Source organism: Zingiber officinale, chromosome 1A (genome assembly GCF_018446385.1).
Source record: "Zingiber officinale cultivar Zhangliang chromosome 1A, Zo_v1.1, whole genome shotgun sequence".
In the NCBI taxonomy this organism is placed as follows: Eukaryota; Viridiplantae; Streptophyta; class Magnoliopsida; order Zingiberales; family Zingiberaceae; genus Zingiber; species Zingiber officinale.
Window position 1 is genome coordinate 173,387,758 of NC_055987.1, and position 121,896 is coordinate 173,509,653.

The 121,896-nt window shown below is 36.2% G+C and overlaps 4 protein-coding genes, 2 long non-coding RNA genes and 1 pseudogene across 6 annotated transcripts; 3 read left to right on the forward strand and 4 right to left on the reverse strand.

Annotated features, from left to right (window-relative positions):
- Positions 1-7,038: 7,038 nt before the first annotated feature.
- On the reverse strand, positions 7,039-8,390 carry LOC122038438 (protein G1-like4). Its single transcript, XM_042598188.1, has 2 exons — positions 8,036-8,390; positions 7,039-7,902 (listed from the first exon to the last, which is right to left on the reverse strand). Exon 2 carries the CDS (start codon positions 7,739-7,741, stop codon positions 7,226-7,228), a length of 516 nt encoding a protein of 171 aa, XP_042454122.1. The 5' UTR covers positions 7,742-7,902; positions 8,036-8,390; the 3' UTR covers positions 7,039-7,225.
- A 46,287-nt stretch (positions 8,391-54,677) lies between these two features.
- On the forward strand, positions 54,678-54,852 carry LOC122039315 (annotated as a pseudogene).
- Positions 54,853-59,299: 4,447 nt separating this feature from the next.
- On the forward strand, positions 59,300-90,091 carry LOC122038439 (protein GDAP2 homolog). The gene is made up of 14 exons (XM_042598189.1): positions 59,300-59,841; positions 59,972-60,049; positions 60,153-60,208; positions 60,658-60,777; positions 60,889-60,959; positions 61,183-61,276; positions 61,474-61,686; positions 61,969-62,223; positions 62,437-62,545; positions 89,021-89,088; positions 89,297-89,366; positions 89,485-89,559; positions 89,653-89,744; positions 89,824-90,091. The coding sequence occupies exons 1-14, from the start codon at positions 59,539-59,541 to the stop codon at positions 89,903-89,905; spliced, it is 1,686 nt and encodes a 561-aa protein (XP_042454123.1). The 5' UTR covers positions 59,300-59,538; the 3' UTR covers positions 89,906-90,091.
- Positions 90,092-95,784: 5,693 nt separating this feature from the next.
- On the reverse strand, positions 95,785-98,085 carry LOC122012497. The gene is made up of 4 exons (XR_006120238.1): positions 97,452-98,085; positions 97,308-97,371; positions 96,976-97,034; positions 95,785-95,960 (listed from the first exon to the last, which is right to left on the reverse strand). It is a non-coding gene; the product is annotated as an uncharacterized LOC122012497 (long non-coding RNA).
- Positions 98,086-103,988: 5,903 nt separating this feature from the next.
- LOC122038440 lies at positions 103,989-105,233 on the reverse strand. The gene is made up of 2 exons (XR_006127871.1): positions 105,193-105,233; positions 103,989-104,164 (listed from the first exon to the last, which is right to left on the reverse strand). It is a non-coding gene; the product is annotated as an uncharacterized LOC122038440 (long non-coding RNA).
- Positions 105,234-109,450: 4,217 nt separating this feature from the next.
- On the reverse strand, positions 109,451-112,565 carry LOC122007017 (homeobox-leucine zipper protein HOX9-like; the record flags this gene model as incomplete). The annotated part of the gene is made up of 5 exons (XM_042562762.1): positions 109,451-109,752; positions 109,851-110,000; positions 110,177-110,282; positions 110,507-110,832; positions 112,401-112,565. Coding segments are annotated over 5 exons (894 nt in total), but the record flags the coding sequence as incomplete, so codon positions are not given.
- A 7,724-nt stretch (positions 112,566-120,289) lies between these two features.
- LOC122007024 (rho GTPase-activating protein gacY-like) lies at positions 120,290-121,363 on the forward strand (the record flags this gene model as incomplete). Its single annotated transcript, XM_042562777.1, has 5 exons — positions 120,290-120,360; positions 120,569-120,638; positions 120,757-120,831; positions 120,925-121,016; positions 121,096-121,363. Coding segments are annotated over 5 exons (390 nt in total), but the record flags the coding sequence as incomplete, so codon positions are not given.
- Between the last annotated feature and the right edge of the window lie 533 nt (positions 121,364-121,896).

Sequence of the window (121,896 nt, forward strand, 5' to 3'; positions counted from 1 at the left end):
TTACTACCCGATACATGTTACCTGCTTGATTGATTGTTTGTTTGCATCTCGTATTAATACCTATCTGATTTCACATGCTCATGGGTAGTGATATAACCATGTTTTATCATGTCAGGACCTAGGTTTGATACCTTATTTGGTCAGTATATCTTGATATGATTTATTTACTTTGGTACACATTATTATATGTCCAGAGATTGAATAACATATTACCATGCTTAGTGACATGCATCATTCGCATGATTGCATACTGTGTGAGAGATTGCTCCATTATTGTCGAGCACTTCGCCAGTTTTCATCACTGTTCGGTGCTCCGTTGTGACGCTCATGGGTAGCGTGACACAGCGTGGTAGCACGTCAGTTTGACTCTTTCGGTGCTCCGTTGGTCCGCTCATGGGTAGTGTGACGCAGCGTGTAGCACGTTAGAGATCCCTCCCCGTCACAGTGTACCGGGAGATGAGAGCATTGCGCTCCCCCATTTATGATTTGGGGTAGGAGTATGTGTATACTCCGACAGCATCCCGTCCACTCGGTCACTCATCAAGGGTAGTGATGCAGAGTGCACGGTTGTCACAACCCTACCCACTCGGTCCCACTTTTGTTGTGAGTTAGCTGACTGACGTCAGGGGTGACCATGACATTGGCATCATATGCATGATGCATTTATTGTTGGTGATTGTGTTTACTGTATTTATATGTTGCATATTGTTTGGATACCTATGTTTGACATGCATACAGGTCTTCTATACTTTTCGGACTGTTTGTCCTTATACCGGGTCCTGGTTAGTACAGATTCTCTCCTGTCTACTTCAGTTTGCATTTATCTTTATTTTATTCAGGAGACTGTACGCATGATTAGTGCTAGGTGTTATTTCTTTACTTTGCATATCAATTGTACCTGCTGAGTGTTGGACTCACCCCGCGTCCATTGTTATTATTTTCAGGTTAATGCTGTCAGGAGGGAGTTCCAGTCGCTAGTCCCCACTGCACGTAGTACTAGACCTCTACTGATCATGAGATGTTATTTTAGTTTTCTTTATCAGACTATGTCTTAGTCTTGTATTGATTTTTATTTATGGATCTTGTGTGGATTCTTATCGTTTGATGAATTTTTAGTATGGTTTAGATATGTTTTACTTCACGCCTGCCTAGACGGCAGAAGAGGTAAGTTTGTCGGATTTGTGTTTTACAAGTGTAGTTGAGTAGGGTGATTTTCGAGTCAGAGTATTACTGCTTTGATTGATTATATATAACTGCGTGGATGTTTGTACGATTGTTTATTTAATGTTATTATTCCAGCCGCATGTGGCTGAGGTATTTGAGATGTAGAAAGTTTCAAATTGTCCGCTGTACAGGGGAGATGCTGCCTAAATTTCTTCGGACAGGCACTCCTCCGTGGCGTGACAGACTGCACTTCCTTTTACTGCAGATAAAGGAAAGGAAAAGATTTAGCAAGAAAGGCGACAAGGTGGTGCGGATGGTGTGTGATGCGTGGACTGTGGGAGAGATAAGGAGAATTGAGTCACACTTTATGTTTTATGTCAATAGAGATTGATAAAGAGTTGTTTCTATTTTTCTGATGTTGCTATTGAGTCTATTCCGCATTGTTTGTTTGGTTCTTTCCACTGTTGGAGTTTAATTCATTTATCATTGTTAGATTAGTTTTTTTTTAAAGTTGTTATGTCTTATAAACTGCGTGGTTGTTTGATAAATGTTCCAGCCGCCTGTGACTGTGTATATCATCTTATGTATTAATGATTATGGTCACCGGTATAAGGGAGACTCTGTCAAAATTTTTCGGTGAGGATTCCTCATGATTTTTAATTATACCGGTTAAGTAGAGTTAGTAGTTAAGTAATGATCACTCTTAGAGAGTAGTAGAGTACTAAGAAGGGTGGTCGTTACAATTAGTCAAACTAGTTCAGAAAGTACTTAAGAAGAAGATGACTCAATCGGACACAAAGACCAAGTCCGAAGCTATCTGCTATGGCTACAACAAGGGATACAACAAGCCGGAATGTCCAAACCAAAAGTAAAGAAGAAAGAATGCTTTGAAAACAACATGGTCCAAATCCTCAGAAGATTACGACGAAGAACATGAGCAAACAAGTTTCCTTACTCTACCAATACAAGCATACGTTGTCGAAATCGAATCTGAGTTCGAAACCGGAGCTGAATCCGAAATCTGAGTCCGAAAGAAATCACGGATCCGTATCTATTTTCGAATGGCCAAACAATATTGTAAGTTCTCTTGTCGCTGGTACTAAAATAGATGAATTATGAATCTTAATTACATACTTATTGAGAAAATTAACCAAATCTAATCTCCAAGTCAAGTCACTTCAAAAGAAGACAACAACTCTTAAGAAAAAGACTAACCTGAGCTCTTTGACTGAACAAGTTCAAAATGAAACATCAACTCAAGTCCAACAACTTAAGGAAGAGAATTTCAATTTAAAAATTCAAGTCAAAGAACTCAAGTACTCAATGGAATTGTTCATTTTGAGTTCCAAGAACCTTAATCTGATTCTTAAAAAATAAAAAAAACAAAAATAATCGATCCAGACTTGGGTATAAAACTAATCACAAATTTAAATCTTATTTATCTCTCATTAATCGAACAAATAGAAGAGTAATCCAAACATGAATCCCCAAGTCTAACTTGATTAATTAAGTTGGACTTAATTAATATTGAATTCCCAAGGATCAAATCAACTAACTTGATAGACTCTATCAAAGCTATAATCCAAGAGCTTTTATTTTATGTTCTTAAGTTTTTATATACTTGGACTCAAGGATTTCCAATCTTAAATAAGTTAATTGCAAATGGCAAAATCTTCAAATTTCAAAATAATTTTTAAAAGGCAATTAAATTTTTTTATTTAACTATTTTAAAAAAATAACCTTAAATATTTTTAAAAAGATAAATTTAAATATTTTTACCTAAAAAAATAAATTTTTGAAAAAAAAATAACTAAGTTTTTATAATTTTTACTAAGTCCTTACAAAGTTTTTTAAAATTTAAAAATTTAACTAAATTTTTTATTAAAGAAAAAGATAAATCCTTTCTCGAAATCTTAAGGTGTCCTTTAAAAATTTTCTTTCAAGGCTTCTAAGTCTTTTGTTAAATCAAAAACTATAAATTTTTGACAAGCTAAGTTTCAAATAACTATATTTTTTTTTGTCAAGTTCCTTCTATAAACTTAAATATTGTTCAAAAACTTTCACAAATTTTTAACTACGTTAAACACCCTTTTTTAAATTTTTTTTACATTCTCCTTTTCTAAGTTTTTCAAAAAAAAATTTCAACTATCTTAAAAAGTCTTTTTAAGAGTTTTATTCCAAAGTATTTTTCAAAAATAATATTTTTCAAAATATTTGAAAAACTAATGTATTATATTTTGAAAATAAGTATTTTTTTTCTTCCCTAAATTATTTTTGATATATATCAAAAGGAGAGAAAATATTCAAAAATTAAGGAGGAGAGAAAGTTAAGGGATTAAGAAGAAGGTAACAAGTTAATTCTTTTTCTTTATAAATGAATCTCTTAAATTTTGTTATATGTTATTTTTCTTTCTATATGTTCATATATATTTTCTTTAATTTTTTAATCAAATTGTAATAATTAAAAAAGAAAATATTGTTAGTGCAGGAAACACTAAACGATCAAATTTGAATTTTGATTATGGCAAAAAATTCGAAAGTTAAGATGTCTTATGATCTAACAAATGTAACTGAACTTACAGAAAAATCATAAGTATTCTTAGGCAAAAATCCTAATGGATTCTAGACAGGTGGAAAATCCTAAGAGGAGATAACCCTAAATCCTAAGGGAGATAACCCTAAGTTATGGAAAGTCCTAACTGTGATTAAGTAATGAATTCCAGGTCTGGGAGACTAAGCGAAATCTTGACGGGTCGAGGACTTCAGGCGAAATCTTAGAGTCAAGGACTCTTAGTGAAAATCCTAGGGGTTGCAGACGCCAGATGGAAGTCTGGATGGATCGTGGAGTAGACGTTCAGCATGAAATCCTGAAATTTTGGACGCTAAGCAAATATCCAGACATTCTAGAGGACTGATTTAGCAAAAGATAATTTCTCTTGAGATGAGTAGGTAAGGACACATTCCCCGAAGAAAACCAGTAGACATCAGTTCGACTTAGGATTTTCGAGAAATCCGAAAGTCAAAATCAGACAATCCGAAAATTGTCAAAATTATATTTTATACTATTTGTCTATTTCTCTAACTTTGTTTTGCAACAAACTAACATGTTACATGTTGAAATTTACGACCTTGATCGGTCGACCGAACCTCCGGATCAGCCGACCAAACCCCGAAGATCAAATCAACTTACGACTAAGATTTAACCAAGAGATCGGTCGACCGAACCTGGGATTCAATCGACCGAACATTGGATAGGTGCTAAGTCAATCAGACCGGATTGATCAAACAAGATAAGCTAGCGAGGAAAACGAGATCAATCAATCGAGCAGCTGGATCGATCAATCGATCAACGTCAAATCAAACTTGATACCGAGATTAGTGGATCTGGATCAAATCTAACTTAACTATAAAAGAAGATCTCGACCTAGCACTTCAACACATTTCCTTTCTGAACAAATTGAGCTCATACGCGCACTCCGAAAATGTCTAAACATTGCTCCGACGACGATCAAGCCAGTAGATCGATTTCTCCAAGTCGTCGACAACTAGTTTCATTTCGTGCAATACTTGTAAGCTTCATATTTGTAATAAATACTTGTAAAGATTTTTTGATACTATAATTGTTGCCCAACAAAAGCGATCAACCATCGCGGGCCTTGTAATAGGAGTCGACATAGGTTCCGAATCAAGTAAAACTTTGATATCCTTGTTCTATGTTTTTTACTTTCCATTGCGTCTCACTCTATAATTTACAAAAAATGAATGTAAAAACCACAAGTACTATTCGAAAAACGCTCGCCACTAGCGGTCAAGAAGTCCAACATCAAAATTATAACAAATTCATCATAGCTAAAGATTGAACCATAAATACTTGAACGACAACCTTGAATACCCTACCGCTGCACCAAAATCCCAAAGGCAATTGCATGCTCCTCCAAGCTATTAAAGAAGTTCGACATGATTGATAATGCCTACTTCCTTGGCATATAAGTTGAAGCAAAGTGAATTAGGCATCTTCACAAGCAGCATATTGAAGACAATTATCGGAGCCGATAGGATGACATATTCCACTTTTTACTACAATACACAAGACAACTACTCAGAAGGTTTAAAATGGAAGACTGGAACCTAATTAGCACACTGATTGAACGTCAAATAAAGTATTCAAGAAAGATAGAGGTGAAGTGGTTCGTCCAACCATTTAGGGAATAGTTGGACGCTTAAAATTTAACAATACAAGAGGTAGAGCGTTCTTTATTGTGTTGGATTAGTGAGTCAATTATTCATGGAGAAACCAAAAACAATTCATTGGAAGATAGCCAAAAGAATTTTGTGCAATATGACTATCAGAAGTTTACTAAAAAACTAGCTACAAATATATCAAAAAGGTTCAACAAAAGTTTTCTTGGATAACAAATCTACAATCACGCACATATCTATCTATATCTAAGATTATGTTTGAGTTCTCAAGATGAACTCAAATAATAAAAAATAATAAGAAAATTTTATATGGCACAAAAACGATAATTATGTCATTCAAAATAAACTTAAGAAAAAATAAATCAAAACATAATTTAGTTATATGATTGAACTATACATACACAACACAACACAAAGGATATACAAAGATACATATTGATCATTATTAGTTATTATTTTCAGGAAATGAATTAAGTTGTCAATTATTAGTTGTGTCTGACACAAAAAAAAACAAAAGTGTTAATCAATTTTATATGATTTTACACAGAGGTCTATAATTGCTCCATATATGACTGTATATGACCAGGACACATTGCCATATTCAACTAACTAATGTATCTATTCAAATTCAAAATATATATGAGAGGTAGCAGCATTAACTACGCAGACAATTTACTGTTATCCATTCAACTTACAAAGGGAAATCCCAAGTTCAAACAGCAAGCGTATCCTTGTTTAATTAAACATTAGCTCCACAAATAATCAAACAAATAATAAAACAGGTGCTCACATTTAAAATTCCAGTTAATTACATGTTTACCTTGCCTTCTTTACTACCGAATGAAACGAAATACTTCAGCCGAATCAACATACAGTAAACCTTTTGTGCAACACTATCCATTCAACGTTTATACACAGGAGTATATATATAGAACATGCCTGACTACATTTGTGAGTTTAATTATAAAATTAAAAGGAAGTTAATTATTCTTTCAATTATTTATTTATTTATTTATTTATTTGAGTGGAAGTATAAACAAAACACCATAGAGAGGACAAAACAACTGAGAAGGAAAATAAAAGGCTGCAGGATCCAAGTTCCTATATATGTAATGAAATCTCTGGATACTCTCCATGAACATCACTTTTTATGCTTGTAAAAGAGAAAGGCAAACCACCTGACCAAAAATAGATCAAAAACGACCTGAATGGGCACATCACAAATCAATAACTTTTACGATATCTATATATATTCACTTTCTTAATATTCTTGATTTTCAGTACATCTTATATAACCTAAAATAGCAAATTAATATAGTGTGCTGTAAGAGGCCGAGAGGTCTGTAATACTGCAGCAATGGCTTGTTGACTCCAAGTACAGCCTTGCTTTCCTGTGGCTAGACTCATCGATTCACGCACTGTTACCTATAAGTAGCCTACTCTTTCTTTCATCCCACCCAAAATTTCTAACGAGCATAGTTAATTCGATGATGCCGACCCTTTATCAGTCCCATCACATTAAAGTGAGGCACAGTAAATCTCACGAACGCACAGTGTATATATAGTATGGGAACTAAGGATATGCTTAAGCAAGAAAAAAGAAAAGTTTTTAGATCAAAGGTCTCAAACTTGTTCCATGTATATAATGTGTTTGTATATATATATTTAACCGAATAATGAAAGCATGATATAGTAATAATAATAATATAAGAAGTAGCAATTCATTACCGATGGTCTGAAAACTAAGGAGATACATTAATTAATTAATTATAAGAGCTAATGATGGGATCGAGGAATTAAGCACGAGAAGCTCACACAGTGAGTGAGGAATTGAAGACGTTGATGGTGGTGGTGGTGGTGATCAGGAGGCGGAGGTGGGGGGTTTCTTGCGCTTCTTCTTCTCGTAGCTGACGCCGCGTGCCTTGGACTGGAGATCGCGGACGTCGCGGAGGTAGAGGCGGATGGCTCGGGCGGCGAAGGGGTTGTTCTCGGGGCAGCCTCCGTTCTCCTCGTAGGCGGCGCGGAGGCGGCCCACGAGGGCGTCGAGGCTGCCCCAGGCCTGGCGGAGAGGGCAGGGGCAGGGCGCCGGAGGGGAAGGGTGGCCGAAGAAGGGACACACCTGGACGTGCACCTTCGTCTTCCCGAACTGGTCCAGATACCGCAGAAACTCCAGGACGTGCGCGCCGCTGCACCGCGCCAAAGACAGCGGCGGCCGGTGGTTCCTCAGGTACTGTCCGAAGGTGTTCCAGTCGCGCCGCTTCTGCGACTCGTACCGGCTCAGCGACGGCGACGAAGAAGAGGATGAGGAAATTCCGGCGGGAGCAGGCAGCGGTTCCTGGTCCGAGGGGGGGCTCTCCGGATTCGGCAGTATGTCCATCTCTACAGCAGATCGAACCGAGGACCTCAGTCTCTCTCTCTCTCTATATCTCCGCTTGGACTGATCACAACGTTAATATATATACCGATTTCTCAACGGATTCATGGCAATATTTTGCGATTGTTCAGTGTGCTGCCTGGCAGCTAAGGCCAATTGTATAGCTGGGAGTGGAGAAAGGTTCGATGGAGGAGAGAGATGAGGCGGGGAAAAAAGAAAAAAAGAAAAAAGAAAAGAAATATGTATATAAAATTAATTATTAATGTTTGAATAAGATAAGCATATAAAATACGTTACCTTTGGCTTCGGTGGCTGGAGAGAGTAGATCTGATGTCAGAAGCTTGCGTCGAGGAAGGATTTTGTAAGGCTTAACAACCAGTGGCTCTGAGGTGAGGTTAAGTGGACAGAGGATGGCAACAGCTGGGATGAGGGAAAATTAAAGAGCGACTGGGCGACTCCAGCAGCCCTTCCAACTTATCAGGAGTTTCTTGCTGAAAGAGAAGGAGGAGGAGGAGGAGGAGGAGGAGGAGTAGGAGAAGAGAAGCCGCAGGGACGGAGATGGTGGTGTTGCTTTCTGTAAAAAGGAGGGATGAAGGGTCATGGTTTTTCAACGGGATGTACGATGCAAAAGGAAAAAGGAGGAGGGAGATGGGGGATTAGGGTTTTCTTTGGAAATGGAGACAAGTTGGCAGGAGTGATGTGACAGCAGGAAAAAAAAGATTATTTTTTTTTATTGTGCAATTTATGGTATAAAGGACGTTTTATTTGGCTGCTCAAAAGTTTGGTATTGTTGAAATGCCCTTTGAGTCAGATGGGGGGTGGGGGGTTAAGAAAAAATTATTGAAACACTCTAAAAAATCGAAAGGTGTTTCTTGCCTTCGCAACTCTTAGCCGTCGAATGCCCATGCGGCAGCATGAACCGCTCCAGCCGACAAAGAATATTATAATTTATTCGTTCAGTCACTATAACAAATTAGACATTTAACTATCTGAAATTTCGATCATTAATGTGCCGATAAATACATTTTGATGCAAGTTAACCATCTAATGAGTCGATTTTTACTTCTTTGTTTTTTATCTTTAATTTTTAACCATCGTACTAATTTAGCGATCGAATTGAAATCGATCTTTAAATTTAAAAATCGAGTAGTGCATAATTCCATCAGTATATTAGTGATATAAATTTATTATTCTCTTTTTAAATTAACAATTACTTTTAAATCATAAAATCAGTTTATAATTAATCATCAAATTGACTAACGATTTTTTAGAAGAATTTTTTTTTTTTTAGAAAACATGGACCGGTAAAAATATAATCTCTACCTATCTTTTTACCTATTTATCAACAGGTAGAATCCTTCAAATCAAAAATTGACTTAGAATATTCAAGAAAAGTGGAAGGGGAGTCGAATAGTTAAAATAACATCATTCTAGATGTAAAATCTCACGCGAGCTTTTAATTTTACATTCTCTGCCTTTAATTCTTTCACATAGAAAATGAACAACGAGGATTACTCCTTAGGGGCCTAAAAAAGTTAAGGTGAATTAAATTTTAGATGTTAAAATATATTTGATAAGGTAATAGAGTTGAATCAAGTTGAATCTAAAATGAATTAAGTTTTTAAAATAGTTGTTCAAGTTTGATTTAGTTTATTTTTGATGAGCTTGAGTTTCGTTTGGTTCATTTAGATGTTATCGAGCGTTTAATTTAAACTTAGTTTTAGCTTAGTTCGTTTAGATATTATCAAGCTCTTAATTTAAATTTGTTTGATTAGTTATTGAGTTTGATAATTTAAATTTATTTATTTATTTTAAAAGTTTTTTGTTTGTTTATTTAGTATGCTGATAAGAGTTTTATTAATGAATATGGTTCACAAATATTGTTCACGAGCCTTGTTCACGAGTGTTAACAAATTGAATATATATGTATTCAAGATTATTTGTTTAGTTTAACGAATTATTCAAATTTATTTATTTAATCGATCTTATGTGTATTGAACAAACATAAATAAACTCTTATCAAATTGAATATTAAACTTGTTCACCAACCATTTGATTCATTTACCGTCATACTACTCCTAACCTTAGAAGTAGAGATCACATATAATCAATCACTAATTTAGCTATCAAATCAAAGTTGATTGTTAAATTTAAAGATTGAGTATTCATCGCTAAAGAAATTTATCATTCTATTTTTAAATTAACGATCACTTTTAAATATCAATCAAAAGATTAGCGTCTAAATTTTTTACATCAATTGTTAAATTTGCAATGAAAATTTATTATATCGGTCTCTATTTATTGAACAATACATTCAATCTAGCTTTGTTTTTTATTGAATGGATATACATTTACAATATTTATATCAAATTAGAATAATATTTACCGTCAACATCACAGTGCATTCAAACATGTTTAAAAACGTATAATCCTACCACACAATATTTCAAAATATTTAAAAAAACTCAAACGATTATAATCTTAACCTACAATCAAAAGGTAGAGCCTCCTCATAATCAAAAACCGGTATAGAATATTCAGAAAAAAGGAGTATGTAATGGTTGAGACATCATATGAGATATAAAATCTCACATCGTCACACGAGCTTTTAATTCTACATTCTCTACCTTCAATTCTTGCACATCAGCAGATGAACAACTAGAACTGCCCTGGCGTTAGGAGTAAACATCAGATGATGGAAAATATAACATTTATCTGGAAGCCAAAGTTGCAAAGGCACCTCTTATTAATCCCACCACCAACCTTAAAATATATATCATTTATGGCATCAGCTTGATGCTTGTGTAACTTTTACAGTCATATTGCCCTATATAAAATAAATATTACTAATATTTAATATACAAATAAATAAAGCAAGTTATAGTTATATTTTAGAATTTAAAAATATTTTATTACTTACGTCTATGGTCTATGGCTTGTGATCGAGCATTAATAAAAATATCATCCTTTCATCGATGGGTATTACGAAATAACTCACAACAATTAGTTAGTCATTGTAAAGTTTCTTTCTGTACAAACAAATTAAAATATATTAGTCGTTAATATTAAAGGACTACTCATATGAATTTATTTTAAACTCATCAATTTCATTGCATGCTCTAAGATAGAGCTCTTTCAGCTGTACATGTGCCTCTAACTCTCATTCATAGGCTAGCAATTTCACTTTTTCTATTGCTTCGATAGCAAATCCCCTAATAACATGCTCAATTTTATGAATATTTATCAAACATTATTGGAAAATAGGTCATGAAAAATTATTGGAATAAATTTTTACATAAACATGTGACAGTATTTTTCATTCTTCAACTTATACATACTCACATATCGAGTGATATTAAAGACATACCTATTAAGAATTTTGATTTCTTTCAACTGGCTACATAATATATGTTTACTTTCTTTATTCAATGTATAGAAAGCTTTTGAAAATTTATTAATTATTTCATTATGATACAATTCAAATCTAAAACTCAATTCTTTCAATTCCTTGTAAAACTTTAATTGACATGTCCTTTGTTTTTCCTAAAACATTTATCATAATATTAAAAATATTATTGAAAAAAATCTAAACAAGCATCGATATTTGTACACTATAACAATCTATTCATTTAATTCATCAAAACTAATTTTAGTTATTGGTACAAACTCATAGTTGTCTAATTTTTTAATGATTTCTTCTTGACTTCATTTTAAGTGAAGTTTTGTGACCATTTGATTCTTTATAAAATCTTTCTTATTTTGTCTTAAAGGATATACTTATAAGGTAAAAAAATACAATGATTATCAAATTAGGATATATTCTCACTACAAGATAATATAAATGCATCAAATTTATTCATGCATTGTGGACACGCTAGCTTACCAATCGTGCTCCTTCATGATAACATTGAGTATGTTAAAAAATCACTAATTGTTCATAATAAAACATCATGCAATTTAAGTTTTATTTTACTTGCAACATCATAAATCTCCACCCCTACAAGCCATAGGTCGTTAAGCTCAACAATAGCAATTAGAAGTTGCAAGAAAATATTTATCTTGTCTTTCCATCTCCTTGGACCTAGAACAAGCACAGTAAGAAATATGTATTTGTCATTCATAAACATTTAAGAGGGTAAGATATATGGTATTAATTAATATGACTAACCAAGAATAATAGTATTGTATGATTGACCAAATGACTAAAATTCATATGTCAAAAGTCTCTACCACACATTACATGGTTCCATTACAAAATAAGAAAAAATTTCATCTAAATGTTTCCATACAGGAGAGTCAAAAGAATGGAACATTATATATCCTCTGTGTGCATGCTTATAATATCATCTCATGTGACTTGTTGTTACAACATATGCATACAAGTGTGGAAGTAGGAATTAATACATAACTTTCCATGAGATATTTTTCTTCTTCATCCCTAATACATGACTATGTTGCCTATTACAAGAGTGGTTATACATTTTACATTCAATAAGTTTATTATCATCCTTCCAAAAGATCATGCAATTATTGCTATAAAAAATTAATCTTTTCTGTAGGCAAACCTAAACTTCTTACTAATATTTTACAATGTAGAAATTGTCAGACATTATGTTATCATAGGGAGAAACTCTAATATCAACTAACAGATATCATTATAATATCGTTCAGAGAAATGATGCTCTACCTTGATGTTTAATAGCCTCACAATAATGGATAGATGGGAATTGATGTCGTTTGAAGGCAATGAGATGGTGCGCTGGCTCCGATAGGTGATTGCTCAACGGACAACAAGCTTCTCAAGATCTGAAGGAAACTCTTCAACAATCCTGCGCACAGTTAGATGAGCCAACAAATCGTTAGTGACCTAAGTCCGAGGTGGAAATCCCTGGCTAGGCCCTCCGACGCTCAAGTCAATTTTCTCGCTCAAAGGTGGAAGAAGATCAGTATCGAAAAAATACAGGAAAGTAGGGTTTCAGATGCATATGTTTGTATTGCGTACCATGCCAGCAAAGAGGATTCCCTTTTTTATACCACCTTACATAACCTCTGCGATCGTGAGGTGGTCCCCGGCTTATTAGAGTTTGTTAAAAGATGAGAGAAGTACAACTTGGACATCGTGCAATAATTTTTTGAGAAATCTTTTTTCTACCCCAAATGTACCTCTTTTGTCGTTTATAACTTGGTCCCTTGATGAAATACTCAAATGAGTGTATCGCTGCAACTGATTAATTAATAAAGAAGCTTCGAGGGTATATTTCCCAACAAGTTCGTCAGGCTATCAAAAGGTTGTCGACTACTTGTCTGTTGAATATATCTTGATCGGTCAATAAGTTGGTCGTATATTGAGAATACCTTTTATTGAATATATCCCGGTCGATTATTAAGTCGGTCGTATATTGAGAATACCTTCTATTAAATATATTCCGGCGGGTCATTAAGTCGGTCGTATATTGAGAATACCTTCTGTTGAATATATCTCGATCAGTCATTAAGTCAGTCGTATATTGAGATTCTTATAAGGCTAAGTAACTTTAAACTCGCTCAGGTTTGCTCGATCGAGCGTACCTTATGTTTGTTTGGCCTTTGCTCGACAGATCGTATGCTAAAAGTTTTATAAGACTGAGTACCTTTAAGTTTGCTCGAGCTTTGCCTGGTCGAGCGCACAAAAACATCCTTATGTTCGTTAGGCCTTCGCTCAGTTGATCATATGCTAAGAGCTTTATAAGGCTGAGTACCTTTAAGCTCGCTCGAGCTTTGCCCGATCGAGCATACATAAGTAACCTTATGTTCATTCGGCCTTCACTCGGTCGATCGTATGCTTAAGAGATTTATAAGGCTGAGTATCTTTAAGCTCACTCGAGCTTTGCCCCATTGAGCGCACATAGATAACCTTATGTTAGATTAGGTTTATAATCGGTCGACCCTATTTGAGCATCTTATTCGGAAAACGCTCGAGCACGCCTTCAGGACTTTGATGCAGGGCGATCAACAGAACCAGGTAACAAACATCACTCTGTCCCAACCTTGATCGCCACCTCACATTGATTTTAATATCCCTGTCATTTCCTAAATCCGCTCGTCATAACCCATATCAGGAATGACCAAAAGAAATATCTTTTAGAACTTTTCTTTCACTAGCCTTTAATATGTCATATAGTTTCTGATGGCAGGTGTTAATATTTGATCCATGTTCGAATGATCAAGTAAATTTATCACATTGTAAATCATCGATTGCATTGTGTTGTATTAGATGGTCTTAAAACCCTGAGTGGTGAAGCCACAATTGTTTTGAATATTGTCAAATAAATTTAAATTAGGTCTTGCATATGTTTCTTATATGTGTGTCTAAGATTGCAAGGACTTAAGAGAACAAATGAGTATTTGATGGATCAGGATCCGATGGAGTATGATGAAGAGTGATATGGAATACCTGAGAGATTGAAAAGGATGAGGAGCATCAGAGATGGAAAAATCTTGGCTGAAGAAGCAAGTGAGCAAGAAGGATGACACGGGAAAGGAGTCGACGAGTTCGGTGTATCTGAAGTACAAGAAGCTACGTAAGAATACTCCGATGCAGTGAAAAATATGGCACGAGAAGTGAGCATCCAAGGAATGAGAAACTAGAGGAAGCATGCGCAGGGTAAGCTAATGAGATGAGAGATTGAGTGACCTATATTTGGATGAGGATAGATTCAATCATAGCCAGACTCAAGAATAGTCGACTGAGTTAGGAGGTTCAAGTGATCAAAAAAGGGTTTCGAATAAATCAGATCTTTCCGTCGATCAAAACCAATGGTTCGGTAGACCAAAGCATAGGATAATTGTTATCTGCTATAAATTATCGCTGAAGTTGAATCAGTCGATCAGACATTGGGATCCGGCGATCGGACATTGGTATTGGGTGACCAAAAGCTATGTGGAAGTTGATCCAACAGCAAGGATCCGATGTAAGTGGGATCGCAGCAACCGAAGGTTAAGATCGAGCGACGGAGGACATGTGGTAGTATATCCAAAGAAGTTATCTGAAGTTGACCAGGTTTCAGTCGGCTGGTAAATTATTAGGTCGTCTGAAAAGATGTCATGCTAGCAAAGCGATGAGTGAGAACCGTGGAGTGGATGAGCTCTATATACCATGTCATTAGTTTATGGTCGATCGAACAACCCTTCCAATCAACCAAGCATGTCATGTCAACATCTCAAATAGAAACAATAAAAGGAGATGAGGAGCTAAGTTACAGAACACACATTTATGACCAGTGCTTTAATTACATTCCAGAAAGTCTTCCTTCTTTTCCTCTTTTTTGTAATTCAAAGTTCTAAGAAATTTCTCCGCCTCCAACACTTATTGAAGAGGAGAAGGATAGTCAATAGGTGTTCCTATGAATAAGCCTCGGAGTAGCAACTTAGAGTTGTGAACCAAGTAAATACTCATGTCTCTACTTTTTTTTTGTTTGCTTTTATTTAATCGGTGTGTGTTTAAGTAGTTAGTATGAGAAAATGAAAATTGAATTAGTAGGTACGCTATTCATCCTTCCCTCTAGCAATATGTACCACTTCCACAACACAAACAAGTGGTTCCTCTCAAGTAATAGGAGCAAAAGATTGGCCAGTAGAATATTTAATTGACTCAATCCAATAAGGCTTCGACTCAATCTAATTATTTAGAATAAAATTGGATTTTCTTAGATATATTTAATAGTATTCTCATCATAAAAAATTATATATCTACATTTGCGATCAGAACACTGACAACATAATTTGTCACTATTTATATAGTTTGGATGAGGCTTAATGAAGTTCATAAATTCTTCAACCCAATTTAGATATTTTTCAATTATAAATTCATTTTCTAACCTAGCATACATCCCAGCTTTATTCATTCATTGTAACATAAAGAGGAATAGAAATGTGACATTATTAAAATCTAAAATAATCAATTTATATGTATAATATATAATAGCACTATAAATGTAAACATGTATATTATTGAAATAAAAGCTCAATACATCATTAAAACCTAAATGATATTGTGATAAATGATTTGTTTTCCTAACACTTCATTTTTAAACCTAGGTTAGGATCTAAATATTTGAGCTCATGATGAACTTTATGTCTACGTAGACATAAAACAATAAAGAATATACTCTTTTTTCAAAAAGTTCCATGAAAACTAAGGGCATGAATATTTACCTTATATGTCACCAATTATCTAATAAATTAATAGCTCTTTAGATGATAACAATATAGTAATTTAGATTGGGGATTAATGGTCCGAATATAAATAGGCTTTCAGTTTCACAAGGAAGATTATTTTAATGCAAACATATCACAGTCCAATAAATAGGTCTTCACTTGCACAAGTTTCATAGAATAATTACTATACAAATTCTCAACAAGAAAATTCACTCAATAATAATCCTATAGGATATTAACTACTAAACTTAACATGAAAAGGTCTACATACATATTGAAAAAAAAATCTCATAATGTAGATTAAAGATTAAAAAAACTAAACCAACAAAAAGCGCATATACAACTATATAAAAATATATATATAATTTATTTCCAAAGAGGATATTGTGTGACACAATTACAATTATAGCAAAAGATAATTACGTTCATCCTAGGCACCCTCCACAATTCGTCCCCAAGTTATGTAAAGGGAGGTAAATTACGAAGTCAATTTATAGTCGACCACCAAATAACTAGAGGATAGAAAGAGTTTTTTGTCCCCAAAGTGTGATACAACTACATGCTAGGACATGAGGTCATGATTGATGAGAAGCTTACAGCCTATGATAAGAGGAAGAAACAAGTCATGAGAATGTACAACCAACTCATGGTATCTCCTCATACATGTACAAGCAACCGCTCACGCACCGTGAGAGGCCACAATCGATCTCCTATCACAATCACTGACTCCTAGAGCACTTGGATAGAGGTGGCCATGTTAGGGCATCGGGAGCCCTTGGCCAGGGCAGTCGAAGGGTGCCATGGGTGACCTTATCATGACCCTATATGGTTATAACAATACCTTTCTTTTTGGGATCCATGAACATCTTTTTGACATCTTTTTGTTGAAACTTTTTCTCTTCGTTGTCATTCTTTTGACAAAATGTGTCATTTTGCTTGATGAGTAATTGTCCTTACTCTAGGTTTCATTCTCTGGGTTTGATAATGCCTCCTTCTTTCTCTTTTTCTTAGACTTCTTTTTGTTTTTTTTTTGTTTTTGGCAACAAAGATCAATCTCTTCTCTTTGAAAACAAGGTTAGCATACTTATGAAGCTCAAACTAACAAGACAACTCATCTAGTGTGGAAAGGTCTCCAAACACTTTGTAAGCATCCAACATAGGTGACAATAAAGTCGTGCTAGGGGACACTTTCAAAACCTACCTTAAGAGATCATAATTAACCATGCTTTCTCCTATAGCATGAAATCCATTCAAAATCTCCTTGAACTATACATAAAGTTGACTACCAATTTCTCCTTTCTTCATTCCTCAATTCTACAATTGACTCAAAAATAGACCATGTTTAGTTATTCTTGAATCACTTGTACCTTCATGAAGCTCGATGGCCTTCTCCCAAATTTCCTTGGAACTTTTGAAGGGGTCAACTTTATTGAGTTGGTCATGTTAGTATTAGCCATAGTATCAATTATGAGATGATTGTAAAGGGCTCATTTTGTATCATATATCATTATTAATAAAAGGTAAAGTTGGTTATTATATTTATTTCAGTTCAATGTCAATTGAATAAGTATAATAATGTCCTTGGGTAGTAGGTTCTTATCTACAATATATTAATTGATTGAATTGATAGTGAGATATTATAGAGAACACTACTCTTAATTATTCCTAATCAAGCATTAATATACAAGGACAATATTAATGCGTTGAGACTAGCATGTAGGTCAACGGATGACTTGATCTCACAAGTCATGGATATGAGATATCATATTAACACATGGGTATATATTAGAGAATATATACTGAATGACCCACCATGAGAATGTTTTATGAATCGTTATATGAGTGTCATAAACATTCTCATGTGACTATTGGTATGAATAGTCCTTAGACCTGATGTCACTACGATTCCCTACATAAGGAGTTGTGTACTTTGGTATCGACAAACATCACTTGTAATAAGGTGGATAATAAAGTCGATCACTGGGTATACAATGAATTATGCGGAGGGATATGAGTGATGTAGATGGGATATATCCCTTCCATATGACGGAAGCGATATCTGTGAGCCCCTTGATTAGTATAACACAAGAAAACATGACCATGCACAAATGAGTCAATATGAGATATTGAGCTTATTTGATTGAGTGTATCTACTTAGAGATCAAGAAACACAAAGGTTGATAAGAGGATGAAACGGTCTATGTCTCATTGATCAACCTAGATATCAAGGATAGAGGGACAAAGTCATACAAGATAATAGTCACGGACAGATTAGGTCGGATCTTGACCTTCTCGTCACTTGGGTAGCAATGATGCCTTGCTAGATGTCACTCATTGCTTATGTATCTAAATATTGATTTGGGTGCATTGCCAACATTACGAGAACATATTGGGTCACACATAAAGAACAAGTAGATTTGGAGATGGGTTCATATGATGAATCATTGGATTAAGTCTAATCTGAATTGGACTTATTGAGTTGGACTCAATTGGATCTAATTGTTGGATTAAGTCCAATTCAAATTAGACTCAAGGAGTCAATTTGAATTAATGAAATAGTGATTCATTAAATTTGAATTGCATGAGGATTAATTGAGTAAGACTCGATTGAATTAGACTTGAGTTAGACTCAAGTGAATTAGACTTGAGTTAGATTCAAGTGAGGATTAATGGAGATAATTATTGAATTTTGAAATTTAATTATTCATTTTATTCAATTTTTGAAATTGAATTTGAAATGAGGAGTTACACTCATTTTGAAATGAGGAGTTACAAGTGTGATCCTTAATGGTGTGTAAATACTGTTGGAACCCCAAGGTTGGTTTTGGTGTGATCAACAAGTTAAGTTAGGTTCTGTTGTTTTCTAACCTTGTGTCTAAGTGTGCAGGAGCTTAGGAGCACAGGTACTCGAGCGGAAGACGCAGCTAGCGAGAAGGACGGCACGCGGTGCGTCCGAGGGACGAGGCGCTGCGGAAGAGTACACCGGCGGACGAGAAGGAAGTGCGCGCGATGGTTCCGAGGTACGAAAGCCGGAGCGGAAGATTGCTCAGGGAGCAAGAGACGCAGCTAGCGCGAAGGTCGGCACGGGGTGCGATCGAGGGACGAAGTCTACGGATGAGTACGCTGGTGGACGAGAAGGGACACGCGGCAATTCCGAGGGACGAGAAGCCGGAGGGAAGCACGCTCGAGAAGACCGGAAGATGGGTTCGGGTGAGCCCTATTCCGGATGTCAGAGATCACCCAATCAAGCGGATCCGGAGCAGAAGACCCGGACCGAGACGGGGACTTAACGGAGAAGTGGTCCCGGACAAAAAGTCAACCGCAGTTGACTTTTTGCTCCGGGGCGCCCGGAACCAATCCGGGCGCCCGGAGCTGTCCGGGGCGCCCGGAATGCTTCCGGGCGCCCGGACCCTGATTTTGACCAAGATCACGATTTACATGATCTGAACGTTGGGGGATAAAACTTTATCCCCCCCAGGGCGCCCGGAACCCTTCCAGGCGCCCCGACCAAGGCTATAAATATAGCCTTGGTCCAGAAGCTCATCATCAGTTCAGAAATTGTAAACAACACTTGTGTGCTTCCACTGTTTAGATTAGCTTCTGTCTTTCTGTGCTTACACTGCTGTAAACGAGGCTTCTCCGCCTGAAGGAGCTCTTAGTGCGATCTTCATCCTTAGATTAACAACCTCCCCGGTTGTAACCAAGTCAAATTCGGTGCCTCGTTTTTATGCTTTATTTTCTGTTTAATCTATTTTTTATGTGTTAGCTTAATCATACGAGAAAGGGTTGTGTTTGATTTTTCAGGGCTATTCAACCCCTCCTTCTACCCGGCCGCATCGGTCCTACAAGTGGTATCAGAGCCGAGGCGCTTCAGGAGGACTAACCGCCGAACGAAGCAACAAGATGGCCGGATCCAACATCCACGCACCAAAATTCGAAGGGGACTTCGCTAGCTGGAAAAATCGAATGGAGGTATTTCTTGAAACAGATTATGATTTATTACTAACAATGGAATTTGGCTATGAAGCACCAGAGGGCAAAGCAAGAAATCAATGGTCAAAGAAGAAGCAGGCTGACCACGTGGCAAACAAGAAAGCAGAATTCCATCTGCTAAGTGTACTTCCAACACAAGAAGTCAATCGAGTCGGTACCTACAACTCGGCAAAGGAGCTTTGGGAGAAATTCCTGGAGTTACACGAAGGAACATCCGAAGCCAAACTTGCAAGACGGGATTTACTTCATAACCAGCTTACAAACCTCCGATTTGAAGAAGGTGAAACAATTGCACATCTACACTCGAGGATTCAGGAACTCATCACTAGACTTACGAATCTCGGAGAAGAGGTAAGTAACCGAGATTCGCTAAGGTATGCCCTAAATTCCTTTCCTAGAAACTCAAAATGGGCATCACTAGTAGATGCCTTTTACATTTCAAAAGATTTAGAAAAAATTTCATTAGACGAATTCTTTTCAACTTTTGAAGTGCATGAGTCAAGATGTGCAGGTCCGAAGGAGCCCAAGAATAATGTCGCTCTTAAAGCTTCGAGAGACGAACCTGAGTCAGAATCTTCTCTCGACGACGAGGAAATGGTAATGATGGTAAGACGATTTAAAAATATTTGTAAATCTAGGAAATCTAACCATCCGCAGGGAAGAAAGAAAAGAAACATCCGCTGCTACCATTGCGATGAAGAAGGGCACGTCAAGGACAATTGCCCTAAACTGAAGAACAAAGGGAAGGACAAGGGTAAGAAGCCTATCCAAAAGCGCAAGGCCCTAAAAGCGACGTGGGACGATACGTCGTCGGAATCGGAAGTCGAGGAGTTCTCCGGGCTCGCGTTAATGGCGAGTCATCAAGACGACGACTGCGAGTCAAGCTCTTCCGAAATGAGCATCGAAAGCATCGATGAAGGGGGAGCCACGTCCGAAGAGAGCAGCAGTTCAGGGGGAGAAACCGACAACGAGATCGACAAGGTAAGTGAGGTACGATCTCTTCCTCCTGATAAAATGTTTAAATTCATTAAAATTTTAACAAAAGATTGCTGCAAATTAGAAAATGAAAATAAAGATTTAAAAGCAATATTAGCTACATCTTGTCCGTTAGAAATACTAGATAAATCAAATTTAGAAAATGAAAAATTAAAATTAGAAATTCAAAATTTAAAAATTCAAGTAGAAAACTTGAAAAACTCTGCTTGCTCATCTAAAACCAATTTTAGAAGGTTCAATAATTTGAATTGGTATTATAGATATCACCAGGGACAAATTAAAAATATCTCTAGAAAATATGTCCCTAAGAAATTTTTAGTTAATCCAGTAGGTTGGAACCTTTATTGGGTTCCTAAATCTTGCTTAGTGTAAATTTTAAAATCAAAGTTAGCGCTTTAAGTGAGAAAATTAAACAAAAATTTCTTTATGGGCTTTGACTAGAAAGTGGTTGTTGCTCCAATAACCAAGAAGTGCCTCGCCACTGCCTGGAAGCCAAATATTGAAATAAATATTTAATTAATAAAGCATTAATACTAGAATTATTTAATGCTTTAAAAGTTATTCAAACATGTTTCAAAATTTTGACATAAATTTTTTAAAATAATTAATTTTTTTTAAATTTTATTTTCTTAAAATTATTTTAGTTAAAATTTTACTTAGAGTTTTTTCTGCTTTTATTGATTCAAAAATATTTTTCAAAATATTTAATTAAGTTTTATTGATTGCAAAATTCTTTTTCTAACTTAGAATCTTTTGACTTAGAAATTTTTTTTAAGGTAGCTTTTCAAAATTTTCTAAGTCTTTAACCCTTAGATTTTTTTTGGAACCCCATTTTTTTTGTGATCAAAGGGGGAGAAGGATAAGTATAAGTCTAGGGGGAGGTAGCCTAAAACTATTTTTTTTCTATCTTTGTGCACTAAATTGTAAATTTAGTTAGTTTATTTTTTGTCTAGTTAACCCTAGCTTAACTTGGGTTGATCACACCAAAAAGGGGGAGATTGTTGGAACCCCAAGGTTGGTTTTGGTGTGATCAACAAGTTAAGTTAGGTTCTGTTGTTTTCTAACCTTGTGTCTAAGTGTGCAGGAGCTTAGGAGCACAGGTACTCTAGCGAGAAGGACGGCACGCGGTGCGTCCGAGGGACGAGGCGCTGCGGAAGAGTACAACGGCGGACGAGAAGGAAGTGCGCGCGATGGTTCCGAGGTACGAAAGCCAGAGCGGAAGATTGCTCAGGGAGCAAGAGACGCAGCTAGCGCGAAGGTCGGCACGGGGTGCGATCGAGGGACGAAGTCTGCGGATGAGTACGCTGGTGGACGAGAAGGGACACGCGGCAATTCCGAGGGACGAGAAGCCAGAGGGAAGCACGCTCGAGAAGACCGGAAGATGGGTTCGGGTGAGCCCTATTCCGGATGTCAGAGATCACCCAATCAAGCGGATCCGGAGCAGAAGACCTGGACCGAGACGGTGTAAAATACCGAAAAATAGGCGAATATTAATAAGGGAATTTTCCGAAATTTTTGGAAATTTTTCGGGAATTTTTCGGAGCTCGTATGGACGGGTTAACGGGGATAAAAACGGGGCCCGGAAAAGCCTGTTTAGGTTACCCCATTTAAATGAGGAAAAGTTGAATTTTTCTTAATTCTTTTCCTTTATTTTATTTTCCTTTTTCCTTTATTTTTCGCCGGTTCCTCTGTTTCTCCTCCCCGAAAACCGCCTGCGCCCTCTTCCCTTCTCTCACGCCGAAGCCCTAATCTCCCTGCCCTAGCCACCCGGCGCCGCTCGACCGCCGACTACCGCAGTCTCCGCCGGCCATCTCGTGCCTTAGCCAAGCTTCCTCCTGCCGAGGCTGCGCCCTAGCATCCTCTCCTGCCACCACAGCGAGCGCCGGAGCCGATCCCTAGCAGCGTCGCCGCCACTCCGACCCGACGCCACTGTCGCCAGCGACGCACGGAGCAGCGCCTCACCTCTGGTGCCCCAGCATCGACCACCACAGTGTAGCGAGCCCTAACGCAGATTTCCTCTCCTCCGACACCCTCTATCCTCGTCCAGCCGCGTGCCCTAGCCGGAAAACCACGACCACCAGCACTCTCAGGTGGCCACAGCTTTGCATACCTCAGCCCTAGCCACTGCCTATTTCTTGAAGTGGTGCCGACACTGACTTCTTCTTCTCTGTGCCACTGTTTTCCCTTTGTGCTACACTGCCCTTCCAGCTCTGGATCTCAGCCTCGGGTTGCTGTGAAGTGCAGACAGTGAGTAAGGTGATCAGACCCCCCAAGGTGAGCCTTGATTTGGTCTTGCATGGTTGAGCATGTACACACTGTGAATTAGACGTTTGATTTGTCTAGGTGCTGATTTGAAAGGGTTGACTGGCTAGGCAATGGTTCCACCTCGCTCCGGATAGGATTATTGGCAGCAACTTTGTCTACTGTGCTGCAACAGCGAATCTTCTCCAGCTGTGATTTGAGGTGAAAATGTGTTTTATGTATGAATTGATACGTACCTAATTTGGTTATAGGATGATACATTGATGGCGGATCCTTGTTGTTTCTCCTTGTAAGTAGTATTCGTTTGATCTGTGTTGGATTACAGATCCAAGCAGTGACACCAGAACCTGTTGAGTCTTGGCCAGCAAGTGTTGATTTTGGGGCTCAGATTACGGAGGTATGAGTTGGGTTCTGGGTTAGATTTATGTGATTGTTGATTAGGGTTTGTGCCCTAATCTAGTGTAGGAGATTTTTATTTAGCTATTTATTAGGTATGTGATGAGTTATGATTTAGGGTTTTGCCTAGATAGTTTTAAGGATTCTATTTAGCAAATCATTGGAATTTTAGCTAAATAAAATATATCTCTGTTGGTATTACAGGACCTTGACGCGAGACGAGTTTCTCGACGTCCGGATTTGGATTGATTGGACCTTTCTATTTTCGGAGGCGGGTACTTTTGACTTATTGTCTTTGATATGCTTAGTAATTAAATTAACAAGATGCATTAATTGTGTTTCTTACTTGTTTCGGTTAATCACTGCCCAATACATGCTACCTGTTGATTGATTGTTTGTTTACATCTTGTATGGATATGTACCTGATTCCACATGCTCATGGGTAGTGATATAACCATATTTTACCATGTCAGGACCTAGGTTGGATACCTTATATGATCAGATACCTTGATATGATTCATTTGCTTTGGTGCACATTATGATATGTCCAGAGATTGGTTTAGTATATTACCATGTTTAGTGACATGCACCATTCGCATGATTGCATGCTGAGTGATTGATTGCTCCTTTATTGTCGAGCACTTTGCCAGTTTCATCACTGTTCGGTGCTCCGTTGTGACGCTTAGGGGTAGCGGGACACAGCGTGGTAGCACGTCAGTTTGACTCTTCCGGTACTCCGTTGATCCGCTCATGGGTAGTGTGACGCAGCGTGTAGCACGTTAGAGATTCCTCCCCGTCATAGTGTACCGGGAGATGAAAGCATTGCGCTCCCCCATTTATGATTTGGGGTAGGAGTACGTATGTACTCCGACAGCATCCCGTCCACTCGATCACTCATCAGGAGTAGTGTTGCTGAGTGCACGGTTGTCACAGCCCTACCCACTCGGTCCCACTTATGTTGTGAGTTGGCTGACTGGCGTCAGGGGTGACCATGACATTGGCATCATATGCATGATGCATTTATTGTTTGTGTTTGTGTTTGTTGCACTTATATGCTGCACATTGCTTGGATACCTTGATTGACATGCATACAGGTCTTCTATACCTTTCGGACTGTTTGTCCTTTTACCGGGTCCTGGTTAGTACAGATTCTCTCCTGTCTTCTTCGGTTTGTAGTTACCTTTATCTTTATCAGGAGACTGTACGCATGATTAGTGCTAGGTGTTATTTCTTTACTTTGCATATCAATTGTACCTGCTGAGTGTGGACTCACCCCGCCTCCATTGTTATTATTTTCAGGTTGATGCTGTCAGGAGGGAGTTCCAGTTGCTAGTCCCCTGCAGACCTCCAGCTATTTGCTATCGTTTGTATTGTTTTTTGATTCTCACTTGACTATATTTGGATTTGGATGTTGAATACTTAGATATTATATACTTTGTCTCGTTGATGGATTTGTTTTCGATTTTATACTACTACATGCCTGCCTGAACGGCAGAAGAGGTAAGAAAAAATCGGATTTGGGATTTACGAGTGTAGTTGAGTAGGGTTGATTTCGAGTCAGAGTATTACTATGTTGTTTATTTTATTAACTGCGTGGTTGTGACAGCCAGAGGTTGAATACTTATATAAACTGCGTGGTGATTGGTTTTATTTACTGTTATTATTCCAGCCGCCTGTGGCTGAGGTATATGGGTTATGTAGAAGTTTCAGATTGTCCGCCGTACAGGGGAGATGCTGCCGAAATTTCTTCGGACAGGGACTCCTCTGGGGCGTGACAGACGGGGACTTAACGGAGAAGTGGTCCCGGACAAAAAGTCAACCGCAGTTGACTTTTTGCTCCGGGGCGCCCGGAATGCTTCCGGGCGCCCGGACCCTGATTTTGACCAAGATCACGATTTACGTGATCTGAACGTTGGGGGATAAAACTTTATCCCCCCCAGGGCGCCCGGAACCCTTCCAGGCGCCCCGACCAAGGGTATAAATATAGCCTTGGTCCAGAAGCTCATCATCAGTTCAGAAATTGTAAACAATACTTGTGTGCTTCCACTGTTTAGATTAGCTTCTGTCTTTCTGTACTTACACTGCTGTAAACGAGGCTTCTCCGCCTGAAGGAGCTCTTAGTGCGATCTTCATCCTTGGATTAACAACCTCCCCGGTTGTAACCAAGTCAAATTCGGTGCCTCGTTTTTATGCTTTATTTTATGTTTAATCTATTTTTTATGTGTTAGCTTAATCGTACGAGAAAGGGTTGTGTTTGATTTTTCAGGGCTATTCAACCCCCCCTTCTACCCGGCCGCATCGGTCCTACAAATACTCATTAAGGTCATTAATGCTAATTAAGTGTTTTCATTGGATAAAAATACTTAAGCAATTTTCTCTTCATTTTGGGTAGATATTCATTCTCATTGTTCCTCTCCTCTCTTGGCCGAAATCTACTTCATAGGTTGCTAGCACAACCTTTCTCCATCTTGTGAGTTTGTGAGGCAAACGAACGCTTGTTCGTGTGGATACCGTAGAGGCGTGAACGTGAGATCGTGTTGTGATCCAAGCTGTCGGGAGTCCGTGAGCGCGCACCAAAGGTATAATCTCTCATGCTATGTTAGAAAACTTTGTATATGTAGGAATTTCTGCTATGTTTATTCAAGTTTAAATTAAACTCACCGGATTTAAGTTCACATTCTGGTATAAAATCCGGTGAGTTTAATTTAAACTTAAATAAGAATTTTTTATATTTATTATTAAATTTATATAATTTTGCCCCAATTTATTTGTGTATGTAGGAATGTGAACTAGCTCGCCAACCTACTTGTATGAAGGTCTTTCTAAAGATCCACAAGAAGAAGAATGACTCAACATTTGTCGATATTAGATCGAATGTCATACATGTAAGATTATTTACTTTATTACATTTAATCGTTTCTATTTTGATTAACTTTAGTAATTGTGATCAAATTGAATAATATTTATATTATATTTTTTCACATGAGATCAAATGATAAATAAAGTGACTTAGGCATCTCAGCCATCGGTAGGGGGAGAGTCATGATCCATTGATGCACTGAATAAAATATATTATGATGTTGTCAATGGATGGACAAAAAACTCCACCCTCTATGGCCTTGGTTCTCAGGCCAAGATCACATTTGATTATTTGAGGACTTCTAGGGATCGTGATGGTTCCTCTTCCTCTTCTTCTACTGAGATGCAGTCTTTAAGGTGGGAAAATAAAGAACTGCGCACTCAAATTGTCTCAATGGACCAGAGGATGGATCAATGGATAACTATTGAGAAGTAGAGGTGACTAGAGGAGGATCAGAGGCGAATCGATGAGGATCGGAAGTGAGCCGAGGATCATGACATTCTTATGGCTCATATGCGAGCATTCATAGCTAATTTGCTTCCGCCACCAACTCCATTTCATTTTGATTCACAGGACACTCAGGATCCATCAAATCATGATGATTAACTTTTTCTGACATTTGTTCAACTAAAACTCAATTTTTTATCATACATAAATCATACAAAATATATTTATTTTATTTTTATAATCTAATATGCTAATTTCTAAATATTGTATGACTATATGTTTCAGGAGTCCAGGCCTTTTGACATTGATGATCATTATTTGCTCATTTCTTCTATCCATGTATCAAAATTAGTTATACATATATGTAATATTTTTAGTTATACATAAATATGATATAAATCTATTATATTTGGCTTTACAGGATTTTATATTACTATTTTATATATGGACACACTATTTAGATTATGAATATGGATGGATAGTGTAGTTTTTTTCTATTAGTTTGTGTGGATGTTTATTTGTATGAATGCTTAGATTTTGTTTGTTTTAGATGATTGTGATTGTTTCTATTATGGATATTTAGATACTTTATATTAGTTTATTTGTATGGATGTTTAGTTGTATGAATGCATGATTGTATGGATGTTAATATATTTGTGTTAGTGATATTATGGATTGTATGACATGTATAAAATGTATTTGTTAAGATGTATGAAAATGTGTTTGTATGCGTGAATTGTGAAATGTGATCATATGGATGTATGGATGAATGTGAAATGTGATTGTGTGAATTGTGAAAATCTTTAAATTGTTTGTATGTATGAAATACCATCATCTGTGATGGTTTCTTTTATATATGAAAATTATAAATAGGTTGAAACCTAAATATAAACTATTTATTACATTTTTTAAATACCGACATAATCGGTTATTCTGTTGGTAAATATCGAAACAAATTACCAACGGAATCATCGATTCCATCGATAAATCCTATTATGAAATACCGACAGAATTAGTAATTCCGTCAGTAAATCTTATTATGGACTACCAACAGAATCTTCAATTCCGTCGGTAGTATTTGCTACAGAAATTCATTTTCCATCGGAAAATAATAATTATGGAAATTAATTCCGTTGGAAATCACCAAAAATATATATAATTTAGTCAGTAAACTCTTTTCTGATGAATTATCTCCTAATAAATTATTTTTCATCGTAATTCCGTCACGAAACGCCTACACCAACGGAATTATGAAGGAATTTTTCATCATAATATGGTTTATTCTTGTAGTGGAGCTCCCCTTTTGTAACTCTGAACACCTTTTCATTCTTCACTTGTTAGAAATTGATCTCTTACTGATCAATCGTTTATTAGCCACCATCAGTCGATTGCCTTTTTTGCTACCCCTACTTGAGATTACCAATGACTACTTGAATTGACTAAATTTCCATATTTGTCGACTGCTTCCATAGTAGCTCTTAGTTCATCGACTGTCACAGTGTGACTTTGTCAGGTCAATGTCGCCTTCCTACTTTCCTAATATAATTTTTGTCGGTAACCTGCTGATAGAATATATTCCATCAGTGATAAATTTACCGATGGAATTTAAACTCCGCCGATAAACAATTGGTAGACCATACTTTTTGCCTTACAATTAAAGCTTTCCTGACGAAAATCATGTTCCGTCGGAGTTTTCCGATAGAACTCGTATTCCGTCGGTATTCTCCGACGGAACATAATTTTTGTCAAAGGATACTGATGGAAATAATTTCCGTCGGAAATTATGTCGATATTCTAGCTAATTTTTCTAGTGTTTGATGGAGGCTTGAGAGTTGGTGAAGTAAAGTTTGGTTAAATTCTATATGAAGCCTCTTGTATCTCTTTTGGCCTTCTATTTGTATTTCTTATACACTTGCATATTGTAAATGGTCTCTTTAGTTGAACAAAAAGAAGAAAGATAGTGACATATATCGTGTAGTAGGAGCCTTGAGGGCTGCCAAATCCTGTAAATTCTTGTTAGCAATTGGTATATGTCTGCATTTGTGTTTATTTTTATTCTGTGTTAATGTTTGTATAACTTTACTAAGCTCATAGCAAGAGTAATTTAGTAATTGCTAGGTATGATAGCTATCCACCCCGCTAGCATATCCAAGCAGCTCACGAACTAAAAACCCAACACTGTGGTCCCTTATGCCACATTCAACCTTTTCCGAATAGGTCATTGAGTGTGTTGCCTTGACCATGCCAAATTATCATTCACAGTAGACCTCATTAAGTCACAAACTCCTTGAATTCTATGTGTCTTGTCAAATCCCTGTACATCTTAAATATATATCAAACACAAATAAATTTTAACTTGAACTCAATGCACACAGACATTAAATTACAAAATCAAATCTCATCACTTAACCACGATTCATCTAAATGAAATCTTTAAAATAATTAATAGTTAAAGCTGCAAATTCCTAGGAGCTCTTAAATAAATTTCATTAAAAAACATCTTCAAAAAAATGATGAACTAGGGCATCTTCATAAAAAATATAAGGAGTTATGTTTGATGATTCGGTTTAAAAATTCCAAGAATATCACAAAATTATTTAATAAGCAACTTCTGTGACAGAGTCCGCCCACTTTTTTAAACTAATAAATTATATTCGATTCTGATATATGATCTTGTGAACACAAAGCAGGTGAAGAAAGTACAGGCAAGGCATATAACTTTTGGATTATAATGAGCAAAGACAATCTCTTTTTTGTCTCGTGAATAAGTGCAAGGAGCAGATTGTCAACTCCCCTGCCGTATAAAATGGTAGGCTGGCGCTGCATCAGAGATCACCCAGCTCGGCATTCTTTGTTGAACATCTTTTTCCAATAGAAAATGAGGAGTTTAGTACACTTCCCTGCCTCAAAGTTGCCAAATGCTGGAATTATGCTGCTAACTAAAAGAGCTCATGAAGAAGGAATTTAGCCGTACAATGCCCCTGCTCCAAAAGATTAACACCATTATGTGGATCGAGACAAAAGGACGACCAAAATACTCAAAAGTAAAGATTACACATTGAAAATTGTTGCAAGGATATATATATATATATAAACTTGTGATCAGTTTAAACAACTACAGCCAGCTGCTTTCTAAGTACCATGATCAAATTAAAGAGAAGTTTTATAATGAGTTTCACGTGCCAAGACGACAGTACATAGTTTTTGGCACAGTAGTCTTTTCTGGGCTCCACGATAGTTCAGGCCTTCGGTGAGCACCAACCTCATTTAATAATCTATTATTTTGTGTTTATTCTGCCATGGACTAGCAGCCGAGTAAAGAAAAAGATCTTTCTCGCAGTAAATCTGTCATTTTTAGTTCAATGCCAGTATAACTCATCTGAAATGTCTGTTTTCAATCTTTGATCATGTGCACGATTCTTTATAACTTCTAACTGATCCTTGCATGTTAAGCTCAACTATCTGATAAACCCAGTCAAAGATCAGTTGCTTGATGGTCAATGTGATACAGTCTGATTTCAGAGTTGGCACATGCTCTTTAGCAGTTCTGGAAATCCTGTAGATAATGATTGGTGTGGTGACCATCTGTCCCACCACAGGTAAGCATTTCCTTACACTTCTCTTATGGCCAGTCTACCTGAAAGGAACTAAAGGGCTAAAAGGGTGGAATTCTAGAAGGAAGAAGCCAGTTAGAACTCATCTGGAAGAAAAACAAGTAACTTGTGTTGGTAAAATGAAGTTATCTGTGAGAAAGAATACCACTATTTATGTTTTTTAGGTAATGAAGATGAAGGAAAATAAGATTTTTTTATGGATAAATTTAGCATTTGTCTTTCCTTGACAAGTAGACAAAGAAAGGGTAAAAAATACTCAATTTTTTATTTTATTTTGTAATTCTTTCTTCCAAATAGGCATATGTATCTCATATTTTCTCTCCCTTTTTCTTCACCGTCCACTCCACCTTTCCAACCTTTCCTACCCCTTTCGTTCCAATGGAGAATTAATTTGATAATGTTGCTTTCCCTCCGTAACAAAAAATTATTTGTGCTATAACCATGGTAATTCGGTTTCTTGGACAACAAATCCTACTGTCAAGTGCTAAGTAATATCAAATTTCTAGTAAAAGTTAGGCTTCATTTCTTGTTGAAAAATATTTTATAATAATTTTTCTATGTTTTTTCTCATATAGGAAAAAAAAAATTCTTGAGGTTAGACTAATAGGTTAGGTTAGGCTAGGCTAATTAGGTTTAGGGCCAATTGATTATTGAATCAATGAAGTGGTTGAAAGGTGTTGAATGGTTGATCACACTTGTTTCTTGCTTGTCTTTATAATTATTTAGTACGCAACAAAAATATAAAAAACACAAGACACAAGACAATTTACATGGTTTGAAATATTTAGTTCCTACTCATTGCCTATGATTCTCTAATAGATCACTCTCAAAATCTCTCTCTTTTTTCTTCTCAAAAATCTTCCATAGGTGAAGAAATCTTTTACTGTGAGTCCATTGATCCACTATTTTTAGAACTTTATTCAATAAATCAATGTGTAATAATAATTCTAAAGGTTGCAAAGTATTGACAATAAATTTACCTTTATGAGTAGACTTGCTTGCCTTTTGATATGCATCACAAAACTTTATCCTTGTTGTAACTAATATTGAAAAGCTCCTCACCAAGTATCTCTTGGCCTTCTTTGTAATTTGCCTCTTGTTTGTGTGTGTGAATCTTCTGTCACAATCATGGCTCCTCTATTCTTGGCATAAAACACTTAGTAAAAAGACCAGTTATAGAAGGAAGATTAATGGAATAAATATTATCCTTTTATGTTCTACTAAGATTAACTCCGTCCGTGACAAATTAATCATGATCAGCCTCAAGTTTGCATAAAGGAGAAGAGTTGCATTAGACTATCAGCTAGCATTATAAAACTATGATAAATATTCAATGGATAGATCCATTAAATTATTGTGCTAATATTAAGCACTTAATTGATTAAAATTCAGCCTTGTACTTGGTATCACATAATTGACATATGCTCAAGAGATTAAACCTTATCTCCTTAACTAATAGAACATTATTAATGACAAAATTAAAAGAGAATTTTATATTATCTAACACAATTACCTTAAGCTCCTGCTATTTCCAAAACAGACCATCCCTTTGTCTTTGTACTTAATTAGGATAGTAAATTTCATCACATCTTGGTCATATGTCTTAAGCACCCCACTATCCAACTTACATTAATCAAAGTGTTCATCCCTCACATGTACCTATAAATGTAAAAGACTAAATTTTTTTGATATCCAAAGTTTATTGGGTACAATAGAGTTGAGCAAATATTTCAAAGGTACCCAAGCACATAATGTAAAAACTCAAGATGCTGAAAGCTACAAAGGGAGACTAAGAAAATTTTAATAGCTGGCGAAATACTTATTGTATAATATCTTGAGCTCCCTCTATTCTATTTTTAGCCTAATAATCTAAGTTTACATTTGTACAAGTCATGTAAGAAGATTGTTGTAAAAGACTTCCTCATCTTCAAAACGATATCTGTTAGATGTTTATAAAAGTAAAATACATAATTTACTTCTACTTTACGGAAATTAAATCTTGTATCTTGGTTGGTGATGCACCAATCGCCGACACTGTAAACCTTCGAAATTGTTGTGAACTCTAGCCACAGACTGCTCAAAGACGAAATTATAGTCATGTATCTCGAACTATCAACGTTATGTCACAACGCTTCAACCCTTAACCTAGTGATGTGTGATGATAGCTTTCGTTTGTTCTTCTCAACAAGATAGAGACTACCATTCTTTTTTTTTCTCCTTTCCCTTTTCCTTCTACCTCTCCTTCATAATTCACACAAGAAGTATGTATTTATAGGATAAAATATGAATGGGGGGTTACTAACATTAGGGAGTTACTAACATTCATATTAATGCCCCAAAGTGGGCATAGATTACTTACATATATTAATGTCTAGCCATAGGTTACTCACATGTATTAATGTTTCATAGCAGGCATAGGTTATTTGCATGTATTAATGTTTTATAGTGGGCATAAGTTACTTACAGTATCGGAAAAGAAAAAAAAACTAATGGACGTTCAGGAGAGACTCACTAAAAAGTATGAAATAGAAATGAAGAATTTGAACGACATTTGCCTGCATTGACTTATTTTTTATGTTTTACATTTTGTACCATCTATGTACGTGACTTGCTAAGGCATTAGAAAGAGCAGTTTTATTTCCATGTTAGTTGTAATTCACCCCCATCGGCTATTAAATACATTTCCCTCAGGGTCCTAACAAGAAGGACTTCCTCTGTTAGCTAAAGGTCACACTTAATTTCTAGGACTTCATAATTTGCCAAAAGGCCTCACCTATAGTACTTATAGTTCATCAATATCTCATATCATCCTTCTTTAATATCAACTGAACTTTGTGTATAATTTCCCAAGTCTATCCTAACTCAATACATATGTTATACGAATAGACTGTTGAGTTTTTAATTCAAACTATTTCTTTGCTTATTGTAATGCATAGATGTATGCATTTAGTCCCACATTGCTAAGCAAAGAAAGGTTGAAAGGCCTTATATATGGAGCTCTTCCATCCTTACTTAGCAAAGTTAAGAGTACCTACACGCATGTGCGAGCCGAGCCCAAATCAGGTGGTTTCGGGGGGTTCAAGCCGGAAATCCATAAACCGGGCGCGACGCACTCGATCATCGCGCGTAGAGGGGTGCAAATCCCCCGCTCGTGGGCCTCACGCCTGCAAGCGACCTGGTTTATTTTTGCCAGTCTTTGGTTCGCTGGCAAGGGTTCTATCCCGCGCGAGAGGCGACGCACGCTTTGCTTCGTTCAATGCTTCAGAGTGTATAAACACACACTCAAGCTTTCTGCTTCCCTCTCTAGTTTCTTCTTCTCTTCCGAGTTTTCCCTTGTTCTGAGGCTTGGTTCCGCGATCTGTGGTTGAGTCCGAGTGTGACGTTCGTCTTGGAGTGCACCTACGGACGACGCGAGTGGTTGTCGGATCTTGGGAGAATTTTGCCGGAGAGCCTCTGCTGTTAGTTAGAGCCCTAGAGTCAATCATTTGATGATTGTTGTATGAACTCATTGTATCATATTCTTGTACATTAATAAAGGTATTTGTTTTGGTTATTATACTTACTTGTATTGGTACCAAATAAACTAAGTATAATAGCGTCCTTGAGTAAAAGGTTCTTACTTATATCAATCGGTTAGTTGAACCGATAGTGAGATGATATAGGGAACACTACTCTTAATCATTCCTAGTCGAGTATTAACATTCAGGGGCAATGTTAATGCGACGAGACTAGCATGTAGGTCAACTCGATGACTTGATCTCACAAGTCATGGATATAAAGATATCAAGTTGACACATGGGTATGCATTGGAGAATATGTATACTGAATGACCCGCCATGAGAAAGTATCATGGATCGTTATATGAGTGTCATATACTTTCTCATGTGGCTATTAGTATGAGTACTAGTCCTTGGACCTGAAGTCACCATGGATCCCTACATAAGGAGTTACGTACTTTGGTTTCGTCAAATGTCACCCGTAACTGGGTGGACTATAAAGGTGATTACTGGGTATGTAACGAATTATGCAGAGGGATGTGAGTGATGTAGATGGGATCTATCCCTCCTATATGACGAGAGTGACATCGATATTCTTGATAGAGTGAGACCACGAAGTGCATGACCATGCCCAAATGAGTCAATATGAGATATTGAGCTCATTTGATTGAGTGAGTCTACTTAGAGTTCAAGATTTAGGTTGATTAGAGGATGACACGGTCTATGTCTCATATTGATCAATCTAGATGTCTAGGATAGAAGGACACTTGTCATATTTTGTGAGGAGTCACAATTAGTAGTCACAAGGTGATGTTGGATCTCAACATTCTTATAACTTGGGTAGTAATGATGTGTTGCTAGATACCGCTCATTACTTATGCTTCTAAATGGGTTTAGGAGCATTGCTAACGTTATAAGAACCTATAGGGTCACACACAAAGGACAATTAGATGGAAATTAGGTTCATATGATGAACCAAGAGGATTAGATTCATGTGATGAATCAAATTGGATTAAGAGTAATCCTAATTGGACTAATTGAGTTGGACTCAAGTTGATTCATGTGTTCAATGAGTCTAATTTAGATTATGACTCATTAAATTAATTTAATTAAATGAATTAGATTCATTATATTAAATTGGTTTGAATCAAATGGTTAGATTAGATCAACCATGAGAGAGATTTGGTCAAGTTTGACTTGACTTGAGAAGGAAGATGAAAGGTCAAGTTTGACTTGACCATTTTGCCACCTCATTTGTGAGTTGGCATTAAGTGGCCAATGATGATGTGCCACATCATCATAGTTAGCACATGTGTGTGCCACCTAATGGAGGTTACAAAACCCCTCTTTAATGGCCACATTAAATTTGAATGGAGGTTACAATTCCTTTAGTGGCCGACCACTTTTGTGATGAATGGAATTTTGATTTCATTCAAGGCATTCATTCCATCATCATCTTCCTCCTTGCTCTCATTCTCTTCTCCCTCTCCTCCTCCTTGGCCGAACACTCCATAGGTGCTAGCACACCTTTTTGTTTGGCCTCTCCACCTAGTTTGTTCGTGTGAATACTTCTAGAGGATCGTACGCTTAACGATCTTGAGATCCGGCGAACCGTTGGACGAGCGGGATTGCGAAGGGCATCGCATCAAGGGTAACTTCCTTCTTCTAATGTAGATCTAGATGTAAGAAACTCGTACTCGTATTTTTGTTTTATTTTACTTCACACGGATCCGGTGGCTTGGAGTTTCGGGGTTTCCGCGACGCGAAAAAGCGGTTTTCGTGGCCTGAAGAACACAACAGTGGTATCAGAGCCACGTGCGAAGTCTTGTACGAGTTTATTTTGTATTTTTATGAAAAATAGCAGTTCTATAATATTCTATAAATTTCCTATTTTTATAATTTTTATGGGTATTTTTTGTTGGTTGCTACTCGGAAAACCTAGAGGTTCCACTGTACAAAAATTTTGTACAAAGGTCTGAACCTTTTTCCTAGCTACCATGTGTTCTTTTAAATTAAATTTTGGATCGCCTGCGGAACTTAACACGTTTGATCCAAAACTTAATCTATTTGTTCTTTTAGGTTTTAACTTGGATCTCCTGCGGAACTTAACACGTTCGACCCAAGTCTCCTTAAGTTATTAATTCCATTAAATACTAATTTCCATAAAAGGTTCCCAGTACTGACGTGGCGAGGCACATGACCTTCTTGGATATGGGAGCAACCACCACCGACTAGACAAAACCTTTAATAGAAAGCTAATATTTAATTTCCTAAAATAACTTTAGGTTAACCAAAGAGAACAATCAAATCACAAGGAAAAGAAAGAAAACAAAAGAACACAACATCGAAAAACATATTCGAAATACTAGATCATAAGCCTCTTGTATTTGGTATTATTTCCATAAATAACTAGCATGATGCGGAAATAAAAATTACTAATTATACCTTGTAGAAAAACCTCTTGATCTTCTACCGTATTCCTCTTCTAACCTCGGACGTTGTGTGGGCAACGATCTACCAAGATGAGAAACCACCAACCACCTTCTTCTCCTCCAAACAAGGTTCGGCCACAAAGGAAGAACTTTACCAAAGAAGAAAATCAAAATACTAACCAAGCTCCAAGAGATGCTAACTTTCTCTCCTTCTTCTTCTTCTTCTCCAAGTAGTATCCGGCCACCACAAGAACTCCAAGAGAGATGAAGTATTCGGCCACCACAAGAGGAAGAGAGGGAGAGGGTAATGGCCGGCCACAACACCAAGGAAAAAGGGAGAGAAAACTATAAATAAGAGGGTATAGAAGGTATAAATAGCTTGGCCGACCCCTTATTGGTGGGTATAGAAGGTGGGTATAGGTGGGTATAGAACTCTATAAATAAGAGGCTACGATAGGGACCGAGAGGAGGAATTGGTTTTGGTCTCCCGATAAAATTAAGCATCCCGTGTTCGCCCCGAACACACAACTTAATTTTATCAATGATAATTCATTCCACTAGAGAACTATCATTGAACTACCGCACCAATCCCAAATTACATTTTTGGGCTCCTTCTTATTATGAGTGTGTTAGTCTCCCTGTGTTTAAGATATCGAATGTCCACTAATTAAGTGAGTTACTAACAACTCATTTAATTAATATCTAAGTCCAAGAGTAGTACCACTCAACCTTATTGTCATGTCGGACTAAGTCCACCTGCAGGGTTTAACATGACAATCTTTATGAGCTCCTCTTGAGGACATTATCAACCTAGTATCTCTAGGACACAGTTTCCTTCTATAATCAACAACACACACTATAAGTGATACCATTTCCCAACTTATCGGGTTTATTGATTCAACGAACTAAATCTCACCCATTGATAAATTAAAGAAATAAATATCAAATATATGTGCTTGTTATTATATTCGGATTAAGAGCACACACTTCCATAATAACTGAGGTCTTTGTTCCTTTATAAAGTCAGTATAAAAGAAACGACCTCAAATGGTCCTACTCAATACACTCTGAGTGTACTAGTGTAATTTATATAGTCAAGATAAACTAATACCTAATTACACTACGACCTTCTAATGGTTTGTTCCTTTTCCATTTTGGTCGTGAGCTACTGTTTATAATTTATAAGGTACTGATAACATCATCTTCTGTATGTGACACCACATACTATGTTATCTACAATATAAATTAAATGAACAACTATAAACAAATGTAGACAATTAGACCAAATGTGATTCTTTATTCATAATAAATGTTTACAAAGCTTAGGCTTTCAGTATACACTCCAACAACCTCCCACTTATACTAATGACTAAGCTGCCATATCTTCTACCATACATCTGATTCTCATTCCCTCCACATGCCGATCGAAAGCTTTCGCCGGAAGGGCCTTAGTGAAAGGATCTGTCAGGTTATCCGCTGATGCAATCTTGGCGATGACAACTTCTCCTCGCTTCACAATATCTCGTATCAGGTGGTACTTGCGCTCTATATGTTTACTTGCCTTATGAGCTCGTGGTTCCTTCGAGTTTGCAACTGCACCACTATTATCACAATAAATTGTGATGATTTTGGGCAAACCAGGAATCACATCTAAGTCCATTAGAAAGTTCCTGAGCCATACTGCTTCTTTAGCTGCCTCAGAGGCTGCTACATATTCAGCTTCCATGGTTGAGTCCGAAACGCATTTCTGCTTAACACTCCTCCATGAAATGGCTCCACCTCCTAAAGTAAACACATAGCCTGATGTAGACTTACTATTATCCCTATCGATTGGAAAGAATCCGTGTAACCCACAGGGAGCAGATCGTTCGCTTGGTAAACTAGCATATAATCTCTAGTCCTTCTCAAATATGCTTTATCGCAGTCCAATGTCCTTGTCCAGGGTTACTCTGATATCTGCTGACCATGCCCACGGCAAAACAGATATCAGGTCTCGTACATAGCATTGCATACATTAAGCTTCCTACAGCCGAAGCATAAGGAACTGCTTTCATGTCCTCTATCTCTTTTGATGTCTTTGGAGACATCTCTTTAGATAGAGCTACTCCATGTCTAAAAGGTAAGAAACCTTTCTTGGAATCCTGCATGCTAAAACGAGCAAGGATTGTATCTATATATGAAGCTTGGGATAGACACAACATTCTTTTCTTACGATCCCTTATAACTTTGATCCCAAGAATGTGTGCACATTCTCCTAAGTCCTTCATATCAAATTGTTTGGACAACCATACCCTTACGTCTGATAATACCTTGACATTGTTGCCAATTAACAAAATATCATCTACGTAGAGTACAAGAAATACCACCACGTTTCCGTTACACTTCTTATATACACAAGACTCATCCGGACTTTGAATAAATCCATATGACTGGATTACTTCATTAAACCGGATGTTCCAAGACCTTGAAGCTTGCTTCAGTCCATAAATGGACCGATTGAGCTTGCACACTAGATGCTCTTTGCCTTTTTCAATGAACCCTTCTGGTTGCTTCATATGGATGTTCTCTTCAAGACTTCCATTAAGGAATGTCTTGACATCCATTTGCCAAATCTCATAATCCATATGAGCAAGAATGGATAAGAGTATCCGGATAGACTTAAGCATGACTACCGGTGAAAAGGTCTCCTCATAATCGATTCCCTCTTTTTGAGTGTACCCTTTTGCAACAAGCCTAGCTTTGAAGGTTTCTACCTTCCCGTCTATCCCTCTTTTCCTTTTGTAGATCCACTTGCATCCAACGGCTTTTACACCATCGGTGGTTCTACAAGCTCCCAAACCTTATTAGAGTACATGGACTCTATTTCGAATTCATTGTCTTTTGCCAAGATCTTTGCATCTATATCTTGGAGTGCTTCATATACCGAGGATCGGGTTCATGTTTACCCGGATCAAGTCCAAGACTCTCCCAAAACATGAATCTTTCAGGTTGCCTTACAACCTCCCACTACGACGAGGCATCCGTGGTTGTGTATCATGTGTGACACGTGTTGCCTCTTGTGGTACTTCATCTTGTCCTGTTGAAGTAGACATGTCCTCTCTAAGTTCTTCTAAAACAACTTTACTCTGGGTTTGTGATCCATTATATAGTCTTCTTCTAAAAGCGGGCATTGGTGCTAACAATGACCTTCGGTCTTAGGACTATAAAATAAACCACCTTTCCTTTGGGATATCCTACAAACACGCGAACTTCAGACGAGATTCTAACTTATCAAGATCTGGTTTCAGGCACATATGTTGGACTACCCCAAATTCGAATATGTCTTAGACGGGTTTCGCCCATTCCACAATTCTATGGGAGTAGAAGAAACTGATTTAGAAGGTACTAAGTTCGAACATAACTGCTGTTTCCAGAGCATATCCCCAAAACGAATTCAATAACTCATCATCGATCTAACCATCTCCATAAGAGTCCTATTCCTTTGTTCTGCCACATTATGTTGGGGTGTTCCAGTGCAAACAATTGGGATTGAATCCTCTCGATAAGTAATTCCTAAACTCTCCTAAGAGGTATTCGCCACCACGATCGATCGTAGTGTCTTGATACTTTTACCTAATCGCTTCTCCACATCGCCTTGTATTCTTTGAACTTGTCAAAGCACTCGGACTTGCGCGCATTATGTAAATGTATCCATATCTTGAATAATCGCCTATGAAAGAGACAAAATATTCAAAACCTCCTCTTGCTCGGACATAGACCACACAAATCCGAGTGAACCAACTCTAACACTTCTTTGGCTCTATACCCTTGGCCTTGAACGGCCTCTTGGTCATTTTACCTTCTAAGCAAGATTCACAAGTTGGAAAATTTTCCAACTCTAATGAACTCAAAGTCCATCGGCTATAAGCCTCTGAATCCTACTTAAATTAATATGACCAAGTCTTAGATGCCAAAGATATGCTTGTTCATTTCCAAGGTTCTTTTCTCTTATTAGAATTAGAAGATGAGTTATAAATTTCCATGTTTTGCTTTGTGGAAGAAATTGATTTAAAATATACAAATTGCCAACTAATGCACCGGAACAGATAATCACTTTATTTCTTTTAATAACTACATCGTTATCGAAAGAAACCGAATATCCATCTATAAACAGTTTAGAAACTGAAATTAAATTCTTTCTAAACTGGGTACATAAAGACAATTTCTTAAAACCAAATTTCTATTTCTACTAAAAGACAAGTAGACGTCTCCCACTACAATGCCACCTTAGTAGCATTGCCTATGTAGACGGTAATCTCCCTTCGGATAGTCGTCGGGTTTCCTGGAACCCCCGCAAGGAATTGCAGACATGATCAATGGCTCCTCTACACACCAGGTCCGGTAGATAACACCGCTAAACATGTTTCAACAACGAGCATGAGATATACCTTTGTTTTGGTTCCTACGAGGACAGTCCCCTGCCTGCTTATAGATGAAGCACTTGCCCTTCTTCTTCTTCACTCTGTACACTGAGATTTATTCACTTTCTTTGATGAGCCATCTTCTTCTTCTTTTTCCTTTCGGTTTAGAAGTAGAACCATTTTCAAAGAAAGTGAATTTGAGAATTGTGACGAAATAATCCTTCTGAGTTCTGTCAGTAGTTTCCCTAATGAATAAATCCTTTTATTCATATTATAGTTCAGTGAAGCGCAAAACTTCTAGGTAGCGTTTGGAGGATCATATCGATTTGGGTTTCCCATCAATTTCTCCTCCAAGGATCTGTATCTCGTTCGGATAAGCCATCATCTTTAGGATATGATCCCTTCAGGAGTACCTCTTGCATGGTGGCTGTCATTATCTTTCTCATAGCTTCTTGTCTAGAAGCCCTATCCTGATGACCAAAGAGCTCCTTGAGATTGTTCATAATATCATAAGCTGTTGGTAAATCTTGATGCTGATGTTGCAATACATTTGACATTGAAGCCAAAATGTAACACCGCGCCATCTCATCTGCTTTTACCCATCTCTTATGATATTCAATCTCCTCTTGGGTAGATTCACCAGTGGGTGCATCAGGACAAGGTTCAGTCAGTACAAATTTATAGCTTTCAGCAGTCAGAACAATGTCCAGATTCCTTTTCCAATATATGTAATTAGGTCCAGTAAGTCTATTTTGTTGAAGTATGATGGACAGTGGGTTGAAAGTCATCCTAAGAATCACAAATAACTTTTGGTCAGAACTTTAAATTTAGAATAATATTGATTCCTCAAACAATACTATTTTAAATTAACCAACACCTCATCACACCGTGAATTTTGTATGTCACGTTAGTGTGGACGTATACAAATTCAACATTTGTAAAAGGAGGGTTTTAACCCATTAATTTTATTGTCTTGTCAACCTAACTTTTTGACAAATAAAATTAATAGTTGGTATTATTTGGTCACACAAATAATAATAGTGACTCCGTTGGGGAGGATACTATTAGATGTGTCTAAGTGTATACCATTACTTGACACTAAGTCCATTAATAAGATTATGCTCCTTCCGTTGGGGAAGATCACACCCTTAATTAATTTCCTATAGTCATCCAAAATGGAAATCGTTCTAGTGATCCGCAAACAAGCTCATCCGCTATGGAGGAAGGCACTCGAGCCAACGCCAAGCTTGTTTGCATCACTTACAAACCAAGAATGGAGACCATGGGATTTATTTAAAATCCCTCCCACTTAGTTATTTATAAATGAGGAATTTTAACTATGCTAGCCTACTTAAACTTGTAAACTAACATGCACACATAAGACAATATAAAAGCAATAAATAGAAAATTTAATTTTCAACTATTATGGCTTTTATCTCTAATTGTCCTCCGTGTGTTGTCATCCCAAGCTGCTGCCAAATTTGGCCACCGCCACCGGGTCTAGCTGTCGCATCCATCTTGCTCCTAGTTCCGCTGCGCCTCTGGTCCTTAGAAGGTTCCACGCTTTGCAAGATTCGATCCGCGACATAAATAGAATTTTACATTTTTGATCCTATATTCCATAAAAGGAATGTACATGTATCTAGATCAAAAATAAAATCCTAATAAAACTAAATACAGCTCCTGCTGTATTTTAATACAATCATGCACACACATATAAATTGCCCTTGACATGTCCAAGGGTCCAATCACACACATAATTAACTAAAAGCCATAATAGTTGGATCCTGCATCCACAAAGTTAGCACATCCTACTATTATCCTGCCTAAATTATGTATGTCATGTGCATAATTAAACTAAATACCAAATACACAGAGGCAAAACCCTAGCTCTGATACCAATTGTTGGTTGCTACTCGGAAAACCTAGAGGTTCCACTGTACAAAAATTTTGTACAAAGGTCTGAACCTTTTCCTAACTACCATGTGTTCTTTTAAATTAAATTTTGGATCGCCTGCGGAACTTAACACGTTTGATCCAAAACTTAATCTATTTGTTCTTTTAGGTTTTGACTTGGATCTCCTGCGGAACTTAACACGTTCGACCCAAGTCTCCTTAAGTTATTAATTCCATTAAATATTAATTTCCATAAAAGGTTCCCAGTACTGACGTGGCGAGGCACATGGCCTTCTTGGATATGGGAGCAACCACCACCGACTAGACAAAACCTTTAATAGAAAGCTAATATTTAATTTCCTAAAATAACTTTAGGTTAACCAAAGAGAACAATCAAATCACAAGGAAAAGAAAGAAAACAAAAGAACACAACATCGAAAAACATATTCGAAATACTAGATCATAAGCCTCTTGTATTTGGTATTATTTCCATAAATAACTAGCATGATGCGGAAATAAAAATTACTAATTATACCTTGTAGAAAAACCTCTTGATCTTCTACCGTATTCCTCTTCTAACCTCGGACGTTGTGTGGGCAATGATCTACCAAGATGAGAAACCACCAACCACCTTCTTCTCCTCCAAGCAAGGTTCGGCCACAAAGGAAGAACTTTACCAAAGAAGAAAATCAAAATACTAACCAAGCTCCAAGAGATGCTAACTTTCTCTCCTTCTTCTTCTTCTCCAAGTAGTATCCGGCCACCACAAGAACTCCAAGAGAGATGAAGTATTCGGCCACCACAAGAGGAAGAGAGGGAGAGGGTAATGGCCGGCCACAACACCAAGGAAAAAGGGAGAGAAAACAATAGAGGTTGTGTCTCATGAAGGCACCCTCACCCCTTCTTTTATATTCCTTGGCCTAGGCAAATTAGAAAATTTAATTACAATAAAATTTCCTCAATTTCCTTGACATGATTTAATTTAGAAAAATAAAATAAATTTTCCAAATCAATCTTCAATGGCCGGCCACATCATTGGAAAACAAATCGGACAAGTTTTAATCAACAATTAAAACTTCCTAATTTGTTTCCGGAAATTTTAAAAAATAAAATTTCTCTTTAAAATCTCTTCATGGTTGATAAAAGGAAATTTCTATAATTTTAATTTTATCAACATGTGAATAATTTTTAAAGAAAAAATAAAACATCTCTCCAATCTACAAATAAGGAAAGAGATCTAATCTCTTTCTTTAATCTTTTATAGATCTTTTACAAGAGAGATATTTTAATTTTAATTCTCTTTAAATTATATCTTCCACATAATAATAAAAATTAAAATTAAAACCCCTTTTTAATTTAATTTGGCCGGCCCCCACTAGCTTGGGTTCAAGCTAGGGCAATAATATACCTAGGCCGGCCCTAGCTTGGTTCCCAAGCTAGCTTGGCCGACCCCTTATTGGTGTGTATAGAAGGTGGGTATAGGTGGGTATAGAACTCTATAAATAAGAGGCTACGATAGGGACCGAGAGGAGGAATTGGTTTTGGTCTCCCGATAAAATTAAGCATCCCGTGTTCGCCCCGAACACACAACTTAATTTTATCAATGATAATTCATTCCACTAGAGAACTATCATTGAACTACCGCACCAATCCCAAATTACATTTTTGGGCTCCTTCTTATTATGAGTGTGTTAGTCTCCCTGTGTTTAAGATATCGAATGTCCACTAATTAAGTGAGTTACTAACAACTCATTTAATTAATATCTAAGTCCAAGAGTAGTACCACTCAACCTTATTGTCATGTCGGACTAAGTCCACCTGCAGGGTTTAACATGACAATCTTTATGAGCTCCTCTTGAGGACATTATCAACCTAGTATCTCTAGGATACGCTTCCTTCTATAATCAACAACACACACTATAAGTGATACCATTTCCCAACTTATCGGGTTTATTGATTCAACGAACTAAATCTCACCCATTGATAAATTAAAGAAATAAATATCAAATATATGTGCTTGTTATTATATTCGGATTAAGAGCACACACTTCCATAATAACTGAGGTCTTTGTTCCTTTATAAAGTCAGTATAAAAGAAACGACCTCAAATGGTCCTACTCAATACACTCTGAGTGTACTAGTGTAATTTATATAGTCAAGATAAACTAATACCTAATTACACTACGACCTTCTAATGGTTTGTTCCTTTTCCATTTTGGTCGTGAGCTACTGTTTATAATTTATAAGGTACTGATAACATCATCTTCTGTATGTGACACCACATACTATGTTATCTACAATATAAATTAAATGAACAACTACAAACAAATGTAGACAATTAGACCAAATGTGATTCTTTATTCATAATAAATGTTTACAAAGCTTAGGCTTTCAGTATACACTCCAACATTTTTCTCGTAGAAGCGAAGCACAAGTGTTTCGACACTTGTAGGCTTCGACTACCGAGAAGATTTTTCCAAAATGGCAAGGTTTCGCCCCAAATCTTTTTGGGACAGCGGGCTAAGGCGCTGTAGGATCGCTAAGGAACACTCTCGATGGTTAGATCGCGGGTAGGGGCACTGCCCCTGGCCTCGCAAGGGGATTCGTTCCGCGATTGCGCCCGAAAACCCGCTAAACGGAACCGCTAGGAATTTTACTCATAAAAATTATAAAAATTGTAGTAAAAATTACAGAAAATTATACAAAATACATAATTTAGAATTATGTATCATTTTGTGATAGTCATGGCCCAAAAGACCCAATTTGATTAGAAATGTGTTGTAATTCATAATACGGCCTGCGTGCCGTCATGTGATGTGCGTGTTGTATGTTTGATTCGCGACCTGCGCGTCGTATCTTTCTCTATTTTATATTCTTGTTGTAAATTAGTTTAGACTCGAATGTAACTCGAGTTTCAAAAAAAATTGTAATGTACAAAATTGGAGCGGTGGAAGGTCCACTTAAGACGGAGTTACGAGGAGGGCGCGAGCAACACAAGGTGGTCAAAGGGAGGAGCTTGAGAAGCTGTTGACCTTAGGTTGACCATCCGATCTTCTCATTGGCTTGAGAAGATCGTAGTAGGGCCATGACTAATCACAAATAATTTAATTAATTGCTTGAGTGTATGTGATGCATAATTAGTAATTAATTAGTGCCTAGCGATTAGATTAGATCTAAATCGTATACAAGATGCACCCTCTCGATTAGATTAGATCTCAATCGCGTCAACTCAAATGTCTACCGTGCCGTGATACCTATCACTACCTCGATCACATGTGTTGTTAAATATGCCAAAGCAGAGCAACACATATTATTTTGGTAGGGTACGGAGGGACAATCTTGGTCGCTCTTATCAACACATGGGTGAGTACAACTCAATTAGATTGAGTAACTAGTTAACTCAATTGGATCGAGTTTAACTATAGACATTTTTCAATGGTTGGTAGATAGGTCAAAATCACATGTATATTAATTCTTGGGCGTATTAGCCAAAGCTAACTCGAGTTTTAATATAAATACGGATCTTGATCCTATAAACAAGAGTTGCATAGATATGTAATTGGTAAATTGTTACCTACTAATCATACTAAGTCTTGGGCGATTTAGCCAAAGCTAACTCAAGGCGTAGTATGATGTGGATTTTGTCCCACATGAATTATAGAATTCAGTGGGAGCATCATTTAGTTAAAGGCCTAATTAAATGATTAAAAGAATATGATATTTACTTTCTGCTTTAATTTCTGTTGTAGATTACCATGACGTCGAATACGAACTCTTTCTCCCTGCGTTCTATCCTTGAGAAGGACAAGCTCAACGGAGCAAATTTCCTAGACTGGTACAGGAACTTGAGAATAGTTCTCACCCAGGAACGTAAACTGTACATTCTGGAGCAGCCCATTCCGGAGGCTCCTCCTGCCAATGCCACGCGAGCAGACAAAGATGCTTACAAGAAGCATCAAAATGACGCATTATATATGTCCTGTCTAATGCTCGCGACCATGAACTCTGAGCTTCAGAAGCAACACGAGTTGATGGGCGCTTATGATATGGTTGAACATCTTCGTTAACTGTATCAAGGACAAACGAGACACGAAAGATTTGAGATCTCAAGGGCACTATTTCAGTGCAAGATGTCAGATGGGGCTCCCGTAGGCCCATATATACTCAAAATGATTGGGTACATAGAAAACCTAAAGAGGTTGGGGTTCCCGCTTGGCCAAGAGCTGGCCACTGACCTGATCTTGCAATCCTTGCCGGATAGCTATAGTCAATTCGTTCTAAACTACAACATGAACGAAATTGACAAGTCACTGCCCAAGCTGCTTAGCATGTTAAGAACTGCTGAGCTGAACCTTAAGAAGGTTAAGCCCCACTCTGTTCTGATGGTTCAGAAACACAAGGGCAAGGGCAAGCCCAAAGGTAAAGGAAAGTCCCAAGCCAAGGGCAAAGGTAAGGCACTGAAGACTAAAGGATGGGTCGCTAAGGATGCTACCTGCTTCCACTGCGGTCAGACCGGGCATTGGAAGAGGAAATGCAAGGTGTACCTGGAAGATCTTAAGAAGAAGCGAAGTGAGACTTCCACTTCAAGTATATATGTTATAGAAGTCAATCTATCTATTTCTTCATCATGGGTATTAGATATCGGATGTTTTTCTCACATTTGTACTAATGTGCAGGCGCTGAGAAATAGCAAGACATTGGCAAAGGGCGACGTGGACCTACGCGTAGGCAATGGAGCACGGGTTGTTGTTGTTGCTGTAGGGACTTATTTTCTATCTCTGCCCTCTGGGCTTGTACTAGAGTTGGATGATTGTTGTTATGTGCCTGATTTAACTAAGAACATAATTTCAGTTTCTTGTTTGGACAAGAAAGGTTTCTCTTTTATAATAAAGGACAAATGTTGTTCAGTTTATTTAAAAGATATGTTCTATTGTAGTGCACCTCTGATGAACGGACTCTACATTCTAGACCTTGAAAGCCCTATCTATAACATAAATACCAAGAGGTTCAAGTCAAATGACATGAACCAAACCTATCTCTGGCACTGTCGATTAGGTCATATAAATGACAAGCGTTTATCCCAGCTCTATAAGGATGGTTTGCTGGACTCATTTGATTTTGAATCTTATGAGACGTGCGAGTCATGCCTACTAGGCAAGATGACCAAGACTCCCTTTAGTGGGCACAGTGAGAGAGCGACTGACTTGTTAGGTCTTATACATAGTGATGTATGTGGCCCTTTCAATGTCGCTGCTAGAGGCGGTTATAGGTATTTCATCACATTTATTGATGACTTCAGTAGATATGGTTATGTGTACTTGATGACACATAAGTCTGAATCATTTGAAAAGTTCAAAGAATTCAAGAATGAAGTACAGAACCAGCTTGGCAAGAGTATTAAGATACTTCGATCAGATCGAGGTGGAGAATACCTTAGCCATGAGTTTCTTGACTATCTATCTGAGTGTGGGATTTTATCCCAACTCACTCCTCCTGGAACACCACAGTGGAATGGTGTATCTGAAAAGAGGAATCGTACCCTATTAGATATGGTACGATTTATGATGAGTCACACAGATCTTCCGACATTCCTTTGGGGCTATGCTCTAGACACAGCAGCTTTTATACTCAACCGAGTTCCATCCAAGGCCGTGATAAATACACCATATAGGATATGGACTGGGAGAGATGCCTAGGTGTCTTTCATGAGGATTTGGGGTTGTGAGGCTTACGTTCGACGTTAAGTCTCTGACAAGTTAGGACCCAAATCCGACAAGTGCTACTTTATTGGATATCCCAAGGAAACTAAGGGATATTACTTCTACATTCCCAGTCAGCACAAGGTAGTTGTGGCAAAGACTGGGGTCTTTCTAGAAAGGGACTTTGTTTCTAGAAAGACTAATGGGAGTACGTTCGATCTTGAAGAAGTTCAAGATGCGGACCATAGAACTGAAGCCTCGATGGAAGTTGAACTAGAACCACAAAATGTTGTGGATGATGTTGTTCCACAAAGAGTTGAGGAACAACAACCAGTTCAAGTAGACATACCTCTTCGCAGGTTTGATAGGGTGCGTCGTCAGCCTGAGAGTTACTCATTTCTCTTGTCTGACCATGATGACGTTGTGCTCATAGAGGATAAGCCTACCACCTATCAGGAAGCTGTGATGAGACCAGATTCCGAGAAATGGCTAGAGGCCATGAGATCCGAGATGGAATCCATGTACACCAACCAAGTATGGACTTTGGTTGATCCACCTGAAGGGGTAAAACCCATTGAGTGTAAGTGGGTCTTTAAGAGAAAGACTGACATGGATGGACTTATCTATAAGGGTCGCTTGGTAGCTAAAGGTTTCAAGCAGATTCATGGTATTGATTATGATGAAACATTTTCTCCAGTAGCGATGTTTAAGTCCATTCGGATCATGCTTGCTATTACAGCTTACCATGACTATGAGATATGACAGATGGATGTAAACTGCGTTTCTGAATGGAAACCTGCTCGAGGATGTGTACATGACACAACCTGAGAGTTTTGTAGATCCACAGCATACTAGCAGAGTATGCAAGCTGCATAGGTCCATTTATGGACTAAAGCAAGCTTTTCGGAGCTGGAATCTTCGATTCGATGATGCAATCAAACAGTTTGGTTTCATCAAGAATGAAGATGAACCTTGTGTCTACAAGAAGGTTGTAGGGAACATAGTTGTCTTCCTCATTTTGTATGTGGATGACATACTTCTCATTGGGAAGGACATCCCTTTGCTACAATCTGTCAAGACTTGGCTAGGGACTTGTTTCTCAATGAAGGACTTAGGTGAAGCATCCGGCATTCTAGGCATACAGATCTATAGAGATAGATCTAAGAGATTATTTGGCCTAAGTCAGAGTACATATATTGACAAGGTACTCCTACAGTTTGCCATGCAGAACTCCAAGAAGAGATTTCTGCCGATGTCACATGGCGTGAGTCTTTCGAAGACTCAAGGTCCCTCCTCTAGAGAGGAGAGAGACCGCATGGATCAGATCCCTTATGCCTCAGCCATAGGATCTATCACGTACGCCATGCTATGTACTCGACCTGATGTCTCGTATGCTTTGAGAATGACGAGCAGATACCAGTCAGATCCAGGTGAAAGTCACTGGATAGCGGTCAAGAATATTCTTAAGTACTTGAGAAGGACTAAAGAATATTTCTTGATATATGGAAGCAATGATGAGCCGGCTGTAAAGGGTTACAGTGATGCTAGCTTACAGACCGACCAGGATGATTATCGATCGTAGTCAGGGTTCGTGTTTTGCATAAATGGTGGTGCTATGAGCTGGAAGAGTTCGAAGCAGGACACGGTCGCTGATTCTACAATAGAGGCCGAGTACATTGCTGCATCAGAGGCAGCAAAGGAGGCAGTTTGGATCCGCAAGTTCATCACTGAACTTGGGGGTGGTTCCTAGTATCGCTGACCCTATTGAGCTCTATTGTGACAACAATGGAGCTATAACACAGGCTAAAGAACCTTGCTCACACCAGCAGACCAAACACATACTACGGCGCTTCCATCTCATTCGAGAGATTATCAAGAGAGGAGATGTGAAGATTTGCAGAGTACCTATAGAGGCTAACATCGCAGATCCCTTGACCAAGGCTTTGGCACAGAGGAAGCATGATGGTCGCACTAGGTCATTGAGGCTTAGAGCCTACACTGATTGACACTAGTGCTAGTGGGAGATTGTTAGTTAGAGCCCTAAAGTCAATCATTTGATGATTGTTGTATGGACTCATTGTATCATATTCTTGTACATTAATAAAGACATTTGTTTTGATTATTATACTTACTTGTATTGGTGCCAAATAAACTAAGTATAATAGCGTCATTGAGTAAAAGGTTCTTACCTATATCAATCGGTTAGTTGAACCGATAGTGAGATGATATAGGGAACACTACTCTTAATCATTCCTAGTCGAGTATTAACATTCAGAGACAATGTTAATGCGATGAGACTGGCATGTAGGTCAACTCGATGACTTGATCTCACAAGTCATGGATATAAAGATATCAAGTTGACACATGGGTATGCATTGGAGAATATGTATACTGAATGACCCGCCATGAGAAAGTATCATGGATCGTTATATGAGTGTCATATACTTTCTCATGTGGCTATTAGTATGACTACTAGTCCTTGGACCTGAAGTCACCATGGATCCCTACATAAGGAGTTACGTACTTTGGTTTCGTCAAATGTCACCCGTAACTGGGTGGACTATAAAGGCGATTACTGGGTATGTAACGAATTATGCAGAGAGATGTGAGTGATGTAGATGGGATCTATCCCTCCTATATGATGAGAGCGACATCGATATTCTTGATAGAGTGAGACCACGAAGTGCATGACCATGCCCAAATGAGTCAATATGAGATATTGAGCTCATTTGATTGAGTGAGTCTACTTAGAGTTCAAGATTTAGGTTGATTAGAGGATGACACGGTCTATGCCTCATATTGATCAATCTAGATGTCTAGGATAGAAGGACACTTGTCATATTTTGTGAGGAGTTACAATTAGTAGTCACAAGGTGATGTTGGATCTCAACATTCTTATAACTTGGGTAGTAATGATGTGTTGCTAGATACCGCTCATTACTTATGCTTCTAAATGGGTTTAGGAGCATTGCTAACGTTATAAGAACCTATAGGGTCACACACAAAGGACAATTAGATGGAAATTAGGTTCATATGATGAACCAAGAGGATTAGATTCATGTGATGAATCAAATTGGATTAAGAGTAATCCTAATTGGACTAATTGAGTTGGACTCAAGTTGATTCATGTGTTCAATGAGTCTAATTTAGATTATGACTCATTGAATCAATTTAATTAAATGAATTAGATTCATTATATTAAATTGGTTTGAATCAAATGGTTAGATTAGATCAACCATGAGAGAGATTTGGTCAAGTTTGACTTGACTTGAGAAGGAAGATGAAAGGTCAAGTTTGAGTTGACCATTTGCCACCTCATTTGTGAGTTGACATTAAGTGGCCAATGATGATGTGTCACATCATCATAGTTAGCACATGTGTGTGCCACCTAATGGAGGTTACAAATCCCCTCTTTAATGGCCACATTAAATATGAATGGAGGTTACAATTCCTTTAGTGGCCGGCCACTTTTGTGATGAATGGAATTTTGATTTCATTCAAGGCATTCATTCCATCATCATATTCCTCCTTGCTCTCATTCTCTTCTCCCTCTCCTCCTCCTTGGCCGAACACTCCATAGGTGCTAGCACACCTTTTTGTTTGGCCTCTCCACCTAGTTTATTCGTGTGGATACTTCTAGAGGATCGTACGCTTGACGATCTTGAGATCCGGCGAACTGTTGGATGAGCGGGATTGCGAAGGGCATCACATCAAGGGTAACTTCCTTCTCCTAATGTAGATCTAGATGTAAGAAACTCGTACTCGTATTTTTGTTTTATTTTACTTCGCACGGATCCGGTGGCTTGGGGTTTCGGGGTTTCCGCGACGCGAAAAAGTGATTTTCGTGGCCTGAAGAACCCAACATCTGCACTGTGGGTGGCAATAAGTTCTCTAAAGACAGTCGGCACGCCGACGCTTCAACCGGAGATAAATTTTCTCGACCTCTCTTTTATTTACCTATTTACTGCATGCTTGCTGTTTTGGTGCAATTTTACTACTGTTATTGCTCTCCTATCAACAACATAGACAAACCTAACTTACATTATAACAAATATGACTTTCCATAATACGTCATCAACGACGTGGGATTAGAACACATCGTTAATAATAGTTTTTATGATGCACTCATTTATGTACCTTGTGGATAGTATAATGTTTATATAAACAATGACGTACAGAAAAAGTATGTTGTCAATAAATTTTTTTCTGGTGTGCAGAGTGTTCTATTAAAAGTTAATATTAATGACGTGCGGAGTGCACTATTAATATTATTAAACTTATATAAATGACGGAATGTAAAAAATATATGCGGTCAATAAATATAATCTTTATTTTTTTTTTATAATTTTAAAATCCCTAAAACCTCCGGTCCCACCTCGCGAACACTTAGCCAAATTTTTTCCGCTAGTCCCTAAAGTCACCCTACGACTCCCTCTTCACCAAAACTTTTTCGCTGCAAACCTTGCTCCTTCTCCGTCGAAACCCTTCCTCTCTACCCGAAACCCTTCTTCTCTGTCGAAACCTTCTACGCTCTGCCTCCCTCTTTGCCTCCGTGCTCCGCCTTCATCTTTGCCGTGCTCCTCCTTCCTCACTTCGCTCATCGGTGTCGATAGTCGCTGTTGGATAACTACACCCTCGAACTCTACAATTATGTTCTTCAACGCCCAACGATGTGAGTTCTCATCGATGGCCTCTTCGGAAAAAAAAGAGTTTTGACCGGATAAAAAATGTTCCTTTTACCCTTGATTTCTGATTCCCAAACGCAATAATGTATCGTGGAGAGGGAACTCTGGCTTGAGAGATGGCCTCTCCGATCAATCATATAGGAAGAGTATTATCGATGGATTCTATGACACCAGCAACGCCATCAAGTTCACCTTTCCCTTCCTTCTCCATGACCATGCTCAGTTGGTTGATTGTGTACAGTGCCAAATACGAAGCCACCAGCTCCGGCACGTTAAGGAGATCATAGGGGGGCGTCCATTACCTACTGAAAACCTTCAATTATTCCGCCGATGTCACCTTCAATCCCTTTGTCACATAATAAAACATCTCTATTGAACCTAACCAGTGTAGGATTGATTGCACCAATATTGGTAAAATCCATTTCATTTCAAGAAATTAATAAAATTAGTTGATTTGAAAGTAAAACAAATTATGTGAGAAGCTAATTGATTCACAACATAAAGACACTTTCTCTTGCAAACAATAGGTAAATACGTTTAAAATGTAGGATAGATAAGTAATCACTTGGTTATGCTCGCACTAAAAGGAATTGAAAATGGGCTAACAAGCATCAAAGAAATTAGTTCGGATCTTTTGTCCCCATTTCTTTCTGTCCTCATATTCCACTGTCGATTGGATGAGCCAGATTACATCTCAAGGATATCTTGCACATCACGAGGATACTGCATACATCTTTAAAATGTCATGATGTATTGAGATGTAATCTGACCCGTTCGATTAGTAGTAGGACATGAGGATAAAGAGAAATGGGGACAGAGGATCCGAACTATAAAGAAACGATGGCTAATTGAGACATGCTTTAGAATGCCCTAAATGAATTTCAGCATTTTACCAAACGAAAGGACGCTCGGCTTTCAAAATTTTCTAAGAGGTGTATTATACTTCATACTTATCAAAGGGCATATTGTTTTTCTAAAATACCCTTGTTATTAAAAATTTTAAAAATATAAAATTTTTCTTCGCTTGAATGGGCCGCAGTAGTGAGCCATCGATGCGGCAGCTCTTCGCACCGATTCAGCCTATAATATATATATATATATATATATACATATAAATATATATATATATACATATCTATATATCTATATCTATATATATATATATATATTACCATTTAATTAAGAATTTCTATTCTTTACTAATTAATTTTGATGAAACCTAAAATTAAATTAAGTTAATATTACTTTTTCTTTTCATACTAGAAATAAATACCTTGAGCATGCTGACTTTAGAAAGCATATCATTCTTGATCTTTGGCTAAGATAAAATATAGTATCTTATATACTGCTTTGATATGCTGGCCGATGTGCGTGGGTAACATGTGTGGGCGCCTCTCACGCAGGGAGGTATGCTTTCTAATATATATATATATATATGACTATTTTATTAAGAATTTGTACTCTTTACTAATTAATTTTGGCGAAGTCTAAAATTAAATTGCGTTAATATCATTTTTTCCTTTTCATACTAGAAATAAATACCTTGACCATACGACGTTAGAAAGTATACCTTTTTCGGTCTTTTGCTAAAATCAAGTAAAGTATCTATTCTTATCCGTTTAATATATGATATAAAAATTAAATTAATTTGTATAAGGAAAAATTCATTACAGTAACTTACTGCTGGGGTTCTTGAACATTGCTCTTGCGTTACACTACTACATGAGTTGTTACACCCTTATCGAGTGTAATTTATAGACCTGGGTACTAATTTACATATATTCATATATTATATTACACATGTAACGCATATGAGCGATGACTAATGTGTGTGTATATATATATATATATATAAAGGGAAAAATACCTTTAACCCCCTTATATTTTCTATCAAGTTGTATTTTATCCCCTATATTTAAAAAGTAGCGTTTAACCCCCCTTTGACTAAAGTCAAATGTCAAACAAAATTTGTAAAAGAAAATTATGTCCTTATCTTTTTGATATTTTTTGATAATTTTAAAAGGAAAAAAAATATTGAATTGATGTGAAAAATAATTACATATGTCATCGGGTTTGTTTTTAAATTATTGATTAGTTGGATAGATTGTGTACACAGGGAGAAAAATATATATAAAAGGATAAAAAAATATAGAAGAATCTAGTGATGGTGCCCTTTGTCACTCACTCAAATCTGTGGTTGATATCAGTTTGTTGGTGCATCCACTCTCGGTGTCTTGCAAAATAAAGCTTGTCAGCTGAGGGTTGACTTTGTCGATGTTACCCTCTTTGACAGTTAAATCAGTAATAAACTGAGATGTGAAGTTCGCATGCATGCATGAGAAAGTAAAAGAGCTCGAAGAAGATGAAGAAAATTTATCTTTACGTAAGAAAAGAAAATTATACCTTCACTTATTCGAAACCTTATATAATCATGGATAAGGACAGATCTAAAATTTTAAATTTAGGAGGAAGTGAAGAAAATAATTATTATACATTGTATTCGAAAGTTGCATTGCAGGGGTGATAAAGATATACATTTTAAACTACTTCATTTTATTTTATTCGTATAATTAAATATTAATCTTTATATATTATTGGAGGTTATATACAATTTACTGATTTAATTAAATCAACTGTCATGCACATATTAAAAATATCAATTAAGATTTTGAATTATTTAGAATTAGTTCATATATCAAAAAAAAAAAATGAACGTAAATTATCAATAAATTCAATACTTTTTTTTCTTTTGAGATTATAAAAAAAAATCAAAAAATAATGTCATAATTGTTTTTTATAAATTTTTTCTACATTTGACCAAAGTCAAAAGAGTTAAATATTATTTTTAAATTAAAAGGGGCAAATTGCTACTTAATAGAAAACATAGGGGGATTAAAAGTATTTTTCCCTATATATAATAAGAAAGGTATTTTGGGGAAAAATATGTCCTTTGGTAAATATATAAATAAGATGTGCTTTTTTAGAAATTCTAAAAGTAGGGTGCACTCTAGATAAAATGTTAAATTTTATTTATAAAGATATCTAGATTTTATAATGGGACTAATTTGAGATAGATAATTCGATTTCATATTTCATCCATTAAGTAAATTCAGAAAGTATGATGACCCTTGACACAATACCTGAGTTTAACTAGAAGTTCAATTATTATATGTGTACCTACCTAGAAATGCAATCCTAATTATTTAAAAAATGCACCCTATCTCCTATCACAACACCAAATCCGATGGCTTTAGAAAAATTCCCAATGAATTTACATGAACGTGCAAATGAGTATAATTGATAGATGGCTTTAATACGTCAAGAAATATAAAAGGTATGTACTTTGAAATAACTATTTTCTACTCTGAAATATATGAAGTTAGAAAGATAGAATCAAGAGAATCCAAAGGGAACAGGAGTCACTTATGTTGCTCGTATTGGATAACTTTGGAAAACTATAGGAGTGCAAGAACATTATTTAACACAAAACCTAAGGCGCTTTAAAGCCCACAAATACCCTCACCTGTTATTATTATTATTATTATTTTTGCTGTCCAAAAGCATTTATTAAAAAAATTTCTACTTACCTCAGGGTAAATTGAAAAGTATAAATTTGATGTTGAAATAGATATATGCACTTTTGATTAATTAAATTGATGGATTTTTTTTCTATTCATACGCCCACTAGGTGTTGCTGGAGTTAGCTGCTGGCAAAACTAAATTATCTACGTCGCCTCTAATTTCCAACCGATAATAGTATAATCATATTGGCACAAGAACGGTCAATAATAACAGGCCTGCTGGCCGCTATCGCTTATCTGGGCCAATCTTATTTCATGAAGACGGGCCGATGTCCTTGGGGCTATGTGCGGGGTTACAGTGCTATAGTACAAAATTTATTTGGTATTTATATATGATATTATTATAATAAATTATAAAATTAATTTCCAACGTACATAAAATACATCCTCATGATTTATTTATCTTCCTTTTCAATGAAATAATCTTGAAGGACCCAAAGTAGGGTTATCATCTTTTATTTTTAGAATGTATTTGATTCAAGTCATCGAATAATCACATAATTAAAGTTATAAGGAATATTATATAACCTAAGGTTGTTTAATTTAATCCTAATTAATATAATAATAATTTATTTATTTGAAGATTTTAATATATACCTTAGTTTTATATTTTACTATATTATCCTGGTTAAACATTTTTACAATTAAATTAATTTAATATTTAATTAATTTTTAAAAAATAAAATAAATTATTAATATTAATATTAAATTATTAGTATTATTATTATTTATTATTTTAGAACAATGGAAGGTTTTCCTCGAGCATTTTCAGGAGATGTTACCGAATGCATTTCGCAACCGAAGACATCATATTTCATTACCTCTAAAGTCTGAGCAACTCTAGTACCTATTTATTGTGCATTTATTCACAGAAAAAACCTCACGAAAATATCACCAAATTTTTGGTGCATAAGTGACTTATAACAAATTATCACCAAAAATAATATAATCTGATTCAACTCAAATTGTCTATATAACAAATAAAACATGCAATAGCAAGTAAGTGTCATCCTCTCAACATCCTCCAAGCCTGTGCTAGTTTATGGCTCCACAAAACTCACTAAAATGATCGTGGAGTACCATTCCAACTCGAGCAAAGATGACCGTAACAAAACTCCAACTCTCTTCAACCATGAAGCAATGGGTGAGATGGTTGAAGTTCAGATAGTGTACTCAAGAATGCTGTAAAATATTCCACACTGAAGCACAACTATATAAGAGATTTTGAAGTTAGGGCATCAACAATAAATTGAACATTGTCCATCAAAGGGAACCCTATGACATACCACATGAAAGAACAAAATTTTGAAGTTTGTAACAATGAGATAAACAAAGTGAAGGATCAATTGCCATCGTTATATCTGAATAGCACATCAAACAGAGAGACAAAAGAATGCACAAAATTGAGGATGAATCAACCACATTAGCATATCAAAAATGGAGCATACATCAAACTAACTATTTGCGGTGAACAGAATTTAATCAAAGGGATCATATTTTAAACCAACTATTTGCTGTGAACAGAATTTAATCAAATGGAGAATATTTTAAACTAACTATTTGCGGTGTATAAATGATCTCACAATCTGAATTGTGACTTTTACTTGTACTTGGAACATTAAAACCATTAAAATTTATTATAGGATCAAAACAAAAGAAACCGAAATAATGGAAATATTAAAGATTTAATTGGTTTTGAAAGATTGTTTCATGCAATTGCTAGAGAACAAAAGCTACATGCTGGAGCGAAAATTAGTTTGTTTTGTTTTAGCATTGTTGTTATTCCAAGTTGAGACAAATAGGAGTTGATAATGATAGTTTAATGCAAAGTTTGTTGAGGGCAGATGCTTGATAAAGTTAAGAAGCGTATGAGAATCCAAATACATATATACCAGGTTTCTTATAAATCAGAATAATTGCTACTCCCTGCAAGTGTTTGATGATTGGATCTGTCTAAGGAACCTATTAATAGGATTTAAGAATATACCTTTTCTAAAAAGGCGAGTGAGGACTGTTCACGCGTGGGACATCTTCCGAGGGGTGAAAGCCGCTAGGATTCTTTGCGAGGGGTGAAAGCCGTTGGGTTTTTCGCAAGTGAAGAAGTCTTTGCAAGAGCGGGGAACACAACGAGATCGTCACAAGAGGGAGGATTGCCAACAGATCGTTATGGGTTATTTTTATCTCATAGGGTAAATATTGCAAGGTAATTTTGATTAAAAGAATTTCTTAATCTCGGAATCAAGAAAAATTCTTTTTAATGATTTTTTTGATCCCAGCATGTTATCAAACGGAATATTCAGATATCAGATTTGGTTTATTTTATCTTGCTTCGTACCTAAATCTATTAGTTTCTTCATTATTTGTAATGATTCTTTACTTAGGTGGGTGAAAGTTATTTATTCCATATATATCTGTTGAGTTGCATACTCAAATTGCTGATCTATCAAATATACATTATGACTCAGAAATTACTGATTACTTAAGTTAAATAAGATTTTTATTGATAATTTTAAATAGATAATCAAAATTATCTAAATAAGCCTCCACCAAATGAAAAATACTTAGATTGAAATATTTATTACGCTAAGCCGTCCACCATCGTACGATTCCGATTTTCTCGAATGACTCTGCGAAAAACTTCAGTGTCTTTCATCTGAATATTTTCTTCTGGCATAAAATTAGGGTTCGGTTGAAAGCCGTATGAATGCCTCGAAATTGAACCGTTATTGTTATCGTTTGATGATTTGCAAGGATTGACCTTTGGACATCCGCATTGGCATCCCTCCGTGGATCAAATCTGTGGGTAGCCTTCTATGCGAGGAATAAAGGATTGATTTTGAGGGTGGATGATGTACCGGAGCGTGGCTGAAAGCGCCACGCGCGGTGGGACGGCCTCGGATAGCGGAGATGTTGTGGTGACTCTCGATCAGTTGCCTTGTTGGAACGATGCAGACCAAAGGTATTACGTTGCTGGGGGTCTGTCGTCGCCGCTGTCATACTTCTCCGACCCTCTCACTTCGCCTTCTGTAGCTGATTCCGGGGGGAAATCGAGGTTCCCTGTGGATCACGAAATCAATTCCAAGATTTATCTTTGGCGTGGAAACCCATGGAATCTGGAGGTTGATGCGGTTGTGAATTCCACTAATGAGGTGAGATTTGAGTTTGATGTTCTTTTTTCAGGAATCTCCTATTGCACTCAGATGCACCCTTTCTCTCTCTATATATACACATGTTTTGGAGGGAGGATTCTGGCTTTATGCAATTTAGATTGCTTTGTAGAACTTGGATGAAGCACATAGCAGCCTTGGCTTACATGCTGCTGCTGGCCCTGATCTTGCAGAAGAATGTGCATCTTTGGTATAATCCGGAAACATCCAATTGGCTGTTTTTTTCTTCTTTCTTTTGCTTCATTTTTTGTATTCCTTGTTCATTGGCATTAGCTTTGACGTGTTATTTGCAGGGTGGTTGTCGAACTGGAATGGCTAAAATTACTAACGCTTATGATCTCCCTTCTAGGTAGGCATTAGCTAACTATCATTATTAGAGAATACAATATGTCGGAGAAGAAAATTCAATTGTACTCTTTTTTGTAACATGTCCTATCCGCACTTGTAATATTGTATTATCTTTTGATTTTCTGGTTGTAGGATTTGTATATTTGTACAGTTTAATGAGGGTAACTGTTATATCGTAAATCTTCCATGGTTTTACGATGCTTTCTTTTACGTAACACTAAAAGTATATCCATTCTTTATTGTTGTCTTTGTAAGGCACTTGCAGGTTGCAAAATACAAACTTGTTAGCACTAAATTCTTGTGATAATTGTTATGGAACGGCTACTATTTTTTTATCAACTTATCATCAAGAATTCACGGTGTTTATAATTATATGTTTATCTAGTGCTTCCAAATATGTAGCTTCTTGTTTGTTGACTTGTAAAGCTTGTATTCAATGTGATCATGCAGAAAAGTTATTCATACAGTCGGCCCCAAGTATGCTGTCAAGTACCATACAGCCGCAGAAAATGCTCTTAGCCATTGCTATCGTTCTTGCTTAGAGATTCTTATTGAAAATGGATTACAAAGGTTATTTCTGGAGATTTTACTAGTGTTTGTTTTGATTTGTTATTGACATCTCCAACATTTGTTTACATCTTTTAAGATGCCAAACTGAGTATTTCTGACATACTCATACAGTATTGCAACTGGATGTATTTATACTGAGGCCAAAACCTATCCTCGTGAGCCAGCTGCACATGTTGCCATAAGTGTGTAATGATGAGCTATCCTGTTTATCAATTTGTTATCAATCTGTTATTCTGATGAAATTAGTTGATGACATTAACATTCTTCTATTCTCCTTTTCTCATTCATATTCTTATGCGTCAGGTGACATGGACATGGATTAATTGTTTCTTTCTGTTTTTCTGGATGTTTGTTTACATTGTTCAAATTGCTTATGCTGATTACATTTCTCCATCACTTGGGTAGGAACTGTTAGGCGTTTTCTGGAGAAACAAAAAGACAAAATTACTGTAGTTGTTTTTTGTACCACCACATCAATTGATACAGAAATATATAGAAGGTACGTGCTTCTACAAGCTTAGCATTCCCATGTCAACCATAAGCATGGTATCAAATATAAACATATCAAATGAAACATGTATGCACTACTTTGTAATAACAAACATTGAGAAGAGCATTCAAAAGGCCTCTCCTTTATACGGTGTTGTGATTGTTCATCTTCAAGTCTTCTTTTCTTTGACTTCTATATAATTGAAGGTTGCTTCCACTTTACTTTCCGAGGGATAAGCATGAAGAAGAGATTGCTGTGTCAAAACTTCCAACAGATGTTGGAGATGAGAATGGTGGGACGGTTATTGATGAAAGGAAAATCAGAATAAAACCTTTGCCTGCACCTTCTGTGTCCAAGGCATCTACTTCAACAATCTCTTTAGATCCTCCATTTTCTGATGTTGGATTGACTCTGAGATGGTTAGTTGAAGCTAACAAGCATTGAATCATTGCTTTTTCAAAAATTGCCACTGAAAAGTACACTATTTTTTCATATTATTTCTTCCATTCTTTGTGTAAAAACGTGACAGTTTTTGGCTTTTCTTCATCTTTTTTTTGGCATAGTGATTTGCAATAAGTTTTTCTGTGCAGATTGTCAGTTTGATATCCTTTTTCCACTAAACTTTAGATTTTTCTTGGAAAACTAATATCTTAACAAATTATCAGCATGGTATCTTTTTCTACTGACATGTGTCCTTTCAGCCAGAACCCTATCAGCTTGGAATCCTACCTCGATCCTACATTTATGTCATTGATTAAGGATCCTGACCAGAGAAGGAAAGAGCGGCAAGAAAAGGTTGCTGAAACACAAAATGATTTTAATTGTGCTAAGCTTCTTGGATATGGTGATCTTAGTGGCCCACCACTCTCTGCTGCTGAAGAGTTTTCTCTCCATTCAAGATATCTTGCCAAAGCAAATTCTCTTAATCTGACAGATATTGCTGAAATGAAGATAGTGTAAGTATCTTACATAAAATTAAAACTTTGTGCACTACTTTGTGCATATGTTTTGTATTGGCCAGATAAAGTTTTATGGCACTCATTACTGAACTGAGTGGCTATGCTTAAGTTTTAATGTATGATGGCCTTTATAACTATATAGCAATGTGTAACTGATGTTTCACCCCGAGTTGTTAACTAAAATATTTTACATTTTTGCATCAATTTCAGTTATCGTGGTGGTGTAGACTGTGAAGGAAGGCCTGTCATGGTTGTCATAGGAGCTCATTTTCTTTTGCGGTGCCTTGATATGGAGCGATTTGTACTGTATGTTGTAAAGGTATGTCAGTAATATCTTAATCTTTCTTCTTTGTAAAGGTATGCAAGTAATACAACTTTTTGTTAGTGAAACTATATTTTGGTGAACTTGGCTAAATAATCATCAAATATTATCTTACATGCGTATAACTATTTGATTATTGGCAAGCAACAAGGTTTGCATATTAACTCAATTCATTATTTTAGTCAAAATGTTATCAGGAACTTTTCAGTTAAAATACCTATAGTCCAGGAACATTAATAGGATAAAATTGCTGCAAATGTAGGATTTGTTTGGCCCTTTAACTCTCAGGTTAATCTAAAACCTAATTACATATAGTATTTTGGATGCTTTTGTCTGCCATGTTTTGGTAAGATAATTTTGATGGGCAGAGTCAAATTGTTAGACTACCATCTTGTTGTTGTTATAACTGTTACTTTTCATGGAACAAGTAAACTTGGAATTATCTTTTACAATGAAGAACTTAGTCCCTTATTATAAATTTTAAAGTTTACTTGCAGTAATACAAAAAAATCCACCCATGAAAATAAACTCTGCCATGGCTAGTTTCAAGACTAAATAAAGGAGGGTTGTGTTAGTATAGGCGAATGTTATGTATGGATCCACCATACTATTGCACTAATGTTAGGTTATTTCCAGGAAGAAACACGATACAGGGTCCTACTGCAACATCTCGATAAGGACCGCTACATCTTCATGAGCAGGTTCGTAAGAACAGCCGCAACGGATAGCTGATTTGTAAAAAATAAAAAATAAATAATACTAATAAAGAATTACTAAAAAAATTAAATAAATGTATAAATTACATTAGTAATAAAAAATTAAATACATGAAGCCATAAAAAATCAATATACCATGAGAAAAAATTCAATGAAAATTATACCTTATCAAAGCTAATACCATGAAGAGTGACGGGGAGGAATTAAATCTTTATTATATTCTACATATGAGCGTCGATATAAATTAACATTAAATTATCCTTATGGATATTCATTTGATTGAGTTGATGAAAGATGTTCAAAATTAGATGATTGAATTTGTAATAGTGTTTCATCATTGCGATTATAATATCCAAAACCTTGATACTCAAAAAAATTGCCAGTAGCACTTGACGATTCACAATCACGACTATGATGTCCAATATTGCTGCCAAGAGATGTTGAATAATCAAGAATTACATTATGTGCCTTATTATAATAACCCTCAAATCCATAATGTCTAATTCCACTTGTATAGGATGGCGAAGAATTAGATGATCTATCAAATGAATTGTGTCTGAGTTGATCGCTACCATAGTATCCATATCCACCTGATTGATATCCAATTAGACCATACTTAATATCTTGAGACTCCTAATTATAACTTCTTGATCCATAATCATCTCGTATTAGAATTTGTTGGTTTCCTCTCAAAATTAGACATTTCATATGTTCTTCAACACCCATATACTGTTGTGAAGATCCAATCAAATGTTCTTTATTATTGGTATCAAGAGATTTTGATAAACTTACCAAAAAGTGACATTGTTCCTCAATCCTAGGTTGATACTCATGATTATCTGTGTTGCACAATAATTTTCATGACCTTGTGCCATGTCATACCCGTGTCACACTGATCATTTTGATGACTTGATGACCATGATGTTCACCTTGACTTTGTTAAATATTTCCATCATTTGAAGCATCATTGTCGTCACTTTCATCACTATCTTCACTATCATCTCTTGATAAAACTCCTTTTCCTTTCAATTATGTTGACTTTTCTACTTTATTCTTCTTTCTTGAATGACTTTGAACGCTTGTAGTTGTGTTGTGTTCTTCAACATCTAATGCTTGAAGTGCTTGATCTAACCATGCCAAATCATTATTTTTTAAAACTTGTGGTTCATTATCTCTTGTCCATTCATTTAAGATGTCATCATTATGAAAAATGTGATTGAGGTCTATAGGACTGTAAAATTCATCATGGTCTTTTCTATATATCATGTTTCGTACCCTAAGTCGCATATTGTAGTGAACATAAATTAATTTGTGCAATTTTTTTGATAGCCAAGCGATTACGAAGTTGTGTGTATAAGAGACCTTGTACTCCAATTTCTTTCACATCCCAAAGACGAGCATGTTTGACTTAAAACTTTTATTGCAATGTTTCGAAGGTGTGGGGCATCTTCACCATAATGGATCCACCATTCAACTGATACAAACAAATCAATATCATATATATTTTTGTAATTATAAATATTTATAAAATTTAAATTCAAAACCCAGGAGATTTTATTTTAACGGTCATTTTTGCTAGTGTAGACCAAAATTCATCTATATGAGAGAGAACAAATAATTATTGCTAGTGTAGACCAAAATTCATCTAGCCAAAATTCTTCTATATGAGAGAGAACAAATAATTATTGTTTATGTTTGGAAAAAAAAAATATAGGAACATAAAAAAAGTTTACCTCACCATTGAAGCTTGTGCATTTAACTCTGGCTCCAATCTCTTGATTACAACCTTTAATCCTCATTTAACTTCATCATTATAAACACAAATTCCGAAATATTCAAGTAACGGGTTTAGGAAATATGCTGAAATATCAATACGATATTAAAAATTAAAAATAAGGAATTTGTAAATGATTTTGATGATATACTTTGTACTATACAATTTAAATAAATAAATTATATGGTTACTCGCAACATGTAGATGTTAGTGCTATTGATTATACCATTGATTATTAATAATATCCCAATATGATTGTTGATCTCCAGGATTATTTTTTATTGTCATTTTTGCTCTATCCATTGCTTTGTAGACAATTGACATTATTATTTTTTTTATCTTGGTCAACTAATTTCAAAAGTTTTACTAATGGTCCAATTGCAACACAAATATCACTAGCCCTCTTCCAAAATCTTCCATCTATTATGATATTTGTAATTTTTTCTGTTTCTTTCCTTCTTTTGCTTGTGTTATTATATGTTTCCCAAATACCAGAAGTGCACATTCATTTTAAATATGAAGAATGTCGAACAAGGCATTCAATTGGAATAAATTTTGTTGTAAATCAAGTTATTCTTGGTCTTAATAATTCTCGGTCATTTATAAATGTTTTTATTAAATTCACAACTTTATCATTATTATATATGAAGCTTGTTATTTGCTTGGCTTTGTCAACACACTTTTTTGCTTTCATCATGTTGCCAACATCCTCTAGCATGAGATTGATAGTGTGTTGTACAAGGAGACTAAAGCAAATGCGGTTTTCTATCATCAATTTGTCACCAACATCCTTATTTGCACCTTCACTGTTTGTGACCACATGCACAACATTTTCCTCCTCGATTTCATCAAAAATTTTATTTAACAAAAATAAATAAAATCAACGATCTTTGCTTTGTTGGTGCAATTAACAGAACCATGAAATATCATGTTGCAGTCACAATATATCATAAAATTTATAATTGGATGCTTGTTGCACTGCTCTAAACGTCGCACATTATTCTGCATCCATACTTTGGCTATTTTGATTTTAAAGTGCTCAAATCTTCATTTATCTCATCCACCTCCTCTTGAAAATAAACACCACCAATTGGCGTCGGACCTTTTTTTCTTGTTCCAGCCCCAACAATGATGTTTATCATGGATTGATAGTATGGACTATTATCTACTGTATTAAATGGAATAACACTATATATGAACCATTTTGATATTTTCTTACCCACATCTTTTACTTTTTTAGCACCAAATCAATTTTTAATATTTATATTTCGTGGGAAACATAAAAGTATTAGTGGCTTTTTTGAGAGATCCTTTTTTCAAACCAAGATCTAAGATTGACAAAGAACCAACACCAGAAAATCCTACCATTATTGAATTTGGAGTAGTTAAGTATTTTAAATTTATAAAATATGTACACACGAATTTAAAATATTATTTATATATTGTTTTCCTTGACCATAGTGACTACGCATCGTTTATGACTTTCTTTGATAGCTTTTTGTAATTCTCGATTTTATATTCAATATAATCTTCACGACTACTATCATTTTCTGATACACGTGTGTTTTGTGTAATTAACTCTAAGGCTATTTTTTTTCTTGGTATTAAATTTCTAGTTGCCTTAAAGTGTTGAAGATGTTTTCGTAACATTAATGATATTTCCTTAAGAGTTTTGTGACATGCCTCGACATTTCTAATAATGTCAATATGCTATTTTAATCTCATAATTCCTCCTATTATAATTTTTTCACAAAATTTACATCATATTGTTTTACAGTTATCATTGACCATTTGACTAAATTGTCAACCAATATCGGGTTTAGTGTCATTCTAAATAAATAAATAATGATACATAATTTTAACTCATAAACTTTAAAAAAACTCATATAATAAACTATTATTTATTCATAATTAGATTTTTAAACTTATAGAGTATTGGTAATTCAAGAATCACATATTGAATATTTAATGATGTGTTAATAGATTGAGGATGTGCTTAAAACACTAAACAAGATAATAAAAATAAATGATAAACAATCATATCATAGTTCTTCACATTGAACACTACATTCTATTTCTATTTAATTAATAATTTGGTTATAATCATGGTTATATGATAAAAATATATAACTAATATTTTATATTTAAACCACATAAAAATAAAGAATTCTTAATAACACAATAGATTAAAATAAAAAAATTCAAAAACTTACAACAACAATAACAACAACCAAGCCTTTTCCCACTAGGTGGGGTTGGCTGTATGAATCCTTTTACGCCATTGAGTTCTATCTCCTATTATATCATCATCTATATTTAAATAAATTTTATCTTATTTTATTGTTGCTAACCAAGTCTTTTTTGGTCTTCCTCTTCCTCGTTTGATATGCATGTTTATCATAGTTTCACATCGCCTAACTGGAGCATTTATTGGTGTCTAAGTACGTGTCTGTACCATCTTAAACGTGTCTCTCACAGTTTTCCCTCAATAGATACAACTCCGACTTTCTCTCTAATGCTCTCATTTTTTATTTTGTCCATTCTCGTATATCTGTACATCCACCTTAACATCCTCATCTCTGCAACTCTCATCTTCTGCTCATGTGCTCAAGTCATAGCTCATCGTTCAACGTCATATAATATAGAAGGTCTAACCGCCATTTTGTAGAACATCCTTTTAAATTTTAAAAGTACTATATGATCACATAAAACACTCGACACCCTCCTTCATTTCAATCATTCTGTTTGTATTTTATGTAAGACGTCTCTCTCAATTCCTCCATCGTTTTGTATAAATGATCCTAAATATTTAAAGCTCTCAATTCTAGATAATTCGTCCTCTCTTATCTTAACAATTGTTTCATTACTTCTAATATTACTAAATTTAAATTCCATATATTTTGTCTTTAATCTACTAAGCATGGAACCTTTCACTTCTAGTGTTTCTCCTCAAGATTCTAGCTTAGCATTTACTCCTTCACGTGTCTCATCTACCAAAATAATATCATCTGCAAACAATATGTACTACGGTACTGTATCTTGAATGTGTCCGTCCATAATTAGTGTAAAAAGATAGGGACTTAGGGGTGATCCTTGATGTAACCCTATCTTTATTGGAAATATTTCAGTTACTCCCTCTGAAGTCTTCTTTGGTCGTTACATCCTCATACATATCCTTAATTAGTTGATATATGTTACGCTAATACCTCTCTTTTCTATAATTCTCGACTCTATCATAAGCTTTTTCTAAGTCAATGAATACCATATGTAGATCTTGTTTTCACTCCCGATATTTTTCAATTAATTGTCTAAAGAGATGTATAGCTTCTATTGTCGACCTTCCAGCATGAACCCAAATTGATTTTCTGTCACTGTGGTCTCCTTCCTTAATCTTTTTTCTATTACTTTTTCCCAAAGTTTCAACTCATTAGTTTAATACCCCTATAGTTTGCGCAATTTTGTATGTCTCCTTTGTTCTTATATAAGGGACTTCTATTGTCGACCTTCCAACATGAACCCAAATTGATTTTTTATCACTGTGGTCTCCTTCCTTAATCTTTTTTCTATTATTTTTTCCCAAAGTTTCACAGTATGACTCATTAGTTTAATACCCCTATAGTTTGCACAATTTTGTATGTCTCCCTTGTTCTTATATAAGGGAACTAGAGTACTTATCCTCTATTGATCAGGCATTCTTTTTGTTTTCAATATCATGTTAAATAATTTTGTAAGTCATTCAATACCTTGTTTCCCTAAGCACTTTCATACCTCTATCGGAATATCATCTCGTCCAGCGGCTTTTCCATTGTGCATCTCATTTAAAGTTTGTTTTACTTCTGAAGTTTGAATTCTACGATAAAAATTAAAATTTCTATGCTCATTTGACCTAATTAAATTACTTAAGTTAAGTTGGTCACCTAAACCTTCATTAAAAAGTTGATGAAAATACCTCTTCCACCGCTCTTTTATTTCTCTATCATTTACTAATACCCTATTACATTCATCTTTAATACATTTTATTTGGCTAAGATCTCTTGTTTTCCTTTCTCTTACTTTAGCGATTTTATAAATATCTCTTTCCCCTTCTTTTGTATCCAATTTTTGATATAACCGTTCAAAAGTTTCATTTTTTTGCTTCACTCACTACTTTCTTAACTTCTTTCTTGGCTATTGTATATTTTTTTAAGTTTTCCTTGTTCTTACAAATATATAATTCCTTATAAGCTATTCGTTTTTCCTTTACTTTCTCTTGTACTTTCTCATTCCACCATCAAGATTCTTTACTTAGTGGTGCATGTCCCTTTGACTCACCGAGTACACTCTTAGCTACTATTTTCAACTTTGATGTCATCTTATCCCATGTTGTATTAGAATCACCTAATGCTTGTACTTCTACCTTCTCCTTAAATATATTTTGTTTCCCATCCTTTAACTTCCACCACTTAATTCTAGGAATTGTATATATTTTCTTTCTATTGATACTATGTTTGAGGCGTATATCTAACACTACTACCCTATGTTGGGTAGTTAAGCTTTCTCCAGGGATGACTTTGCAATCTTTACAAATCTTTCTATCCTTCTTCCTAACCATAAGAAAGTCAATTTGCGATTTATTATTCCCACTTTTGAATGTGACTAAGTGTTCTTCTCTTTTCTTAAAAATCGTATTAGCTAATATAAGGTCATATGCTATCGCAAAATTTAATATAGTTTTCCCTTCCTCATTCCTCGTTCCAAACCCATAGCTCCCATGTACTCTCTCATATTCCTCATTTTTCACTCCGACATGCCCATTTAGATCACCTCCTATTAAAATCATTTCACTTGGTGGAATATTTTGTAATATCTCATCTAAGTCCTCCCAAAACCTTGATTTGGTAGCTTCATCTAATCCTACTTGTGGTGCATATACGCTAATTATGTTCATAGTTTCTTTCAATATGTCCACAAAAGAAAAAAAATTCAAAAACTTACCTTAAACAAATTGTTTGTTGAATATATTGGAAATGATTATAAAAGAAATCATATAATGGAGCTATCCTAAGCAAAAAATGAATATCTTCACGTTGAAATTTCAATGCTAAAAAAAACAGGTGTGATGCATATCAAATGCCTTTTTTTCTTTGAATACAAACAAAATGATAGTCCGGTGCATGAAGTTCCCGTCAATGCGGGTCTTGGGAAAGGGTCTATTGTAACCAGCCATACCTTGCTTTCCAAGAGGTTGTTTCGAGACTCAAACTTGTAACCTTTAGGTCACACGGTAGCAGCTTACCTTAGGGTCCCTTTCTTTGAATACAAACAAAACATTAAAAAAAGAATCAAAGTAAAAGCAAATCCATCTTAAAAGCAAACAAAATCGTAAAAAAAGAATCCAAAATCTCAAGTTGTTCCGTTTCATTTTTTTTTTTCCGTAAGAACGTCGTCCTATAGCAACCAACGTTATTTACTGAAAATTTGACACGGCATGAGGCCCTCCCATGCCAAAACACCCATTTCGACCATTCCACGTCCATTCCAAAGAACCATATCTATGAGAACTTCAATGTAATGTTAAATATTTAAGAGTTATCACACCTTAAATTAGATACTAACAAATATTATAGGAATACCGATTCTCTTAAATTTGAAACGTGAAACATATAAATGCTCATTGGTAAATGGAGAGGTAGTAGATACAATAATTAGGAGAAAAATTAATATTGTGTTTATAAGAGACAAAATAGGCAGGGGAGAAGGAAAAGATAATAGATGATGCATACAAAAAAGTAAAATGACAAATGAAGTAGGTATTATTGTAAATAGGTCATTAAGGGACAAAATAATAGGTATAGTTAGGGGTGAGCAAAAATTCGGTAAAACCGAATGAACCGAACAGAACCAATCGAATTTAGAAATTCGGTTTGGTTAATTCGGTTTTAGTTTTTTTGTAAAAAAAAAATTTGCTTGATTTTTTGTTAATTCGGTTCGGTTTCGATTTTAAATTTTGTAATTTAGTTAAACCAAATAAACCGAATAAGAATATTAATTTAATTATTTTTTATTTAAAAATTTAATTAATTAAATAAAATCTTGATTTTTTTAGTTAAAACCGAATAAGGTTTTAAAATTTCGGTTAATTCGGTCAAAAATCGAATTGGCCGATATTTTATCGATTCGGTCGGTTCGGTTTGGTTGGTTCAAAAAAAAATTAATTTGTTCGATTTTCGGTCTATTCGATTCGGTCGGTTCGATTTTGACCAAATAAGCCCTTGGTGTAGTTAGGAAAACTATAAGGGGGGACTACACATTATGAGTCGGACGACATGGTGATACTAGAAATTTATCTTCTAAAGATTTATTTAGTGCAATTTCTTCATTGTCTAAATCTTTATACAAAGTTAGAAGAAAGAATTTGCATTTAAAGAATGTATTGGTGTACTAGAAGAAAAATTAGAAAAGTCATCACCTAAGGCTAGTTTTGAAGTATTCGAAATTGAAAACATAAGGCTAAGGAAAGCGCCAAAAACCTTGAAGAGGTTATCTTAGAAGAAATTTAAATAATTTAAGTACAATTAGTAAACCTAAGGATGAATTTCATAGTAAAATTGCTAATGGACAATCCAAAATTAGGAAGGGTTGGATAAAATTAATTTCGAAAAGGTTTCTGATTAATTTAGTTCGCCCTAATTTATTTTGGATTCTAAAATCAATTATTAACTCTGAGAATCCTAAGACTAGCAATCATGTGGCTTACATTCAAATCAACTATATGGTTGAATTGGTATTTTAGATATTAGATAGCATTGCTTGATCTCACAATAAAATAGTTGGAATTGAAGAACTAGAAGCAAACTGAGATGTTACTTTTTTTTTATTTATGGAATTTATCAAAATTAAGTTATTTTTTGAAAATTAGTATGATTTTTCAAAATATTTTTTTTTTTGCTATAAATTAATTTGTAAAAAAATTTGTTTATAAATTTTTTTAGTATGATTTTTGAATTTTTCTAGAAGCTGTGGTAAATTTTTGAACAACAACAAATAAACTTTTATCCCACTAAGTGGAGTCAGCTATATAGATTCCACTACACCATTAAAATCGATTCCTTACTATATCCTCATTTATATTTAAATGAATTTTATGATGTTTATTATTGTTAATCAAGTTTTCTTTAGTCTCACATCCTTCATTAATGTGCATATTTGCATTGCTCTCATATGGTCTAATTGAGACATTTATTTATCGTTTAAATATATGTTCATATCAACTTAAACCTGTCTCTTGGAGTTTTACCTCAATAGACGCAACTTTGATTTTCTCTCTAATGTTTTCATTTCTTATTCTGTCAATCCTCGCATGTTCATACATTTACTTATCATCTTAATATTCTGATCTTTACAACTCTCATCTTTTACTCGTATTCTTGTTCATAACTTAACATTCAACTCCATATAACATAGTAGTGATAAATTATTTAACATTTACAATATAATTTTGGTTTCTAGTAAGTTGTTAACTGTTTAATTTAACTGACATTAAACAAGAGTAGAAACATTCCATTTCACGGTTGACATGGTGCAATATTTTTAATGTTATCAAAGGGGGAGATGGATGTAGTTTAAGTTGAGGGATTAAATCCTTGTGTTTAGGGGGAGATGTGAAACTTTAAGGTTTTAAAGTTTTTTTTTGGCAGAGCTTGAGTGAAGGGGAGCCTAAGATTAGTTTCAACTTTGTTGCATTTTTGTATATTTTATTTTTTCCGTCGAACATCAAAATGGGAAGATTGTTGGTGTAATCATGTCCTAAGTAGGCTCGTGCGACCATGAGTCTTGATGTTTAAGCAAAGGGTTTAAGTTAGATATTGCCTCATGATTTAATGTGTTTTTGATTATGCAGGACTTAGCGAATACAAATTGAGATGACTTGACTTGTTGAATGTCGTGATTACTCAATGACTCGAATTCATGTAGATTGAAGAAGGATAGTATGATTGCAAGACGAAGAGCATCGAAGTGTGACTATGTCTAAAATGGAATCATGCGAGTGGAGCCTGAAGGATAACACGAGGAGCGAGCTGAGGGTTTATTACATTCGAGGGATGAGAAATTTGATAGGAGATTGTTGGAGGCGGCTAAGCGAAGTGAGAAAGTTGGTACGAGAAGTGAGCTGAGGATTTGGTGCATCAAAGGGACGAGAAGAATGACGGAAGGCCTCATAGTGGAAGACATGAGCTGAGATTTGAAAGAAAATGTGCTCATGTATAGGTAGATTTCAACTTAGATAGTGTCGACCGTTAAATCGATAATAGTTGGCATACCAGTCAACTAAAGGTGATGTAGGATCAATCCCATCTGACCTCTTCAACTTCAAATGGTCATCACTTTTGAATTAGGATTCAGAATCAAATTTTGTTAGTGCCCACGCATGCTGAATTTAAAAATCTACTTTTGTTATCGGGGAACTCGTAACAGCTAAGTTTCAGGCAAAAAAAAAAAACACCATTTAGGCTATTTTTAGAGTTCTAAACATCTTTTTGCTATTTTAGTAATTTTTATTTTTATAATATTTAGGGTATTTTTAGTATTTCTGATATATATGGATTAAGGATTGTCTATTTAAGTCTCCTGTTTTAGTAATTTCTGATAGAAATTGATGTTCATATATTAGAATTTCTTTCCTTTCTTTGAGTCATAGGGTATTCAGTCTATATAAACACTTGTATATTTGTTTGAGAAATTATCCTTTATTCTGAATAAAAAAGTCTTTTTTTAGTGATTTCTCTTTTGTCTTCTCCTCAATTTCGTGTTCTCATCAGCCCGCAGGATAATCACTATTTTGTCAGTTGGCAAATCAACTTCAATGGAAGGTTGTCGTGGTCACGGTCGCAACAATAAACAGGTTCTGATTGAGGAAGCCAAACACAGTAATCGTAGCGTTTATAAGTTGACGAATTCGAATTTATGAAGGCAAGTTTTAAATTTAACCTAGCGTCTAGCGGAAGAGGTGCGAATGCGTGAAAATAGTGAGATCTCATATCGTGGATCTGAATCTACCTTCGATAACCCTTAAGCTAAGTCTACCTTCGAGAACCCTTATCATTAAATTTAACCTAGCGTCTAGCGGAAGAGGTGCGAATGCGTGAAAATAGTGAGATCTCATATCGTGGATCTGAATCTACCTTCGATAACCCTTAAGCTAAGTCTACCTTCGAGAACCCTTATCACCAGCGAACTGCATAATAGGAACAATCCTACGGATACCTTAGTTTTCGGGTTGAATTGCTTGAGTTTTCTGGTATGTTGCAAGAAGAGGGCTTCGGCTTCGTTGATTTGATCACTGAAGTTGAGTGTATCTTTGACTATAAGCAAGTTCTGGATTGGATGAAGGTAAAGTTGATTGTCGTTATACTTAAGGGACGAACATCGGCTTAGTGGGAACAAATGCAACACTCACGGGACAAATAGGGCAAATTTCAAATAACTAATTGGGAGAAGATGAAAAAGAAGATGAGGGAACACTTCCTTTCGACTACACTAAACTTTGTTCAACGACTTCACTCGTTGAGACAGGGCGCAAGATCAGTCGATGAATATACGGATGTGTTCGTCCAAGTGGTTTCCTAAAACGACTTGTCCGAGATGGAGCACATGGTGGCACAAAACTTAAGGGGGTTGCATCTAGCCTTGCAAGATGTCCTCAGCCTTAATTCGTTGACGGTTTCAGAGGCCTACCAGTGTGTATTGATGGTTGAAAAGTAGCAGAATTGGAAGCCAGTGGGTAGAGGCGACCAAAACAATCGGTTAGTTCGCCCTCATGAATCCTTCATAGTAGCGATCATAGGTTAATTCTAAGGTCCCTATGTGTTATCGTTGTAGTGAACATAAGGCTATCCAATGCAGGAAACATGATTTTGCTGATTAAAAAAGCAAAAATTTATTGATCAATGGAGAAGTTTTTTGGATTAATAATATTTTTTTAGCAGTGCCATTATCTTTCAATTTCTTGGTATTCCTCTTCGAATCAACATATTGTAGAAGATTATTTTCGATATTCGTCCATAAATTAACAAATTCAATAGCCCGCAGGATAATTTGGTTACTTGCCCCTGAATACGCATGTTTCAATGAGTTATGAGAACATTTAGTTATCTGACCCCTAAATACGCATGTCTCAACGAGAGTTATGGGAACATTTGGTTATCTGGCCCCTGAATATGCATTGCCACAAAAACTCACTGATAAATCGGATGTCTTTTCATTTGGTGTCATGTTATTGGATCATTCAGAGGCACAAGAAGTGCTTAAAGGACGCAAAGACAAACCAGTGCCCATGATGTCATGATCATCGGTGGATCGACGAGGATTCCCAAAGTCCAACAGCTGCTAATAGCTTTTATCGAGTTGGTATCAGATGATCACCCTCCTAGGCTACCACCTAGCACTACTCTGAACTCAAGGATGAGTTTTTTCAACTTAGGGTGACATCATCAGGAGGATTCTTTGGATTTTTTATTATTTTTAGTAAAATATTTTTTTTTGTAACTTTTTATTTTTTTGGTACTTTAGGTATTTTTGATAATCTATATCTTTTATTTTTTAGTATTTTTAATCCATTTAAATTTTTAGAATTGGAGTCGGATAGAATTTTTTCCTTTCTTTTAGGATTTTTCTTTGAAGGGGAGTCTTGGCGCAACGGTAAAGTTGTTGCCATGTGATCAAAAGGTCACGGGTTCGAATCCTAGAAACAACCTCTTGCAAAAAGTAGGGTAAGGCTACGTACAATGGATCCTTCCCCGGGACCCCGCATGGCGGGAGCTTCGTGCATCGGGTTGCTCTTTTTTTTTTTAGGATTTTTCTTTTTTGTTAAGATTTTTTTTTATTTTTTACACGTCTTAGAGTTTTTAGTCTATATAAGTTCTTAGAACTAAAAGAATTCACATATCTCCATAATGGTATGATATTGTCTTTTTTTGGCCTAAGTCCTTATAGATTTGTTTTGGACTCTACCCTAAGGGTGCATTTGATTCAAGTTATCATGTATAACCTTGGTTATATGATTACCAGATAATCACATAACCAAGGTTATGGGGAATAAAATATAACCAAATGTTGTTTGATTCAACCTAGGTAATGCAACAAAAACTTGTTTGTTTGAAGATTTTAATGAATAACCTAACTTAATATTTTACTGTATTACCCTCAGTTACAAAACCAATTATGCATATATTATTATTATTATTATTATTATTCCTTTTTTTAGGTTTTTTTTACTTTTTCTTTTTCACATTTTTCATTTTTTTAATGTATTTTTATGATTTTCTTTTTTACATTTTTTTATCTTTTTACATTTTTGAATTTTAAATTTTATTATTTTTTACGTTTTTTAAATTTTTGTATTTTTTTTATTTTTTAAAGTTTTTTACTTTTTTATTTTTTAAAATTTTTTATACATTTTTATTATTTTTTGGTTTTTCTATGTTCTTTCTATTTTTTACGTTCTTTTTATTTTTATGTTTTTTAATTTTTTTATGGTTTTTTATTTTTTTTTATATTTTTAATGTTTTTTTTATTTTTTATATATATTTTATTTTTTATTTCTTTTATGTTTTTTTTCCTATTTTTAATGTTTTTTTCTATTTTTTTTATTTTTTTAATGTTTTTAAATTTTTTAATTTATTATTATTTTTTATGGGTTTTTTATTTTTTTTTTACGTTTCTCTTATCGGAGGGTATTTTTGATAAAAAAAAAAATCATTAACCCCGGAATTAGGAAAAACCTTAATTTTTCGAATCCAGGTTGCATGCCCCTTTTGCTGACGTGTCGAGCATGCTTGAATCATCGATTATCTAAACTAAACAGAGTTTTTATTGATAACCTTGAATGGATAACTAAGATTATCAAGGATAACCCCCAACCAAACGCACCATAAATGTCTTATACCAATGAAGATATTTTCTTCTTTTAAACTTATGATTTTTTCTGTGTATTTCCAATATTTGACTTTGATTGTATTCTTATCGATTCTTTCACCATTACTCTCATTTTTAAGGTCTCCCCCAAGCATCTGGTCACTTTTAATTTGCTCTGGATCTCCCTGTAAATATTCGGTCACTCTTGATTTTCTTCGGGCCTCCCCACAAACATCCGATCACTCTTAATTTGCTCCGGGTCTTCCCCTCAAACATCCGGTCACTCTTGACCTGCTTTGGACCTCCCTTCAACTTTGTTCAAGGGTACCTTACATAACATCCGGTCTGGACTATGAATAACACTTGTTAGAATCAAAAGAATTCACATACCTCTACAATGATATTATATTGTTTACTTTGGACTTAAAATTTATTTTTGGGCTCTATCTAAAAGGTCTGATAGCAATGGAGATATCTTTTATCTTTTAAATTCATAATTTTTTTCATGTATTTTCAATGTGGGACTTTGATTGTATTCACAACAATTTTCCTCTCAAACGAATGACCACCATTATTCTCATGGTTTGGGCCTTCGCTCAAGCATCCAGCCACTCTTGACCTGCTTCGGGCCTCCTCGCAAGCATCCGGTCACTCTTGATTTGTTTCAGGCGTCCCCACAAGCATCCGATCACTCTTGGCCGCCTTCGAGCCTCCCCATAAACATTCGGTGATTTTTGATCTGTTTTGGACCTCTCTACAAGCATCCAGTCACTCTTGACCTATTTTGAGCCTTCCTCTCAAGCATCCGATCTCTCTTACTTAAAATAGCAAAAAAATGTTCAAAGACTCCGAAAAGAGCCTAAACGGTGCTTTTTGGATATGAAACTTGGCAGTTACAGGTTCCACGATAACAAACGCAAATTTTAAATTCTACATGTATGAGTGATGATAGAGCCTGATTCCGAATCCTGCGTCAAAAGTTATGAGTCTGTGAAGTTCAAGGGGTTATATTAGGTTGATCCTACATCGGAACCCAAAATCGTCAAGTTTCAGGCCTCAAAAGTATCATTTAGGCCCTTTTCGAAGCCTCTGAACATCTTTTTTGTTATTTTTAGTAATTTTTATTTTTATAGTATTTAGGGTATATATATATATATATATATGAGTTAAGGTTTGTCTATTTAAAAATTCTTTTTATTAGAATTTCTATTATAAATTTTTATTTTTTGAAAAGGCTTTCTTTCTAAGATAAGAATTGAAGTTTATATCAGCTCTGATATCAACAGACGTTGGACAGGATAATAATTATCTTACAGGATGACGAGAATATGGAATTGAGTAGTAAGCAAAAAAAGAAACCACCAAAAGGAAATTCTTTTATTCAGAATCTCCTTAAACAAATAACAAGTATTTATATAGACTCAAAACCCTAATACTCAAAGAAAGGAAATAAATCTTCATACATGAACCTCAATTTATATCTTGTAAAAAAGGAAAGAAAGCTTTTCCAAGAAAGGAAAATTTATGATAGAAATTATAATAAAAAGAAATTACTAAAACAAGATGCTTAAATAGACAAACCCTAAATCATATATACTAAAAATACCCTAGATAGCATAAAAATGAAAATTACTAAAAATAGCAAAGAAATGTTCATAGGCTTCGAAAAGAGCCTAAATCGTGCTTTTTAGGCCCGAAACTTGGCAGTTACGAGTTCTAATGCAAGATCAACCCAATATGACTTCGTGAACTTCAAATGATCATGACTCGGGACTCGGAATTAGGTGTCACCGCTTACGCATGCAGAATTTAAAAATCTATATTTGTTACCGAGGAACCCGTAACTGTCAAGTTTCGGCCAAAACAAACATCGTTTAGGTCCTTTTCGGAGCCTCTTTTAGTAAGAGTGATCGAATGCTTGAAGGAAAGGCTCTAAGCAGGTCAAGAGTAACTGAATGCTTACAGAGAGGCTCGGAGCAGGTCAAGAGTGATCAAATGGTTGCAAGGAGACCATCCTGGATGGGCAAAGGCATCACCTACAGTCTTTGGAAGAGAAACAGACGACAAGAAAGACAAACAATAATAATAGGATGGAGAAAGACGATGATAGCTCAAAGAAACATAGTGAGGAGAAGGATTACGAGTGAAACGCATACCCTTCCGAAGTGCAATAGGAACATCAGAGTCAGGAGATGGAACCGGAGGAAACGGTGAAAGACTTGGCTCCAAAGATGTGCCTACGACAGTATCAGTGTTGGTCGGCGGCAAAGCAGAACGAGGACGACGTTGATAAACCTGCAAAGGAGGAGACGAGGCTGGAGATGATAGAGGCGCCTCCGGAGGACAAAAGATAGTTACTGGTGCAGGTAGAGAGTGAGAAACCTCGGCCTGTGAAGCGAAGGGACCAAAAAAAGAAACCGACTCAAAGAATGTGACATCAGCAGAGATGAAGTACCGACGAAGAGTAGGGGAATAACACTTGTGCCCTTTCTGAGACCGTGGGTACCCAAGAAAGACACTTATGAGACCGAGGAGAGAGTTTGTCAATGTCGGGATCAAGAGCATGAGCAAAACATATAGAACCAAAGATCCGAGGTGGTAGAGGATGAAGAGGCTGATGCGGATAAAGTACCTGATGAGGTATTTTACCCTGGAGAGTGGATGAAGGCATGCGATTGATGAGATAACATACAGTAAGTATGACATCACCCCAAAACTGATGAGGGACATAAGAATGGAGAAGAAGAGTCCAAGTGATCTCAAGGAGATGACGATTCTTGCGTTCTGCAACCCTATTCTGTTGAGGGGTATGAGGACAAGACGTGCGATGCAACACACCATGAGATGCCAAGAAGGTACGAAATTGAGTAGATAAATACTCGCATGCATTATCACTTTGCAAAGTTCGAAGGGAAGTACCAAATTGAGTTTTTATTTCTAGAAAAAAAGATTCAAAAATAGAAAACAATTCTGAACGATCCTTCATTAGATATAACCATGTACAACGGGAAAAATCGTCTATAAAAGTAACAAAATACATTGACCCCATTGTAGAAGAAACACGACTCGGACCCCAAACATCAGAATGAACCAAAGCAAAAGGAGACATAGCCCGACTCTCAAGAACTACGAACATACTTACCTAATTGACAGGAGTCACAAGATAAAGACTCTAAGTGAGAAAGACTAGGATGTAACTGTTTTTAACTTATTAAGACCTGGATGTCCCAACTGAGCATGAATAAGTAGTGGAGATGTCGCCGCCGAACCAACAAAAGAGGGTTGTTGAAGCCGATATAGGCCATGAGATTCACATCTGAAGCCAATCATCCTCCCCGTTCTCCGGTCCTGTAAGGAAACAGATGTATTAGTAAAAGAAATGATACAATCAAGAGATCAAGTAAGTTGACTTATTGATAATAAATTAAAGGGAGCGCCGAGAACATAAAGAACATTATGAATGGAAAGAGATGAAGAAGGATGAACAATGCCAATATCCTGGGATTGAGTTTGGGAACCATTGGCCATGGTGACCATTGGCAAATTACCAGAAGTAGTGAGGGAGGAAAATAGAGATTTATTACCAGTGATATAATCGGTGGCCCAGAATCAAGAACCCAAGGACCCGAAGAACGAGATATGCCAGCAAAGGAAGTACCCGCGTGTGCGATGGTAGCAATGGAACCAGAAGCCTGACGATCCTCAAATCATTTCAGAAAGTCAGTATAGGAAGGTGTTGAAGTCGAATCCGGTGTTAATTGTGAAGTGGAAGCTGAAGAAGCAATAGAACTCTGAACGATCTGAGCAGCACGAGGAGGACGACTATGTAGACTCCAGCACTTATCAATCGTGTGTCCCGGTCGGTAGCAGTGATCACACCAAGGACGTCCTTTGCCACCTTTGCGAGGTGGAGGTCCTTTGTGTCGAGAGACCAAAGCTGACAAGTCGACAGGAACAGAAGAAGGCATCGTCAAGACTTTGGTCGGGACACGGAGAAGAGTCGTCCAGGTATTGTCCATGGTAGCTTCTGTGGGGCTGCCCAGGATCTGGTCACGGACATGAGAATAATCTCTAGGCAGACCATATAAAGCCAGAGGCATAACAAATTTCTTTCGATTTTCAAGCTCTTCAACAGATTGGTCGTAGGTGGGAGCAGTTCATTGAAGTCACAGAAGGCTAGAGATTGAATCCAGATAAGTTTACATTGAATTCTTAATCTGATGGGCGCTGAGGATGGTCATGAGATCTTCACAAACTTGATAGAGTCGCCTAGAGGTGTTTCTAAAGAGTTGTTGAGCTTGTGTCCAAACAGCTTTGCAGGTTTTGTGAATACGAAAGACATTCCTAAGAGATGGATGGACGGTGGCTCGGATAATACAACACAATTGAACGTCAACCTTCTTCCACAGAGGACGATCAACAACTTGAACATCTTTTTCAGTTTGAGTGAGATGTGTCTCATAACCCTATCCAACAAGCCAAAACTCAATGTGAGATGCCCAAGAGATATAATTTTTACCATCCAACTGCTCGAAAGAAAGAGGTGCAGTGATATGGTTGGTAAAGATTGAGGTATCTCGCCAGATGTAGCCATGAATAGAACTGTGAACCGGATTACTGGAATAAATTTCTTGTTGGCTGCGGGTGACAGAAGCAACAACGGCAGAGGCGAAGGATATCTGTCTCGATGTTTTCCACAACAGCTCCTTGAAGGATGCTCTTGCTCGATTTTTTTTTTTTTTTAGCCAGAAGAATTGGATGGCAACAATAAATATAGTTGCAGCAATTGTAAGAAACTCTCAATAGCAAAGAAGCAGATGTTCATACATTGAGCACCAAATGTTCTAGTTATCCAACTCAAGATTTTGCAACAGTGTCGAAGGATTCGCAGGAAGCTAGGGCAGAAGAACCAACAGGAAGCTTGCTCTGTGCGGCCTCGACGCCGGTAGCGAGGCGGATGCCGTCGCGGGCCTCCTGGAGGCGGGCAACACTCCGGGCGAGGATGGAGATGCGAGCGCCCTCGACAGCGGCCTGGCAGGCTAGGGCGAGGCTGATCCTGCTGGAGCCTCTGGTGATGAAGACGTGGCGACCTCGATAGGGCAGAGGAAGAAAAGAAACGAGTGGAGAAGCCGACAGTGCCGCTGGAGAACTCGCGGAAGAGAGACGCAGCGCAAACTCTCCTGGATGGGGAAGAGGCAGACGACGCGGGGAGAACTCGCTTCCGACTGGGTAGGAAGATCTGCTCAAGCAACGCCAAGGAAGAAGAGCTCGGCGAACGTGAGGCGTTCAAGCAGGAAAAGGACAATCGCGACGGGGAGTGGGAGGATGACGGCGCAGCAGATTCGGAGGGGAAAGAAATTAGGATTTTAACTTGGCTCTGATACCATGTTCAAAGCAAAACCTAAAATCTCGCATCTTAGGAACCACGAGTTAGGCCTTTATATAGGAAAGAAGATATGAACCAAAAGACAAAAAATACCCCTATAATTATTTTAACATATAATTATTCTAACAGTTGCCAATATCCATCATAACAATGATCATCATCTATTAAGGGTGGATCGGTAAAATCTTCAAATAGCTGAATTCTCTTGGATACATTGTGGAAGAAGAGTCAGTGATAATTAATGAACTGGTGTATGAAGCTAACGATATATTTTACAGTGATAGCCATGAGACTTTGATCGTTCGCAAGAGTCTGTTGACTCCCAAAGGTGATTCAGGGGATGAGTGATTGAGAATCAATATTTTTCACACTATCTACACCGTCGCGGATAAGTTCTACAAGATAATCATCGACAGCGGTAGCTGTGAGAATGTAGTATCCGAGAAGGCTGTCTAGAAATACAGTTGAAGACGGACCGTCATCCTAAGTCATATAAGTTGTCGTGGCTAAATAAAGACAGTGAGATAACAATATACCTTTCTCAATTGACAATAAATATTAGGATAGTGTTTGGTGTGATACGGTAATCATGGATTCATGTCATGTGCCATTGAGGCGACCTTGGTAGTATGATTACAGCGTTATCCACGATAGACGGAAAAATACTTAAACCCTTCCGCGGTAAGAAGAAACCATTCCAATTCTAGTAGGAAAAACTACTAATCTGCTTTTTATATCTACTAGGTTTTTAGATAAGATGGAGCATGACGATGTTGTCTATGCTTTGCTGTCATGCCAGAGCAATGCCCTAGCCACGGAATTACCAGCCAAAGTACAACTTAGCGGATTTTGATGAGCTTATGCCAAAGAATCTTCCTTCTAGGCTACCATCCATGCGAGATATCCAACCTCAGATTGATCTTATTCCAAGATCGAGTTTGCCTAATCGACTAGCATATTGCCTCAGTCTAAAGGAAGCTGAAAAATTATAGCATCAGGTGGAGTTGATGGAAAAGGGTCACATTCGTTAGAGCATGAGCCCCTTGTAGTTCTTGCTTTATTAGTGCTAAAGAAGGATGACTCGTAGAGTATGTGCGTTGACAGCCAAGTCATCAACAAGATTACAATAAATTACAAGTTTTTAATTTCCCGCTTGGATGACATGTTGAATTAGCTATTCGGTTTTTAGGATTTTCTCAAAAAATGACTTTAAAAGCATATGCCACCATATCAGAATAAGACCGGGCACATTTATGAGATTTATGCATCAAATCTTGCGGCCTTTCATGGGAATGTTTGTGGTGGTTTACTTTGATGACATTCTCGTCTACAGTCCAACATGGGCATCCACTGTGATAATCTTTGTGTTATTTTTGAAAAGTTAGAAACAGAGTGCTTCTTTGTCAACAAGAAGTGTTCTTTCTTTACTACATTCATAATCTCAAGCAAAGATAGACGCAGTCTTGGAGTGACATCAGTCGAGGACTTTGCATGATGTCCAGAGTTTCTATGACTAGACTTCTTTCTACCGTTGGTTCATCATAAATTTTACCACTTTGATTGCTCCATCACTGAATGTCTCAAAGGATGAGATTTAAAGTGGTATGAAGAAACAAGACTAGTTTTCAATTGGGCAAGCAGAGGATGACCGAGGCATGAGTTCTGGCACTTCCTTATTTTGACCAGCTGTTCGAGGTGAACTGTGATGCATCTGACTTTATTATAGGAGGGTTTCTGAGTCAATCTGGGTGTCTAGTTGCTTTATTCAGTGAGAAACTGTTTGAATCCAAGATAAATTATTTTTCCTATGACTTGGAGTTCTATGTCATTGCTCAATCCTTGAAACATTGACGTTACTACCTGGTACATAATAAGTTCATCCTATTTACTGATTACGAAATCTTGAAGTACATCAATGGTCAACACAAGCTGAATAGATGGTATGCCAAGTGAGTGACTTATCTGCAGGAGTTCACCTTTACGTTGAGATACCAAGTTAGGAGTCTGAATCGTATTGCAGATGCCCTTTCGCTCTTCATTACTTACTACCATGAGTACCAAAGTTACAGGCTTTGATGCCTTTGCAGATACGTATGTAACTGACACAGCATTCGAAAGGATATTCCAAGAGGTACATGATGGTCACCCCTATGATTTTATTTTGCATAATGATTATCTACTTCGTGGTGTGTTCCAAATTGTTAATTAAGACACCAGATTATTAGTGAGCTTCATAATGAGGGGTCTTCGGGTGTGACAAGACACTAGCTCTTATCTCTACCAGTCCAAGTTAACGAGTAATGTAGCTCACTTTATAGACCGATATTTTGTATGGCAGCGGTTTAAGGGTATTCTCACCCATACGTACGTGTACACTCTTTTACTTGTTCTTGAAGCCCCTTGGTTTGATGTCAACATTAATTTTATATTGGGATTACCCCGCACCCAATGAACCTCGGATTCTATTCTTGTATGATTGACAAGTTTTCAAAGATGTCACACTTTGTAGCTTGCAGGAAGACTATGGATGTTGTCCGGATTGTCCATCTTTACTTCAAAGAGATTGTGCGCTTACACGGCATACCTCGATCCATAACTTCAGACTATGATCCCAAGTTCATCAGCAATTTTTTGAAGAGTTTATGGGGAAAACTACGAACATAATTCAACTTTGGCAGTGCCTATCACCCTATGGTTAGACTAAGGTGCTGAATTGGAGTTTGGAAAATCTTCTGAGATGTCTAATCGAAACTAAGTCAAAGTAGTGGAATTGGGCGTTACCTCAAGCTGAGTTTGCCTACAATAGATAGAGAAACGAGACTACAAGATTTAATCCTTTTGAAATTGTCTATGGACGAAACCCATCTGGGGTTATGGACTTAGCCCCTATTCTACGAATAGGACGATTTAATCCTAAAGTAGATGAGATGACAGAGCATCTTCGGGGCATTCATGAACAGGTGAAATTGCAATTCATGAGAACAATTACAAGATTCAAATTGACAGTCATCGTCGTTAGGTATTTTTTAAGTACGAAGATTTTGTCTGGGCTGTATTTGCTTGTGATCGTTTCCCTGTTGGTGATTACAATAAGCTGAAGGATCAGAAGATTGGTCATGTGAGATACTGCAGAAGATCAACGATAATGCCCGTTCCTAGTCATTTGAAGACGTCTGATATTTTTAATGTGAAACGCTTGACTCCTTATTGGTGGATGCTGATGAGACTATTATGAACTCAAGGGGGAGTTCTTTTTAACCCGGGGTGACTAATGTAGAATCAACCTAATATGACCCCTTGAATTTCAATGAGTCATAATTTTTAACTTGGGATTCAGAATCAAGAATTTAAAAATCTTCGTTTGTTACTTGGGAACCCGTAACCACCAAGTTTAGGACTAAAATGGACCATTTAGGCTCTTTTCGGAGCCTTTAAACATCTTTTTGCTATTTTTTTAGTAATTTTCGTTTTTAGGTATTTAGGATATTTTTCATATTTTTGGTATATATGGGTTAGAGTTTGTCTATTTAAGCATCTTGTTTTGGTAATTTCTTTCGGTTACAATTTTGTTGTAATTTTTCTTTTCTGGAGAGGTTTTCTTTCCTTTCTTTAAAAGATACTAATTTAGGTCCATATATTAGGATTTTTTTTTTTTTTTTTGAGTCTTAGAGTCTTAAGTCTATATAAACACATGTATATTTGTTTGACTAATTATCCTTTATTCTAAAGGTGGTTTCTCTTATCATCTTCTCCTCAATTCTGTCTTCTCGTCAGCTAATCACTATCATATCCGGCGTCAAAAAGACTCGTTCAGTCGACTAAAGGAGAAGATCTTCTTTAGTCGACTAAAGGAGAAAATTTTCTTTAGTCGATTGATGGCTAAGTTAGAAAGTTGACCAGGTAGTTGACTTACAAATTGACATAATTGTATTTTCTGTTGAAGACTCGAGGCTAGATGAAGGTTGACTTTGAAATTAACATAATCATGGGTTTTTGTTGAATAATCAACTAATGCAAGCTGGATGAAGAAGTCATCAAAGGGAATATATATCATGATCCATAGGAATTAGTCAAAGTTTGGACAAGCGGTTCACTAATGCTTATGATGAATTGATTGATGCTGTTGGAGAGAGATTCAACGATGTCGTAACAGAATGAATAGATCTATCAGTTGACTAATGGTTACAAAGAGCCGACTGATGAGACCATGTGAAGAATTCGTTGTAGGAAGGAGGCTTCAAAAAGGGTTTAAAGGGTTACAAAACAAGAATAAAAGATTGAGGAATGTCTTTTGCTTTCTGAGATCAACTTATAAAAGGTTTCTTCACCTTTGGTACTAACCGTGAAGCAAAAAATATAAAAATTCCGGGAGTGATCCACCAATTAGGTCATGGAGTAGGAGCTTGGAGGCTGTCAAATCACGTAAATGCTTGGGTCTTATTGTGGAATGGTATGTTTGATGTGACCTTGTTCAAATTGCTACGAGAGTAGGTTTTATTGCAGGCACGAATAGTATTCACCCCCTCTAGTGACTGTCTCTTCAATCCACGTGCCCTAAGAATCATGTTAACATTTTGTTTTGGGTGCACTAAGTACAAATTGTGGTTGCCTTAATTTAGGAAGGATGCCAATGGTCATTAGTTACTATAGGTTGTTGTGCCAAAGAGGATCATGTTGCTTGCTTGTCAGGTAGGGCCTTTGGGACTAGCCATCTAGGAGATAAAGGTCAATCTGTAGTTGGTCCATGGCAGTTGAGGGCAAGCAACGTAGTTGAGTTGTTCTTTTAGTGGGAGATGAGTGAGATCGATTTGTAGGGACTCGATGTTCATGCAGTAGCTAATTGGTTTGTAGGAGTGATTGAAGGGCTATCATTATTCGGACTTTAGATTAGATGAAGGAATTTGTGAATAATTGCCAAACCATGAAGGACACCATGAATGATTGTCAAACAACTAAAGGAATTTTAGATGGAGAAATATAACTATATTTGGAATTCGGCTTTGATGTCAATTGATACAACACGAAAAAAAAAATGCAATGTAGAAACAATCTAGCGCACTCAAAAGGAATATATTTGTGAAAGATAATCTAATATATGAGATGCTAAGTTCTTTAGTGACGGACAATAAGGAAATTTTAACAATTTTTTTTTAAATCTCAATAATTTTAAGAAATTTTGTAGCAAATTTTTTAAAAATATATTAAACTTAAAGTTTTGTACAACTTGGACAACTTCATAATTTTAAATGATTTTAAATGGAATTCGAAAATCCCAACTACAATGGTATAATACAATAAAAGTTAATTTAGATGATTATCTAATTTCTATAATTATGTTACAAGTTAATAAACTATAAACTATGTGAACGGATATTGAAGTAATAAATTCATCTAAACTCAACTCTTTATATCATAACGTCAAAGTCATATCTTTCAAGCAAGGACCCAAAAGTTGGGAATGGAATGATACTTTAAAACTTGCATTAGGTATCTAATTGTCTTCTTTTTCTCTCTTCTTCCTCTTACCACCTTCAATTCACTATTAGCACTATGCAACTGAAACTAATGTTATATACGATTTCTACTATAAGCTTAAATATATTATAACTTACATATGTTGAATTATAGTATAAAGGTGAATAGCTAATCGTAAAGTTATATTATAATCAGGGTTTATATTAACAATACTATTTAAGTCATATTAAATTAATGGGTAATATAAATTGTTATATTGTATTATGTCAATAGAGTAATCTTAGGTATATTAGATTCATATTTAATTTTTTTTTTTAAATGTTTGTTGTGACTCCATACACGTGTTCTAAATTTTGATTTTTTTTTTACCTCAGTTTTGAAAAAAATTACATGTCAAACGACTAGATCTATACCCGTGGCAAAGATAGCGAGATGGGTCATGGGTGAGGCATCTTGTATTTTGGATGAGCTAAGATTTTTTTTTATTTGATCTTTCGAAGCTGGTAAAAAAATTGGCTGTGGTCGGAGTTTAATGTTTTGGGTTTGATTTTAGAGTAAACTTTCCCTATTTTTCAATTTTCTTCTCAAAGAAAGGAAAACAGTTCCTGGAAATGTGTTGTAGGATTTTTCCAAAAAAAATGAATTCAACCCAAAATAAAAATTTTCTCATTTATAAAGGGTTGCCTGACTTTTCTATTGCATTTCTTAGAGAAGTTGAAATGTGGATTCAAATTTTCCCCAATTTTGAGATTATCTTTTCTCACTTAAAAAATTGAAAATTTTACTTTTCCTTTCCAGATTCTCTTTTGCTGGAACAGAAAAGTTTGGACATTTTCAACCGAACACAACTTTCTAAAATGTGACTGATGGTGGAATAAACATGTAGATAATTGATTTAACCATTTATTAGCGCTCTCTTTTCTAGCTATATGCATTATGACTGGTTAAATGAACAATCTCGAGTCACAGATCCCCTTTCTTGAAGACCCTGATGTATTATCTAATTTATGTGATTTCTAAAGAAAATTGCTGACAGTTTAGCAGTGCTGGTTATATAATTTGGCTCATCTTCTTGCATAGCCGATAATATTTTGGCTACTTGGGTTAAATAATAGTCCTGTTAGCTATAATGTTATGTATCCTCTTGCTTGCTAACATGAGAATTCTTTCCTTGTTTATTTCTTTCATAGTCAATCTCCTTAAAGATAATTGTTGGCTTTATCTAACAGGAGTTTGAACCCTTGATTCAGAAACCGTACAGCATTGTTTACATTCACTCTGCAGCCTCTTTGCAAGTGTAAGTATACTACTATTGTTGAAGGTTTACAAGTCTGACAAGACTTTTGAAACAATAAACTGAAAGTTTCATTATACCTTTGAATATCTCTCGCTACTGAATCGATCCACTAGCACACAAAGAACTTATTATCTATGCTGTTTCCATTCTCAGTGATCAAATTGCTCTGCTTATTTGACATACATTTAAAGTTAAGTTGTTGATGCAGGCAACCGGATTTGGGTTGGATGAAGCGGATGCAACAAGTATTGGGTCGAAAACACAAGAAAAATTTGCATGTACATATTTCAAATAAATCATTCAGATTTCCAGTTGACATGATTAGTTCCCATTCTTATCTATATATATATATATATATATATATATATATATATATATATTGTGTTCATCTTTTAGGCTATATATGCCTTGCATCCGACACTGGGATTAAGGACAGCAATATTTGCTCTGCAGCTTTTGGTGGACGGAGAGGTAAATTGACTCCTCCCAGCGTAATAGTTGGCTATGATACCTCATCACCATCACTCTGATTTATTTTTTTCCTACTAATAATTGAATTCATAGGTATGGAAGAAAATTGTATATGTGGACCGACTCTTGCATTTGTTCAGATATGTTCCTCGTGAGCAGTTGACCATCCCTGACTTTGTCTTCCAGTGAGTGTTTGATACTCACCTCCGTTTTTTTCCAATCTGTAAATAGAGAATCTGCTTGTTGATGAATATATTTTTGCAGGCATGATCTTGAAGTAAATGGAGGGAAAGGCTTCATCGTTGATCCAAGAACAAAATATATCTATCAAAGAACATCTGCATGATTGGAATAGGTTAAATTTATGTTCAATCTTGTACAAAATTTGTGTACAAACTTCAGTGCCTTAATTTTTGCTTTCGTCATTTTGTATGTAAAATTGTGGTGTTCAAGCTCCTCACTGAACAATGACCTGATTCTTTTTGAGAAACAGCTAAATGGACAAATAAAAGTGCTGGGTTTGGTTGTCTAATTGTTAGCATAATTTGCTAAACTTTGTCATAAGAAAATGACGTTTGAACCATTGGGAAAGACAGCATATGTGCTCCATTTAGCTAACCTATGTAACATAGTTGTCAAAAGTGCTCGCTTAAGCGTGAGGCATGATGAGGTGCAAGTTTTCCCCGCTTCTGAGAACTTGGAAGTGCAAAAGGTCCCGCTTCGCTGCGCCTTGTGCAAAAGCCAAGCGCTTGCTTTTGCGTGAAGCGCAGAATTTTCATCTTTTGTTTGCTTTTTTATAAGTTTAAAACTCTAAACCTCTTTATTTTCGTCTGCTTCAAATCCACTGTCTCTTCATCTGGCACTCGTCGCCTGTGCTTCTTCGATCGCCCCTTCGAGGTAAGTCTTTATTAATTACTATTTATATGAATTTTTCCAACATCTTTGAAATCCCGTGAGTATCTTGCGTTGTTTCCAGCGGCTCGGAATGCCTTGTGTCGTCGCAGAACGCATCCGGCGACGAATGCTTCCAGTAGTGTTGGAAGTGTCCCACGACGCCTCCAGTGTCGTCGGGGCATCGCGGTCACAATCATGATATTGTACGTGTGTTTTTTTAAGGATTTAATAAATCAAATAATTCCCAACTTAAATGGGATATTTTCGTTTTTATAAAATCTAATTAAATTAGTTAAATAAAATATATAAAAATATATTTTAAATAAAAAAATCTAATAAATTTTATTAATTAATATAAATCCGCATTAAACTTTATAAAAAGATATATTTTAAATATAAAAAATCTGATTAATTTATATAAATCAGATTTAAATATATTTAAATTTAAAAAAATTAAAAAAATTTTATTAATTCAAATAAATCAGTAAATTAGATTTAAAATTTAAATACATAAAAACTATTTTTAAAATTAAAATTTTTAATAAATTTTATTAATTCATATAAATCAGTAAATAAAATTTAAATATATAAAAAATATATTTAAAATATTTTTTTAATAAATTTTATTAATTCAAATAAATCAGTAAATCATATTTAAAATTTAAATACATTAAAAATATATTTTAAATTAAAAAACCTAATAAGTTTTATTAATTCATATAAATCAGTAAATCAAATTTAAATATATAAACAATATATTTAAAATAATTTTTTTTAATAAATTTTATTAATTTATATAAATTAGTAAATCAGATTTAAATATATTAAAATATTTAAAATAAAATATTTTTAATATATTTTATTAATTGATTAATTCATACAAATCATATTTATATTCTATAATTATTTTTTTTTGTTTTATATTTTTTTTATTGATTGATTATTATTGATTTTAGTGGTTTTGATTTTTAATCTTAACCATGTCAAATACAACAATTTCATCAACTCGAAAGGATATTGCTTGGAATTATGCAACATATTCAAATCCTAAAAATCCAAATAAAATAAGTTGTATTTTTTGTTGTAAAAGACAAATGGCAGAATTTATCAACATAAGCTATATTTAGTTGGGAGCAATAGAAATGTGAAAGCTTATCCGAAATGTCCCAAGCATGTTAAAGAAGAAATTAGAGAGTTCATGTAAAAAAAAAGAGTAATTTGAATAATCAAATGGATGAAACTCCTCATTCAGATGATATTGATGATTTTAAAGATTTCGAAGAACATGAAAATGATCATCAAACTAAAGTGAAAGGGAAACGACCAATATATGATCCAAGCATCCATCTTACGGTCCAAGATAAAAAAAAGTGTAAATAAACTAGACCATTCATCTTTATTTTACGAAATATGTTGATGAAATTGTCAAACAAAAACGTACAAAAAATTAAAGACATTTTGATGAAAATAAAAAGAAGTTAAGAGATATTGCAGTTGTGAAATTTGCAAAATAGATGTATGATGTTGGAATTCCTTTCAATGCTATTAAATATGATTTTTTTTTTATGCTTGTATTGAAGCTATTGGACAATTTGGATAGAGGATCAAAGCTCCATCATATCATGAAGCGAGGGTTAAGTATTTGAAGAAGGAGTTGACAAATACAAACTCGCTTCTCAAATCTCATGAAGAAGATCATGCTAAGTTTGGATGTACAATCATGGCAGATGGATGGACGGATAAAAAGGGTAGGACCCTTATAAATTTTTTGATGAATGGTCCCAAAGGAAGCATATTTATTGAATCAATTGATGTTTAGGGCTATTCTCACACAGCTAACAAGATTTTGAGTTACTTTCTAAATTTGTGTATTGCATTGGAAAAAAAAATATGATTAAGATTGTAACAGATAATGCAAGTTGTAATGTCAGTGCATGTAATATTTTAAATTTTTTTTACTTTCAATTAATAATTGGATCATATTTTTAATTTTTTTTACTAAATTTTCTTTTTTCAAGTCATCTTTTGGAAAGCCAATTTCCACACTTGTGCAGCTTATTGTTTAGATTTGTTGCCTCATCTCAGAAAATTGTATGAACGGGATGGTGAATGATTATATTTACAACATACCACAAGTATTGAGCATGATGAGAGGTTTTATTGGACAAAGAAACATGGTAAGAACTGCAAAGACGTTTCGCAACCGCTTTTTGGACTTTTAAGCGGTTTCATGTACAATAGGCAAATATGAGAAAGATGTTTACATCTGAAAAGTAGGCAAATAGTCGATTTTCTAAAGAGGTTGCAGGAAAAGTTTAGCAGAAGTGATATTGATGCCTTTTTTTTTTAGAAAAATATGCTATTTGCATTAAAAGTTGGCAACCCATTGGTGAAAGTATTGCAACTGGTAGATGGTGAAAAAAAAGTCTCCTATGGATTATATTTATGAGTCAATGGACAGGACTAAAGAAGCTATCACTACGTCATTTAACAATAATAAAGAGAAATATTGTAGTATTTTTGCATTCATTGACAAAAGATAGAACATTCAACTCTATCGACCTTTGCACGCAACTAGATATTTCTTGAATCTAGAGTATTTTTACTCAAACCCTGATATAGAAAATGATACAAAAGTGATGGAGGGTTTGTACAAGTGCATATCTAAATTGGTAAGAGGTGAGAATTTACAAGATAAGATCATGAATCAATTGGAAAAATATAAGAAAACAAGATTTTTTTTGTTTGCCAATAGCTATTTGACAAAGAACTTAAAAATCAGTAGGTAAATTTGTAAATAATATATTGTGCAATATCAATATTGGATGGTAATAAAGTTAATCTTATAATTTATATGTTTTTATATTTCAAGCTGATAGGTGTTTTCTTATGGTGCATCAACGCCTAAATTAAAAATATTTGCAATGAAGATTTTAAACCTCACATGCGCTTCTTCAAACTGTGAACGTAATTGGAGTGTTTTTGAATATGTAAGTTGGAGTTTTTTTAATACATATTAAAATTCATATTATGAACTTAACCTTTTACTTTTTTTTTAGATACATTCTAAGAAAAGAAATAAATTATATCAACAACGATTAAATGATTTAGTATATATCAAGTACAACAGAGCTTTGAGGCGAATATATGACATTCAAAATGAGATTGATCATATAACTTTGTCAGAGATAGATGATAGTAATTAATGGTTGTTGGAAAAATTGGATGACAGTGGTAAAGACAATGATAATGATTTTATCTATGAAGGTGAAGATTTGCATTCGAATGATGTAGCACGAGCATCTAGGGTTGGTGAAAGTGCATATTATTTTCAATCTCGAAATGCATCTTCTTCAAAAGAAGCATTATCATCTGCTTCAGTAAAAAGAAAGCAATTTTCAACTCAAACTAGTCTTGTAGATAAAGAAGAGATTAACCTTGATGATAAAATTGAAGAATAAGATACCGATGGATACAAATCAAGCGATGGAGCTGATGATGTAGATTTGGACAATGAAGATGAAGAAGATCATTATTTTGATATTTGATATTTGATATTTGATATTTCATCTATCACATTTTTAAAGACTTTTGATTTATTTTTAGTTTTTTGAATAATCTACAACTTCATCAAAGAATCTTTTGTTTATGGTTATTTGGATTTTCAAAGATATTTTTAAAGGCTTTTAATAGATATAATAGTTCTTTTGTTTATTACACTTTTTTCCGTAAAACCCGTGCTTCGCCTTGCGCTTTGCACTTTAAGCCCCAACACCTTGAGCGCTTTTTGGCACCTTGTGCTTTTGGCAATTATGCTATGGAATAATGTACTCTGTTTTTGTGCATATATACAACATAAATAGACAAGTCCAAATCTGCTTGACAGTGACTCTGCCTATAATTTATACTTTGTCATGAGAAAATCCATTCTAGATCATTGGGAATAACTCAAGTTTATCAAGTGGTTAACCCAGCTACTCGTACAAGAATGAGTATTTAAAATAGTTTTCTCATTGCTTTCTTTGGTCATATTTATATGCAAGCCTTCAGTTGCTTTCTTTCTAGCCTTTGTTCAGTCTACTAGAAACGTTTATATTTTTGTTTCATTATTCGTTGCATTAACTCTAGATTTAAGATGTATTTTCTGGGTTATTCACTCCATCTAGTACAACACAATCTCACTCAATTAGTTGATCAATCAACTGAATAGATGAGCAATCCAGTGATAAACAATTGAGTCGATGAAAAAGTTATCTGTTTTGTTTTAATTCAGGATCACAAACATGCTCTATGCTCTGTATCTCTATATGTTCTGTAGAAATGATGAACCCGGTAATATTTGTGTTACAAATAGATCTTGAATAGCATGATTAAAATTAGTTTTTTTTTCAATTGTAGTGTTGTTATCTCTTGATCCTTCTTCTGTTAACAGAAATATTTCTGTGTCTTCTATTAAACTCTTTAGTGTAGAAGGAATATTCATCTAGACATTCTAGTTTGCTTGTTGATGTTTTTGCTACCTGGACATGTTTGTTACTTACATGGTAGGATAGTCATAAATCTGTTTTCTTTCTGTTTAACCATGTTAAAAACTATATAAAACAAACTAATTAATGCTTTAAATGATTACTATTGGTGGTTTGTTTATTTGATTGAAATTGTTATTAGCAAATTAAGTTCAACACTTTTCTGCTTCTAACCATAGTCCGCCGAAAATGAATATTTCCATTATGAAACTCTATTTAATTTTGTTTAAGGCTCTCATTTTCATACTAATCCCATAAGACCCAACACCATGGGCACCAAATACAACTTAGAGTTATCTTTTCACAGACAAGAAGTGAGAGCACTGAAAGTGAGTGGTTGATCAATAATGATGCTCAAGACATAAGACATAATTGGAGATGCCAACAAATTCACTTCATTAAAGTACCAAGAAAAAGGTAACATGTCATTTGAAATAATGGAAGGTTAAATGTACGCCCCGGAGGAGTCCCTGTCCGAAGAAATTTTGGCAACATCTCCCCTGTACGACGGACAATCTAAAACTTTCTACATCTCATATACCTCAGCCACATTCGGCTGGAATAATAACAGAAATAAAACAAACATATACATAATCATCACACGCAGTTAATATAAATTTCAGCCTCTGGCTGACATCACCACGCAGTATATATAAATATAAGCAAACAAAGCAGTAATACCATGACTCGAAATCAACCCTACTGCACTACACTCATAAAGCTCAAATCCGGTTTTTCCTACTCCACTACACTCATAAAACATAAATCCAACAAACTCACCTCTTCTGCCGTCCAGGCAGGCATGTAGTAAAACATAACGAATAAAAATCCATCGACAGGTACAAACCATACAATATCCAAGTATCAAATCAACCAAGTCTAAAACATAGTCAAATGAGAAGCATAAACAAAACCAAAGATAACTACAGTTGGTGGTCTGCAGGGGACTAGCAACTGCAATTCTCTCGTGACAGCATCAACCTGAAATGACAACAATGGAGGCGGGGTGAGTCAACACTCAGCAGGTACAACTGATATGCAAAGTAAGGAAATAACACCTAGCACTAATCATGCGTACAGTCTCCTGATGTAATAAAGGTAAATGCAAACTGAAGTAAAACAGGAGAGAATCTGTACTAACCAGGACCAGGTATAAAGACAAGCAGTCCGAGAGGTATAGAAACCTGTATGCATGTCAAACATAGGTATCCAAAGAATATGCAGCAAACACAAACACAAGCAATAAATGCATCATGCATATGATGCCAATGTCATGGTCACCCCTGACGCCAGTCAGCCAACTCACAACAAAAGTGAGACCGAATGGGTAGGGCTGTGACGACCGTGCACTCTGTATCACTACTCCTGATGAGTGACCGAGTGGACGAGATGCTGTCGGAGTACACACATACTCCTACCCCAAATCGTAAATGGGGGAGCTAAGTGCTCTCATCTCCCGGTACACTATGACGGGGAGGGATCTCTAACGTGCTACACGCTGCGTCACACTACCCATGAGCAGACCAACGGAGCACCGGAAGAGCAAACTGACGTGCTATCACGCTGTGTCACGCTATCCATAAGCGTCACAACGGAGCACCGAACAGTGATGACACTGGCGATGTGCTCGACAATAATGGAGCAATCTATCACACAGCATGCAATCATGCGAATGGTGCATGTCACTAAGCATGGTAATATACCGAACAAATCTACATACACATATGATGTGCACCATAGTAAATAAATCATATCAAAGTACACTGATCAGATAAGGTATCAAACCTAGGTCCTGAATATGGTGAAGCATGGTTATATCACTACCCCTATGAGCATGTGTAATCAGGTACGTAACAACACAAGATGCAAAACAAACAATCAATCAAGCAGGTAACCGGTATCGGGTAGTGATTAACCTAAACAAATAAGAGAACATAATTATTGCTACTTGTAAATTTCACTACTATGCATATCAAAGACATAAAGTCAAAAGTACCCGCCTCCAATCGAAATGGTCCAATCCGACAATCGAGATACTCGTCTCGCGTCAAAGTCCTGTGTCACGAATAAAAATATATTTTATTTAGCTACAACCATATAGATAACTAAATAAAATCTTTTACACTAAATTAGGGCAAAACCCTAATCCATAAACCTCGACCAACTAGGGTTAGCTTCATTAACCCTAATTACATCATTTGATTTTAAATCAACCAAATCTCACCTAATATAACTCTATCACCTAACCATATAATCCAATTAAAACATAATTCAATATATATATCTACATGAACATTGCTTGCTAACATAACTTAACACAAAACTAACCAATTTGAAGACTTCTCTGTTGGCTCACAACATAGGATGGTCGCTGCTGTAAATCAAAGGGTTGCTGCCCAAACAAACACATGTTAGGCTCACACACTAGCTCAATATCTCAAGATTGCAAGATGAATCAAATTGAAGCCTTACATCTTATACCCAAAGCCTTTTGTTGATCCTCAACTGATCAGAAAGACCAAAAATATCGGCGGTGGAACAACACCTCGAGTAGGTGGCTGAAGCTTCGTCGACGATGGCAGCAGGCTTCTTGATGGTCGGCTAGGTCAAGCGAGGGCGGCGTGGGGATCTCCACAGCAAAGGGACAACGGGCGCCGATGGCCAGCTAGGGCTCGCGGTGGCGGGCGGCAAAGATCTAGGGCACAGCGGCGACTTGAGTGCCGGCGAGGAGAAGAAGGTCGGCGCTGCTCGGCGTTGACGGAAATGCTAGGGCACAGAGAAAGGGGGTCGGCGCTGGGGTTCGAGTGTTGGCACAGAGAAGCGGCCGAGAGGAGTCAGTGGCGTCGGCGGAGATGCTAGGGCACCGGGGTGTGCGGCAGTGCTCCGTGCGTCGCCGGCGGCAGTGCTCCGTACGTCGACAGTGCTGGCAGTGGAGATGGGCGTCGCGAGGAAGGAGGAAGAGGAAAGATCCGACTCGGCAGAGGAGAAGAAGAAGTAGTGGAAGAGATCGCCGGTTAGGGCGGTTAGGGCTCGGAGGAAGAAGGGTGAGGGGAAATCGGCGTCGGGGTTGGGGAGGAACTCGGACACGCGGGGAGGAAAAGAAAAAAAAAACAAAAAGAAAAGGAAATAGGAAAAAGGAAATAAAACTTTTCCTCATTAAAATATGGTAGCCTAAACAGGCTTTTCCAGACCCCATTTTTATCCCCGTTAACTCGTCCAAACGAGCTCCGAAAAATTTCCGAAAAATTTCCAAAAATTCCGAAAAATTCCTTTATTAATATTCACCTATTTTCCGGTATTTTACATTCTCCCCCACTAATAAAAATTTGATCCTCAAATTTCGTTATCTACCATCAGCAAGTACTAACAACAGATATAGAGTATAAATGTTGAACTGTAAATAAATCACATACCTCAAGTGAAAAGATGGGGGTATCGAGTTCAGATAGTATCCTCGAGCTCCCAAGTAGCCTCTTCACCCAAATGATGTTGTCATCCGACTTTAACCAGTCGGATAGTCTTGTTCCGCAACTGACGCTCTTTCCGGTCCAGAATCCGTATCGGAATCTCCTCATAAGTGACGTCAGGTTGAACTGGAACTGAGACATCTGTCAGCACATGCATCGGGTCAGGTACATATCTCCTCAGCATGGATACGTGGAATACATCGTGGACGCCTAACAGGGACGGTGGTAGTGCCAGTCGGTAAGCTACCACTCCGATCCTCTCCAAGATCTCGAAAGGGCCAATGTACCGCGGAGCTAACTTACCTCTGAGGTCAATTCTCTTCACCCCTTTCGTGGGTGAAACTCGCAGAAATATATGATCGCCAACAGAGAACTCTAGTGGTGTGCGTCTCCGATCAACATAACTCTTCTGACGGTCCTGCGCCTCTAACATCCTCCGTCTGATAGTACAGACCAACTCTGCATCCTGCTGAGCTCTATGAGGTCCCAACAGCTGGGCCTCTCCAACCTCATCCCAGAGGACGGGTGTCCGACAAGGTCTACCATACAACACCTCAAACGGTGCCATCTGGATAGCCGAATGAAAGCTGTTGTTGTAAGCAAACTCTACTAACGGCAGATGGTCCTCCCAACTGCCTCCGAAATCCATAACACATGACCTTAGCAGATCCTCTAAAGTCTGAATGGTCCGCTCTGACTGTCCATCTGTCTGTGGATGGAAGGCGGTATTGAAACGGAGCTATGTGCCCAAGGCCTGCTGCAGACTCTGCCAGAAACGTGACGTAAACCGTGGATCTCTATCCGAAATAATACTCAACGGAACACCATGTAATCTGATGATCTCTCGGCAATACAGATCTACCAATCGATCCAGGGAATCAGTCCTCCGGATCGCTAAGAAGTGCGCGGATTTGGTTAATCGATCAATGATTACCCAAATCGCGTCATGGCCTCGTCGTGTCCTCGGCAATCCCACCATAAATTTCATAGTAATATATTCTCATTTCCACTCAGGAATAGGAAGCCGCTGAAGTAATCCGGCAAGTCTCTGGTGCTCAGCCTTCACCTGCTGACAGATAAGACATCTAGCTATAAAATCCGCGATGTCTTTCTTCATACCGTTCCACCAATAGGAACGCCTCAAGTCTCGACACATACGAGTCCCGCCTGGGTGGATCGTAAATCGAGAGCGGTGAGCTTCCTGAAGTAGCTCGTGTAAGATCGGATGAGACTGAGGTACGCATAATCTGCCTCGAAAGTATATAATACCCTCCTCGTCTCGTGTAAACTCGGTCTGCTGCCCAGAAGCTATCTGACTGCTAATGAACTACAAATGCTGATCACCAGCCTGGGCCTCTCGGATCCTCGTCCTGATCGACAACTGAGCAACCATGGTAACAAGAATACCTTGCTCTGTATGTCCTTACCCCTCAAGACCCAAATCGGAGGAACCTTAAATCAAATCTGTAACCACAACTCGGTGGCAAGCTAAAGTCCCTCCAGACTTTCTGCTAAGCGCATCGGCAACCACATTAGCTCTCCCCGGGTGATAGCTAACGGTACAATCAAAATCCTTCAGGAACTCCATCCATCTCCTCTGTCAGAGATTAAGTTCCTTCTAAGTAAACAGATATTTGAGACTCTTAGGGTCAGTGAGAATCTCAAATGTAACGCCATATAAATAATGTCGCCAAATCTTCATGGCAAAAATAATGGCGACTTGCTCCAGATCATGTACAGGGTAGTTCTTCTCATGTTCCTTCAACCGACGAGAAGCATAGGAGACTACCATATCATGCTGCATCAGAACAGTGCTCAAACCCTGAATAGATGCGTCGGTGTAGAGGACATATCCGTCCTCTCCAAAAGGTTAAAATCAAAATCGGAGTCGACACTAGTCTCCGCTTCAGCTCCCAGAAGCTGGTTTTGCCATCCTCAGTCCAAGTGAACTTCACGCCTTTCCTGGTCAGGCGTGTAAGTAGCATAGCAATCCGTGAAAAACCCTCAACGTATCTCAGGAAATATCGAGCCAAACAAAGGAAGTTGCGAGCCTCTTCTATAGACTCCGTCTACTCCCAACGGTAACAACCTCGATCTCCTGTGGAACCACGGTATACTCCTACTGATGACCGTGTGTCTCAAACATCTCACAGAAGACAACCAAAACACGCACTACTGATCCTCACATCTAGACGTTTCCATCGAAACATCTCTAGTACTATGCAAAGATGATGTGCGTGACTCACCGTGGATCCGAAATAGATCACAACACCGTCAACAAAGACAATGGAAACCGATCCAAACATCCTGGGAATACCAAAATCATCAAGTCTCTGAAAACCTCTAAGGCTTCCCAAACCCTAATGGTAAAATCATGACACATAATGTCCATATTACAGACATTTCTAACCATAAGATCCCTGACAATAAGTCTGAAATATGATCACCAACGATATAAATCATCTAAGCATAGATCCTCTAGTGTGAGAGCAACGCTCCATCACAGAAAATACCACATATGTGGGAGCAACGCTCTACCACAAGAAATCCTCAATATGTAGGAATAACATTCCACTACAAATAATCCATAACATGTATCTGCAATAGATATGGGAGCAATTGCTCTGCTACAAGCAATCCGAAATATGTATATGTGGGAGCTCCGCTCCACCACAAACGATCCATAAGTGTCCAAGGCACCTAACTATCCAACTAGAGGTTACACGAGATCACTCAACCACATATTACTGTGGCAGCCAAAGGTATAAACAATCTAATAAACAAATCAAATCCATAGTCAACTCTATCATCATCCTAGTGGGTTGGTCACCCACTAATAGGAGAATTAGTTGACAGGGTTATACAACCAATAACATAATGTAGACACTCAGCATTCTACATTCAACATAGGTAGAATCATCATGATGCTACCCACCATACACCTGGCACACGTGCACACACAACATAGGTATGATCGACATAATCATCTAATTAGTACACATCAAACACACTCATAGCACAGGTATAAATCAGTGTGATACCTCCAACAATACCTACCGAACCCGTGTGCATATATCAACATAGGTATAATCGACAATACACCTCAAACAACCTCACATGGCATATATACACCTATGCCAAGAGTACAATCAACGTAATACTTCCAACAAAGCCTAATAGACACAAGTGCATCCATAAATCAAATATAATCAATAAAATACCTCGAATATTACACCGAACACATCTGCACATATCAGAACTCATATTAAATCGATAAGATACCTCCAAATAAACAATCAAACACGTATACCTAACCACTAGGGTATAATCTACTAGACACCCACAATAATCATAACTGGACAAGTATACACCACATAGATATACCTAATCAGCATATTTAATCCAATCGACCTGACATTCCCTATTTTACCTTCTATGTTATCCAAATCCGACACAATACTCAACCATTTTCATCCAGCCTTGACATTGATGGAAAAAAAATTGGTTACATTTAACACTTCAATCAAATTTATATCCTCAATATCTGAAACCATTACTAATCATTCATATGGAGTTATATGATCAAAAATTTTGCCAGGATTCACAAACCAATCCAATCATAATCAACCGGATATCATGTTCCATACATGTATCCACTCAGCAGACCCAGAAAAATTTTCAACTATGACAACCAAAGGCAGCATAACAAAAATCCTACTAATTCATTGATCCATAATCCATACAGAACTATCCGAAGGGATCCATCTATATAGACACCAGAGCAAGTAACAACTTGACCCCCAAATAAATTGTCAAATAACTAAATCAGTTCATGGGTCAATTCAACACTAATTACATCAACTCAAATTAGAAAATGCCAGCCCACATAATATCATATGTATAAATGTGTACGACCCAAAAAAAAAAGTCAGAATTCAAGATCATCAAGACACTCTCATTTTTATCCTCAAAAATATCAGCCCACATAATATCAGATGAATAAATCTCTACTCCCCATGAGAGCAAGTTAGCATTCAAAACATCAAATCATTATTTATCCACATAGTCCAATATCAGAGGAAGCAAATATCAATTTTATCATCCTGTTAACTAACCACAACTAACCAGATTTATTAAAATTTCTTAGGCACACTCAACCGTAAACTCTCTAGCACCTGATTTATAATCTGACCACCAACTATAATCATCAAACCTGTGAACATCATACATGACACTCACTATGTCACCATCAACGACAACCCAAATAATAGATTATCAAAATAGTTATCCACTAACAGAACATCAAAACAAATATCTAGTAATAGATCATCAGACAACCACATAACATTTACTCTCATAATCATTAGAAATCAACATATCACAATATCTGATCTCACAATATCCCTCAACCTCAAACCATTCTCAACAATGATCAAACATGATAACTCCTCAATGACTAATTTTCATCGTATCGGGTACCCTAATATCCAAAAGATATGACTATAAAAACTCTACTGGCTAAGTCAACAGAAATATGTAGGTATCATCCATTATCCAGCCAACAATAGCAGAGGCTGGTATGTGCCTCCATCTCCTACTAGTAGTAATAGAAGCTAAAACTACTGATGGTATGATATGAAAAAAATCACTAGAGACTATAATCCTTGATCTCTATTAAGGTCAACCATGCTCAATGGTTATCCCATCACATGTAATATGTGTTACAACAACCAGACAGGTACTAAAGATAAAGTGCTAATACATGTCATAACTATCAAATTAAACATCATACATATATGTCGTCTGGAGATGTTCCGTAGCTGTCCAGAATCCCACTTCTGACCTCAAAATTCCGAACATGGAAATCATCGGAAATCCATATAAATCCGAAACGGAAGTCCAAACATATACGTAATGGAAAATCCGCGCAACCAAAATAACTACCCAGTTTGACTCGCAAACTTGGGCTAGCACAATATATCCAAAATACTAAAAGCAGGTATCACACCCTGCTCTGATACCAATAAATTGGTATCAAATAAATCTCAAAAATCCAACACACGGAAACCAAACAAGTATCGCTAAACTTTGGCGCTCTGATACCATATCAATAGGTATCAGGTTATCTCAAATATCCAAAATACGAAAACAACGATCGTAAAACTTAAGCTCTGATACCACTAAATTGTCACGCCCCGGAGGAGTCCCTGTTCGAAGAAATTTCGGCAATATCTCCCCTGTACGACGAACAATCTGAAACTTTCTACATCTCATATACCTCAGCCACATGCGGCTGGAATAATAACAGAAATAAAACAAACATATACATAATCATCACACGCAGTTAATATAAATTTCAGCCTCTGGCTGACATCACCACGCAGTATATATAAATATAAGCAAACAAAGTAGTACTACCATGACTCGAAATCAACCCTACTCCACTACACCCATAACGCTCAAATCTGGTTTTTCCTACTCCACTACACTCATAAAACATAAATCCAACAAACTCACCTCTTCTGCCGTCCAGGCAGGCATGTAGTAAAACATAACGAATAAAAATCCATCGACAGGTACAAACCATACAATATCCAAGTATCAAATCAACCAAGTCTAAAACATAGTCAAATGAGAAGCATAAACAAAACCAAAGATAACTACAGTTGGTGGTCTGCAGGGGACTAGCAACTGCAATTCTCTCGTGACAGCATCAACCTGAAATGACAACAATGGAGGCGGGGTGAGTCAACACTCAGCAGGTACAACTGATATGCAAAGTAAGGAAATAACACCTAGCACTAATCATGCGTACAGTCTCCTGATGTAATAAAGGTAAATGCAAACTGAAGTAAACAGGAGAATACTGTACTAACCAGGACCTGGGTATAAAGACAAGCAGTCCGAGAGGTATAGAAATCCTGTATGCATGTCAAACATAGGTATCCAAAGAATATGCAGCATATAAATGCAGCAAACACAAACACAAGCAATAAATGCATCATGCATATGATGCCAATGTCATGGTCACCCCTGACGCCAGTCAGCCAACTCACAACAGAAGTGGGACCAAGTGGGTAGGGCTGTGACGACCGTGCACTCTGCATCACTACTCCTGATGAGCGACCGAGAGGACGAGATGCTGTCGGAGTACACACATACTCCTACCCCAAATCATAAATGGGGGAGCTCAGTGCTCTCATCTCCCGGTACACTATGACGGGGAGGGATCTCTAACGTGCTACACGCTGCGTCACACTACCCATGAGGGGACCAACGGAGCACCCGAAGAGCAAACTGACGTGCTACCACGCTGCGTCACGCTACCCATGAGCGTCACAACGGAGCACTGAACAGTGATGAAACTGGCAATGTGCTCGACAATAATGGAGCAATCTATCACACAGCATGCAATCATGCGAATGGTGCATGCCACTAAGCGTGGTAATATACCGAACAAATCTACATACACATATGATGTGCACCATAGTAAATAAATCATATCAAAGTACACTGATCAGATAAGGTATCAAACCTAGGTCCTGAATATGGTGAAGCATGGTTATATCACTACCCCTATGAGCATGTGTAATCAGGTACGTAACAACACAAGATGCAAAACAAACAATCAATCAAGCAGGTAACCGGTATCGGGTAGTGATTAACCTAAACAAATAAGAGAACATAATTATTGCTACTTGTAAATTTCACTACTATGCATATCAAAGACATAAAGTCAAAAGTACCCGCCTCCAATCGAAATGGTCCAATCCGACAATCGAGATACTCATCTCGCGTCAAAGTCCTGTGTCACGAATAAAAATATATTTTATTTAGCTACAACCATATAGATAACTAAATAAAATCTTTTACACTAAATTAGGGCAAAACCCTAATCCATAAACCTCGACCAACTAGCGTTAGCTTCATTAACCCTAATTACATCATTTGATTTTAAATCAACCAAATCTCACCTAATATAACTCTATCACCTAACCATATAATCCAATTAAAACATAATTCAATATATATATCTACATGAACATTGCTTGCTAACATAACTTAACACAAAACTAACCAATTCGAAGACTTCTCTGTTGGCTCACAACATAGGATAGTCGCTGCTGTAAATCAAAGGGTTGCTGCCCAAACAAACACATGTTAGGCTCACACACTAGCTCAATATCTCAAGATTGCAAGATGAATCAAATTGAAGCCTTACATCTTATACCCAAAACCTTTTGTTGATCCTCAACTGATCAGAAAGACCAAAAATATCGGCGGTGGAACAGCACCTCGAGTAGGTGGCTGAAGCTTCGTCGACGATGGCAGCAGGCTTCTTGATGGTCGGCTAGGTCAAGCGACGGCGGCGTGGGGATCTCCACAGCAAAGGGACAACGGGCGCCGATGGCCAACTAGGGCTCGCGGTGGCCGGCGGCAAAGATCTAGGGCACAGCGGCGACTTGAGTGCCGGCGAGGAGAAGAAGGTCGGCGCTGCTCGGCGTTGACGGAAATGCTAGGGCGCAGAGAAAGGGGGTCGGCGCTGGGGTTCGGATGCCGGCACAGAGAAGCGGCCGAGAGGAGTCAGTGGCGTCGGCGAAGATGCTAAGGCACCGGGGTGTGCGGCAGTGCTCCGTGCGTCGCCGGCGGCAGTGCTCCGTACGTCGGCAGTGCTGTCAGTGGAGATGGGCGTCGCGAGGAAGGAGGATGAGGAAAGATCCGACTCGGGCAGAGGAGAAGAAGAAGTAGTGGAAGAGATCGCCGGTTAGGGCGGTTAGGGCTCGGAGGAAGAAGGGTGAGGGGAAATCGGCATCGGGGTTGGGGAGGAACTCGGACACGCGGGGAGGAAAAGAAAAAAAAAACAAAATGGAAAAGAAAAGGAAATAGGAAAAAGGAAATAAAACTTTTCCTCATTAAAATATGATAGCCTAAACAGGCTTTTCCGGGTCCCATTTTTCTCCCCGTTAACTCGTCCAAACGAGCTCCGAAAAATTCCCGAAAAATTTCCAAAAATTCCGAAAAATTCCCTTATTAATATTCGCCTATTTTCCGGTATTTTACACTAAAGGTGATAGGCCAAGAAGAGGATTCTTGTTTATGACATTGGCGACTAGCACATGTAAACATGAGGCTACTTTTAAAGCTTTTCTAGAGGAACCTGGTGAAAAACTTGCTTAACACCAAGCTTGTTCAAGGTGTGCAATGCGTATCAAAACTTCTGTTAAAGCAACAAATACTTACATGAGTTCTTCACTCGAACACCTTGATAAATTAGTGCAATATAAAGGAGGACCGAGGAATCATGCATTTCATGAGGTAGTTTGATCCATGCTTAATGAATATTTATTAGCTAGTAAATTTTTGGTTGAAGCATTACATACTGCATATCATGTAACTAAATAAGGCTTGTTTGCATCCATGTTAGTCAAAAGCACCTCATGAACTTTGATATGGAACAGTGCCTTCAATTATTTTAGGGTATTTGGTCATAAGGCATGCATCCTAAATATCAAAGATAACTTATATAGGGAAGTGTTGGGCAAAGAGACATGAAGATATATTTATAGATACTCTTCCACAAGTCAATTGAATCCAAAAGAATATCATTTAGTAATTATTAAGAGCATCTTGAAATATTTAAAGGGTACTTCTCAAGTGAAATTTTTGGTATCTAAAGATTGATTCGTTTAACCTGGTAAGATATTTCAACTCTAACTATATAGGTTGCAAGTTGGATAAAAAGAATATTAGTGAAGAGCATTAATTCTTAGGATCCTCTATGTGCATGGGGAAAGTCAGATATTCATCGAAGTATTTTCATACTTGCTAGGAATTTAGGATCCTCTCTAATAAGTTAGTTGCAAATAATAATGTACTGTATTATCAACCATTGCGTATGAAATCATGAGAAGTTGTGCGACATTACTGTTATAGATGAAATACACTTTAAATAAATTCGGATTGAAATATTAGAAATTATAAATTATAAATTTTTGATAACATGAGTAGTAATGACTTGACTAAGGACCTTGTACATCCCCAAGGACAAAACAAGAGATAAAGAATCATTTTATTAGAAATCATATGATTAGAGAAGGAAATGGACTTGGATTTTGTTGACCAAATCAAATCTTTGTTGATTTATTTACCAAATCTTTATTAAAACCATGAATTTAGCATATTTAAAAGAGGAATTGACATGTGTAACATAGACCGAATTAATTGATGATGTTTTTTTTTATTTAAATGTTTAGATAAAAAATAATTGATGATGATTTTCTTATTTTGTATGTTTATTTTTAGCTATTCTATTTAATATTACTTTATACTATTGTATAATTGCATGAGTGACATCACTAACAAATCTAGTGTAGAGCTGGTATAAAGTCATATAGATTTTTTTTTAATCCAGGTATTCAGATCTTATATACTTGATTAATTTTGGAGGTGAGCGACTTTTTCTTGATTTATCCATCGACCATCGGGTAAATTCAAAGTGCTCTCAGCAATTCATTTAGCATAAATTTAACATATTTAAAAGAGGAATTGACATATGTAATATAGACCAAATTAATTGATGATGCTTTTCTTTTATTTAAATATTTTTTAAAAAATAATTGATGATGATTTTCTTTATCTTTAAATGATTTTGTATGTTTTTTTAGCTATTTTATTTAATATTATTTTCTACTATTGTAGAATTGTATGAGTCACATCGTTAACAAATCTAGGGTAGCACTTGTATAAAGTTGTATAGATTTTTTTTTTAATCCAGGTACTCATATCCTTATATACTCGATTAATTTTGAAGGTGAGTGATTTTATCCTTAGTTCATCTATCGGGTAAATTCAAAGTGCTCTCAACAATTCGTTTAGCAAGTGGAAGTCTCGGTCAATCAACTTTGGTCAAATATTTGATAAATGAAAGTTGTAATATGTCAAAGTTGATCAGATGTTTGACAAATGAAGGACCTGGTAGATTAAAATTAATTGATACTGGATGATGAAATTATGAAGGTAAGACCTCTTGATAAGAAAAATCACAAGGTAAAACATTTTAATAAGACAAAGAAGGCCTGAAAGCCTATCCTCTTAGTAGGGAAGTATAAAAATGAAAGTCTATGAGTGAACTATACTTTGGATTTTGGATAAACCTGACTTAGACAAGACACCTTGGAGTTGGTTATAGTTGATGATCTAGTAAATTAAAAGTTGGATGCAATAGACTAGTGGATGAGTTAACTGACCGGTCAACATAAGTGGTTTGTCAACTACCATAATGTTTTTATTCATAGATTAGTCAACTAGGCAGTTGACTAGGCAAGATTAGTCCACTATTGAACAAGTGTAGTTGACTAATAGCACAATAAAAAAGTTAGAAAAAGATTATTTGATCTAATAGAAATTTGCAGGAGGCTTTAAATGGTCTACATGCTACAATAAAGCAATTAATTAGAAATAGTATTAGTCAAGAACTTTTTTTTTTTTTTGTAATCAAATGTCTGACATTTGGTCCAACTAATCCAAGTATTTCTCGAAGAGTCAAGTAGTTGACTCAGGTATCATAGATAAAACTTTTCTACAAAAACATCTACACCTTCACAATTTTTTTCAATTTTGATTTTTGAACATTTTGATGTAAAATCTCAACATATTTTCTATTTTTTTACGGTTTTGTAAATTTTGATTTATGAAAACAAAATAATAATTTATGTAACAATCAAATACACACATTCTTATATCATAAATTTTATTGGACTTCTAGACTGACTGTCGCGTCCGCTTCTCGATTTATCCTGATGACCGATGAAAAATTTCCATGGGACCGGACCGATCACCCCAGAAATAATAAATGAAACTAACTGGGATTATCATTTTTTTTAATCCTAAATTTTATACTAGTTTACAATTGAATTTTATAATATCAAATCATGGATTTTATAAAAAGTAACATTTTTATAAATTCAAAATTACAAAACTAGAATGAATTTGATCAGACTGGAGTTGGCAAAATGATTAATCTATATAGCAACTCAATTATCCACTTGTTTACTATTGTGTCCATTATCAAATACACAAACATTTGGATTTAGTAGTCATTCAAAATTGAGCCCTACAAACCCCAACCTAACTCAGAAAACCTTGACAAGCATATTGTATCACAAGAAGGCCCAATTTACAAAGCATAGAGCAACACAATGTGCATTGTTATCTTCGCGCACAACTTTCCATGCGATTGCCTGTTCAAACGAAACATGACGACCCATCCCCGAGCAGCACACACCAGCAGGGAGATATATGTAACCCTGCAGGGATGAAAAAAATGAACCAGGAACTCAGGATAAAGAATACAGCTAATAGAATTAAGATGAAGAAGCTAAGAAAAGAAAATTAAGCACAATACCTGTTCCATTAACTTAACAAGCCCAGAGTGAAGTTGTTTCTGACCATCTTCATCAAAGATCTTATCGAGGGTGATATCCTGCAGTGCTACGAGGGAGGTCTCCAGCATATCAAGCCCTGCCTGGTTCGCGAAGGTGAACACCGGTTGCATCTGGGAATTACAGGTGCATAATTAATTAAGTCTGAAGACTGTCTCCTCACTATCAAATATGGCTACTAAATCTGTCCCCATTACTCAGAATCATTTATGCAGTAGTAAACACAGCAAACACACAAATAGCTAAGCATGTCTTGAATGACTTTTACTTGCTTGGATCCCTTGCGTACCTCAAACGAGCAACACAGAATAGCATCTTGATGATGCCAGAGTGTTTTCAACAATGATTCTTCATTTCCACCATCATTTCTCAGTAAATCCATCCCCAGATGATGACTACAATATCAAAACAAAGTTAGATAGACATGACATAATAGAATTTTATTAAAATGATGCAGAAGCAGCTACAGGTTACTAGTTCACTCAGTTGAGAGAAATGTGATTTGCAAATATAAGATGGGCAGAGACAGATTGACAGATCATCAGTCATTATGATTAACAAGTGCTAGTAGATATGCATCGGTAAGATCTGAATCAAGGTAGAAGCAGCACTAGCATACTTGTAACTTTGACAGATCCAATGAGCGAGAGTGACGGCGTCAGGGGAGCCAGGAAGTTGTTTGCTCCCTATGTTATGGCCAGGTCGTACTTGAGTTAAGGCCATTGAGACTCTCTGCACTGACGAGACGATGCTTCGGACATATTGTCTAGCCGTGGCAGCAATACTATCCTGGAGATGTGCTTCATAAGGAAATTGGAAGGCAATTGTCAAAATTGACCGTGTATTGTGATAATCGGTAGATTTATTATCTCCAGCAGATTGGTTTCTACTAGATGCTCCAAGGCTAGATGTTAGATCCAAAGTGTGAGTGGATGGCATGCCATTCTGCAAATTCATGTATAAGAAAGATATTGTAATCCCGCCAACCAATGAACAAATTAAACAAAAGTATAGTGATGAGCAAATTCAACAAATTATGATCCTAGACCGAGAAATACAATAGCACATACGACAACAAGAAATCATGTAAAAAAATAGGACCGATTAGAGGATTGCTTCCTCTTTCATATTTTTTTCCTTATTGTTAAAAGTTGTATATGCACTTTACAATATATCACAAGGCTACACTACTACCTATCTCACACACGTCCAAACATTGCCTATGTAGTAACTCTTATGAGCTAATTCATACATACTCCAAAAAAACAAAAATTGCAGACAGCATACAGGAAATTGCATTACCTAAAAAAAATTAGTAGAAAGGAATCTTGTTACAGAAGCATAGCAATTACACTCGAGACCAATACAGATGCTAATTATGCACGTTCGATGACAAACAGAGGATCTACCTTGAGTATTGCACCTTTTTTTGAAGGGGATTATAGTTATCTAGAGGAGTGAAAAGCAAAATGTTATGGCACAAAAGTGTTGCATCTCAATTCCAAGCCATCACAGAGGATATGTGAGCCACTATGGTCAAAAATCATCATAGAAAATTTGACAATCAAATGGAGCAGTCCAAGAACCTCTACTGTGACGAATTAGCCATCAGTATAGCACATAATCCCATACCAGGATGACAGAATAAAACATATTGAAGCTGAAGTTGACAAATATTTCATCGAGGAAAGTCTAGGCACTTGTCTCATTTATACTCCTCATGTACGTCTAGAGTTCTGACTAGTAGATGTGTTCACAGAGAAAATCAACTCTCACTTTCAGGCATTAATTGACAAGTTAGGAATGGACAATATCCATTAGCCAGTTCGAGAGGGAGTGTCAAAAAATATAATCAATTAGAGGAATGAATTGCAATTGTTTCTTGCGGATTCTTCTATTTTATTCTTTGAAGGGGAACCTTAGTGAAACGATAAAGTTGCTATCGTATGACCTTATGATCATGGGTTTGAGTCACAAAAACAACCTTTGCCTCTTGTAATGCAAAATAAGGTACATACAATAGATCCAATGTAGTCCAATTCTTCCATAAGACACCGCATTGGTGGGAGTTTTGTGCAACGGGCTACCCTTTCTATTTGGTTGACCATTTATGGACTATGCAGAGGATGAGGGGTAATAACAAAAACTCTAACCCTCTGACTTGGCATGCTCTTATACACATTATATTCTTTAAAGAGCAATCATACGTATTTATATATATGACTAAAATAATACCTAATGAACAAATACCCAATGTAGGACCAAACTGTTAAACTCTAATACCAACATATATCAATTTACTCTAGCAAATTTAACAAGTAACACAAACAAAAGATATGAATGATTTTACAGATTACCAAGTATAATTCATTGGCTCATTTTTATACATCTTTTAAAGGATACAGCCAGCAACTCAGCACGTTGAACTAAGTTGCATTTAGGTGTTAAATATACCTTGAAGGAATCAACTCATATTACATGGAAAGATAAAAGATATCATTGATATGCTTAACTGTTTTTGTATCCAACGGCATAACACGGAATCCAGATGCTAGCAAGGGCACATCATCAGGAAAATGTTCGACTATTGGTGCAAACACAAGCTGAAAGCAAGTTCCCAGAGAATTATCCTCTATTCCATAGCAAATCTGCAATTGAAACAACAAAATCACATAGTGTCAACATTTAATTCAAATTATTCCATATTTATCACACTGAAAGAATTGGGGCAAGCAATGTAACAAAGTTCATTACAACAGTCAGTAAAGAAGATAAATCAATTGGCACGTCCAAACTTAAAAGGGTACTTGACCCGAATATGTGATTCATTATCTATTTTATCCGGTCTTGACCATCCTCGAAGTCACTGACTTTGCAGCTTCAAGAGTAAGTTATGTGCTTTATGATAACTATAAAAGTTAATTGGCTAACCACTTGCCCACAAAGTTCAAACTATTAAGAACGATTTTAATTATATATTTAATAGGAGGTGATCTAAATGAGGAATACGAGAGGATACATGGAGTTATGAGTTTGGAACAAGAAATAAAAAAGGGAAAACTATACTAGATTTTGCGATAGCATATGACCTTATATTAACTAATACATTTTTTTAAAAAAAGAGAAAAATACTTAGTTACGTTCAAAAGTAAGAATAATAAATCGCAAATTGACTTTCTTATAATTAGGAAAAATGATAAAAAAATTTATAAAGATTGCAAGGTCATCCTTGGAGAAAGTTTAACTACCCAAAATAGGTTAATAGTGTTGAATATACGTCTCAAGCATAGTATCAATAGAAAAAAAATATATATATATATATATATATATACAACTCCTAAAATTAAGTGGTGGAAGTTAAAGGATGAGAAACAAAATATATTTAATGAGAAGGTAAGAATACAAACATTAGGTGAAATATATGGTGACTCTAATATGACATGAGATAAGATGCTATCAAAGTTGAAAATAGTAACTAAGAGTGTACTTGGTGAGTCAAAGTTACATGCACCACTAAATAAGAAATTTTGACGGTGGAATGAGAAAGTATAAAAGAAAGTGAAGGGCAAACGACTAGCTTATAAGGAATTATATATTTGTAAGAACGAGGAAAACTTAAAAAAATATACAATAGCCAAGAAAGAAACTAAGAAAGTAGTGAGTGAAGTAAAGAATGAAATTTTTAAACGATTATATCAAAAATTGGAGGCATTTATAGAATAACTAAAGTAAGAAAAAAGAAGACAAGAGATCTTATCAAAATAAAATATATTAAAGATGAATATAATAGGGCACTAGTAAACGATGGAGAAATAAAAGAGCAGTAAAAGAGGTATTTTCATCAACTTTTGAATAAAGGTTTAAGTGACCAACTTAACTTAGGTAATTTAAGTAGGTCAAATGAGTATAGAAATTTAAATTTTTATCGTAGAATTTATACTTCAGAAGTAGAACAAACTTTAAATGAGATGCACAATGGAAAATCCATTAGACTAGATGATATTTCAATAAAGGTATGAAAGTGACTAGGGAAACAAGGTATTAAATGACTTATAAAAACATTTAACATGATATTGAAAATGAAAAAAAAAATATCTGATTAATAGAGGGTAAGTAGTCTAGTTCTCTTATATAAGAACAAGGGAGGCGCACAAAATTGTGCAAACTATAAAGATATTAAACTAATGAATCGTACTTTGAAATTTTTGAGAAAAAATAATAAAAAAAAATTAAGAAAGAAGACCACGATGATTGAAAATCAATTTGCGTTCATACCTTAAAGGTCGACAGTAGAAGTTATACATCTTCTTAAATAACTAATTAAAAAATATCGAGAGCAAAAACAAGATCTACATATGATATTCATTAACTTAGAAAAAACTTATAATAGTGTCCCAAGAGAAATTATATGGAGAATTATAAAAAAAAAAAAGAGATTAGCATAACATATATTGAACTAATTAAGACTATGTACGAAAATATAAAAACCAGAGTAAAGATTTCATGTGGAGTAACTGAAGTATTTCTAATAAAGATAGGGTTACATCAAGGATCAGCTCTAACTCACTACACGCATTCAAGATACAGTAACTTAGTACATGTTGTTTGTCGATGATATTATTTTGATAGATGAAACACGTGAAGGAGTAAATGCTAATTTAAAATCTTGACGGGAAACACTAAAAGGGAAAGATTTTAGGCTTAGTAGAATAAAGACAGAATATATAGAATTTAAGTTTAGCAATATTAGACATAATGAAACAATTATTAAGATAGAAAATGACGAGTTGTCCAGAACCGAAAGGTTTAAATATTTAGGATCATTTTTACAAAACAATAGAGGGATTGAGAGAGATATCTTACATAGAATACAAGCAGGATAATTGAAATGGAGGAGAGAGCCGAGTGTTTTATGTGATCGTAAAGTACCTCTAAAACTTAAAAGAAAGTTCTACAAAACCACAATTAGACCTGTTATATTATAGGGAGCTAAATGTTGGGCTATGACTTGAGCACATAAGCAGAAGATGCGAGTTGCAGAGATAAGAATGTTAAGGTGGATGTGTGAACATACGAGGATGAATAAAATAAGAAATGAAAGAATTAAAGAAAGTCGGAATTGCATCTATTGAGAGAAAAGTCCGAGAGATACATTTTGTTGGTGTGGGGAGCACCAAACGATCCAAGCCTGAGTTTTGATTATGGCAAAGGGTTCAAAAATTAAGATGACTTGTTATCTAACAAATGTGAATAAGCTTGCAGGAAAGTCCTAAATGTTCTTAAGCAAAAGTCCTAATGGATTCTAGGTAGGTGAAAAACCCTAGGGGGAGGTAACCCTAGGTTGTGGAAAGCCCTAGCTGTGGTTAGGCAACAAAATCCTGGTCCAGGGGACTGTGCGAAGTCCTGGCGGGTTGAGGACTTTGAGTGAAATCCTAGAGTCGAGGACTCTAGGTAAAAATCCTAGGGGTCGCGAACATCAGGTGGAAGTCTGGACGGGTCGTGGAGCAAACGTTCAGCAGAAAGTTCTGGAGTCTCGGACGCTAAGCAAAAGCCCAGGCAATCTAGAGGACCGGTCTAGCAAAAGGTAATTTCTCCTAAGAGGAGTAGGTGAGGACATGTTCCCCAAAGAGGGAACAGTAGGCGTCGGTTCGACCTAGGATTTATGTGAAATTTGAAAGTCAGAACCGAACAGTCCGGAGACTGTCAAAGTTACATTTTATACTATTTGCCTATTTCTCTAACTCTGTTTTGAAAGAAACTAACATTTTTGCAAGTTGAAGTTTGTGGCCTTAATCAGTCGACCTAACCTCCGGATCGGTCGACCGAACCCTGGAGATCAAATCAGCTTGCGGCTAAGGTTCGACCAAGGGATCAGTCGACCGAACCACGGGTTCAGTCAACCGAATGGTGGATAGGCGCTGGCTCAATAGGACTGGGTTGATCAGACTAGATAAGCCAGCGAGGAAAGCAGGATCGGTCGATCGAACGAAGGTTCTATCTGAAGCGGCAGAATCAGGGCGGGAAGCTGGGCAGGTTCAGTCGACCGAACACCCGGATCGGTCGAGTCAAAGACTGATCCCGAGATCAGTGGATCTGGATCAGGTCTAGTTCGGCTATAAAATGGGATTCGACCAGCAACTTCGACGACAGACATTGAGACATCATTTAGAACTACTTCAGCTCTCGCATGCTACTGCGACAATTGACGAACGGCTGCTAATTCTATTATTGTCGGTAACTTTATTTTATTACTATTGTACTTCAAGTTTGTAATCATTGTTCGTGCTTATAGTGATTGTCCAACGAAAGCGATCAACGATCGCGGGCCTTGGAGTAGGAGTCGTCACAGGCTCCGAATCAAGTAAAAGAAATGTGTTAGCATTGTTTTACTTTTCTGTCTTTATTCCGCTGTGTTTTACTATGTGATTTGCGAAAAACGAGCGTAAAAGTCACGAGTGCTATTCACCCCCCCTTCTAGCAGCATCGATTCTCGCATTTAAGATGGTGCGGGCATGTACTTAGACCACCAATACATGTTCCAGTTAGGCAATATGAAACTATGACAAACACGCTATCAAATGAGAAAGAGGAAGATAAAAAAAAACTTAGTTAGCAACAATAAAAAGATAAAATTTATTTAAGTATAAATGATGATATAGTAGGAGATAGAGCTCAATGGCGTAAAAAGATCCATATAGCCGACCCTACCAAGTGGGATAAAGCTTGATTATTGTTGTATTTATTTATAATACCCCTCTTCATGTGTGGGTAGGTATGTTTCACTTAGATTGGCCTAAATCCAACACATGAATCAACGCAATTTTTTTCCAACAAAGATATCATTTTAGAAGTTATTTGGCTAACTACTTTCCCAAAAGCTCAAGTAATTAGCAAAAGGAATCAATTATATATTTATATTTTTAAAAATAGTATCTTAGTTGTGAGGAATCAAATTTTATAATCTTTTAAAAATGAACCATTGCACTCATATTGTGACTCACATAATATATCATGTGGGATTAAATCTGTATATTATAACATAAATAGCTATTAATTCTAGTTGTCACCCTCGAGCGAAGAGCAAATCTTAATGCATTTTCAACTTGTTACACAAACTTGAGAATCATAACAGATGAAAATTGCCAAGACGCTAGACAAAGAAGACGAAACTGCAACAAATTATGTGGATCGGTGATTTTGAAGATGAAATGTGACTCATCGATTTTAGAAAAAGTATAATCTTCTTAATTAATTTATCTCAACTGAAGATATTGCATGGTTCTATAGTTTGCAAGCGTGCAGAGACAATATGCAAAAGGATTTAGAGAAGAAAAAAAAAGATAAATCAGGATTACAATATCTACTATTGTGACATAAATATGTAAATATCTAGAGAAAGGAAATAAAGTCATAAATCCAAGAGATGATGAAATGTTAACAAAGAAGCTGAGTAAAATTCCAACGTATATGCAAGAAAAGATTAATATAATACTAAAAATTTATTAACTTTTGAGATTGCAACCAATGAAGACCAACAAAAAATGTTGCAAACAAAATAAAGATTGGACCCCACTAAGAGAGAAATGTTGGAAGGCAACAAAATAAAGAATATAATCTTGGTAGGGTTGTATTCAAGCGAAGCCAAGCTAAGTTTTATGTTGTTCGAGCATGTTTGAGAAGGTAACCAAGTCAGGCCAAACCTAAAATGAATCAAGTCGTTAAAACTTACCTTGGTTTCTTTTTTACAAGCTTGAGCTTGGTTTAAACTTGGCTTGTTTAGAAGCCGGAACGGAACATTGCTCGAGAAGGCTGAAATTGGGTTCGGATGAGCCTTATTTCGGTTGGCCAAAATCACCTAAGCGTGCGGAGCCGGAGCGGAAGACCCGGACCGAGGTGAGCAACACCAGAGCAGAGGGCCCGGACCAAAAGTCAACTGTGTTGACTTTAGTGGTCCGGGCGCCCGGAACCCGATTTTGACCGGAACTCATTTGACCGCAATCCGTTGCGAAGGGGATTAAACTTTATCCCCCTTCCAGGCACCTGAAACCCTCCAAGCCCCCCCCGACTAAGGCTATAAATACAGCCTTGGTCCAAAAGCTTTTCAATTCAACAAGCAATTTGATATTCAACACATGTGTGCTTCTATTGTTTAGTTTAGCTTCCTTCTTTCTGTGCTTACACTGCTGTAAAAGAAGTTTCTCCGTCTGAAGGAGAATTTAGTGCGATCATCTTCCTTGGATTCACAACCTCCCCGGTTGTAACCAAATAAACTCCGATGTCTCTTTTCTTTTAAGTTCAGTCTTTAATTATTTATGCAAGTATTATTTTAAAAGTTCGAGAAGGGTTTTGTTTTTATATTTGTGCGGGGTTATTCAACCCCTCCGACAGCCGTATACCAACGGTCCCAACAAACACAGCGAAACCCTAGCAACCTTTGTGGAGATTGAGGAAGAGCCTTGACCAATTGCTTAACGTTGTCTCCCCTAAGCCTCGTTAAGGCAAGATTTCTAACATTCATTTTTTTCCACGCTATATGGATTATATTACATACATTTTGATGTTCGTAGCATATTTATTGGTAATGAATATGTTTTGATTTTATGTCGGTTGATTTAACACTTGATTAAAGACTAGTTAGTAATGGATTAATGCATTGTTAACTACATCATTAATCACGTAACTTCTGATTAAGGGATTAATCGAGAGGGGTTATTGTCGCTAGTATATTTGGTAACGAATTTGTTAATTTAATTAATAATAGGGGTGAGTTTGATTGGGTTTCCCTCATACGTGTGGTTATTAACAAGTAGGTCAATTAATGTCAGTATGGTTGGATTTAATTCCAGATTAGGAAATCAGTGGATGAGTTAAATGATAGATAGATTAATTAATTCATTGTGGTTAACAAGATAGCTAATGGCTACAAACTGTCCAAGGAAAATTTAGGCAAAAGCATAATGGGAATGGGGTAATTAAATTCTGATTAGTTAGTTAATGAATTCATGGAATTATTTTGATGGACAATTGAACAGTTGCTTGATTAATTAATATTAGGATTTATTCCTTTGATTTAACCGTATTTATAACTTAAGCAATATTAATTGATCTCCTTTCCAATGATTTGTTTATCAATCTATTAAAGTAATTAATCCATGTATAAGTAGCTACATATGTTAATCAACTCATTAAACGAATTAATCCATCATTCAATAAATTTATATGATGACTAAGTGACGGGTAAGGAATCTGGCTTAGAGGATACGGGAATTCTTATCAAAACAGAGGAAAAAGGGGATGTGGGATCCGGCTTAGAAGATACCGGAATCCTTACCCAAGGCAAGTGAAATCCGGCTTAGAGGATACCAAGAAATCCTACCAAACCTACTATGGTAAGGATCAGGCTTAGAGGATACCGAAAACCTTACCAAAGCTTGTGGAACCTGGCTTAGAGGATACCGAGAAACACTACCAAACCTAGTTAAAAGTTTGGCCAAACGAACAAAGGTCGAGGAAAAAATAGCTACACTCAATGCTATGAACTCACTTAAATGTTTTGATGATGAAAGATAATGCCTGATGTTAACATATTTTATTTAGTTTATTTTTGAGATGGGTCATGGGTGAGGCATCTTGTATTTTGGATGAGCTAAGATTTTTTTTTATTTGATCTTTCGAAGCTGGTAAAAAAATTGGCTGTGGTCGGAGTTTAATGTTTTGGGTTTGATTTTAGAGTAAACTTTCCCTATTTTTCAATTTTCTTCTCAAAGAAAGGAAAACAGTTCCTGGAAATGTGTTGTAGGATTTTTCCAAAAAAAATGAATTCAACCCAAAATAAAAATTTTCTCATTTATAAAGGGTTGCCTGACTTTTCTATTGCATTTCTTAGAGAAGTTGAAATGTGGATTCAAATTTTCCCCAATTTTGAGATGATCTTTCTCACTTAAAAAATTGAAAATTTTACTTTTCCTTTCCAGATTCTCTTTTGCTGGAACAGAAAAGTTTGGACATTTTCAACCGAACACAACTTTCTAAAATGTGACTGATGGTGGAATAAACATGTAGATAATTGATTTAACCATTTATTAGCGCTCTCTTTTCTAGCTATATGCATTATGACTGGTTAAATGAACAATCTCGAGTCACAGATCCCCTTTCTTGAAGACCCTGATGTATTATCTAATTTATGTGATTTCTAAAGAAAATTGCTGACAGTTTAGCAGTGCTGGTTATATAATTTGGCTCATCTTCTTGCATAGCCGATAATATTTTGGCTACTTGGGTTAAATAATAGTCCTGTTAGCTATAATGTTATGTATCCTCTTGCTTGCTAACATGAGAATTCTTTCCTTGTTTATTTCTTTCATAGTCAATCTCCTTAAAGATAATTGTTGGCTTTATCTAACAGGAGTTTGAACCCTTGATTCAGAAACCGTACAGCATTGTTTACATTCACTCTGCAGCCTCTTTGCAAGTGTAAGTATACTACTATTGTTGAAGGTTTACAAGTCTGACAAGACTTTTGAAACAATAAACTGAAAGTTTCATTATACCTTTGAATATCTCTCGCTACTGAATCGATCCACTAGCACACAAAGAACTTATTATCTATGCTGTTTCCATTCTCAGTGATCAAATTGCTCTGCTTATTTGACATACATTTAAAGTTAAGTTGTTGATGCAGGCAACCGGATTTGGGTTGGATGAAGCGGATGCAACAAGTATTGGGTCGAAAACACAAGAAAAATTTGCATGTACATATTTCAAATAAATCATTCAGATTTCCAGTTGACATGATTAGTTCCCATTCTTATCTATATATATATATATATATATATATATATATATATATATATTGTGTTCATCTTTTAGGCTATATATGCCTTGCATCCGACACTGGGATTAAGGACAGCAATATTTGCTCTGCAGCTTTTGGTGGACGGAGAGGTAAATTGACTCCTCCCAGCGTAATAGTTGGCTATGATACCTCATCACCATCACTCTGATTTATTTTTTTCCTACTAATAATTGAATTCATAGGTATGGAAGAAAATTGTATATGTGGACCGACTCTTGCATTTGTTCAGATATGTTCCTCGTGAGCAGTTGACCATCCCTGACTTTGTCTTCCAGTGAGTGTTTGATACTCACCTCCGTTTTTTTCCAATCTGTAAATAGAGAATCTGCTTGTTGATGAATATATTTTTGCAGGCATGATCTTGAAGTAAATGGAGGGAAAGGCTTCATCGTTGATCCAAGAACAAAATATATCTATCAAAGAACATCTGCATGATTGGAATAGGTTAAATTTATGTTCAATCTTGTACAAAATTTGTGTACAAACTTCAGTGCCTTAATTTTTGCTTTCGTCATTTTGTATGTAAAATTGTGGTGTTCAAGCTCCTCACTGAACAATGACCTGATTCTTTTTGAGAAACAGCTAAATGGACAAATAAAAGTGCTGGGTTTGGTTGTCTAATTGTTAGCATAATTTGCTAAACTTTGTCATAAGAAAATGACGTTTGAACCATTGGGAAAGACAGCATATGTGCTCCATTTAGCTAACCTATGTAACATAGTTGTCAAAAGTGCTCGCTTAAGCGTGAGGCATGATGAGGTGCAAGTTTTCCCCGCTTCTGAGAACTTGGAAGTGCAAAAGGTCCCGCTTCGCTGCGCCTTGTGCAAAAGCCAAGCGCTTGCTTTTGCGTGAAGCGCAGAATTTTCATCTTTTGTTTGCTTTTTTATAAGTTTAAAACTCTAAACCTCTTTATTTTCGTCTGCTTCAAATCCACTGTCTCTTCATCTGGCACTCGTCGCCTGTGCTTCTTCGATCGCCCCTTCGAGGTAAGTCTTTATTAATTACTATTTATATGAATTTTTCCAACATCTTTGAAATCCCGTGAGTATCTTGCGTTGTTTCCAGCGGCTCGGAATGCCTTGTGTCGTCGCAGAACGCATCCGGCGACGAATGCTTCCAGTAGTGTTGGAAGTGTCCCACGACGCCTCCAGTGT

Coding starts and splice junctions, on each gene's coding strand:
- LOC122038438 (XM_042598188.1), bottom strand. CDS start 7,741: ATGGACATACTGCCGAATCCGGAGAGCCCCCCCTCGGACCAGGAACCG.
- LOC122038439 (XM_042598189.1), top strand. CDS start 59,539: ATGATGTACCGGAGCGTGGCTGAAAGCGCCACGCGCGGTGGGACGGCC. Junction 60,960..61,182: donor AGCTGCACATGTTGCCATAA/GTGTGTAATGAT, acceptor TCACTTGGGTAG/GAACTGTTAGGCGTTTTCTG. Junction 89,560..89,652: donor AGCTTTTGGTGGACGGAGAG/GTAAATTGACTC, acceptor TTGAATTCATAG/GTATGGAAGAAAATTGTATA.